The 127,678-nt window shown below is 39.2% G+C and overlaps 2 protein-coding genes across 3 annotated transcripts; one reads left to right on the top strand and one right to left on the bottom strand.

The window, feature by feature from the left end:
* Positions 1 to 19,417: 19,417 nt before the first annotated feature.
* On the top strand, positions 19,418 to 40,948 carry MRAP2 (melanocortin 2 receptor accessory protein 2). The gene is made up of 6 exons (XM_005518596.3): positions 19,418 to 19,888; positions 24,718 to 24,812; positions 25,476 to 25,624; positions 28,823 to 28,972; positions 33,923 to 34,022; positions 38,359 to 40,948. Exons 4-6 carry the CDS (start codon positions 28,846 to 28,848, stop codon positions 38,708 to 38,710), a joined length of 579 nt encoding a protein of 192 aa, XP_005518653.3. The 5' UTR covers positions 19,418 to 19,888; positions 24,718 to 24,812; positions 25,476 to 25,624; positions 28,823 to 28,845; the 3' UTR covers positions 38,711 to 40,948.
* Positions 40,949 to 42,586: 1,638 nt separating this feature from the next.
* CEP162 (centrosomal protein 162) lies at positions 42,587 to 86,766 on the bottom strand. Of its 2 annotated transcripts, XM_014263349.2 has the most exons (28): positions 86,599 to 86,766; positions 85,885 to 85,972; positions 84,936 to 85,039; positions 80,311 to 80,449; positions 71,338 to 71,490; positions 70,895 to 71,081; positions 70,110 to 70,159; positions 68,797 to 68,912; positions 67,819 to 67,849; positions 67,322 to 67,444; positions 66,378 to 66,569; positions 66,139 to 66,214; positions 64,995 to 65,259; positions 63,524 to 63,791; positions 61,714 to 61,856; positions 60,698 to 60,925; positions 59,921 to 60,055; positions 58,923 to 59,035; positions 58,043 to 58,148; positions 57,172 to 57,298; positions 56,090 to 56,253; positions 54,587 to 54,691; positions 53,312 to 53,536; positions 51,552 to 52,219; positions 50,595 to 50,736; positions 49,521 to 49,619; positions 46,643 to 46,777; positions 42,587 to 44,937 (listed from the first exon to the last, which is right to left on the bottom strand). In XM_014263349.2, exons 3-28 carry the CDS (start codon positions 84,993 to 84,995, stop codon positions 44,719 to 44,721), a joined length of 4,269 nt encoding a protein of 1,422 aa, XP_014118824.2. In that variant the 5' UTR covers positions 84,996 to 85,039; positions 85,885 to 85,972; positions 86,599 to 86,766; the 3' UTR covers positions 42,587 to 44,718. The 2 variants fall into 2 exon arrangements, with proteins under 2 accessions (XP_014118824.2, XP_087909792.1); XM_088053666.1 differs by lacking the exon at positions 46,643 to 46,777.
* Between the last annotated feature and the right edge of the window lie 40,912 nt (positions 86,767 to 127,678).

The following is a 127,678-nucleotide window of genomic DNA, read 5'->3' as shown; positions in this document are numbered from 1 at the left end:
TTTAACCATGAGAAATGCACTTACCTTGTGTGCTTTGTAACTTCTCAAGGGATTTATTGATTCTGTTATTGATGATTGGGCACATAGAGGTCAAAGAGGAATGTCTGGGTTTTGTCACGAACTTGCAAACATTTCTAACTGAAATATACCTGCTCACAGTCCTGTCTTTGCGTGTGCAGGTAGAAAACGTGATCCTGTTGGAACTATTTTCTCCTATTTGAAATAATAAATCAATTTAAAATGCAGTGAGATGAGGTAAGGAAGATCTACTTACTGTGGATTTTAAAGCAAATAAAAAAAGAAGATTGAATCAACTTGCAAAAGGTACAAAGATGGAGGCAGAAGATGGAGGGCTGGGAAGGCATTTGAGAATATGTGGTAGAAGAATAAGTGACTTCAAGCTGCTCAAATTGTAGTCATAGAAGAGCAGCTTTTACCAGTGTCTCTAAAGACAGGTATATTTGTTAAAGCACGGTATGCTATGACCTTTCTACTCACTCAGAAGTGGTTCCTAGCTTATTCCCAGTAAAGGGGAAAAAAGTTGCTAAACCAATTGACCAGCTCAGGATGGGGAGAAGGTGCTCACCTTGTTTCCCTTTTGGTCTTGTTGATCTCTTTGAACTGTGTCCTGCTTGATCAACTGAGGGTCAGTGCAGAAGACAAAGTAAAATTTTGAGCATCAGCTCCATTGAAGATGAAGACAATTTCAGAGAAGAGTTACCTGCTTCAGTTAAAATTGTGGAAACTACACCCGGAATGGTGTTCATGGAAAAGCCAGGGAGGCCCTGCTCTAATTCATATTCCAAAATAGCAATATGAGTTACATGAGGGATATGAGTGATAGGTCTAAATGTCAGCTGCTTGGGAGGTGAAAGAAATGATGTCCAGGAAGGTTATAATTTAGGGTCTTCTGCCAAAAACTTCCATGTCTTGAATGGTCTGTTCATATGTCAATGCTCTAAGTGGTGAAAGGCCTTCACAGATGCTTTCACACCAGGGGAAGGAGAGAGAAAGGAGGGTGTATACTATGTAAGAATTAAATTTTATGGGGAGCCATCTCCTACCTCCACAGCAGGCTGAGCCACTTTTGGAAAGTGCATCCAGTGCCTCTGGTAGCTTGGACTGTTTGGAGCAATGGAGTTTAGTTTGCTCCTAAATAACACAGTCAGTGTGAGTTTTAAGTAAGGTCATCTTCACCTGCTGCCTCCCTGTAGCCATTCAACAAGATGAATGAATAAAAGCAGATTCTTTATGGTGGCATCTTTTAAGTCTAAAAAGGTGTTTAAATAACCATCTTAAATCTATCTGTTCTCCTTTCAACATTCTGCATCATTCCTCACAGGAAAAATAAGTTCATTAACACGAATTCTGTACAGTAGTCAAATGAACATTGTTCTTTTTCAGTGCAGAAATTCCTGTAAAATTATTTTTCTGTAAAGACTACTGAATAGGGAAGTCTTAATAAAAAAAATTCTGGATAAGTAGTACTTATATGCAGAGATTCCTCTGCATATTTTGAAGCCAGTGAAACAATTTTAATAATTTAATACCTTCCCTACCTTTGTTTTCATGAACTTTAGGAAACTTGCCAGCAAAGTTTACAAGCTGACTTACTACTACATCTTCTTTTTAGGAAACAGTCAGGGGCTTGACTAGCCCTCCCAAGCTGTCATCCTGGAACCACGCAGCTTGGCACAGGCTGCTTTGTTCAGGCTCCCAGTGTGGGAGATACTGGTACCTTAGGACTGATACTCCCTTAGCTTTGGGTTTTGTGAGCACAGTAAAGATGGACCCTGCCAAAATGTTTTTGTAAATCTTGCAAATGTTTTGCCTTTGTAAACATGCACCATAGGTCAGAGTGCATATTTAGTCACACAATTTTTGCTTTCCCCTAAGTAGTCAGCTTGTTCTTGCATTTCTCTTGGTTGATGATGCAAACAGCTACCAAGGCCTTATCATGTATTTTACTCATATTAAAATAAATAAGTCAATAAATTGGTTGTTTTAAATGTGAGCCTATAGGGCTTTGGTTACTTTTTGAACTCATCTCCTAGGTTCCGAGTTTATATTTGAGACATAACCTGTCAAAAACTCCACTCAGGAGACCTTTGATGAGGTCTTTGCAATGGTGTTCTACAGAGCACAGCTAGTCAGTGAACAAGGGCAAGGAAAGGAATTCTGTATTGATAATATACTGGATGTTTAGCATATTATTTTTCAGACATTGTTTATACATCACTTTGTCCAATGACACTAATCTCTAGCTTAGCTTGCCTTGTCAGTGCTGTTGTCTCTAAGTTTCTCTCTACCCTACTCCCTCCAATTTAAGGTCTCAAACCATCAAATATGCCTGAACCTGTGTACCTTATATACTCCCCAGCACTCATCATGACTGCTCTGTGTGTGCATGTCCCCTGTGCCAGCACTGTGCTCGCTGTTCTCCTCAGGAGCACTCTGCTCTCTGCTGCTCTCTTTCCTTTCCCCTTAAGCTGAGTAGCTGAGGAACAGAATCAAGTTAAATTCAGATCAACCATCTCAAATTTCAACTGGAAATCTGTTCTTTCTGTTTCAGGCACAAAGCTGGTGTGCCCTTTTTTTTTTTTCTTATTTCAGTTTGTCTAAGAGAAGAAATAGTGTCTCCCAGCAAAACATATCTTGTTGAGATTAGAAAACCTCAACACAGCCCTTCAGTATACGTTGAGGACATAAGAACATGGTGTCTTGCATATGTAAGGGACACATTTGCCAGTCTCTCTTGATAAGGCTTTGAGCTAAGGTATAACTTATCTTGGTTAGCATTTAACTCTGTGTAGCTCTCCCTGATATTCTCTTAGTAAAATAAGAATATTTCAGTAATAAAATATGCCAGTGTATTTATAGCTACAAAAAGAACTTCTCCCAGCCCAGCAAATAATTGCTTTGGAAAATAGTTTCTAAAACTTTTATAGCAAATAAAGATCTGGCAACAAAACTTGCAAGTAACGGCCAAACTTTTATGTAACCTCTTTCTGATTGTTAGTATGACTACTTCAAAATGACTACAAAGAAGAATTGAGTGCAGCTCCTTTCCTTTTTCATCCTTTGCCAGAAGTCAAGAAAATGCATGAATCCTGTGTATAACTGTTTGGTTTTTTCAACTAGAAATTATGATTTTGTATATTCTTCAAGGCAGCAGAAAAAAATAATTAAATTTCTATACTGCAAGCTAAGGATGATTAAAAATACTTGAAGGATGATTAAAGATGCTTGAAATACCTTTTCATCAATTATTAACCTTTTATTGACTCCTGGTAGTAAAGACACTGGTTTCAGCTCCCTCAGCTCACCAGTTGCCATTGAAAGAACTTGCAGTGAACTCTACTTTGATATCCCAGTATGTCCTCCAGCAAAACTGTGCAACAGATTTAATGCTCCTGGTTTTGTCTGTGCTGTGTCAGAGGTGTTGGTTTTGTGGTACCTTTGAACCATAGTTGTTCTACCAGAAGCCATAAACTGAGACCAATGGACAGCTTAGACTGTGCTGGAACAGTTTAATCTGTTAAAAAGCCAAACAGTGTCTTAGAGCAAAGCACCAAGGTGTCCTGCTCTGACACACAAACTGAAAGTACCAGAACGTTGTTTTTTTTCAGGTGCCTGGCTTTGATTTTCTGTATTAGTTTCTCTAGTCCAACTCTGAAAACTATCCTATGCCATGAATGTGGAAAATGTCTGTAACCTTGCCTCTCTGCATATGGCTGAAATCCCTTTGACAGTGTGAACTGTGGGCTTCTTGATAGTGGCAGGCATGTTTTTTTCCATTTGCAGATGTGGCTATAAAGAGGTTCAGTCATCAGTGAATATCTGTGCTCTCCAAAACATACGTAGATACAGCAGAATAAGCAGGAGTTCTCTTGGATCTGAGGAATTGAGAAATAATTACCTAAACTGGTTTCCTACCCCAGTCCTGTAGCAGCTGTGTAGTTACCATAGCAATGAAAATGTTGCTCAGCATAAGAGAGAAATTAGCTGGACTGATGGACTATGTCATGGGTGATTTGGAACAACTTAGTTCATATTCCATTCACTGGGAATAAAGCCAACAGAACAATGTCACATTTAATAAAACAGGAAAATAACAAGAACACAGTATGTCTCAGGTGAATAAATTCTACGGAAAAAGACACAGGATACAATTTTTGTTTGTATTCCATGCACAGTTGTATTTATAATGGCATGCAGCAGCTTTGGCAGTCCAGACAGCTTCCTAAGTGAAAGTGTGTTTGCTTTTATTCCCCCTTTCAAATAGATTGGTATCACGAGACTGTTTACAAATAAATTTTATGTACTCAAGGGAGAATGAGTGTGAGGAAAATTCAGAATTTATATCTTGTTGGGCTGTGTATAGTAAGACCCAAAGACAGTGGAATTTTACTCCATAAATAGTAATTATATATTTTTTTTAAAATATGAAATAATTATTATGTACCTTTTTTAATGAAGTCAATTTTTAATGCTTTACCTTTCGGTAAAGCTCGTAATAAAATTCTAAGCATGGCAACAATGCTTGTGAAATGTGTATTGGGATGCTCACACAGCCTGAACACTTGAAAAATGAGCTGACAGATCAAGACCCTGAGAAGTGGTGTTATCTGGAAGTGTCTCTTAATGTGTGCTGCTTGACAGGAGAGCAGGATAAATCCATCACTCAGGCACAGGGGTTACTTTACTGTGAGACACTGGAGGTGACTGATCCTGCAGCTGCAGAAAGACCCCTTGTGTAGGTTGGGACTCTGCACATTCAGCTCCATGCATGTTGGGTTTAGGAAGCAGGGTCACTGTCACTCTAATGGGGTTTTCTGGCCTTGCTGGTCTTCTATGAGGGCACAGCACCAGCAGGACATTCCTCTTTCATCCTCAGTTCTGACCTACTGCTCTCAGATTTAAATCTAGGCTGAAAATCTGGTATAGTGAAGATGCTTCCGTCTTGTCATATTTCTTCTCTCATCAAACTGGCTACTTGTTCTCACAAAGTGGAAAACTGCTGGCCATCCCTTGCCCAGGAACTGCTGGGAAGCTTTGTCAGGAAACCAAAAATGTAAAACCATTAAGGGAACCACTGGTTTAGCCTACTTCTATGTTCCCTACTCATGCAGGGTGGGATCTGCATCCTGTCAGTGAAGTGGCACAAACACCTTGGGAACAAAGCACAAGTCAAAGGTTTTAGTAGAAAGAAGATGGGCTGTCTCTTGGGAAAAACATCCTCAGAGGCAGCCCTGTTGTGGAGAAGGTTTTTCTCTGAGGCTTGTTAAAGGGTGCTCCCATTAGCCCAAAGGAGACAGGTAGTGCAGCTGTCCTGTTTCTGCTGGAAACAAATGTTTCTCAATACTTTTGCAGAGCAGCTGTTACTGTACCGATTGCTCTGGATGATGGCAGGTATGTCCAGCCCATACCTCTTTGGGACTGTTTTCAGCAAGGGATGGGCCTGGCCGAGTAGGCATGAAATATAGCTCAGCAGATGCTGAGAAAATTTGGAAAAGCAAATTGAGGTACGGTTGACTTAGCCTACTTCTATGTCCACTACTCATCCATCCCTTCAGAACTAAAACATGGTGCTGATCATAAGGTTTAGTGAGTGAACTCTTCTTTCCAGCCTAGGTTTGTGTGTGGCAAAGTGCTGAAAATAGTTTTAGCAGTAGTTTTGCCACTGGCAGCAAGAGTGTGAATTCCTAGGCACTGAAAAAAAAGCCCCACTTCTGGCTGATCCTGTGATAGTGTGCATTTGAGCACACAGCTGACTATATGGATGTCTGTGCTGGGACTGAATGTAGTGCCTAGCCTGGATGGTTGCTAAAACTGGACTGAAACAACAATGAGAACTGCAGTTCTTTAGATAAAGTTGACTTGGGCTCTTCAGTATGTGTCACTTACAAAAATGTGGACTTGAAATAGTGTCTTCTGTCTTTTTACTAGCTTGGGATGATTTCATGTGTTGGTGGAGGTGAAGGACAGCAAACACTTTATTCCTTCTCTCTTCCTCACCTCAGCCTTCACTGAAGAGAAGAAATGGCAGCATAATAGAGAAACACATGTGTTGAGGAGAACATGAACTTGACACAACCAGCAATTTCAGAATGCCTCAGAGCATTCCTTGAAAAAATGCCAAGATAAATAAAAAGGGAAACAGACGAGCTAAATGTAAATGTTTTGACCAGTGGGTGTTATTTTACTGACATGTTCACAGGGGTGTTTAGAGATGGGAGTGTGATGGTGAAAGAAGTGTTTGAAAAAGAAAATGAAAAAGAAAATGAAACCAGCATGAAATTCTGTAATGTGCCTGCAGAAATCCAGGGGTGATGCCAAGGTGTTACCTTTTTTTTTCTTTTGGTTTCAGCGAGCTCAAGGTCCGGTCCTGAATGCACATTCTCCTGCTGTTACCTGGGCTTGCAGGGGACTCTTGTGATGAACATAAACAGTAAATATCTTCTTCCTCACTTCGCATTAGGCAAAAAGTTTTTGGCATGGACAGAATTTAATCAAAGTGCTAATTTGTTTCAGGTCTCCCCTGCTTCTTCTGTAAACATGGTGGTTTTTTCAAGTCTACAATGCTGTTGAAAACAAATCCTGAAACTGTTTTTTAATAAAATCTACCTCATCTGTGAAAATAATCTGTTATGCATTGCAGGGATATAATTACCACAGTCACTGTCAGAATTGCATAATTAAAATCCTTTATCCCTTTCTTCTATGGAAGAAAAGGAACTAATTATTGCAGGGGATTCCCATTACTTAGAAAGAGCAAGATTCTTAAAAGAAATTCAGTTCTTTGGTGGCAAGTGACTTGTCTTATCCCAAGGAGCACTGCAAGTCTTGTCTGTGTGAACCCCAGGGAGATGTGGGTGTGGGGCCTTTGTTTCAGCTTTTGTGTTAGCTAAGTGCAGGCATCTGAATGGATATACTTAATTTGCAGAAAAAAGTACACATCATCTAAAGCAGAGTCTCTGCTAGTACTCTGAGATGAGAATAAACCATGTCTTCCTGGATCATTGGCAGCAAGTGATGCTGGTGATGCATGTTTAGGCTGACAGATGGAAAATTTATTTTAAAATATATCCCCTCTCTCCTTCAGACATAATCATGGAATATGTCTATAATACTATTTTATTGCTACTGCCAAGAAATTTTCATCTGTTCTATGGACCTGGAAGTCTGTGGTGAGCATCTTGTGTGACCTGCCTGCCTGATCATTGGCCTCTTTGTCTCTGCAAGGATCCAAAACATCTTTATTTTTGCCTAACGACTACATTTCCTGGCAAGCTGTCTTATATTTATTCCAATTACTGTCTCTGTCTTCTATGCCTCTCACTCTTGGTAAGGTACTTTACATAACAGAGCAAGTGTATCAAGGGCTGTTTATGCTGTCCTCTGCTTCTACAGACTACCATCAAAGAACTATCCTGGCACCATGGATCTGCCTGTGCACATTCTTCTTCATATATTCAAATATTCACTTCAAATATTTCACTTTCTGAAATATCTGGTAAAACAAATTACTTGGCTGCTATTGCCATTAGTTCTGTTAAAGAACCCCCCCAGCTTGATATTTCAATTGTTATTTTATCTGCTATGCAGCATGATTCTCTTTTAAACCATACTCTGGTAGGTTGGTACAGAAGAATGGCATTGTCAAGAAGTTGCCTTTTAGCTATCTTTTTCTGTCCTCTTTAGACATGAGATATTTTTTCCAAAGTGATCATTGTCCTGTAGTGTGGAATACTTGAAGAGCCTTTACTGAATATTGCTGACCTGGAGCTCACTGTTCTGTCAGTCTGGTCCTCAGTGAGCCTTCAAGGTGAACCTTAGCTTGGAGTAGATTCTCAGCAGTCATGGTTTTCCCAGAACTTACTGGTAATTACTCTGATTTCCATGTTCCCTTCCCAGCTGTAATCTTAACAATCTTCTCCAGAGTGAAAAAGGGTAAATGCAAAACAGATCAGTCTGGACAGGGGATGGGATGTGTGCAAGAAAAAGGTGAAGTGAAAACGTGCCAAGACACAGCTTTTTATCAACTGTTTTTATACAGAATTATAGAATGATTTGCACTGGAAGGAACCTTTAAGATTGTCTAGTTCCACCCCCCCATCAAGACTTTTCTTTTTTGCTGTATCCTATAGTTATGTCTGACACTTATGAATCTGACATTCCCCCTATGTTAGGCAGTACCCAAACACTGCCCATTACGTTGGTTGAGAAATGATCATACTGAGCAAGCAGATGTGCACAAATGGTGTTTGCTGTTAAATTGGATAGGAAATTTTTGTGTATCGTTCTAATAACTGGAAAGCCAGAGCTTGGGATGGGAAAATTGTAAACTGTACCACATACCCTATTCCTTTTTAAGTTAGGGCATCCATAACAGCAGGGCTCATCTAGAAGCCAACCTAGTATTACTCCCTGGTTTTGGGAGGGTAAGATTTGAAATTATACACTTCTTCAGGAGTTGCATAGCAATGTAATTTTTTTACCATCACATGGTGTATGAGCCTGAATTTTTCCTTCAGCTTCTGATTATGAGTGTCTCAAAACTGGGACAATCCTCATCAAGCATGCTGTAGGAAATGCAATTTCTTCCACAGAGTGGTGATAATACAGTGATTTTTTAGCTATAGATGAACAGTTTCTGCACAGCATCAAAGCCTTGGTGTCTCACTTTTCATGTCCACCCCCACCAGAAAATAGACTGAGGGTGGGGAGGGCACAACCAGGCAAATGTCCCAAACTAAGCAAGAGGATATTCCATGCCATATAATGTTATGCTCAGCAACAAAATGGACAGCAGGATATTTAGGGAGATGAGCCATCTTTTTTTTTTTCATGGCTGGTATCAGTCCACTCGTGGGAGGTGGTAAGTGATTGTTTTGGTTTGTTTCAGTTCCCTCCCTCCCTCCCTCCCTCCCTCCCTCCCTCCCTCCCTCCCTCCCTCCCTCCCTCCCTCCCTCCCTCCCTCCCTCCTTCCCTCCCTCCCTCCCTCCCTCCCTCTTTTTATCCAATCCATCCAATCTGGCCTTGAAATTTTCCAGGGTTTTACCTTTCCTCTTTCCCTGCTCCACTGTGGGTTGGAGGGGGATGCAAGTGAGCGGTTGGGTGGTGCTCCGTTGCCTGCCAGACCTACAACCTGACATTTCTGCATTGAGAAGACAGCTCCATTTCCAGTCAAGCTGTGTGAGTTTCTGAAGCCTTGGCTGGAACAGTAATTGTTAGCACATCTCTAAAGCCACTAGAGTAAAGTGGCTCCAATAGGATGGATCTTAACAATGAATGCAGTAATCAGCTCTCTCTGGTGAAAGTCAGAGAGCTTCTGAAGGTATACAGGTATGAAGATCTGGGAACATATGCAGGAGTCTGGGTCTTCTCCACAGTTGTAAACGATGGCTTGCAAAGCCCTGGTTGTCTTCTAGTGCTGCTTGGGGATGACCAGTCCAGCCATGCCAATATGTAGACCGGACTTGTGCATCAGCAAGAAAGAGTGGTCTCAAGTACCAGCTGCTTTTGGCTCATGATTTTTCAGGTGCCACCTGGCTTTGGTTCCTGGCTCAGCCATGGACTGCTTGGACCCTTCAAATATCTGCCATGGCTCCACACAATCTGCTTCAGTGCTATGGCAGTGGGAAGGTGTTACAGAAAAGCTTATTACTGGGCTCAAATAACAATACACACTGTGGCTGCAAGTAGTTTTCTCCCACGTTTTGAAGCTGACTTGCCCAAATTGAAGCTGAATGAATCATGAGCTCTTTGTCTCTTTTCCCCTGTACAATGATAAATGTTCCTCCTATGGTTTCATTTTTAAATTAAAGCAATTTAAATCCATTGTGCTTTCTCTGCACCTTTATTTAATTTTCAGCCTCTTGGCATTTTCCTTTCACTCTTCTTCAAAAATTGTTATGATTTTTACTGTCTGATTAAATTAATTTAGGGCTCCACTTGTCACTTGTTTATTGTCTGACTGCCTAGCTCCCTTCGCTCTCCTACTGTTTAATACTTAGTACACATTGTATTTCCCAGCTTTAGCAATCTTCTTTCCATCTTCCTTGGCTGTTGTCCAGTATTTTGCTTATGAGTAGTTCTCATGACATAAGTTTCCCATTGTTATCCATCAGCATTGGAAACCTTTGAGTCAGCTTCTCAGCAACTAAGCAGATTGTGCCACCAGTTCTGCAATTTTCAGTACTAGCTAGTAGCACTGTGAGTAGTTCAGCCATCACGTTTGTTTCTTTTCTGATATCAACGGTAAGTTTTTGAAAATCTGACAGAAGTGTTTTTAACCATGAAGTCGTGCTGGTATCTCCAGCCTTATGTTCTCCTGACATACCTTGCTTTTGTGTCCTTGTTGCTTCTGTGATGATGGTAAGAAAATGGAGTTAAATTATATTTTATTACTATAACTGTCTTGTTGGTTGGGTTTTATCCCTCCTGGAAAGTCACAGAAATATTTGAAACCAAAGAATGTAGCACAGTGAAAGGGTACTCCATCTGTTGATGATCTGTTGATTCACCAGAATATACTTTCTCATTGCTCATGATGGATGATTTATTCATAGTCACAAAGAGTTGGGAACAAGTTTCTAATGCACTTTTCTATTTCTCCCTTGGGACTGATAGCTGGGGTGTCTTCCCTGGACACAAGGTGTGACTATATTTTTATGCTTTGTGTATCTCAAATCTCCTTTTGGGCATCTTCCTATAACATCCCCCCTTTCCATTTAACCTCTATCTGTTTCAGGACAGGGGTGCCCCCATCATATGGACTTGTACTCTGCTTCCTACTATGAAACTTCAAGATCTGGAACTACTGCCAAAGGCTATGTTAAAAAAAAAAATAATGAAGAAGAGAAATTCTTCAACTTCATTTGGAGTTCCTTAGCTCCCTTGTATGTCAAGGGTTTTTTCTGGATGTTATAATCACAGAAACATAGAACAGTTTGGGTTGGATATTAACTTTAAATGCCATCTAGTCCAACCCCTCTGCAGTGAGCAGGGACATCTTCAACTAGATCAAATTGTTCAGAGCCCATCCAATCTGGCCTTGAAATTTTCCAGGGTTTTACCATCCTCATTGTAAAAATCTTCTAAAATTGGATGTAAGGACTGTTGTATCCTACAAGCTCAGAGGATATCTGTCACTTTTCATTATCATACTGGACTTATCAAATATATGCAATAACTTGCTTACTAGGAACTTAAGTTACAAGAAAGATATATAGATATTATAAATTTCATTTTCATTCTCTCCCATGTAATCCAAAAATTGTTCTTGAAGACACAGAAAAGCAGCAAGAAGTTAATAATCAGCTCTTGCTGGAGAGAAGCACCACAGCATTAACTGTCTCTCCCGTGAGGAGGCTTCAGGCATATCACTTCTACTGATCATAAAACCAGCGCTGTGAATTGTTTCACATTCATATCCATATCAAGCTGATGCAAATTTATGACTGTTCTTTTCAAATACTAAAATCTTATTCTGATCTGTGCACAAAAGGCCCGTTAATTTCATTACGAGCTGTATAGTATGATTTCATAAAGCTGCCTGTTATTTATATTACTGAGCTGTTAGAACCTCACTCCATTCTAGCAAGAGAACTAGCATGCCAGGCCTATTGTCACTGAAGGGCTTTTTCACACTTGACAGCTTAAACATACCTGGTGTTCTCATTTTAGCTTAGCTTTCTAAACCATTTGCTTAACTACAGTGTGTTCTTGTAGCAGGTTTGTTTTGCTCTTTCTGGGAATGGTTGTGCCATGTGTTTTCCCAGGCTACACAGAGGGTTGAATGCTGCTTGAAGCTGGTGGCACTCACCTCTGCCCTTTTTTCTGTCCCACTGAGTTCCATTCGAGAACAAGTTGTCAATGGGGATTTCAGGAGCAGTGTGGACTTTGAAACACTGTGTGGCTTGGGTTAGGCCTGACAGAGTCACTGGACTGTTTTTGATCTAAGAGAGCCAAAAAGAATTGGTTTTTCTCTGACTAAGAAAGATTTTGGACAGATACAAAAACCCTTATTGAGTACAGACTTAAGAATTCCATACTCACACAGCCTCTGACACAAGGCTTTCACTGAAGCAGGGCTGCCTGCTACCTATCAAGGTTTTCAATGCTGTAGAGAAAAACTTTTCCATATTATAAAATAATCTTTGAACTGCTGGAAGTTACAACTGCCAGACCCTCAGGGAAGGAAGGCCTGCAGGTTAGGAAGTTCAGCCTTTTCAATTTTCTAGCAAGCCCTTTATGATGGGGGCAGCCTCATTTAAAGGTGAAGAAATGATTATATCTCTCTTAGCTGCTGGTGAAAAGTTCTGACCTCTTGTTCTTGTGCTGGCCAGAGGGATTCCTGTATCAATCATCCTTGCTCTCCATGCTCTCCAGCCACAGAGATTGTCTGGCTTTTGGAGCACTTTAAGCATGCAGAAGATACAAGAGCCTGTGGCCCTTTCTCTGACACAGGAGGCACTTAAACATCTCTGTTGAGCTCAGGAGTCGGATTTAAAGATGGTCTAAAGTCTTGAGACCTCCAGATGAAAGGTATTTTGCTATACAAATAGCACGTACTTACATATTAATAGCCATTTCCAAGCTCTATCCTAGTCCAAGCGGAAAGATTATTTCTTTGAAGAAACATGATTTACAAAGATTAGAGGCTAAAAAACCTAATTGTAGTGCAAGCATATCTTGCTTTATCAAGGGAAACTTTTCAAAGCTGAAGATGGCTACAAGCCAGCTACATGCAGACTTCAGGGAGCTGTGGTTTTATACTAACTGTGGATGCAAAATTAATTTTTTAAAACAGTAAACCCTTTAAAGAGCTAAATTTTCATTGGAGGTTAAATGAGAGCTGAATTTTAAAGTGATGTTTAGTATTTAAAGTGCCTAACAGAAATGGAAACTTTTAAGATGTTAGGAGTCTCTGCTGACTATCTTGAAAAAAGGAGGCAATTCCTTCCCACCAAGGATCTTTTCTTTCTCTATGGATGGTGTGTCACTCTTGATTCTGCATTTCTTCCATGCACCTTACCATTGCTGGTGCTATGTGACAACTGTGCATGTATTATAAACAGGGTTTTGTTCCTGTAACATGGTAAGGCCTATTTAAGGGGCTCCCTCCCCAAACCAATGATGTTTGAAGAAGGAACAGTCCTTCCTAAATGAATGTTGTCATTACGATGACTGTTCATATTATGTTGGACTGTAGCTGTATTTGTAGAAGTGGGTATGTTGGTCTGTCAATTTTGAAGAAACCAAACTGCTGCTGTGCAATAGCACAGAGCAAACACCTCCTTACAGGCAAATTGGCAGCATATTCAGAGGAGTGCTCTTTTCACCTCTCTCATGACCCTCAAAGTGTTTACCTTAACCAGAAGAGTCTGGCAAGTATAGTCCATAACTACTGCATACTGAAAACCACAGACTGAAGAAGAATGTTGGCTTCTGCCTACTCCCCATCCTTTATTTATCCTTTACAGATCTGTGCCATAAGGAGTAAACTACCTCTCTCTTTTTTTTGGAGCTACCAACCTTAGAGCTGTATGTCTGTCTAATACCAACCTCCGCTTTACAGATTTCAATCACATATTCTTTCAAACCATTTAACAGATTAACATAAATCAAGTTAAAATCTCATTCAAATTGCACTTGGCTTTGAGGATGTAGCTTCTCCTTCAGACCAGAAGAAAGACTGTGTGCATGTTAGTCTGCCTGTCTGATTATATTAGTTTCTCCTAGTTTATCTAGTAAAAGAAATTGGCTCCCAGCAAACAATGCCTCATAGAAGGCAGTGTAATAATTTTTTATGGTGAATTGCCTTGTAGTTCAATGATGTGATTCCTCAAGAGGTGAAGACCTGGTTGATCAAGGTCCTCACTACAGCAGTGAATACATGGCTGTAAATGTTCTGTGAGCAAACACACCTCTGGCAGAAGGCGATCCCCACTGTCAGTATTCTCCTCTACTATGGAGGGGACAGCAGGAAGAAAAACCACTACAAATTCTAGGCTAACTGGAGCTTCACAACCTGCCCTATGGGTTCAGCATAAGATGACAGCCTTTGTAAAGGATCAGAGAATGAATATTTGAATGCCCTCTTTCTCATATCTAAGGGAATGTGGAATTATATTCAGGTCCTGCCTTTGCAGTCTCCAGCTGTCTGATCACATCCCATTTACCCCTGCAGGGGGGAGTGCCCCACTCACAGGCTTATCTGAGCTATGACTTGAGCTACAAGAAGGAGAACACAGACTGAGTAGGGCAGTAGGTGCAGTAAAGCCTATCATAATCTAAACAACTGAGTTGATACCTGCAAGGCACATCAATATTATCTGCTTGGCAGGTTATCCCTGCCTAGAGAAGGACATGAATCTGTGAAAATAGAACAGATGAGCTGCAGAGAGCTGCCCTTGCTGGGAAGCCTGGGGATACTTGCAGGGAACCACTTCCTTTCCTTCAGTCTCAGATCAGCCAGTTCCTCACAGACAACTTCAGTACAGTGGAATTTCACTGCAAGGGTCTGTGAAAACTTGTGAGCCTGATGTCTGAAGGCAGATGGAAGGCTTCTCCTTCCCTTCCAATAGTCCATGGAATGACACAACTGCCTTGGCTTCCACTGCAGAAGTGCTCTTCTGTACAGCACAGCAGAACCTGGGCAGTAAAAGCAAATTAGGTTTACCTGTTTCTCAGACTCCAGAATAAAGCAAACATAACTTGGAGGAGCTTTAGGCAGTAAGGCACACTTGTGATTTCCACCAGTTGACATGGCATACCAGTTTCAGTGGGTGAACATGGCTTTCTGGTAAGGCTTTGAACTGTAGGCTGTAGCTTACCAAATCTCAGTGACATGGAGCACATTTTTGTTTTATTGCTTACTAATGCTGGGCTTGGCAGGCACTGCAGGTTGTTTTGCTAAATTATGACAGAACTGTCATCTGCAGGATAAACTAGGATATAATGCCTGTGACTCATGAGTAGTTTTGTTGGAAAAAAGCTGCTTCATACACAACACAATACTTAGAAAACAATACCTGGAATTTATTGGAATGAAGTATGCCTGTCCCTCTTTCCTTGTGTGGCTTACAAGATTGAACCAGAAACCTTTGAGGGTTTTTTTCCCCCTGTACTCTTCACAGAAATCACTGTTCCAGGAACAAGACGCTTCATGAAATAGGGTATAACAGGATATCTCAAAAGAATTTATTCTGTGACCAAAACACCAATGAAAAAGAATGCTGTGCTAAGGCATTACCAAAATAACTAAATGTGAGGATCTGTACGGGGGCAACCTAGATAGGTTGCCAGAGGTGGACGAAAGAGCAGGAAGTTTGGAAGAGGATGAATCAAATAAATTAAAGTGGAGACTGCAAGCGCTGTGGGTGACTTATTCTTTCTTTTCAGAACTTAAACTTTTCTAGGTGGTAACTTCAAGTGTTGCAGAAGTTGGAACAATTATCCAAGAATCTGATTACTGATATTTGCTGGCTGTCAGAGAAACTGTTTGTTTTAACCCCTGAGAGTAGAGAGGTGAGCTTATTCAAAGCCTAACTAACACTTAGTACTTTTAAGGGGAGTAGGGTATATCTAATAAGTACAAATCAGTTTTTAAATTTGGTTACAACTTTGTCTCATAAAAATAATTGCAAGTTACATGTAATATCTGCACCATGTTCAGATAACTCAATTAATTGCATTAAAATGCAAGTAAGAACACATCAGATGTGGTGCTGATTCAGATTTTAAACATCTATCAGTGGAAAGGTGGCATAGTCATGAACTTACCTGACATTTTTTATGATATTGTTAAAAGGCATTTCAGAACATGGAGTCTGGAGAGAGAGGAACACAGACTGCAGGTCACACTCAAAGAAAAAAGGAGCATATGCTAGAAATTTATGATTCTGAAGAAGTTTCTAAGGACAAAACTAGCAGTTAAGGACTTAACTGTTATGAAGTGGTTATGTTGGCTCTACATCCTACTGGAAAGAGGAATATGCAGGATCATTAGAGAGTTGATATCCATCTTTTGTGTAGCTGGTGAAGGAATAATGCCTAAGTTCTGATCTACCTTCATTGAAAAGTGAAAATGGATTACTAAAAGGAAAAAAGCGATGCACAAGGCTATGAACCTTATTCAAAGAATGCTAATTATAGTTACTGGTCACCATTAAATATACCAGGAGAGAGTTCACAGAAATGGTGCTAAGAGCTTTAAACGCCAACAGGAAAGGAGGCAGCATTTTCAGTAGCTGAGCATAAGAGCAGTGGAAGATGCTTCGGTGCGGGAAGGTGGGTTCTCAATGGCTGCTATGGGCAAGGAGGCTGCCCCAGAAGCTATTCCACAGGCACAACACACCATTTCCTCATAGCTTTTCTGCAGCCTCCACTTAATAATATATTAATTCCATCTTAAAATTATCCTTTGTGAAAGTGATATCACTACAAGATATGAATACAGTGTGTAACCCATTTCTTATTAATTATTTATATCTGTAGATTTGCATCTAACCTGAAGGGGTGGCTGCTGTTAAAACTTCACTCTGCATTCATGAATGTTTTAGTCTTAGCTTCTAATTTAGCTTCATCTTGAAAGGTATATAAATATGCTTTCCCCTTACATAGGTTATTATTTCTTTTAAAACATGACAAACAGAGGAATTCAACAGTTTGAAGAAAAATCAGAATAATTTTTTTGGGACTTCGAACCCTGAACTTGTAAGTACAATTGTCTATCAACAACACTGTTGAAAGGGCAGCTGGTTTGTAGATCTGCAACCTTGAGAAGTTTTTTTTGAGAGTGCAGTACAGAAAAACGACAAAAATTCAGAAGCTTGTTTCTTTATATCATTTTTATTAACATGCAAATGCAACCATACGTCTTTATTCTTATAACACAGTCATAATTGTCATAAGTGGTGCAAGAAAGCTTTTCTGTTTAAACCACCACAGATCTGGAAGAAATTCAAAGCTTTTCACTCTGTAATAATGATCCTTTCAATACTGTTTTCCTGTTGTTTTTTCATTGGTTTTTGTTTCTTTGTTGTCAGTTCTAAATCAGAGGCAGTGAGAAGTGTTGTTTCCTTTGCTTTCTAGGTGTCTTCTAAACCACAGGCAGCTGCTAACTACACACAAATCTAAAGATTAGGGAAGTGAGAAGGACTGGCAGAATGAATTTCTGCAGAATTTGTGCTCTAATTGTAAATGCAGTTTGGCTGTGTGTCACTAAACCCGGGGCTGATGCTGCAGCTGCTGAGCCGTAAGAGGGCAGCTGCTGCAGATGAAGAGCCGTCCTCATTCTGGTCAGCCACAATGTGAATGCCTGTGTTATCTCTCCTCTTCCCTCAGCTGAATTCCTTTGCATTTTAAAAATTCCCACTCCTGTCCCTATTAAGAGGAAGAGACAGTAATGATGAGCATAAAGAGTCAGAAAACGAAATGACAATGGAAGAATGGAAAAAATGTTGTGCAGCACCCTTATCTACACTTGCAGTTGTGCACCTGCAGTTCCACATCTCATCAGGCAAGAACACTGTGTTTCTTCTGCTGCAATCTCAGCTGCACTGCTACTGCTGAACAGTCATTAATTGTGTGTTTTTGCTAATATGAACTGTTAGAAACAAAATTTAGAATATTGAGAAAATGCTGCAGTTCTGGTTCATTTGTGGGTTTTGTTTGGCTTTTCTGGCATTTGGTATAAAAGCTCTAAAATCTTTTCTTACAGGACATAGCAGAGATGTGTTGGAAGTGGAGTATTGGCTACGTGAGGCTTCTTCCTTTTAGAGACAATTTGAATGCTCATTTTTTTTAAGGCTCAGAAAAATGAGCAAAAGCCTGAGTCATTCTGCCTTTTCAACAGCACTGCAAATAGCAGAGATGGGAAGTTCCTGACATGCCATTGTGCTTATTCACATTTCTGATTACAATCGTGAGCATGCATAAGCATTAGTTCTGTATTTTTGAGATGAAGATGACAGTATTGGTAGCTTTTATGACCACTGCTAGAGCGGGATAGTACTGTCCAAGACCCAGGTCCTGCCTACAAAGAAACAGATGAAGGCAGTGCTAACAAGTGTCAGAGCATTGGCAAAGATCCACTGAAACATCAGAGGGTGGGTATTGCAGGGGGCTGTTTGTTTTGTTGGATTGGTGATGTCTCAGACTTGTTTCCTGGCACTGGATTGAAAAATGAAGCCATATCATTCCTTACAACGCTTGGTTGCCATGAAGATGATTAAAAGCCATGAAGATGGTGAAGAGCCTGGGCATGTGATGCATAAGCATCTGGGATCCCTAGGCTTGGGGAAGGCTCAGGGCACTCTTACTGGTGTGGATGAGAACTGAGGGTGGGAGTAAAGCAGATGGAGTGGGATTTTTCACAGTGGTGTCCAGTGACAGGACAAGAAAAAATGGACATGAACTGGAGTAATAGACACATCCATTAAACATGAGAATATTTTTTTTTCCAGTGAGGGTGATCAGTGTTTCTCAGGTTGTGAAGTCTCAAATTTTGGAGCTGAAGACCCAACTCATGTCCTGAGAAAAACACCCTAGCTGACTTGCAGCCCTAGATTATCTCCAGATATCCTACCAACCCCTAGTGAGTCTGTCAGTGCAAGCTACACAGATCACATATTCCAAAAGGTCTCCTTGTTTTAAGAAGCTACAATTCACAAGTTGGGAAATTTGTAAGATTGGTTTACCTCATCAGTGTATATAAGCATGCAAAGGGAAACATCAAAAGGATGGAGCCAGGCTCTTCAACAGGTAGAAACTGATGCACAGGAAGTTCCACCTGAACATGAGGAAGAACTTTTTTATTGTGCTGGTGACCACACACAGGTTGCCCAGAGAGGCTGTGGAGTCTCCCTCACTGGAGATAATAAAGAACCATCTGGATGCAATCCTGTGCAATGTGCTCCGGGATGACCCAGCTTTAACGGGGAGATTGTACCACATGATTCACTATGGTCCCTTCCAACCTGATCCATCCTGCGATATGGTTTGAGAGACCTCAACTGAATCCCTGTAGATTGAGGGCACTGCCCTCCACCTGCTGGCGGCTGAGGCAGCGCCTCTAACAACCTTCACCGCTCCCCACCAGGTCCTACCCACAAAGACTCCCCACGGGCAAGCGCGCCGGGCCCTCAGCGCCCAAGAGGGGACGGGCCATCCCTCTCCCTCCAAAATCGGTGTTTCCCCTCGGGATGTGTGAGCTCCAGCCCGGCGTGCAACACGCACGGATTGCTCCCAGCCGATGCTCCGCCTGGAGCTCCCCTCTCCTGGTACGGCCGCGGCCGCCGCCGGCTCCGCGCCCTGCCCGCACCTGCAGCCGCCCTGAGGGCCGCTCCCGCCCGCGCTGCCCATTGGAGCGGGAGCGTCACGGGGCCGCTCCAGGCCGCCCGCGCGGGCCGGGGCAGCGCGCCCGCTGCTGATTCATTGGCTCTGCCGGGGAGCGAGCCCACAGCATCCCGCCTGCTCCATCCTGCCCGCTCCATCCCTCCCGTCCGCTCCAGCCCGTCCGCAGCGCTGGCTCGCCTGGCCGGGGCCGGGGCGTTCCGCGGGAGCTGCGCCTTTGGGCCGGGACGAAGCGGCGCTCCGGGATCTGGCCGGGCGGACGTGCCCGGCGCGGTAAGCGCGGTGAGGGGCCGGCGCTGCGGGGCGGGGGGCGAGCGAGAGGACGAGAGAAAGGGACGGTCCTGCCCTGTCCCGCCGTGTCCCTGTCCGTCCCTTCCCGTCCCCTCCCGGGGGTGGGCGCTCCCGGCTGGGCGCTCCCGGCTGGGCGGCGTGGGAAGCTCCGAGCGCCGGGAGTTCAGCCTATGGTTAACAGGTGGCCGAGGCGGCTCGGAACTGGGAACAGGCGGCCCCCGCAAGCCTTAAGGTCTGAAGCGCTCTGCCAATTTTTCATTCATTTGTAATAATAGTAATAGTAATAATAATAATAATAATAATAATAATAATTATAATAATAATATGCAGGAGGTGGCATTGTTCATTTGGGTGATGTGTAGAATGTCAGCTGTAGAAAAGCTTGTTTCTCCTTTGTGAATTTGTAACGGAGTGATTCCTTCTGTATTCAAAAGCAGAACAGCTAAAAAGCGCACTGACTGCTGAGCATTTGAATGAATGTAACAATTGAACTGAAAAGTTTATAAAAGAAAGGTTGGAGAAAAAAAAACCATCAGATAAGTTTGTTGTGTGTTTGTTGTGGTGTTTTTTTGCTTTTTTTTTCCCTCTCCAGGTAACATCTCTCTTCCTTTGTGATTTCAGACTGAAGGGATGAACATCTCTCCTCCATACAGCCTTAGATTACTTCTCCGGCTCTGTTTTGCCTTCTTCCCTTTTTCCGTGTGATCTTCCTTAGTCTGTTGATTCTCATATTTTCTCCCTGCCCCCTCCTTCCCTCCCTTCCTTCTCCCTTGACACTCTCTGTCTTTAACAGTGGTCATCTCAGTGGTTTCTTCCTCTGGCCTCAGCCTCTGTTGACAGTGAATGGTGTGTAAGTTCAGGTCCCTCTCCTGAGCTATCTGCCATTCTTTTTTTTGCTGGAAACAATCACCTCAATGACAAGCTCACAAAACTTCCCTCTGAGCAGTCCCTGTTCCCTGACATTTGCCTTTTTATCCTGTCATATTTATCACCTTGTTTGGCACATAAAGCTGGACAATGACTGGAAGTGTAGACACACCACAAGTTTGGAGCTTCTGTGACAGGTGTAGCTCATAGAGAAATGGGACAGCAGTGGCAGTGCTGCCTCAAACTGCCTCAGCAGGGCTGGTTGGACTTTGTTGGAGAGACAGCACTGAGGCACTTGTATTTCCAGGTGTGTTTCCCAGCCCACTGCTCTATCTTGGAGTGTCTCCCTGTTTTGGTCTGTTCCTCTCATTTGAACTTCCCAGAGGCTGTGCACACAGGGGTGCAGATTTACGTAATTACTGTGGAAACAAACAGATGTTTTGGTTTCTACTTAGAGATAATCAGGTAATAGTCCCCAATTCTGGTTGTTTTTCTTGTCCCTTTGTGGCTTTCTATTCAGGTTCTTAATCAGAATGTCAAGATAATTTTGACCACAGGAGTAAATGCCTGGAAAAATGCCAGGGGAATGGCAGGTCTCCATTGACTGAGGACAGCCTGGCTCCATTCTTGTAAAAAATAATGAGATAATCTGGGTGTATCAATCACAACCAAATGTGTATCAATCAAATCAAGCTATTGCAAGAATTTTAATTTTTTTTTTTTTAAGGAAAAAGCCTCAGAATATTAAGAGCTGTACACAAAGTAATTTGCTGCCTACTCTTTCCCTGGTCACCCATCTACACTTTGTCATGGAAAAGGTGAAGCACAGATCATACTCTTTCAGCTTGTTCAAGAATTTAAATCAAATTTAAAGTCTTTAAATCTATAATAGCAGCAATTACTGGCAAAATTATACTACAAATCTTATTGCAAATTAATGAAGGCTTTATTCTGTGTACTCACTGCAATGGACTGTGGTTGTACTGGTTCAGTGATGTTTTCCTGGCATCTAGTTACTTACTTATAACACAGAGACATGGCAGGGTTAAGAATGGGAAAATTCAGACACATGCCTGTGAGCTGTCTGATTTACCTGAGGAGAAATTTGTATTTGAGGCACTACAATAAATTGTTTGCTTCTTCAGCAGTGCTGGAGGGAAGACTTAGATTTGAAGATGGGGGCAAAAATCCCCCGGGTCTTGTTTGAAACAATCCCAGACCTGTCTGACTTTGTATGAACAGCTCCATTTCAGTGAGTGCTTAAAATTGTCACTGAACCAATAAAGACAATATTTCTGCATTAATTTGTAGAATAACTCCAAAAGTTAAGAAAATATTTGGTGTATCATATAGGTTGGAAATTTCAAAGAAAATATCTATAATTTTGTTTTGTTACTTCTTGAGGAAATGTAATATGTGATTTAAATGAAGAAGCTCATATTTTGCATCTGAGAGATTATGGCTTCCAGACCCTGTGTGGGTGAAAGCACAAGCTGAAGTCTATTCCACCATAGCACTGTCAGACCCCAGCTGTGAGATACCCGAGTGTGGGAGTAGCTCTGATAGATTTATCATACCTGTTTTGTTTGGGTTTTATTTTCATCCCTCTCAGCTGGTTTATCTTGCTCTGGCTTCAGCAGGGGCTGGGAACAGAACTATTTCTGCAGGGAGAACATTGAGAAGTGAAGAGGTGCTATGGGAAGCGTGCTGTAGCTTGTACTCCAGACCAGAGGAACGCTGTGTGAAGTTTTAGAGAATTATTTTGTAATGGGAGAGGGGAAATTGTCACTGGCTTCCACTCCACTTGTCAGCCTCAGCTTTGTGGTGACATTTCACACATGCAAAGCTGAAACAGAGCTATGAAATGAGGCCTGAACACACTCATCCATTTTCTGGGCTGTGCAACCCTACAAGCACTGCATGAAAGCTGGAGCCTGGCACGCTGCAGGTTGGTGCGGCTGTCTGTGCAGCCCCAGTGCCTCTCTGGGGCCCAGGCCACTGTCACCAGGGGAGCCCAGGTAATTTTAGCTGTGAATCAGTCCTGAGTTTCCCAGGAACAACCACACAAGGGTGGTTCCTTCCTTCAGCCTTGCCCCTGTTACAAATGGTTGGATTAGGTGGGGTTGTTTGAAGCACACCTGGGTGTCTTTGTTCTTGGGTACGGTTGGGTTTTCTGGCTGCACTGAGCGCCCTGCTTCCAATATTCCTTCATGACTTGCACACTAGCCAGCTAGAGTCAATCTAGTTTGATAACCCTCTGCAATGAAACAGTTTCTCAGAGAGGTTTTTTTTGCTTTCAAATTGAATACCATCCTTCAGTTACAAAAAGTAGCAGTGTTTGTTCTGTCCCTTCTGTGGAGGCTGGATTTTTTTTCAATAGATTCTTACATGGTAGCACAAATGGGAGGTATTTTAAAAGCTGCTCTCACAGGTAGGTCCTATTCTGATGGAGCCATTCCAGTTGACCTGCAGTGTGCTGATCAGTAAGAGTGGATGGAGGGAGCTTTCCTTTCTCTCTGCTCAGAATAAGGCTTGACTTAAGATTGACAGACTTCAGCGCTAGAAAGGAATTCAGAGCACCCCCATCTCAGCACTGAGCTTTCTGTGAGAATAAAGCTAATAAAAAGAATCATTTAATAAAACTTGATTTACAGTTTAATCTTACCTCATTAGTAGATATGTCAGGGATCTTTCATTGAAGGGTTTTCTACAACAAATCAGCCTGAGAGGTTAAAAAATTGTAGTGAGAAAGATTAAAAAAAGCAATATGGTAAATAACTGAGGGAAAGGTAGCCTTTCTTTTGGGAAGTGTTGAATATATATATATATATATATATACCACTGATGTCAGCATTCATAACATTATAGGACTAAAAAAGTCTCAGTGTTTTAATGCTTACTGGTAGGGCTTCCTCCAGTCTGGTTGGTCATGAGGGAACTTGGGTTTGCAGCTGCCATACCCACACATCTAAGAGGAGGCTGGCTTTTAGGGGGGAGAGGATAACAGGCTCAGCACTGATTGTGTAATCCTGTCCTAGATGCAGGAAATAAATGGAATTATGGCTGATCTTTATTACATTTAGAAAATACTGTCTCTTAAGACTGTATGTTCTGGCTGTAATCCAAAGCTTTTGGTACTGGAGTTAAGCTAAGCTTCAGTGTGCTTTGGGAGCAAGTCCCCACTAACAGTTCCATGTCCCTTTACTGTCAGTGCAGGCCTGAAACTTCTTAAGAGGAATGCAGACATTCTGTGATACCATGCTAGGTATAATTCATCTACCTTCTCAGACAAGGCTAATGAGTGGTCTTATGTAATATTTGCTTTATTTATTTTTAGAATCATAGAGTTGTCAGTGAACTCATAGTATGGTATGATTTTATATTAATTTCTGCCTTAGCTTCCAGGTGGCACCTGCTGAGTTGGACTGCTAAGTGGGCATTATTGTTTGCTTATACTGTTATTTTCTATAGGAAAATAGTAGGCAAATCCTTTTAGCCTTTATTAAATTTCACTTTAAAGTCATAATCTCATCACTTTTTAACTAGGTACAAACAGTAGCTATACAGTTAGCATGCAAATTGTATATAGTAGTGTGGAGTTTGTGTGGGGTGTGTAAGAAGTTTGTTGTTAGAGTTCACATTGCACAGTTATAAGGATAGTAAAATTCATGTCCTATGATGTGTAATGTGGTGGTATGAGGCAAAGATGTCTGTAACTGTAACCTCTCATCCTTCATTTACAGTTTAAGCAGTGACTAAACCAGCTTTTTTCCTTTCCGTTGTTATAAACTCCTTTTGTGATGGATCCAACATTACTCTTGTTACTTTAGTGCAACGGCTCAGACATAGCTGTTTGTGAACATCAGTAGCAAACATAACCACGGTTAACATGGTGCTTTCTTTTCTCTCCAAGAAAAGACCTACATATCAGAGTTGGCACTCATGATTGATTTTCAATTGTAAAGTCAGTTTTCAGATCTTTCCCTCTTTCTCTCTCCCTCCCTCTCTCCCACCCTCTCCCTCTGTCCCTCCCTCTGTCCCTCCCTCTGTCCCTCCCTCTGTCCCTCCCTCTGTCCCTCCCTCTGTCCCTCCCTCTGTCCCTCCCTCTGTCCCTCCCTCTGTCCCTCCCTCTGTCCCTCCCTCTGTCCCTCTCTTTTTCATTTTTATTGCTTGCTTTCCTCTCTTTTATTGCAGGTGGGATTGGGCATTCCCCTGAAAAGACCACAAATTTGAACTCAAACCCTGCTCACCTAGGGTACTGACAATTAGCAAGAAACAAGGACTCTTAGGTGAAGTATTTCCTGCAGACTTTCCTGTCTGTGCGCTTGGGAGTGGCACAGCTTGTTCCAGGCCACGTGGTAGGGTTGCAGAAAGATGGGGTCTGTATTGCTTTTCAGCTGATGCAGTGCAGCAGTGTAAATAAGTTTGTGCTTGTTTCTTTCATTTGATTTTTTTCTCTGACTTCACCTCCTAGTCTTTGGGATGGAGTAAAGAGGAATGTGGGGGTGGCTGACTCCCTTTTCCCTCATGCAGAATATTGGTGCTGGTATGGGAATGTAGAAGATATGGGAACAGCCTGAGTTTTTAACTTCCCATAGCCAACAATTTCTGGGTTAACTGTGCTGCCTAGCTGATGGAGCTGATGCAACAGGGTGTACTACTAAGCTTTCTCAGGCTTGGACTCCTCACAGTTTGCAATGTTCTTTCTTTTTTGCCCTTGTCTGGGTCTTGGGATCTTCAGAGTTTGCAAGCAGACTTTGGTTTGTTCTTTTGAAAACCACTGATTGCTTAGATTCTGTGTCACTAAGCAGAATAGAAGTGTTTGGAAAATATATGTAGTTTGTGACTGAAAATTCACCATGCTGCTTGTGTCTACCATCCTGGCAGTTTCTCTTGCTCCAGAAACAAACAATACATGAATAATCCACATGATTTTCTTTTTCTGCATACAGGTCAGCTTTGGAGGTAGTTGTTTCTGGTTACAAGGAGAGTTTCAGACATTCACAAAACCAGATATGCCTTTGTGGTCTCAGTGGTGGTGTAAGCCATGAAGTTGTGTTGCAGACGTGGTGTGTGTTCAGTTTTGCTTTCATTTTGAAAGGTAGGTGGCTGAGAGCCTCATGTAATGTATCAGTGATGTCCAGATTGGAGAAAATAGTCCAGCTGCAGAGCATTTGATAGCCTGCTGCTGTTCAAGAGCATGGGTTTGATGCAAACATAGCCCAACAGCCACACTAGCTTGCTCAGGTGCCACTGGAAGCTGCCAGGCCAGCTGAGACCTTACAAATTTCACACAGGTTACAAACAAGTTCTCTCATGAAGGCATAGTTCAACTCCAAGAGTTGCAGTTGGGTCTCCATGGGGAACACCTACTTTATCTTCAAAGAGCAGCTCAATGCTCCAGAAGAAAGCCCTGAGCACTTGCCCTTTCTAGTTTCCAGGATACCAGCCTCCCTAAATTTCAAAACAGAGTCCTGCTTTGGGGTTTCTTGAATAATCAAAGTGAAGCTTTTTGTTCTTGACTTACTTGCTCCTGGAAGAAGAGAGCCAGAGTGAGGGAAGCCTGTCTGCATCCATACACATCAAAATCAATAGAGGGGCTTTCATGTTTGCCTCAAAAGACTCCTGTACCTTCCAGAAAAAAACCTCAGCAAAGTCAATTATAGGAGATCCCTGTGAAGCTTCAGAGCTGTGGGATGAATCGTAGCTCTCAGAAAGAGTGTTTAAGAGCATCTTCTGGAGGAGTTCCTTCTTGGAAACGCTTACCTCTTACCTGAATCCCTGCATCACCTGCTGCAGCCAGGCAAGTGCACCTGACAGGTGCTACTGTGCCAGCTCAGCCGGCTTTGCTCTTCCTCAGGAGGTGTAAGGTCTAAATAGTCACTTCTTTCACTGTGCTGGTCCTTGTACCACCATGTTAGACTGGCTTTTTAAGGAAAATAAAAGGTTTTTGCATGTTTGAGGCCGAGTTTTTGGAGGTATTTGGACAGAAAAAGCTTACAACTGAGCTGGAAGTTGGTTTGGAACAGTGCTTATGCTTAGCCCTACTGGTTGATTTAGCAGCATATTTATATGCTTCAAAGCACAGATTAGCCAGAGAGCTGGTGACTCACCTTTTCATTAGCACCTCTCCCTCTGATAGTGGCTTGTCTGCAGTGGAAGCAAGTCTCCACATGCATGCAGCCAGTGGTGAAAGGCTGGAGCTTCTAATCCCAACCTAATGCTATACTGGGACAGATGCTTTGTGTCCTGGAAGTGGCTGTGCTCCCTGTAAATCCTAAATGGACACTAGTGACTAGACTGGGAGAGAGCTCTACATGCAGCCCAATGAATCCCAACTGCTTTGAGGTGGGAAGAAGCACTTGAGGTGGAAGAAACAGCGTTTTTCAGATTGCTCCAATACTCCGTTCTGAAGTTTGCTGCAAGTGGATTTCAGCTCTTTTCGCAAGACTAAAAGGAAGGAGGTGACAGTGGCCATTAGTGATGCCATGTGAGGAATATTTAAATGAAAGGCTTCTCTGGAAAGTGATAAAAAAGCAAAATAGCCTTTAAACAGGACTAATCAATGTTGTCAAGAGACATGTCATCAACAAAACATTGAGGAGAAGGGGAAAAAAGATGTTGTGAGCCCTGTGTAGTCTCCTGGAGCACCGTCACAAAATAAAGTCTTGTAATAAACAACTGACAGAGCTGAGATGGAAGCAAATTAGCACAGGGATCCTAGGGTTTTCTCTGTGTCACTTCCTTCTCCCAAAGCAGCAGTTGCTTTAGTTAATTAAAACAAGAAAACTTCTGTCTAAAGCTTAATCAGACATTCTGTCTTTAATTTGAGGAAATGGAAAAGTCAAGGAGGATCTTTACTGCCAACACAGGCACATTTAGTTAGACTTACCTCTTTCTCTCTCCATTCTGAAAGGGTTGGAAGTACAAGATGGGAAACATTCTCAGCCATGAACTGGGTTGTCTACAATATCCATGTTTTTTTCCTTCTCCTCTGTGCTTCAGGTTATTTATTAATTCTGGAGGCTTTCTGAGTAGCTAAGGGGAGGGTGAGGGTAATGTGAAGCTTCTTACCCTGATCCAAGAATGGAGTTGGTCACTTCTCAGCCCACCCCTTCACCTTTCCTGCTGCCAGGTTGCTCATTCTGAAAACTAAATTGGTTTGGGTTGAAGAATAGATCCATTTATTGTTTTAAAATATTTATAACTTGCCAGTCAAGTTTTTTGGTATGTGTTTAAATTTCTGAACGTTATATTTAAGTTGAAGTGAAGTTTACTTTTTCAGGCATCCTGCTTATTTAAAATTGCTTTGAGGCATTGCTGCCAGCATTTGGTCATGGTAGAATAGCTGCAGAAAACTATTTTGCAAATTTGAAATGCTGTTCATATTCACTGAGTGAAAGTATTTCTTATTTTTTGTTCTTTTTGTGTGGCCCTCCTAGTACTTGAAGCTTTAGTCAATCCTGCTGGGTTTTAATTGAATTCAAAATTACCCAAAGCTCATCTTGCTTTCACAAGCATATTTTTTAATATGTTTCAATTTGGATTTCCTGATTCTAGCTACTGCAGCAGATGTTTTGTGCAGAAATGTGCTTTCTTTTGGTGCGCATAAAACTGTCTCATATTCTGAGAAAAAATTACTCTCTAAAATGCAAGGCTCTAGTACAGAATGGTGGAAATGACAGAGATATCAATCAAGACTATTTCATGACGCTCAAGTGTTGCCTTGCAATTTTTGTTAATCTGTGAGGGAAGTGACTCCTGCTTTATTTTCCTTTATAGTGGCATATTGAGCCTGTTTATCAGCATAGAGAAATTTAGGTTGGAAGGGACCCCTGGTGGTCATCTGGTCCAACCTCCTACTCAAAGCATGTTTAACTAGATCAGGTAAATTTTTCCTTGTATCTAATATGAATTTCCCATTTCCCAATTTTTGTCCATTGCTTCTTGTCCTCTTACTGTTCACCTCTGAGAAGAGCCTGGCAGCAGCATCTCTGCACCCTCTAAGTGTAGACAGCACTGAGGTCTCTCTCCCTGGAGCTGTCTCTTCTGCAGGCTGAGCAAACCCCGAGGCTCTCGTGCCTCCTGTGCTTCAGCTCCCTAAACCCCTTGGTTGCCTTTCACTGGGCCCTGTGTCTATAATTAGGGGAAGGAGTGGGAGGGGATCAGATAGGCTGTCTGGTGAGGCAGTGCCTGCTCTTGGGAACAGTGATGAGGAAGTGATCCAAGAGATGAGTGAGAACAAAAACCCGAAAGCTGTGCTAGGTGTAGCCTCCATTAACACATTTCATATCCACAGGTCTGTGCTTGCTGAGGTGCGAGATGTCTGCCCTGAGGCTGGTCTCTAACAGAACCTCCCAGCAGGCCCTGTCTAACTCTGATTACACCTGGGACTACGAGTACTATGAGTATGGACCAGTGTCATTTGAAGGCCTGAAGGCTCATAAGTGTAAGTTCAGTAGAGACATACATCCTTGCAGCTGAGCTTCCTGTCTGCGTGTTCCTATTCTTCACTTGTGACTGGACATTGTACAAAAACCCTTCCAATGCCTTCCAGTGCCTTCTCTGCAATTAGCAATATGCCTCTATTTATTAGATCATCATTATTGCCTATTATTCTGTATCCTTTTGCTGACTTTTTCCTTGTTCATGTGACAACCATGGATTTATTTGCTGTGGTAGAAATTTGTCAATACTGAGGAATCTGACTGTCTGGAAAAGTTAGCAACAAATACAGATAGACTGCTGCTTCTGCTGACTTCTTGTTAAGATAAGTGTTTCTTTGTTTTGGTTCTATTTGTTTGTATTTGCTTCTATTAATGGTAAAAAAGGCAGTGGTGGGGAGCCTTACCTGCATTACCTGTGTTTGGTTTTCCTGATAGAAAATAAATTTTAGGTTTTTAAAAGGTTGAAAATAAGAGAATAATTTTCTCCTTCTGAACAAACTTGCTATTAGTACTTTCTTCATAGGAGGAGTGCTAAATCAAATTTTCTGTTATTACTGGAGTTTCTTACATTAGAAGCAAAAAATATAGGATAGGTACCAGAAATATGAAAAATGTGGATGGGAATTGGGAGAAAATATAACTAGGACAAGCTAGTACAGCTGGACCAGTGTTTTTCTAAAAACTAGACAGTGGATTTGATGAACTTTCCTTTTAGAGGAGATGATTGTGAAGGACAAACAGTAAAAGAGGGGGAAAAAAGTAACAGAAACCAACTAAATTACCTGATGATAACTGAGTAATTCTGCAAACACTTTGCAGAAGAGAAAAACCCATCCTGTTTCTGAGCTAGGTACACTGTGAAGGGGTTTGATCCCCAGACTTTAAAGTTTTGGGAAGTGTCCCTCTCCAGTGCTGGAGCACTGATTCAGGATGAATCACATATTTTCTGTCTAATTTGTCACGATGAGCATTCTGACTGGGAAAAAGTAGTACCTGTACTGGCAAACGGCAGCCCAGGAAGGCTGATCTCCCTTGCCTCTACACAGTCAGAAGGTTTTGGGAAGGCTCTGGAAGGGACAGAAAAAACTTGCTGAAATTACTAACACTTCTGAAAAAAAAGTTAGAGTAGAATTTACTTTTCTTTTTCCCCTCCAAAGAAGTCTGCTGATTACTGCCTGTATTTTTACAAATGACAGGTACTTGAAAAATGTGGGCTAGCTTTCATCTTGTTTTTAATTTGTCTTCCATTCTTCCACTCAGAGGTTAAACCTGATTACAAAGATTACTGGTTGCAAAGATCAGCTGAAATGTTATGTACGCATCTTCTTTTCAGCTCAGTGTCTCAAACAGCATGATGGGGCAAAGAGGTATAAATGACAGCTGCCTCTGGATTGCAGAAGGCACAAGAAGGTCTTGGATTGCCATCAAAATAATGAGCATGGCAGCTGAGCTTCCCTGTCTGGCTGTGCTGTTCTTAGAGCAGAAGGTCCTGGACAGCTCTTAGAGAACTGGATAGAAGTAACAACTGCTTTTCAGGTGGAGCTTAATGAAAGATGTCATTGGTAGTACTTGAATCAGAGATCTAGGATGTACCTTCTGGTTATGGTGGATTTTCTTTAGTTTTTGTTTGTTTCTTTGTTTAAAGCGATAGATTGGAGTTGGCTCTGTTTCCTTCACTTTTATTGCATGCATTCCCCAGAAGGCAGAGTTTAATCTACTAAAGGAATAGTCTTTGATGTGTATGGATGTGTTCTTGTTCCAGCTATTGCTAGCTGAGCTGACATCATTGTGAAATGTGGAGGCAGTGTGATCAGACATGAATGTCTCTGAAATCCTAAACTGGGGAGAAGGAGAGGAGATTAAACAGGGGTTGTATGAGGAGGGACACCTTGAATACCTACAAAGAAAAGGTGTCAATGAATGCCTGTAACTTATGTTGGAGAGCTCAACAGGGAATGGACTCCAGTTTAGGCAATTTGATTTAAATATAAAGGAATTCAGAAGCCTGTTTTCTGAAAGCAGAAAAAATATTATTCAAAGTGACCCGTGAGAAAAAGGTATGATAAAATAATCTACTACACAAAAATACTTTTCTTTGAACAAGCAAACAAAAAAGATGCCACAATGATGTTTCAAATATATGAGTGCAAAAGAAGAAGAAAAAAACCCCAAAAAGTATGTTCTGCTGGAGAAGTGAAGACAGGAACTAGAAATCAAGAAATCTGGAAAAACAGAGACCAGATATTTTTTACATTAAAGATTCAGAAAGTATATAGACAAAGATAGCCAGGAGAGACTCATGACTGGCAGAGGTAAGAAAAAAAAAATCACTTTTTGTGCCTTTGAAAATGAGGAAGCCTCAGTTATGTTAGTGAGAGGCAAAATAGGAATGATCAGAGGAGCTGGAACTGCTGCCAGGATGAGTCTGTATTGTGAAGAAAAGGAAGGCTGAAACTGCACTTGAAAATGTTAAAGTATCCCATAATTGTTTATTTGTAACTTTGGGCAATGTAAGTGTCCTTCGTACCATATTTTTTGAACAAAAGTTGGGTCAATTTTGAATAATTGTTTAGAATTTAGCAGGTTTGAATAATTTCCACTTAAGTGAGTGAGACCTAAATGAAATATTGAAGAGAACTCAGGACACCTGCTTGAATTTTAAGTAAATTCAAACAATGTAATTTATACAGCAGAGGGTTGGAAGTGTGTCAGGCACAATAAAGCAAGGAAGATGCAGCACTAGGCTTGGTAAACTTTGGAATTCTGTTGGGAGCAGGGACACCAAACCAACCACAAAACAGGCTTGTTATTCAGGACACAATAGGCAGTGTGATTTTTGTGGGGAGCAGTAGTTTATCAGAGCCTTGATTTTCTTTTTTTCCTTTTTTTTTTCTTTTTTTTTTCTTTTTATTTTTTTCTTTTTTTTTTCCTTTTAGTTAAGTTTTTCAGCTTGAATGATATAACCTATGTGCATGTATTTTAGTTATCTTGATTGGATTTTACCTTCTGGTTGCTAATGCAGCTGCATACCATCCAAGCATGTCTCACTGGAAGGTACTAATAGCTGTAAATGTTTAAGTAGTAAATTTTTTAAAGGGAGTATTTTTTTTTAGATGAAATCTGCATGTACTACAAAGTCCAGCAGGATGAGCTATTTTATATTAGGAAAGTTGACCATTAGGTATATCTTTAACCAGTGAGTACAGGCTGTGCTTACAGAGCGATTCTGAAAGTAACTTAGTGCATGTAATATATAGAATTACAGAAATAAACTCATGGCAGAATGCTTTAAGCAGAAAGGGATATTAAAATCTCTTCCCCCTCCATCACAGAGACCTATACTCAAACCACATTCCAATTATTTTACACAAGGTATTGAGAGGGGAAGATACAGCATAGGAGAGATGGAATAAATATTTCAGTGGGAGACTGGAAACTAAACCTCCTTAGCTTTCCTGAGAAAGGGATTAAGGAGGGACTTCATTGTGATAAAGTATTTTCTCAGGGACAAAATCTCCAGTTGCAGCAGGCATTTTTGACTTTGCAGGGAAAGAGAGAATGGTTTGAGTTGATTTCCAGTTCCCACATCTGCCTTTTAGTGTGGAAGATATTTCCCATTGGGAGCATGATTAACAGCTGGAGTCAAGCACAAGGTAGGATAGCTGATTCCTTGTTTTTTCAGTGTCTTCAGTGAGTCCTGTAGGAAATTCAACAGTTCTGTGCTGTGCCTGGTGCACTGGCTCAGACATTACAGCCAGTGAGGGAGGATCTGTGAGGTTTGGTAGTGGCTGTGTAATGAGAGGTAAGGGTAGAAAGGATTCCTGTCCTGACCAAGCCTTCCCTCTTGCATGTTTGTATGTTCATGTTGTGAACTTCTACAGTGGAAGTTTTGAATGCTTGCATAAGCAAAGAATAACTAATTGAAATGACAGGTGAAAAAATACCTGGGTGCTGATGGGTCCCTGGTGATATCGAATGTTGGTGCTCTGTGACTTTGGGCCATGCTAATCAGTTGATATTTGTCTGGAAATATGTTTGTCCCACTTGAACCTCTCTAAATCAAGTTCCTGGAAACTTTGAACTTCCCTCAGGAGCAACTGTGCATCCACCTTGAAGTTGCAAGTGGACATAGATTTGCTTTTAGTAGTACTTGCCAATTGTCTACAGTCTATTTGCTATCAGTGGGAACAGTAGATACAGTTTATGCACACAGGCAAAAAGCCACACTCTTCCCAATGACTGCTATATTTGGCTACTGCACTGGTGTTTTCCTATTGATTAACTGGTGGTTTGACTTTTTTGTCTAAATCTGCTGTGCTCCTCTGACACTGTGTTGCTGTACTTAAGTTGGAAACCCAAATTGAAAATTACTCAAAAAAATCTTGTATCTCTTGGTTAGTGGTATTTATTGAAGTAGCAAAGATTTTTATCTGTGGCTCTGTTTCATGCACAACCCTTTGTCTTGCCACTGAAAGGTCTTCCTAAACATATTTTGTCAAAGAAGTACATTTAAATCCAGAAACTTAATGGTCTGGAGCAGAAATAACTTTAAATAGCAGGAGTTCAGTTCTACAAAGACAGAGGATTTTGAGGAAAATCAAATAATCCTCTCTTCCTAGTTCTAGCATTGAAGTTCCAAAGCAATGCTTGAAAATGGGCCTGGCATCACATAGGGACCTCCTCTTAGTTTACTAACCAAGAGAATTGTCTTCCCTCTGTTATCTACTGTCTGGTTTTTCTAGATAACAGTAAAATTTGGTCTCAAAATGAGATTTTCAATGTCAGGTTTCTGTTTAAAAATAGATAAATTTGATTTTATTTCTGGGTGACAAAGAGCAGGGATAAACTTAGAGTTGTTTTGGGTTTGCACTCATGCTGCACGTGGAAGGCAACTTTTTGCAAGTGCAAGTAAAATATTGATCATCTTGTTTCCTCTTTTTTTTCCCCACCAGATTCCATTGTGATTGGATTTTGGGTTGGTCTTGCAGTTTTTGTCATCTTCATGTTTTTTGTCCTGACCCTGCTGACGAAGACAGGAGCACCACATCAAGAGTGAGTCTGAAAATGGGAATGACAAATCCAGCCTGCTAAGTGGCACACCTGGGCTCTTGCAGCCCCCAAACAAACAGTGACAGTGCTGACACTGTACCATTTTATTCTAGTCTGTTCTTATGAAACAGTGCAGTCTGTCTTCAGTTCAAGTAATTTTAGTGTTTTCATTCTAAAAGGATGTTTTGGGTAGGCTGCCAAACAGGTGCCTTTGATTACTGTTTTGCAAACAGGTGGGATGGTTCTAAGTAGGCTCAAGTTTTCATGGAGTGATTCTGTGAATATCAACAGAGTAAATACAAATAAGATGCAGTGCAGATGGTGAATTAAGGAAGCTGTAGGCTGGCTGGTTTCCAAATGTTTGTGTGTTCAAGCCCAAAGACAGATATGGGTAGTATTTGCAAAATCTTCCCTTAAACCCTGAGATCTGAGAGTGTCTTTGGTTCTGCTGAGAAATTGCAATAGATGCTGAAGTAGAGATCAGCTCAATATTTCTTTAAAGCCAGGGTCCCTTGAAAGTCCTCTATCTTTAATTCCTTCTAGCTGATAAGTATGTGCAGACCATGCCTTGCCCCAGTGGTTTATCTGCATTTGCACAGGATGCAGGCTGTAAGTGTCCCTTCCTCTGAGAAAGTTTGAGCCCACTTCTCCTCTCAGGTTTGTGTGCCATAAAGTGGAAATAAAAAGCCTCTCTGGAGCATGCGATTTCTTGCAGGCAGATAGCAATGATGAGAAGCTGATTGTAAAAGGCAATTCCTTGTGCTTATCACTTCCTAAAGCAGCCTGTCTATGCCTCCTGGAGCCCCTTTGCTATTTAATCACATGTAAACTGGCTCTGGAACTCCATGTGATAGCATATCTTGAGCGACAAAGCCATATTAGAGAGGGCAGGTGTACATCCTGAGCTTCCCCTGGAGTCCTAAAATTTTGCTCCTGCAAGAAGAAAACAGGCAGAAAAATCCAGCTTACCAGAACTGACCTGCTGGTATTTTTGTTTCCTCTACAGACTGTTATGAAGTAGCCAGATATTGCCCCCAAATAGATTTAAAATCCCTGTAATTGTTCATGTGCTGTCTCTTTTTCCTAACGATATTATTTATTAGCTAAGCATGAGTCTGGATCTCATGTGGATTATTTAAGAGGGAAAAGTGATGAAGTCAAAAATACCAATATAGAGAGAATTTAATACGGATATTTGTCAAAAATTTTTACACGTGTAAAAATTTACTTCCAGGTAGTAGAGGCCTCCTTGATATCTCCCACTTTCTTCTGCTTTTTTCAGTCATCTGTCATCTCAGAACAGTGTCCTAGAGAGTTTGTGGAATGTCCACCTTTGGTCAGCTTCTACATCCAGATAATGTGGTCAGAATTCAGACTTGCTTTTGTCTTCATCATTAGGCTTGAGACTTCCAGAAGTCCCTTCTGTTCTACACTTTAATACAATTTTTCTTCAGCTGCTGGAGTGAGACCAATTATTCCTTTCTGTATTTATTATAGATCTTTTTGCAGCTTTGAGAGCTGTGTGCCTGAGTGCTTGCCCACTTGCTATGTGTGCTAGTTGGCATCTTTAACAAATTTGAGCACTGTTTTTTTGATATTTGGTATGAAATGTGCATGGTACTGAACCTGGATCCTCTGGAAATATGCTAAGGGCGGGGGTTACAGTTATGTTCTTCCATTTTTGATACTTGTATATAAAAACTGGAGAACAGCTACCTGTAAAACCAGAGCAGACTGGTTTCAGTTTGTCTGCGTTTTCTATTTTATACCTGACTGGACTCTTCATGAATTGGCATTTCATTAGTGGGCTGCCTTGAGCCCTCCTTTAGAAATAGATGTTAACGGGATTCCTTGGTCCTGGGAGAAAGCCAGCTTGATTGATGGATGAAGTCTCTGAAGTCTCTGACTTCAGTAAGGCTATTTGGCTGTTCTTCAGAGTACCATTAATGTGAGAGATTAAGTGGATCTGGGCTCAGATGGATGGATCCAAAGTAGAATACTCTGATTTTTTCTTTTTTTTTCTAGTAGTATGCTTGGCTCAATATAAAGGGGCCTGATAGCTTGTACTTTTCAAAATTACACAAGATGTTCAGAATTAGGTACATTCTCAGACCAGAATGGACAGGATAGGGATGGGGACTGGCAGAAATTTAATCAGTTATGGAAATTATGTCTGTTGCATTTCTCTTTTGTTTGCTTGCATATATAACTGTGTGTGGAACATTAGCTTGTGCAACTGAAAAAAAAAATTTGTTGGCAATATCTGAATTTCCAAAAAACGCTCTCATTCATCAACTCAGGAGTGGAAAGCATGCCATATTTGTTTCCGCATTTAAAAATGTCCTTAAGAGCACATTTGTGCAACAAATGCAAGAGATCGTGCAACCTATCTATGCAAAATATTGGCTGATAAAGCAGTAAATGTTAGATCACTGTTTTTTTTTAAGAAATCAGTTGATCTTGGTTAAATAAACCTGGGATTTTTGAGGCTGCTTTTCCTGAGTGTTCCAAAAAGATACCTGCTGAGGAATTCTTGAAGATTGTAACGAGCAAGACTATGCAAATTTCTAATTTTTAAAAAATGCAATAAAATTCCTCTCTGAAATACAAAGGTGGTGTTTGTGAATTTCAAAATCCAAAAATATCACCGTATATTATATCATGTGTATGCTTCATCATATATCCTCAACATTCTGGGTCATTGTAAAATTTATTTGCATCTTCTGTTCTTCCATTAAGATTAGATTGCCATTGCCAGTCTTGTGTACCCCTCTGCATGGTCAGCCTTTGTTCCTCCATAGTTCACTGGTTTATGAAGCACTTTCCACATCTATGGAGTAATTCTACTCTTGTAGTGGATGCATTTTAAACTTTCTTCTGCAGTCATTTCTTCCTTGGCTTACAGTGCTTGTCCTTCCTTCTGTGCTTATTTGCCACCTCTATTGCCTGTGCCACAACCTAGAAACTCTTGGGACGGATTTGCCAAAATATATATGAAACTTAATCTGGTGCTTTTTACTGCATTGTAAATACATACATATCAGTTGTCAGTTCAGAATTATTCCAGGCTGATTTGTTGATTCCCCTGATGTGTTTACAGTAGATTATTATTTAGTTACTGGTCAGTCTTACATCAATTTAAATGTTATTCTTCTGCCTGGTTCACTTTGAAATGCAGAGTGAGCCAATACAGTTTTGCCAAACTAGAGAACTGCTTTGATTTCTAGGCTAGTGGAAGCGATTTTCTGAGGACAGAATTCTCCCATCCTGTAATGGAAGTGAATTAGCTTTTGAGAAGCAGGGATCTTTAACTGTGCCTGAAAGACTAATGGTAGGTATCCTGTGAACTTGAAAATTTTAGTGGGTAGATTTCTGAAGGTGTCATCTGAGGCTTTCAAAAGCTTGTAGGCACTTACTTCCTACTGCAGGCTTGAGGAAATTAAATTACACTGAAAAATTCTTCAGTGCTGAGTGGACCTTTAGATGTCCGGTTATCTGACTCCAGCGCCATTTGCAGCATCTTCAGATGTAAACAGTATGATTTATTAATTCTTAACAAAATTCATATTCTGAGAAAACTCATTCATTCATTGCTCATTCTCTGAATACCTCTACTGCCTTCCAAATGCAAATAACTTGCATTTTGTGATGATAGCATATAAATTCAGCCTGACAAAGAATGAATCTGTAAAATTTGTTACCTAGCCTTAGCTCTTCTCACCCCCAGCTGCAAATGGCTCCTGCACAAGCCCATGTAGATTGGTGCTGGTTTGAGATAAGATTTATAGAAAAAACTGCCAAAAAACATGTTAAATTATCCTTCCTGGGCTGCCTGGATTGTTAAGACTGCCAGTATTTAAAGCAACTTTTAGTTCCAGCTCTCATAATTTGGAAATCTGAATGTCATTGATTGAAGTCAGCAGAAAAGATGGTTTGATGTCTGGACAAACAAGCACTCAATGCCCTTAGTGAGAGCAGAGATGCCTTTGCCTCAGAAACATTCTGTCTATCAAGAACATTTTGTTCTTACAAGCCATTTAAAACAATTGTTACTACTTGAAATCAAGAGTGTTTATAAACTCATTCAGTGAGGTGATTATTATAGTGTATTGATTACTAGAAGTGCCATTTAAGAGTGCTGGCTTTAACTTACTCCCACAGAAAATTATCATGACAAATGAAGACTTAAAATTATAGTGCTGGCTTTAAAAGGCTGTGGTAGATTAACTGTAGGGTTTCCTTTTCTCCTGACCATAATGGTTGCTGAAACCAAACTTATTGATAAGAATGCAAATAGTTCTACTTTTGTGTTTAATGTATTTTTCTTTTTCCTCCATAGCAATGCAGAACTTTCTGAAAAAAGATTTCGAATGAACAGCTTTGTGGCAGATTTTGGAAGATCTTTGGAGTCTGAGAGGGTCTTTTCTCACCAAATGGTTGAAGAATCCCAGTCACTTTTCCATTTCTGCATTAATGAAGTCGACCATATGAACAAAGAAAAAGAGAGTCAGAAAGGTCCAAGTCTGGAGAGTAATACTCACTTCCAGGAGGTTCCCAAAAGCAGTGGAACATTTGAGGAAGACCTACATTGTCTTACAAAATTTAACATTCCTAACTTTGTGAACACTGAGCAGAACTCTTCACTAGGTGAAGATGATCTCCTCATCTCGGAGCCACCAATCATTTTATAAAGCAAACTGGTTATGCAATCTTCTCATCAGATGCTTTATTGAAAAAATATTTTACTTTAAGGTAAACATTCCCATTATTGTCCAGTTTTAAGCCTTTCTTGGCCTCCTGCTCTTTTGACAGAAGATAATTCAGACACGTGCTTTTTATTGTATGCAAGACTGGCTGTACTGATAGAACTGTTTAGCCAAGAAGCAAGACATTGAATGCTTTATTCTGATGCCTTCTGTGATCTAAAACTTCTGCTCAGTATTATTTTTGCTTTTTTATTTATTTTTTGTTTCTTTCTTGTATTGTTCTTAATTTTTAAATGACTACTTATGACCAGCTTCTGAAAGATAATAATTTACATGGACTGTGAAGGCTGGAGCCTGGCATTGGGAGGTCTATGAAAATTCATTGGCCAAGAAAAGTGCAAATCTCAAAGACTGAAGAAAGGAATAAACAGCCCCTGGGGGGGTTCTGTAGTTTCTGCTACTCCCAATAAGGATGCCTGAAGCTGAGCAGCACAATAAGTATCTGCTTGGGACTAACTTCAGTTTCTGACCCTTAACTGCTTTTTGGTGCAGGTTAAACCCAATTTACAAAGCTGCCAGAGGGAATACCTTGGAAATGAAATAGTTTGGTTACAGTGTTTACAAAATGCTATCACGACCTGCTGCTGAGTAAAAGCAAACTGGTGCCTGTAATTATACATCAGAATGACACCTCAGCAGTTGACCCATGATGACATAGAATTTGTATTCTACACACTAGCACAAACTGTGATTTGATTCTTTTTTTTTTTTTCCTGTTAATTGATGATATGAACTTCCAGTTCAGTAATTACAGGATTCAGTAGTTAAATCACAGGAAATAAGAAAAAAACCTATTTTTCTTTTGCCAATAAAGTTACTACATGCAGATGGTGGTGGTGGTGATATGTTAAGCTGGTGTTATGTGTTGCTAATAGGCTGAGCCTTCCTATGCTTTTTGCCTTTATAAAAGATAATTTACTCATTGACCAGTAAAGTGCTAGCAGGCTTGGAGCTGAGAGAACCAACTCCACAAGTATAGCTAAGCTGTGCTTGCTCCATCTTTTGTACTCAATTTGGGACAGTGTTGCAACCCCAGCTGTCCTCCCCGTAAAAGATTTGGTAAGGATTTGAATAGGTATAGTTTCAACCTTTATTTTTTAGAGATGGAATTAAGTTCTGAAACTTTGAGAGTATTTAAAATTGTATTTCAGTTGTCTTCTAAGGATGGTAACTAATGATTAAATAGTTTTAGAGCAAGCATGTAAGATGCAGAGGTATCAGGTTCAAACCCTTTGCTGGATTTCAAGTATGCTCTGCAGAAAGTTCTTAATTGAGATGAAAAGAGTGAATTCCAGACACTGTGCCTAACTGGATTTTCTTGAAATTATTGTGCTTTATATCAAACACATCTGTGTTTGAGGTTAGAGACTTGCTGATACATTCTTCAGTCAATGCTGATTAATTCATCCCTTCTTCACCTTACAAATAGAAAAAAGATTGAGCATTTAAAGAATACAATCTGTGTAGGAAGAGTGCAGGAAATATCTTTTATGCCCTCATTACACACCACTTACACACTAAATTCCTATTTTCAATTGTAATTCTTGAGGACTTGCTGGTGTTTAAAGCAACAGGATTACACTTAAAACAAAGCAGAGACTATTTATAACTAGCAGGCTATTTCTGAAAATAGTTCCCAGAGGAGACTGAAATGAATGAGCACAGCTCCAGTAAAATATTTCAGGTGCAGAAAAGGCCTTCTTTCACAGGAACTACATAACTATAAGTATGAAGGCTGTAGATGTGACTTTTCTTAAATTTGGGAAATCTGTCTCTGAATATGGCATCTACTTCCTGCTGAGGCACCTCAATAACTATTAGCTCTCTGATGTTTAAACCTTGAAGCTCAATATTGCTCTTAATAACATGTGGGACTTGTACTAAATGGGGCTTTTATAGCTGATTTCTGGATGAGTGAGCTGCCTTCAGTACTCTTTGTGCTATTATTTTTATTTTTTTCTTTGCTGTGCTTGAAAACAGCAATGCTGCTTGAGGGAAGGGCAAATCTATGTTAAATCCATCTCCTTTGCATCTGAGAAATGAAGGGTACTTTAAAGGCATTTAAAACTATGTTTCATAGATCATTTAGGCTGGAAAAAGACCTTTAAGATCATAAAGTCCAACCATTAACTCAGCATTGCCAAGTCCTCCTCTAAATCACCTTCCCCCGTGCCACATGGCTTTATAAAAAAAAAAAAAACACAACACTTTTCCCATTCTTGAGTGGGTGACTCCACTGCTTCCCTGGGCAGTCTGTTCCCCTACTCCAGAACCCCTTTGTGGAGAAAAAAAAAATCTCAAAAGTTTCAGAAGTTTCAAAATAATGCAGATGGGGTTTTAGAAAAAGAAGATGCTGCTACTCCCTGTAAGTTAGCCTATGCTTTTCTTCTGCTACCTTAAATCTCAATGGCTTTTCTCTGGGTATATAAACTACTACTTAGGGGAGAAAAAGGAAGGATTTTGTGTATGGATACTGGCAATAACGCCTAAATGTAAGGTGCCTAATAACATGAACCAGAGCTGATGCCAACTTAACTTATAACACATTTGAATTGCATAATTAATATCCTTCTGCAGCATATGTTAATAATGTAAAGCTATTTAAGTGTTTGGTTTCTGCTTCTGTTATTTCCTGATGATGTTTCTACTTTTTTCATCTTATCTTCCTTCTATATTTAAAGTCCTTCATGCTGCTTCTCTCAGAAAAATAACCTGTCAGTTCCTGCTGTAGAGCTCCCACACCACTTCACAGACACTTCAGTGGCAGCAAGTCTGATTCAGATTTTTTGCTCTGCCTCTGCCTTAGAGCCAAAGGCAAATGCAGAATCGTTCTGCAGTCTCAAAAACAGCTATTTTAAGGCTGTCCTTCCTTCCTTTTTATTTTCCTTTTTAAGAATAACAGACATATTTTGCCTCAGGGGAAAGGGCAATATATAACCTGTTAAAAAAAAAAAAAATCATCTTTTCTCAGAAGATAAACACATTGGTGCACTAGAAACAGAATAGAAAGTGTTCAGATCAGAGTAGTCTTCAAAACAAGTACCTGGAATTTCAAGGTGTTTGAAAATGGAATTTTTTTGAGTTTTCTTAGTGCTTGGCCTCAAGCCTCTTCTCAAAACTCAGTATAAATGCATCACCTGCAGCAGATTTAACTGCAGAGCTCCTCTAAACCAGCTACATGTTTTTTCACCTAAACATGTCTTGTATTCTGTAAGAACTTACTAAGTCAAGTTATTTATATCTGTTTTAAAGGTAAATACTTGCAAAATGCTCCTCTGTGTAAATAAATTTAAAAAACAAAAGGCAAAACCCCAAAACCTATAATGTAGTAAATCAGTAAATGCCTGCTCATAGAGAAGAGAAAGAGAATGGTAAAACTGTGATCATCTACAATCAAGGTGAAGTAAAGGAGGTATATTTGTCATGAAATTAAGTATTTATGCACCTTGACCTTGAATACTGTAACACTGACATTTTTTGCCACTTTTTAGCCTTGGATATTGACAGGTAGCAAGGACAGCAGAGAATGAACCTTCTACCAGCATGTTCTCCAACGAACTGGCTGAGAACTGACTGCACAAATTGCAAAAAGTGAATTAACTACATGAACATTAGGGCAGCCCTCTCCTAATGACTGCAGGATCATACATGGGAGAGGGTTTCCAGTAACCAGAAATGATTCCTCTAGGATTCCTGTCCTAGGAACCCCTATCTAGGACCTGGCCTCTCTGGGAACACAAGGGCTGCAGTAGTTGAAAAAACATCTCTCACTTCAGGTCACACACTTTTAATACAGGGTTACATAAATAGCAAATTGTACAGGAAATAAATTAGTTGAAATGATTCAGTTTTTTATCCTTTTCATTTGCAGAACAGATCCAAATCAAGAAAATGCATAATATTTACACATAGCTGATATTTTATACACAAAGCATTTTTATATTTACACGTTTTATGAATAAAGACTAATACTTTTTTAGATGGGGACAGAATAGAAATACTGAAAATACCTGGACATGGAACAACCAAGCTTACCATGTCCATCCTTTTTTAATTACTATATACATATATATATATATATAATATGTATGTGTATACAGGCTCATTTTATGTTTGTGTATAGGTCAAAAAGAAAAATCCTTGCACTTCAGCACTATGTCCATATGGTATAATTTGTTATACTCTTTTGTTTTTTATGCATGCTAAGCTACATGCTTGTATGAGAGAAAATGCACATTTACTGCTGGTCCCTGAAGAACACAACACGTAAACATACGCACACACACACACACACACACACAGACCTGAACTGTTTCACATCTGACTTAAATACTAGTTTCAACCAATACTGCAGGTCCTCGGGGACCTAAGGAGTACATTCTAGCTTTCATCTTCTCTTTGCCTTAAATAAGTATATTTGATTGAGATACAACCTCAATATATGTGCTTCAGAATTCTTAAGGGCTTATAGCCAGCAAAACTTCAAACTAATAATGTACTGATTTATTGGGAAAGCATTCCTTCCAGCCACCAAATAGCCATCATCATCTATTTTGAATTTTCTTTATTTTTAGTTGCTGCTTCTTCCTTTTAGCAGCAGGTTTTTCATACATGTTAAGTGTAATAGCCATGCTCATCACCTTCCCCCAGTCTCCTCTCTGGAGCTGTGCAGTTCCTATGGCTTCAGAGGTTTCTAGGGCTACATTTCCTGGAGTAATGATTCTTCTTTTCCTCCACTGGGTCCATCTCTTTCTTCAAAGAAGAGCCTAAAAGCATAGCACTCTAAGGTACATATATGTGCTGCAGTAGGAATTGCTCCTATGTACCTGCTCTATAGCATAGGTGTGTAACTAGGCCTGAGGAGAGGGAGAAGGCAGCAGCCTCCAACATTCAGTGTGTTACCTGCCATGATGCCTGTCAGCTCAGCAGAAAGTTACCTCCACGTTTGGTATTTTGGTCTGGTTTTTGGCTGGGTGGTGGTTCTGGTTTTTTGTTTTTGGTGGTGTGGTCTTGTTTTGTTTTCATTTTGTTTTTGTTTCCCTGGCCCCTTTCCTAACTTGCTCAATATTTTAACTCTAAATTTCCCCACCTACACATCCCTCAAGTCTGAGCTTTAGCACACTGTAATTACATCTGACTGGTCTCTGTCTGTCAAGATCACCTACAGAGGTGCTTACTATGTCAGATCCTGAACAGCCCATTGTAAAAACCTTATCAGTACAGCCTTCCCTTTAAAAAGGGACACCAATAACTACTCTCACACTGTATTTTATAGGTTTTTTTCTGTATCTGCCCTGTAAGACTTCAGCTAGACCCACTCTGCCATCATTACCAGCACAATAGGAATTATGTGAATAGGAAACAAAGAACAGCTTGAATCTAAGCACCAGCAGGGAATGCCTGCCCTGCTCCAGCCCTCCAATAATTCATTAAAGTGGAAAGAGGTCTTAAAGATAAGTGAATGAATATTATATGAAATGGAGCGAGACAAGCAAATATTGGAAAAAGACACTTTTCCTGCACTATGGAATGAAATGCATTTATGCTATAAACTAAACATACAAACCAAACAGCTTACTACTCAAATTTTTTGCAAAGGAATCACTATAAGCCAGGTTAGAAATCAAAGTTAAAAATATTCAGGCATATTCTAAAGTCTGTGAAAGAAGAACTTTTTCAGTGGTAGTTGAATTTATGGAATAACCTCACTCCTCCTATTAAAAAAATACACAAATTTATTACTAATAAAATAGAAGACATACAATATGACTAGAGTATTGCTCAATGTAAATCTGCCTCCTGGACATGAGATATTTCAGAGAAGATCAGAATGCAGTGCGATTTATACACATTACAATAATGATTTTTGATAACATTTTCTATACATAAGTTAGAATATTAAAATTCTGCTGCTGTACTTAACTACTACTTAATCAGGCCTTCCAACAGCTGTTTGTCACTCCGAATCCACTGGAATCAGGTGCAGGAATAATAACCCCTTGTTTCTGCAGTTCACGTAAAACATCTAGTATTGAATCCAATTCCATTCGAAATTTCTCCAGTTCCTGGTTCTTCTGCTGTGCCAGCCTTCGCCACTTCTCAACCTCCTGGTTTTGCCTTACTTCAGAAATGTGCTGTGTTAGTTGGGTTGCCTGCAAATTAGAAGAAAGTCAGCACTGTGATTTCCTATGCCAATACTCAGTCAGTGCTGCCACTTTGCAAAAATCTGCTACATCATTTCATCTGATGCTCTGTCGCAAAGCTGAATGCTCACATTAAGATGAAACAATTTGTACTGAATATTACAAAAAAATAATTTTGATAGCAATGAATTCCTTTAAATATTTGCATTAATGACAGAAGAGTAGTATTGATTATTGACTAACGAGTCCCAGGAGAATTTAACTTACCGTCTCCAAAGCAGCAATTAAATTTGAATATTTAAGACAAAGCTCAACATATAACATAAAACCCTCTACAAATCAAAAGAAACTTTTTGAATTGCCACTTAAATATGGTAATTAAAATAATGCTCTGCAAAACATGAATGACCATGTTGTAGCCTACAACTCTAGCTTTAAAAACCACAAGTTCTATAAATTATCAGAAATTGTCCTATGGTCACAAAGATCTGATGCTGCTGCAGATAAAGGTCTGAATAACTTTAACACAAATCCCTTACATAATCCTGTTAAATTACACAACATAAGAAGTGTCATAAAATATTAAAATCTCCATACCACAATTAATTGTAATAGATTACTTAAAGAAAGACTATCACTTGAAGACCATAATTATCATACTTGCAGTTTGATACTCGGGATAACCTGTTAACTTCATGCTCAGCAATTTCCTTTTCTACACTATTCATTTTAATGTAATTCATTTGGGCAGCTGTTCAATGCCCCAGTGCTGATGGTTAAAGGAGAAAAACTAGAACAAAATAAAATTCAAAGCTTAATACATAACATGGGCAAGAGCACCACAAAAAGATGAAATTATTTGTTACTAATTATGTATACTATTATTTCTTTAAAAAAGCACCCAAAACATTACAAAACATCTTAGTAAATACTATTGGTATTCAGTGGAGCTAGATAATGGAGTAGGCAGCAGCAAACACTTCACAGAAATGGTAAAGACATCCTCACATTATATAAAAGAAAATTATAGCAAAATATGAACTGTATTACAGTCACCTTTAGCAGAACAGAATGTGAACAAAAATAATGAAATCAACAGTGGCAACAGGATTTGTTTTTAATCCAATGACTTGTTTTATGCACAGATCTATTTTGAAAGAAATTAAATATCTGATATAGAAATGTACAAGAAGAAATTCTTCTACGACAAAAAATCTGTATGTTAAAAGTATATTTCTTGAGATCTGTTTTTAAAATTTAAAATAAAATAAGATATTTCTACACTTTCAACATAGCTTTTCTGAATAGGGCTGCTGGGACTACATAATTACGGTTCAATTAAGGAATATATCATAGCTTAGATCTGCATTCCAAACCATTGAGAGTTTTCAGTACCTTGCTTTCACTGTGTAACTGAAGTATGAAATAATGATATTGACCTCAGAGGTCACACTGTCCAACCTCTGAACAGCAAGGCCTTCAGACCAGGCTGCAAGGAAGTTACACAAGTAATCTTAATTACCATAGCAGTGTCAAGCTGACCAGGCCTGCAACTACACTCACTTGCATTAGCAGCCAAAGACAAAACCATGGCTGTATAAAAGCTACTTCCCTCCTGCAGTGCAAGCTAAATAAGCCTGAATAAATACCATAAAATTACAGTTAAACCAATTAATTGGTCTTCAGAAAGAAATGCAGTTACACAGTGGTGTACCTTTTGAATTTCATGCTCTCTTTCTGCATGTCTGCTCTCTATATGCTTGATTTTCTTTTCCAGGCACAAGAAATGTTTCATTTCAGGACTCTGGCTCTCCCTAGCCTCTCTCAGTTCTTCCAACAATTTTGTCACCTACAGTCAAAGAGAATTGATAAAAATTGTTATCATTGTGTTAGGCAATGTATAAATCAGATGCCCTAAAAAAATGTATTTGCATTGTTTAATCATTACATCCAAAAGTTGTTGAAAGGAGGACATAAAAGAGAAATCTCTTTTGTTCAAAAGCTTTAACAGGGACTCAAGGATTTATATTAGGATTTTTCATTTCTAAAAAGTAGCCTGAGGACATGAAAGTCTAGTTCTCTTTGATAAATTCAGTTCTGTTAATAATTTTATGAAGGAATTGTGTTCTGTCAAATTTTATACTTCACACAACAAAAGTTAACAGAATATTATGATTAGATGTTCTTACACTATTCCTTATCACATCCAAGATACAGACCAAATATAAAAGATACCACTGTATTTCTAAGGACTAAATTAATTAAAGATATGCTGCTAGAGATGATTAGAAGCCTGCATCTAAGTTTAATAATTACCAGGTAAAATCAACTTGACAATGACTTAAAACTGATTTCCTAATCCTCCAGAAATTGAGGGAAGTTTCCTTATAAAGCCCTACTGGATTACTCTCATTCTTTGCCTATTTTAAGTAACTTGATAGTCCTTCATTTAACATCCAAAGTATATTTGATCACTCTTAATGTGTATAAGTAAACTAAAGTGAAAACTTTGGCATATTTGTCCTTTATGATAGTCCTTAGCTTCCCTCAGCCAATGTATTTGAGAGCTGCTAACCCTCTTCAAGCACTCAGCCACCCTTGGCTCTCTGCTGTGAACTCAAGCTGGAAGCATTGTGTCTTCATTGTGTTGTCACTCTTACTGAGAAGTGACTCTAAGGCAGCTTATTATTATTTCCATATTTTAAGGTGGCTTTCTAAAATAACAAGGCCTATGTCAGTGCATTTTTGCCTGTCCATTACTCCAGCAGCTTTTAACCTGTTCATCCACGTTTGTCAGAGGAGCAAGACTTAGTTTCAAAAGGTCTGTGCAACTGAGTGTCTGCTGCTTGGCTGCTAAGTTGCCCCACTGAAGGGAAGGGCTGATGTGTGGCCTCAAGTATACAGTTAAATACTATTATAAAAATCATAGTGGAAAGATCTCACGAGGGGAAAAAAGCCCAGGGAGAAAATGGCCTCTGTGTATTTTGCCAGTAACTTAACCACGTCAAATACAACGCAGTGCTACATGCAGCTGTTAAGGAAGTTAATGGAAAACATTAATGAACAGCACTTCTGAGATTAGTATTCAAGTAACAATCTTCCAAGAAGCCTCAGGAAAAACTGTGTCTTTCTGGACATGCCACCATTTTAGACAGAGGACTCAATCTATTACCAGTGAAGTGCTTTCCCCTATCACTATTACTTCGATTTGCAGGTTTGGTTGTCTTCTCAGCAAAACTTACTGAACCATTTAATGCTTAAGATGTATTTTAAGAGAAACACAGAAGTTGTGCTAGAGGGCAGAAGCGAGGCTTGACATAGATATTTCTCTGTTCAGCCTTGCAAGGATTTCTGTAACAAGGATACTCCTTTACATTTTCTTAAATACCAGCACCTTGGAGTTGGCCTCTACCATGTGGGCCAGATTGGATGATCACTCTCTTAAACCATCACTGTCAATAATCTGCAGTCATAGAGGAAACAATAACATTTGTCTCACTGTACTCTTGCCCTGTTTTTCCAGGAAGAAGTATTACTTATACTGACACCACTGGAATGAAACAAGCTTTGTAAGGAAATCCAACATGAAGCCAAAGTCTCAGCCTCTATTCTGCAACGTTACTTAATATTCAGAACATTACTTAATAGGACATCTTTTTTCTCCCTCTACAAACCCACAGTTTTATACAAGTACATCACAACAGAGGCAGAATTTTTACATGTGTAAGATAAATACCCAGGTAAATATGAGTTTCACGAGATTGAGATTGATTGCTTTTAATAACCCTTGCAGGTTAGAGTATTATCAAAATTAAGTTAAAATTAGTGATGTTCATACATCAAGGAGATGGTGAATGAAGCACAGGCACAATGCTGAGACAGGCTACATCCTCCTCCTGAGCAGGAGGTGCCAACAAACTGGCAGTACCTCAAGAATAACAAAAGCAGAGCCAATGATTCTAAAAGTTTGAGCTAAAAATGGACAGCCATTTGACATAACATTAACCCAAAAGCAAAGATAAGAACAAACAAAATTTTTAGATTATATGCTATTGATAGAAATAGAAGATTAGAAAAAAAGTACTTTTCTCAAAACCCACTAAATTCCTTAACTTTCATAGCTAACTCTCCCTTCTTAAGACACATTAAGTTTCAGAGACAGCAGAGGACTAACCCAAGAATATAACTGCCTAAGTCAGTTTTATGGCAACGGAGGATAAAAAAATAAAATCTTTTGAGTACAAAAATAAAAAATCTTAATAAAGAGGAGTGAAGAAAAAGTTCATAACTCTCAGAGGGTATGAAAACCTGGATTAACCAGCTGATTAAATGTCATACAGATGTCAGACATTTCAAACAAAATAAAAATAATAATAAAAAGATGAAAATCAAAGAAGGTCAAAGTTCTGCTCTGTATTGTTCCCCTGGTCACACTAGAAAAACCTTGCCTTCTCAGGGATAATTGATGTAGAAGCAACTGATGGAGATTTTGTTTCTAAGACTTATTTTACTATATATTATTTGAGACTTGACATGAATTAGGATGAAAACTCTTATTAGACTAAGGTACCCCCATTGGAATTTAAATTTACCTCTTTTTGTAGGAGCTGCTCTCTTATCTGTGAAACTAGAAGAGCTTCTTGACGTCTCTCTTGTTCACCAAGTTGTTCTTGAAGATGTTTTATTAATATCTACAAAAGGTTTAAAAACATTTTGTTGTTAGCATACACACCCATGACAACATGTGAAAACCTAGGCAGGAGAAGTACAGAAAAAAATAAGCAGCACTGAGAAAGCTGGGGCTGTTCAGCTTGGAGAAGAGAAGATTATGTGGAGACCTCACAGCAGCCTCCCAGTATCTGAAGGGGCCTACAAGGAAGCCAGAGAGAGATTCATCATCAGGAACTGTAGTGATAGCACAAGGAATAATGGGTACAGATTGAAAGAGGGGAAGTTTAGGTTACATATTAGGAAGAAATTCTTTACTGTGAGGGTAATGAGACACTGGAACAGGCTGCCCAGGAAGGCTGTGGACACCCCAAACCTGGCAGTGTTCAAGGACAGGCTGAATAAGGCCTTGAGCAACCTGGTTTAGTAGGAGGCGTCCCTGTCCATGGCAAGGGGGGCTTGTGAGTAGATGATCTTGGAGTGTCCATTCCAGCCCCTTAACATTCTGTGATTCTGTGATTGTAGTACTGCAGGTGTAAGTGATGTGTGTATCAACAACACTGCCTCCAACATGTGTGTGTGCCTGGGCTGCTAAATAGCATGCAGGTACATATGCAGTAATTGAAAACAAGCCGCAATCTTCAAATTCCTTTCCTTATTTTACAATGTTCTTAAATAATCTGAATGAAACAGCTCTTTCTACCCTTTTATATCATGTGTAAAGCAGCCAAGAGAAGTGATGGAATCGCTCTACTTAAAGATAGTCAAAAGCCATGTGGACATGGTCCTTAATGACCCTCCTGAGCAGAGCAGTTGGACAAGACGATCTTCAGAAGTCCCTTCCAACCTCAGCCATTCTGGGATTCTGTGAATACTGTGGCACAGAATGATTTTTAAAACAACAGATCCTACTTCAAAGAATGTAAGTTTATAGTAATACAGAAAGAAATAACTTTAAGATATATCTATATGTAAGTAATATATCTACTGTATCTTACCTCCTGTGTTGAAATTCTGTTCTTTAGTTCAGCTACTTTAGAAGTAGAATGTTCCTTTGCATGCTGGCAAACAATCTTCTCGACTTCCCTCTGGTGGGAAGCTTTCAGAGATGCAATGTATTCTGCTGTGTCTTCCTGCATCCTGAACAGAGCAAGAGAAAAGTGAGATGTAGTAAAGCAGCTACAGACAGTTCTTCAAAAATGCAGCAGCTTCTCACTTGAACACACAAAATAAAAAAAATGTTAAAGGTGGCATATCTTTGGTATTTCATAACAAAATCTTTCAAGACAGGATCATCATTTATTCTACTCCTATGGAAGGAGTAAAAGCTGGGAAACCTACAATGGTGGATATGTGTATCATCTTACTAGAGGCAGTTAGGATACAGAAAATTCAATCATTTTTCTGGTTCCTCTTATTAAAACACTGGCAAGAAAACAGATGCTTTTTAATTATAATGCACCTCTCTTCTTTTAGGTATCTATTTTAGAAAAGAACTTGTTGCAATCTTAATATGCTAATTTCTTCTGCTTTGTGAAGGGATGCAAGGGAGACTAAGGCAAGTATAAGGTTTCTACGGTCGGCCAAGTAAATCCCACTGAAAGCATATCCCAGGTTTGAAGGGAAGAACACAGACCAAATATTAATGCTATACAACACAAAGCATCCAGGACATGATGATTAACACTGAGATATTTTACTTAACAGCATAAGAAATTACAGTATTAATAAAAGCATTAATACAGGTTTGCCTGTAGAAAGAACTGTGACAGCGCACTGCTTAAAAAAAACACAAAGTAACAAAAAACCCCCCTAAAGCCCTCCCAGAGCCAGGAAACAGTATAAATGAAGGTATAAGCAACCTCCACATATGGCTGACATGTTAATGTGCTACTTCAATCCTATGTTTGACAACACTTTAAGAAGGTTTTTAAAGGATTATGTCGAGCATTTACCTTCGGATGTTACTTTCAGAATAAGCCAGTGCTGCTTGAGACTTCACCCGCTGCTGGCTCATTTCTAGGGACAATCTCTCCAGCTCCTCTTTCAGATGTGCATTTTCTTGCAGAACTTCCGAGAGATGAGAATCAGAAAAGGTATGTGGTTGGTGTACTTTGTCATCATTGAAAATGCTTAGACAGGGTTCAGTGTTGGAATTCTTTCTATCTGTTGCTGAGGTATTCTTTTTTGAGACCTCTGTAGAGTTTCCATACGTGTTTGTTTTATTTCTCAAATTATTATCAGACAACATCACCATCCTTTCTTTTTGAAGTTTCTCTACCGTTTTTGTGAGGTCTTGTATTTCTCTATTTTTAGTGACCAGTTCTTCATTTAGTTTTAACAACCTGTCTTTTGTGTTACCTTGTTTCATCTTAGAGTCCATGGACTCTAAGTCTTTATTATAATTTTTACTTCTGAGTTTTAATTGGGAATTTTGACTTTTAAGATTTTCAATTTCTGTTTGGAGGTTTCCAACAGTGATCTGATGGGTTTTCTTTAAATTCTGAAGCTCCTGTTCAAGTTCTGCTGAAGTGGCTTTATCACCATTCAGTTTTGGTGTTTCATTCATAAATTCGAAGGCAAGCAGCTGCTCAAGCTCTGCAAGTCTTTGTTCATACTGTATCTAGGAGGGGAGTATAAGGCAGGGACAAAAAAGCAATTTTGTAAGTGTACTGTTATTATTAGCTCTTCCTGTTATTCTTTAAAGTTACTGCCCACCTGAAAGAAGACTTCAGAAGACAGGATACAAATCAGGATTACTAACAAACTACTCAATCAGTTCAGAAATTAATCCTGCTGTAAAACAGGATTACTTGAAACATTTACTACAAAATAATCTAATCACAATGGATGCAGTAATTATGGGATAGAAAATTAGATTGACAAGAAAATATTTCATTTTTATGTAATTGAGTTCTCTTCAGATGTTAATTTTGTTAATGTTAATTTTGTCGTTATGTACTTGTTATGTCAGCTGGCAAACATTCATGTTATATGTCCAAAATTGTACTTTACATTTTTCAAAACATCTTAATTTTTAAAAGAACAGATCTTTCTTTTTAGGTGTTTACATGTATGAACACAGAAGTATGAATTCAGAGAGACACAAAATCTTTCCTCCTAATAAGCTAGGAAAACTTAACCTTCTTAATAGCTTGGATGGCCTTTGAGGAAAGTATAATGAGCAACTTGTGGAGAAAAGGTGGAACAACTGGCCAATGCTTTCTTTCTTGCTCATTAGGCACCTGAGCAGTTCACCTTTTCCTTGAAGTAAAATGCCAGACTTCCATGCTTCCTAACCCGAGTCCTTAGGTTCACTATCACATGATTTTTGGACAGTATGATTAGTGGTTCCCAATGCTCTCTGCAGAAATGCTCAGTCGGAAGACTTTTGAAGTCACAGCCTTTGGTACAGCAAGGAATTAGATAAGAAGCTACTCTGACCCACAGGGTGAAAACCACTTACCTTAATTATTAAATTATTATTATAATTAAATTATTGTGCCTCAAGAACATATTCTCTTTGTTTCAATACCACCCTAGTAATTTCAAATTTCAATTTTTTATCTTAGGTGCTGAAGGTGCTGAAATTCTGGTTCTAAATCCTTTGAGTATTTTGTTCCCCTTAAATGTGGCCTTTGCCTTTAGTTTTAACCACTACCCTGTCTTAAACAGTTGTGACTCTTACTTGCAAAGTGGACAACTCAACTTTTACCTTTATTTTTTGAAACTGTTGTTCCATGGCACGGAGGCTTTTCTTAGCTTCATCATCTTTACCTTCAAGTTCTGTTTCCAATTTCTTTATTCTTCTCTCCAAAAATTCAACTGTGTTTGTTTTAGCTGAAAGATCATTTGTTTTCTCAGCAGCAGCAGCAGCAAAAATCAAAGCAGGCAAGGAATTTGGATACCTTCTTTTCAGAATTCCTTCCATTTCTCTGATCTATTCATAAGAAAAGTCAAAGGTCAAAAATAATAAAGTTCTAATGAAAAGGTAACAGAAATAAATGACAGAATGTTAACAAATTTCAATCAGTTAAGGTGGAAAAATGAAAACTATGGATGCATATATTGAGAATTATTTTATGTTCCTCCCATTTATGTTTTTGTTTACAGAAAAGCCAGACTCATTGTCTCTTACTGACTAACTTACACATGATCTTAAACAAAATATTGCTCTGGTCTTCAGATTGCCTTATGTCAATAGTCTAAAGAAAGTCAAAAAAAGGGATTTGAGTATGGTTCTTAATGCTGTGAATATGCTTTTTTTCTGGATTTGCATTCACATTCTATTTTTCCAACTGTTAAAGATATTTCAGAGCAATATTGGAGTTACTGTCCCAATAACAGATTATATGCCTTTTATTTCGTAGTCTGCAATAATATAAAACTAATACTTTGCATGCAACATTAATAACAAGACTCCCTTTTACCTATGGATAAGATATTCATATCAGAATTCTGCAAAAGCTCTTGCCCATGACAAGAGCTTGCCTACATCCCTAACTAAAGCAACCACCACCTCCTGAAATTCAGGAAGGCCCACTTCCACTTTTTGTTTCTTTGGTGGAAACACTGGAATCCAAAAGAATTTAAACCCTTACTCTTGAATCAATTTGGTTGAAATTCACCATACTGTTAAGGAATTACTGAACGTGGACAGGAGTCTTAGAGGACAGGAGTCTTACAGCAAGCTTTGGCTTTTGCCCTCTTGCCCCTTTCAAAGAAACTCTGAACAGTTATTTTAAAAGATTTTAAAAGGGATATCAGCTTGTTAGAACATAGTAGTAAGAAGAGCTCTTTCTAAGTAAATAATTGCAGCTTGTTGCATTTATAACACAATAACACAAGTTCAATTGTTATTGTGTTCAATAACACAAATAACTTTATCACAGAACTTCATGCTATGCTTTATCCTTATGAAAGCACTAGGGTTTTAAGAGACCTTATCTGAAACAAAGGTTAAATGAAAGACAGTTCTTTTATTGCATACCTGTCGCTCAAGATCCTGAATTCTTTTAGCATCTGCTGCTCTGTCTCGCAAACGTTTCTTCTGTTGCACACACTGATCCCCTGCTTCAGCTCTGAGCTTCTCAACCTGTCCAATTTACAAGGAGACAAACTGAAATATGTATTCAGAGACATTGTCCTGTATTACAAAAGCATTTCAAACACACACAATACAGTGGAAGTATTCTGCCACTTAAAAACTCGTAAAGGTAATTTCAGTACTAAATGATTCTTCTGACTCTTAACCCACATGACAGTTTCCTTCTCCAAAGCAACTGAAACTAGATACAGAAATATAAAAGAGAATTTCAGCTCTGGGACACCCTTGTCTTCAGTAAAACTTTCTTTCCTTCATACTGCCAGTATGCAGGCTTCATTAATAAGCTGTCATATAAAGTACTACAGTGCTTTCCATGATTTCAGGATGAATTTAGGAAATGGTTTGCGATTTGCAATGCTACACTATGTGGTGAAATACAGGAACAGCCAAAAGGCAACGTTAAGCAGTGCCTAAATAAAAGCTGAGTCCCTGAATAAGGGGAAGGAGGGCCTGGATAACTCACATTCCTGCACTTCTAAGTCTGGCCATGAGGACTCAAAGCTATAATCTAAAATTAAATTCCCTACCTTTATTAGCCACTATGATCTCTGTACAGGGATATTACACCCTGGATATTTAAAAATATTCCTCTCTTGAATTCTCTCCCACATCAGTAATATTAGCATAAGTCACGCTTTTATGCCAGCATTTTATAGTTTGACTGATTTGATTATTTCTACGAAGTCACAGCTCTAGGCACCAGAATTTTTATACACCAGTCCAGCCCAGAGAAAATGCCAATAAAAATATTTTCTTTCACAGGAATGGCATCTTGATCAAAGTTTGATATGGGGTGTCTTCTGAAGGCTGCTCCTTCAGAAGCACCTCCTTTCATCTGCGATCTCTCTAACAAAACATCATAAAAAAATCCCAAGATCAGTTACATTTTAGCACTGGTAAAACTTTCTGTTTTGTTGGTTTGTGAATCCTAAGTATAATGTACTGACAAGTAGACAATGTAAATCTCAGCAGTATTCAAGATTCATGTACTAGTTTTGTTTTAGATTTCAAGTGTTGGGTTTTTCCTCCCTACTGCTGTAACCAGGGAGTTTTTCCTAAGAAAGAATTTAGAACTGGCACTTAAGAGAAAATAAAAGTGTGGCCTAAGGTACTATGGAGCACAGAGGAGGGAAAGAGAATGAGAACAGAGGTGTTCCTGGTTTTTAACATAACAATATACTTCTTTCCCTTAGGTCAAGAAATTTGAAGATTTTAGGGAAGCATGTTACTTTTGTTCCCAGAAGCATAGCCAAGATGTCCAACAGAACCAATCTAATATATATTAAAAAAAGGGATTATTATGAAGGAAATAATTACATTATCCTCATCACTGGAAAAAGAAACAATTTCCAGTTCCAACTTTTACATAAAGCTAGATATTAGCACCTCTAGTCTTAATTTTTCAACTTCTTCTCTTGCATCTTTAAGACGGGCCGCATCTTTATCCAGAAGATCTTGATTTTCTGCATACCACTGAAGTCTTTTCTTTAAATTAGTAATTTCCTGTTTGTATGACTCTTCCATAACTTTAAATTCATAAGACTTCTCACCTACAAAAATAAAAAATTCTTAGAATTGTTTTATTAGTAATTGTGTATTGAAAGAGGAATTAGTCAACACTGTCTTCCTCAGCATATTTCATACATTTACCATTTTGACAACACTGTTACTATAGTAGCTTTAAAACCAGATCCTAATTAGGATTTTAAAAGCAACAGCATTTGTAAAAACCCCTTTATTTCTCTCATACATAGCAGTACTCAATGGCTTACAGTTAACCACAGAAAGTATTTAAAACAGAATCTATTCTTGATCTATTCTTGATCATGGTCTAGTAAACCAACCTTCAGCATCAGGATAAATGACAATGTAGAATATATGCTTAGATGTGTATTGATCATACTACTCCCATTAAGGGTTCAAACATTTCCAGAAGAGACATGGAGTTAAATAGTACTGCACTCAGCATTTGTGCTACCTGACACTGGAATTGAGAGAGTCCAATTTTGACCCTTCTCGCATTAATTCAAACTGGAAAAAGCCCTGGTAAGAATACTGAAAAAAGTCCCAAGGTGTATGTTATAGGTGAAAAATGGGCAAGACCTAAATAGGAGACTAAGATGTAACATAGTAAATCTTTTCTTATGAACAGAGTTGTCACATTATTGAAATCATCTGTTTTCCACGTCTAGTGAAAGATGGGCAAGAAATCAAACTTAACAGGTCATAACAAAGAGTTTGCTTGGATACAGGAAGATACTTTCTAATAGCAAACCAGAAGTACTGCAGCACGCCCTTCACCGTATGCTTTTGTTAGACATTGTTTGGACATTGTTAGACAACATTTGGAAATGGTCTAGGATGCATTTCACTAAGCAATACATTATTAAGAAACAAGTTTTTGTTACATATTTATTTACTGAAATGCAAACTAAGCAAAATTATTCAACAAAATAAAGGTGCTTTACTTGATGCAGATGCAATCTGGACTTTTGCTAAATCTCTCTCTTTCTTGGCTTGTACCAAGTCTACCTCAAGAGCTTGTTTATCTTGTTTTAGACGTCTTATCTCTTCTTGTAATTTAGCTTCTTCTTTCTGGGTTTTATAGAAAACATTAAAACATGAAAAACTAAACACATAATATCACACAAAACCCCTTGCATGCCTTTTCATTATAATGATTAATTACAATGATTAAATCACAACAGTTGCATCCAACCACAGCAACAATAAGATCTTTTAATTTTGGTATTCTTCTCAGGCCCTGCTATAGCAGAGCATGGGAAAACATATGCTAAACATTAAAAAAAAAATCCAAACTCCAGATTTTTTAAGCCTTACTTAACTGTCATAGAAGTAGAAAACATCTGCCTTTTGAGAGGGCCAGTAAAAAAAATGGCTCCTGAGACTGGAGACTGTAAGTTACATGGAGAGATGTATTGTCCAACAGTTCACCTTACTACATTCTACCTGCCATTTTCTTCAGGCAGTCTCTCTTCTTTTTGCTACACATGAACACTACCAAACTTCAAGACCAAGTAGGACAAAGTGTCTCGGTGCCAGAGCCATCTCTAGAGATGGAGCTTCTTGGTCCTAAGTACGGACAGGTACAGCAAAGATCAGCTGGGGGGCTGATATTTTGGGAGCAGCCAGTAAACAGACTGAGTGTCTAGGCATGTGCATGTAGGTTTGTTACTGCTAGTGAGCTCCTATCCTGATCTGCTGAGCAGGCCACATCAGGCCTGTGTGCTCCTCATGTTTCCAGCAGTTATTATTTGTATTTCTGTGCTACAAGCAAAGGCACTACTCTGTGATCTTATAGGATTGGTATATACCTACCTGTGCTGCTCGAAGCTCTGAAATCAATTCTGTGAAACTCTGATTTCTGGCTGACTCAGAATCCTGCATGATTCGTGACTGGTTATTGGTCTTCTCTATCTTTTCTCTAAACAACAATAGCAAAAGCAGTTATGCAGAATGGTGACTCAGCATACTCTCAGTGGCTACTGAAAAACATACACAATCCCCTGCCTTCCAAATTGTACCACAAAGTCAATCTGTGCAGGTTCAAAACAAAAAGAGAAGCAAACATGCACAACATTTATATACAAACAAAATTCACTGTAAGGTGAAGTCTTCTCACCTCGCATGAACTAGTTTATTTGGACTGCACAAAGGAAAGAAATAAAAATCGATACTGCATTAGTGGAATTCATTTACAGGCCTGTACAAAGCAAAGATCTGTAGATTAGGAGTACACACTCCTAAGTTGTTTTTCCTCATTACTAGCACAGGATGCAAAACTCACAGGACCTACAATGCAGTGAATAGAATGGTTTCTCCACTAGCAGAACCTCTTGTGCCCTGATCTACTGTGTATCTTACAACAGAATCAAAACATCTCAACAACATCAGCAGAGCCATAATATCAGAACAAGTGTTGTATAATGTATTATGCATGCATTCTGATATGAATAAGAACACTGAAATATTTCCCAAGTGGAAGTCTCTAGTCTTCCCATGGGTTTGCAACAGCATCAAGAAAACAAAGAATTAAGTGCCCATAATCAACACAAATCAATTCTCAAAAGAAACAAAACCACAAACCTGAGAAACACTAGAAAACATGCATCTGATTGACTCTGCAATGGTGTAGCATAAAAAAAATAAACAGCAGAAAATTCCAGAGATTTTGGGTCAGATATGTAAATAAGCCTACCTTAAGTGTATTAATTCAGACTTTATGCACTGATTCTCCTTAAACATTCGTTCTTCGTTTTTTTTATTTTGGATTTGTAGCTCTTTCATTTGTTTATATAACCTCTCATTTTCCTAAGTTGAGACAGACAAAGTTAAAGACTGTTCATAAATGACTGTTTTCTACAGTTATAAAACAACTTTGTATGAATCACAGTTTCCCTGCTGAAACAGTGGAAGAAAATGTTACATATTTCATTACTGACCTTCTAAAATGGGTATCTACTTTCATTATCTACAATCTCATCCAAGTATCTGCTCACTCTGCAGGAAAGAGCTAAGACAGATCCTCCACAACCTATCCCAACTATATTCTAAAAACATGTTCATGGGTGGGTGCTGATAAATCAGAGCTCAGCGTGCCCATGCTCCAGTCCTGGGGGCACAAACCATCATTGTTTGGGATGCTCACAGCCATACTGGAAAGACATTATGTTTATATCAGGGAATTATGCTTAAGCTACCTCCTGGATTTTACAGCTGCAAATATTCAAAAGGATTACTAAGCCTGAATTATCTATTTCTCCACTTGACTCAGTAATACAAATCAGGCATGCTAATAAGGTTACCCTGGTATCTGCTGCTCAGACCTTGAGAAAAACATTTTAAAAAACAAAATGTTTCAGATTTCTTATGTTGCTTAAATGTACTGATTTTAAATTACATTTGGGCAAAAAAGTTTGTGGTTCTTCATTGACCATAAAGTATTTTCCCAGTTCTCAGCTGAAAAGTTACTGATTTTTACAATTTAGAACATTTACGTGGAACTGTGGAAAAATTTAGTCCAAACTAGATGTGTGAAAGACTTTTTAAATCTGCAATATATTTGCCCTTCACACCCTAATTCCATCCACTTTTTAGAAAACAAGGTACTTGTTTTCAACAGAAAAGTAGTAACCATTAAACAGTTTTGTTTCTGAAACTGGGTAGAACACAGCTCAACATGATGTGTGGTGTTACCTGTTGATAACCTTGAATAATGACCTCTTGATCTTCAATCTCTTTTTGTATTCGTGCCAGTTTTTCCTCAGTTATAGGAATTGTTGCTGCATGGGTTGACCTCTTTTCTTGGGCCATCTCTTCCATATTTCTTAGCTTTCAGAAAAAGGCACACAAGAAATAATAAAGTTTTATTAGCAATATGAAATTTTCTACAAGACTACAGTCCATTCTCTTCATTAAGCTATGAGAGCAGACCAATGAGTGGCTCTTACTGGAGTTTCACAGAAGCATTACAAAACAGAAAAAAGGTATACAGTGTTGGGGAAAAGCTAGAAGTTTCTGTTCTCACGTGTCTAGAAAAGAGGGTACATTACGAAGCAGGGAGTTATCTGCAACAAGGGTATAGTGGAATAAGTGGAAATATTTCATACAGATGAAACACAACACTGAAAAATGCATCAAGAACTCAATGTCTCAACATAGTACCTATAGTACTTATCTCTAACAAGTGGCATCTGTGAGAATGAATTAAATCTTTGCCAAAAGCTTGCTGCAGGACTCTTGAAATAGCAACGTAAGGAAACTCAGGATAACATGGTTTATCTCCAAGGGAAAAAAAAAATCACGTCCTACAGACAATAAATATAACAGCAGGTATGCATTTATAAACTTGCAGTGTCTGTGTAAATTTGGATTTTCTGCTCATCAACAACTCATGTAAAGTAACATCAATTCAATTTTCAGAAGCAGTATTTCTTCTCTTCTATAGGCACAGGATACAAGATGACAAAGTACCTTGCTCTGAAGAACATAGTTTTCTTGGCCCAGATGGGAAAGCTCCTTCTCATGCTGTGTTTTCAGTTCCACTACCTTAACCTCCATCTCCTTCTCCTTTTGTGAAAGCTTACTGGCCAGCTGTTGAACCAAATCCCGAGCTGTGTTCAGGTCCTCCTCTGCTGCTTGTACTCGTTTTAACAAATACAGCTCTCTATCACAGCTTTTGAAAGGGGAAAATGGTAAGTCCTAGGGTAGACAATTCAGAGAAACATTACACTGAGCTGATTGTTTACCAGAACTCTGCTCATCAGTTTTATTTAACTAGTTTGTCTGGGTCTCAGCAAAGCACTTGAAAAAACAACCCAAAATAGAACCCTCCCAACATTTTAATAGCAAATCTTCCTATATTTATTTTAATGAGCTACCTTCTAATTTGCAAAATATATATGAGGAAAACAAGACAAAAACCCAACAAGAAACAAATACATCCCATATAACAGCCACTATATTGCTACCAGAATTATCCTATTATGCATCTTACTTTTAGAAAAGCAGCAATGCTTTAGGTATTCAATGAATAGCTTTTTCATGCAGTTAATAGCGGAGAAGGAAAAACCATTATGGTACTGTAAATTCAGTCATCTTGGAGAAGTCAGAAGGTACTATTAAATATTTAATGCAATGCAAATAGGAAAAAATCCCTGAACAGTAGTACTGTTTAAACATTAATACCAGAATATTATATGTAGAAGTTCTATTTAACCTTAACAATTAAATAGTAATTTTTAGAATTTAATAAGCAACTTTAATTATATAGAACTGCCAAAACAACAGCATTATGCAAGCAACTGAAGAGCAGTATGATTATATTTGTGTATTTTAAAAGCAAAAATTAGTGTTTGACCAAAGGGAAGTCTTCATTCAGTATTTCAGTACTTGCCAACCTTGTGATAACTGTTAAAAGCCTTGAGAAAATAAGCTTGCAAACCAAGTTGTACATGCTATAATTAAGAGCATCACTGATTATTACTCACATGATGATATTGCCTGTTATAATCCCCAGCCTGGTGTCCAAGATTACTAACAACTGATTGGCCAGACAAAACTCTGTTAATACTTCCCTCCAAAGTTGGTTCATTTGTTGCAGATCTTATTATCCTAGTAGCAAATAAGGCTTCTTCATTTAGGCAGAAAGTAAAATAGAACAAATTAAATTCAGAATTTTATGTCCTTTAAGAAAAATATGTATTCATGTGATCCAACCTGTAGGTATATAAAGTATTCTACAACCTGAATTTTGAATGAAATATAGAAACTTGAGAACAATTATATACTATGGAAAAACTGGAGGGTTTTAGTTTTTTTTTTTCAGTAAGGAGCTGATGACAAGATACAACAAAATGCAAGAGAAAAACTGAAACAAGTAGTTGGGTAATAAATCCTTAATGAAATAAGGTTAACCTCACTCCTCCACTTCAGAAGTGGCCAGTTACTTAAGTATACAGAAACACAACATATTTCAAGCTACAAGGAAGATAACACAATTTTCAAAATAGACTCTGGAGTGCAGACAGCACAGAAAGAAATGCAACATTTATTTGTTTCATCAAATAACGACTTGACTGGAATAAGAAATCAGGAAAGTTCCCCCTAGAGTCACTAATATATCACTGTTCACATCTCAGTCTTCTGAAATACAGATAGTAACTACAACTGCCATTTCAACTGGTTCTGCTTAGGAATGTAACACCTGAAAAAAAAAAAAACCTTCAGACAATGATTCTTTTTCAAATTTCATGCGTTTTTAGTGTCACACACCCCTCAGAAAGGTGCTTGCTTAGCACTGATGACTTGGGAATTGTTTGATTCAATGATATTAATTTCAATGAGATTAATTTCAGAAATCATCTAAAATTTCTATAATGAATGGCTATAGCTAGGAAGGGAAGAGCAAGTTTGAATGAAGCCAGTGGTCTTAATTCCTCAGTACTTGTCATTCACTTTACCATTTTCACCAGGCTGTAAAAACCCTCTCTTCCCCAGGCAGAGACACAACAATGTACTGAGGAACTGAGGTCCTGAGGTCCTTCAGTTCAACACCTGCCACTGAAACATCTCCCTAAGACAGGTAACGTAATCCTAAACTGCTTATCCTGACTACCTGCAGGGTTTTTAAAAAGCACTGCATGCTAGAAGTGCACTAAAGCCTGGGTACCTGTAGAGTTACTTGCCCATGCCTCCGGGATAGCAAACATTGTCTGCAAAGACACTAAGCTGAATTATGTCATGAAACCCTTCAGGCTTCACCCCAAAATAAAAAGGTTCAGTCCTCTACTTGCAACCCAATTTTCACAGAATTACACTGCTATTCTCCTTTCCATAGTGTTTCCAAGAGACATGAATAGAAAATAGGACTTCCTTTTTAGTATTTTTTTTCCACTCCAGGAAAGCAAAGATTAAAATAAGCTGAGAACAGGAATTCAGTCTCAAACATACAAGTAGTGAGTCAGTGAATCTTTGCATTTACTATCATGAAAAATATCACCTTGTAAATATTAATTTTTGAACACCAGCTTTTTTTATTCTTTTGGTCCTACTGGTGAAAAATAGGTAAGTCTCAAACATAGTGGTGGTAAATGTGAGTGGAAATGAAGCAAGACTACAAAGATTTATATAAAAGTCTCTCTCACAGCAATTTCATGCTAATACATAAAACTATCAGTACTTAACTGCATTTGAGTTTAGATTTCTCTATGACATTTGGGGTATTCTAATGTGAAGCACAAAAAGTAAACCTCTCTGGCTCTTAAACTCAAAATTAAAACTCTTAAAACTTAGAATTACCTTTAGATTTTGCTCTATCTGCAGGACTTTTGGCTTTCATACAGGCGTTTTTGAAAGTTTCTTTTGGTGTTTTCTTTTCACTAACTGGAAAAGACTGCTTTGAAAGTAAACTGGGTTTCCCATAGCCAGAAGTTCTAACCAGTCCATGAGGACCATGTGAAGGTTTCTTTTTATGTACAGGTGCTGGACTTCTGATATTCTTATATGACACTGGTTTGGTTGTCATTGATCCTGATCTTTCATTCTTCAGGGAACAAGACCGAAGAGCCTGTGACAGAACACAAATTTTAGGCTCTGCTGTAAACTGAGGTATCATTCTCCAGTGAAAAACATTGAACCAGTTACCAAAATTACACAACTATAAGACTCAGGGTGATGGCAAGCATCATTTTTAACCAAATTAGTAGTAAGTAATTTTGCAGAATTGTACTACTTCACAACTATATAGGGCAAGTGTTTTGTAATGGCTCTGTTTAACTGATCTGGGAAATTGGGAAATTTATTTTAATTGTAGTGTACATTACAGGATCTTTTGCTTAACAAATAAGGGAGTTCATGACTAAAGGCTAATAAACACAGTGAATATAGAAACCCAGCCATGAAGAAAGTAATAGCAGTAGGCAGAGGAACCCTGCTAAATCTGATCTGATTGAAAACAAAGCACACAACTCCCAACACCAACAAATAAAAATGTTTAGCCAGTTTGCCCTAGTGGGCAATCCACTGGTATAAATCAGCCAAACCTCTGTCCCTATAATGCCTTGCACACACAAGAGATGATTGCCTAAAGGAGTGTGAAGCTAATTTAGGGGATGCAAGGAGGAAAGAATTTGGGGATTCAGGGAGAAGATTTGGGATTATGTAAATCTTGCTCTGGAATGTCTGAGATGATTGTAGGAATGTGCAAAATTTACAGGATCTTTAGGGAAAGAACAAAAAATAGGTAAAAACAAGTCTGGGAAATGGAGAAAAAATCAGATTAAAAAACCTGGTGACATGACCAGGTTGCTGGTCAGCACGCTTGTCTGACTCAGCTGGACACTGACCACTGCTGTCTCTTCTATATTCTTACTGTACTTAATTTCTAACTGTTCTCTCTGTACAATTGTTCTATGTTCTGAGCCTGTTGTGTGTTTACATGTGTCCCTCCAATGCTCACATGCTCAGAGACATCACTATCTTGAGGATATCTTGCTGGAGATGTGGCATTGAAGCAGCCTTGCACATATTGGGCTGGGACAAGAAGAATCCCACTGGTCCCAATGTCCACTGGATTTGGTGACCTCCATCAGTAGCAGTAGCAACAGTAGAATTTCAAGAAAAAGAACAACAGTCTCTCAATTTCTTAACATCAGAGCATAATCAATTGTTATGAACGCACTCAAGAGAGTGATATTTTAGACAGGCAGTCTAAAATACATACCTTTAAAAATTACTTCCATATAACAAAAATTTGGCTGGTAATACTTACTTTTTTAGTTTTGCTTCCCTGTGAAAGCAGAGAGTCTTGTCCTATTTTTTCTCTTAGTATATCAGGCTGTTCTTCAATGGTCTGAATTTTTTTCTCAGTCATCCTCTGAAAGGCATCGTCATTCACACTTCTCCGTAGAAAGATGTTTTCTTCTCTGTTAGACTTTTCAACTAAGTTTTTCTCCCAAGCTGCATTACTCTGGGGGTCTTCAAGGGGTGAGTGGCTAATGAGGTCATTTTCTGTGCTGCCCACCAGTTTCATAGGACTACAAGATAAAAGAAGTCATATATAATAAGACTTGCCCTTTGCTTTTCTATCACTCTGGAAAAAGCAGAACATTTTTTCCTTAGGTATCAGCTGTAAAGACTGCCTGAATTTCAAAGAGCTACTAAGCCCCTTTTAAGACCCATCTTACAGATTTAGTCATACAGGTTTGGCTCCCATGCTGTGTAAAGAGTCACTTCTCAGTAGCAACTGTTTTTGCGTAGGTAGCAAAACTGGCTACAAGATAAACACCTGTAAGCCTGCAATTAACACTAATAAAAAAATGAAGAAGTATTTCTGCTGAGTGCAGCTATGTGATAAGCTCCCTGAACTCCTCTGCTAAGCATAAGCTGTATTTCTGACAGTTCCAAGGCCTGTGCTGTCTGCTTGAGACAGAACAGTTGCAGCAAATAAGGGGGATGTATAGACTACAGGTTAGTAAGAATCACAACAGTGGGGTTTAATCTTAAAAGGATTTGAATTTAAGATTATGGAGCTTGGAGATAGGATAGGATAGGATGCGATTAAGAGCTAGGATAGGATGTGGGCTGAAATCCTTGAATGGAGAAGGGGAAAGAGCAGAAGACTGGGAAGGCAGAGAGCCTAGCTGTGAGAGTGATGAACACTCCTCCAAATTATTTGACAAACACGGCTGCTTATTACCCAAAGTAAGTATGGGAATCCCTGGTCTATACCTATTAACACTGCATAACTCATTTAGCAGTTCACTGCAAATGCCATAATACCAGTGCAGGATGTAACAAAATTTCAGTATTTAATTAGAGAAAGAGATAGATGAGTTATTGAGAAAGGTATTTTTCACAAATCGTTAGCAGCTTTAAGTTACTACAATTCTCAAAATGCATCTTGAAATACATACCTTTCAGTGTCAACATCAAAATTTCTGATACTATGTCCTTTAATTGTTTTCATCAATTCCTCCACAGTAGGTAAATCTAAATAATGAGAAATAAATATAAAATAAATCAAGTAACAACCTAGAAAAAATATTTGTTGCAAGGACATTTAAAAATGTTTCGTAAATGGACTATTATAGATATTACTAGCTCACTTGTTTTACAAGCTTGTACAATACATGCCTCCCTTTGAGCTATTTACCTGAATCAACAGTTGACATGTTTTTTGCATAGATGTCATTATTTTGTGAACTGCTTTGCCCTAAGCCTTCTGAGACTGCCACTGCAGAATTGTGCAGCTTCTGCTCATCAGTGTCTCCCAAAGACTGACCAATGTGATGATACGCCTGGTGTAGTGCTTCCATGTCACTGGTGGTTTGTCCACAGGAAGTACCTGAAAAAAAAGCAGACTTGTAAGAGACACTACTGGATTTTCTCTTTAGGGAAACATCCCTCTTGAGCCTGTGTTTCAGTTACTAGCTTGGTCTATTATGTGGGGAAAACCGTGATATCATTTACATTAAAAAAAAAAATTAAAAATCTCATTTTTCCTATAAAAAGAAACAGCTGCCAAGTTAATTAGTGCCTACTAAATTGTCTCATCTACACTTTGCATTCCTCTCCCCCATTCTCTCCCACCTCAATATTTTAACACTACTAAAATAAACATTATAAAATAATATACATACACACAATATATAAAATTATATGACTATTTTAACAGGTGCCATCACAGCCATAATCTGGATATATGTGACCTGTACCACTGTGCAAAGTTTGATAAGAGAATGTATTTAATAATTCAGTTCAGTGCTGTCAAAGAAAAATTTTAGATATGAGAAATAACCAAAGGAGATGGTATTTAAATATGAAATTGCAGCATCAAAAGCTACTTTGCAATAACCAAGTGTAAAAAGGGGTCTTTTTAGCAGAAACATCACTATTTCCTGAAATGTTTCCTCATGTTTCAAGATTTGTTGGAAAAAGCCAAGGGCTTCATGTTCCCCAATAATCTAAGAACAAATGAAGACACTGAAGTCACCTATTTTAATAAAGTAAGATTTCAGGTTTTGAGTTTTGTTACATGGTGGGGTTTATTTTAGTTGTGTTTTTTTTGTTTTTTGGTTTTTTTAAAGCACCTCTTACCTGCTTCATTTATTTCAATTGCACTGACATCTTCAGGCTGATCATGTTCACCTGGAGCTACATCTGATGTTTCAATGGCCTTCTGAAGTTCTACAGTGGAATCTTGTGAATCAAGCAATACAACTGAGAAGATAAATGTTAAAGAAAACACAAATCTTATTTATACTTCATCACATTGGAATTAAAAGTATACCAGAGCTTATCTTGATGTCTTAAGCATACAAAAAATACTATGTAGATTATTTTATTGCCATTAATGGAAAATCAATGAACTCTGATTACAAATTTGAGTTCTGAGGAGATGCAATAAATATAAAAATACATTGATAATCACCTTTAAGTGTTAAAAGTAGATTATTTTAACTATTTCAATTCAATATATTTTCATTAGAGCACGATATAATAAGGTGAGAAATACCAAAATAGTAAAAATAAAGTAAGCACGTTTCAAAAAGTTACATTTAATCTTCTTCTACGGATCAAAGTTTATATTTTACCTTTAGCCAGCATGCCAGTGTTTGTTTCTTCCTAACAAAAAAAAAAACCAAAACAAAAAACCTAAACAATTACTTCTTGAACATCAGGGGGAAAAAAGAAATTGGACAAACTTTAGAAGTTGGTCCAATACCTAAAAACAGTTTTTAGAACTTAGAACTAAGCAGTAATTCATTCTCCAAGAATAGGCACTTCTCTGAAACCCTCCCTAGGACACCAAAAAGTTCACAACATCCTGTACTCTATAAACCTTTTCACAAGTGAACAGAAATTAAATGCTCCTCTGCATAGAGGAGCATTTTTGCAGCTTTCTGATTTTCTTTCATTGTAATTTGAGAAAAGAAAGTAGCAGCAAACACATTATTTACAATTCTATTCTAACATTTCAAACATTTATTAGATATACCACTCTAAGAAATTTATTTTAAAAGAACTAAAAACCAAGTAAGTTTACCTAGTGAAAATGAGTACATGGTGCTCTATAAATTTCTTTTGAAAAAAACCCCTAATCTGAACATGTGCTCCAGGGATGCACCTATGTGCTCCAACCACATGTGCTACACATCACAACACCTGACTAAGCCAGCTGTGCCCTCACAGCTCAAACAGTGAAGATTTTTGGGTCCTCTGTACAGAATTACTTCCAGTAGTCTGTGTCACTTGCACCTTAATAGCTCTGAGAAATTAATCACTAGCCATTCTGAGGCTGAGTTTCCACCTGAGCTCATCATTTGTGTACTTCCACCCTCATTTCTTAACTCAAAGGAGTAAGCAGGAAACCCTGTGAAGGACTTAACCCTTTCTATGATCTATCATATCATTCACACAGGAAAGTGCATATCCTTAATAGAAAGATATAGTCTGAGGGCCACTATATTCTTTCTGACAGTATGTATCATATAAAGGTTTACTATATTTAGTTACATATTGCAGAGCTTTTAAAATTCCTGCAAGTAATAGAGACATTTAGCAAGCTATACCTGTTCTTGAGGACTTAAATCAACTTCTGACATGACTTTTTGATTCACCTGATCTCCCTCAGTTTTAAGGGCAGAATTAGTATCTGTTTCTTCTTCAAAATCTTCACTGTAGCTACCTAAAAGAGCAAAATAAACATCAAATAGAATGAATATTCAAGGAAGATAAAGTAGTAAGAGACAGCTATTTCCTTTTCCCCAATGCCTCATCTAAGGACAGCCACTGCTAATGTTAGTCCTTTTCAACAGGAAGTTTCCAAAACTGAGTGTGGTACAAAAACTACAGTTGAAGTCACACATAATACCTCTAAATTCAAAGGATGCGTGCCTTATGATCAGATATACTTCATCTCCTTAAGGTGCACTTGAACTGACCCCTTTTACTCAATTACTCTCTCTCACTTAGAGGTGTAAGGATACAATTCCAGCCCTGCAGATAAAGTACTCTGTACATTCACTTTGACAACTCCAGCAGTTTTGAGGCTCAGAGTCTGTAATTTGGCTTCTTATGACCTGCTCTGGTGGGTCAAAAGCCACTCTCAAGAATAAGCACTCTTTAAAACCAAGTGTGTCACAGAATGAACTTTACAAGCAAGCTAAAGGCTTTTCTTACAGTTACCTAGATCCTTTCACAATTTTCAGTTCTCTTTTGCTGTATCTTTCCCTCTCAGCTCCTGTGGTTACAGGCTCCAGTGTCTGCATCATCTGTAACACTTAAACCTAGAACCCTTGCAAAACACTGGTTCAATAATGTGTTCTTTATGTGTTTATGGTTTACAAATACATCCTCCTTATGCTGGGAAATTCAAGCTTAGCAAAAGAACCTCTCAAAAGTTCAGATAAATATATAAATTTGAAAATACAATCCAGTAAATTACATGAATACACTCTATTACATGCCAGCAATGAAGTATGAAATAAAGAGACATAACAAGAAAAAAAAAAAAAAGCAAAAACACTGCAGATTACACAGATTAAACTCAGGGATGAGAAGATGGCACAAAAATAGAGATAACAATTAAGGTACTGGAGTAAATGAAACATTAAATCAAACTTCAACAGCAGAGTTTTTTTGGTTTCTTTTTTTTCCATTTATGATCGATGCAGGGTGTTTACTGCTTTTTTCTTTCCTTTTCTTTTTTTTTTTTGTCTTTTGGTTTACAATAGATTAAAAATCCACTTAAGAAAAGAAAAAGCACAGAAGCAAAAGTAAACCCCTTAACCTCTCTGTATGAATAACAGCTGCACAGTCATAACACAAGGACAGCGCAAAAGGCTGATATAAGAACTACAGGTAAAAGAAAAGATTGTATTACCAGATTTCTCTTCATGTTCAGATTCTTCTTCTTTTTCAGCTTTTTCATTTCTGAGAAATAAATTGAAAATTCTACTCTCTTTTTGCACAGCAAATAAACATACTTTTTTTCTTGGAACTCTACATGCAGATGCTTCTTACAATCAGTAATAAAAGAAAAAATTGTAATTTGTCCAACAAATTAAATCAAAGGTAAGAAAAGTGGTAAAGTGTCAGCAATTATTAAAATAAAGTATTTCCCAGCTAAAAATCTCAATCTAACTCTTAAAACCACTCACCTTCTGCATCCTCTTCAACATTTACACTAACTTCTCAAACAATATTTTTATCAAGGGTTGCCTCCTGTTCTGACTGTTTCATTCTGGATTAACAACATTAATTTAACATCCACCCACCTCCCCTTTTTTTCCCCTTCTCCCACAAAACAAAAATTTTGTCCTTATCTAGAGCTTTCCAGAATTCTGCCACTCCAACTCTTTTCATATCAGAAGTTGCCTCTGACTCAGCATTTTCAGCAACTGCAGCCTGAAATTCCCCTCATCCATTTCTCCCACAGATGTTTGGACTTATTTTCATGTTACTGATTATAAATGGGTTGCCCTAGTCTATGAAGAGTAAGTATCTTTCCTCTAGATTAATTTGTAATATCATGTTTAAAGGGACACAGAATCTTTCCTGATCCATTTCCTTGTTATTATCAATTGTTACCTCTTCATTTAGTTATTCCTTACAATTAGGAATGTTGTTATTACTACTGAATTACAACTTTTCTTCCCTCTAAATTACCGTATAAATGGTGCTAGTATGACAGAATCATTGGAATCCAGCTCTTTATTTAATCTTGAATAATCAATAGTAGAGGAAGCTTCTTGTTCTAGCTTGGCAAAGAAGATTTCTTTTTCTTCTTGTTCTTCCAAGGTATCCAATCCAACTCCCATGATACTTTGATTAGGCCCAGAAGCTAAAACTGAATCTGAATTTCAAAAAAGAGAATAAACTGTGTCTTTGCTGTATGTCCACACAGAACAGCCATAATAGTTAACAACTACAGACAGACTTGTAAAATATTAATGGCATCAAATCATCACAAGCAAGTACTAGGAGACTTCAGTTCATGACACAGCTGACAGAAGTGAAGAATCCCATCTAGAAATGAATTAAACTGCTTTTAATAGTAACTTATTTAGATCTAGTTAACTCAATGAAATGGTTGGGCTCTCAGTTCTCACCATTTGTTTCCAAGCTGTCTCTACTCAAAGAGATGGCATCTCCATTACTTTTCTGAAGCTGCATCTTTTCCACATCCATATTTTCATGACTTTCTCCCACAGGCTGTGAAGTGTTCCGCATCTTGACAAAATTTCCATTGGCTTCAAGCATTCCTAGGAAAAAAGTTGCAATATTCTTGACTACCACCCAAAAGCTATTTGTATGACACATCAGTCTTCTAGTCTCCTTCCAGAACCACCAGTTTTAATCTCACACTGCAATTGCAAAGACATGCAGTCTCACGTGTCACGTTCACCTAATTTCCACTAATTCTATAGGTAAATCTTGTTTAATTAATTAAGCTATTATAAACATTATCTTCCAATTCTTTGTATTTGCACACATACCTAAAGTTCAGCATGAGTCAAATGCAAAATCTGAGTTACCATCACATTACTCATGAAAGGCAATCTCACACATAGACCCTATACGGAAATTGACATTTCTTTCTTAAACCCCAGTTAATTGTATTTGATCTGCTATCTCAGATCACCACAGATTTTTTTAAACTTCCTAAGCCACTGGCTTAGCAAGTACATTTCATTTGTTGCTTAAAGGTTATAAGGAAAAAATAGAAATCAAAGTCCCTTAAAAGTCACTGATGAACACCCAGTTCTTCTATTCTCTACATTTATGCAACTACAACTTGTAGTTGCTCTCCTAATCATAATTTCAGTGTTGTGAGGGTTCAACATCACCTTAACAATTCTATGGTGGCTCTCAGGCAGAATGCTGCCATATCTACTTCCCCATGGAAGACTAAAAGCCAGATATTGCAGGACATTCCTAGTTCAAAAACTCCTGCATGCCTGCATGCAAAACACACACGTTTATACTTAGATTCTGAGTAAGATCTTGCTGGAGAAGGGATAGGAGAAAAAATGCATATGCTTTTTATGAAATGACAATGAAATTATTTAACAGTTCTCACAGAAGGGAACACAAACTAAGTCTGTCTTTTCTGACATGAATTGTCAGTTGATAACACATCATTTTTTGTTCTGCCTGGCCACATGATGTTCAGACTGTAGCTGTGTCCTTGTACTGAACACACCAGAAGGAGTGAAGACACTGACAACAGCTCATTTCCTGCTGCAGGAGACTGCAGGAGATCCATACATCAATAACACTAAATCAGTCTTCCATGTGCTGACCAAGTGCTTCAGCTGCGGGATCTTCCTCTGCTCTCTACACAGGCCCATACAAATCCCATTTAAACATCCCATAATTGCCTACATTGTGACAATGGAAAATCCTTTCCCCTTGGTACTGAAAATGCACTTAGGGTGAGGGAAGGTGGGAAAGTAGGAGTCTCAACACCTTTTCCCTCCCTACCAGGCAGCCCTCAGCATGTCCATGCTGATTGTAAGAGCCTCCTTTTTAAAAAGCAGACTAGGTTTATTTTCTTGATTTTAATGACAAATTGCCCTTGCACATCTTATTGGGAGGCTAAGTGCCTAAGACTCCACATCTTGGAAATCCACATTACTGTATCTAACTCCAGCTCTGTCTTCAATAGAGAGCTCTGAATGACCTGCCTTACATGCAACAAATAAATGTCAGAGACATTGTCTAAAAGTCAAGCTCCACATGTATAGAAATTTAATGCCTAAATAAATATATATTGCTACATTGAAAAGTAGAAAATGGAAAGCTCAAAGTGCTGAACAGAAGTACAAAACTACAAATAGCCCATTTCTCAGGTAGCTGAATGCAGTAATTTGAAGTAATTTACTCAGATGGCAGATGGCACTCTATTCTAGTTATCAAGACAGCAAATAGAAGTCTGTTTGCAGATGGGTCACAAGTTAGTGTGCTATTAGCTGTAATCTCACCAGACCTCCAACACCCTATTTTTGATTGAGAATATAACAGCAGAATCAAACGCTAATTGCAACTGACCTCCTATGCAGAGATTTGCAAGAAAGGAGAAGGGATTATACAACAGTAAAAAACCCAGTTAGAATGCTTAATAGAACAAAAGGTTAAAGAAAGAATTTTCCTGTGTTTTTTTTATTTAAATCATCTCATATCCAGTGAAATTTCTCAGCAGACGTATATTGATCGTGAAGGCTTCACAGGGTTTATGTAAACTATCTAATAATTTTTAAATATTTTGCTAGTCAGGGTTTGAGTCAAATCAGAAGTTTTTTTATAAAGCACCTTCCTTAATAATCTGAAAATCAAATACTGCTTCTGCAGCCATTAAACTTTGCAACTTAGCCACTCTCAACACCCAGGCATACCCCCACTTGCTACTGAAGGCAAGAATATTTGTTTTCTCTTGCCCTACACAATCCAAACTCTGAGAAACATATCAAACTTGGAGAAAATAGCCTCATATGGATTTAACAGTCTCTTCACCATGTTTCTGGCTGTTTTAACAGTCCCACAGATTTCAGTGAGACTAGCAAGAGCTGTTTTTGTGGAGAGGGTATTTGTTACTTCTCTTAAAAGCTTCTTAGTCATCTTGAATGAAATGATTTCACTACTTGTATGTTTATATGCAATATTTTTTAAGGCTAAAGATATATGGTTTATATTTTAAAGTACAGCCACTTGAAATTAATTAAACTAAGAACCTGAGTTTCACTTTGAAGAATATTTCTACCTACCACACTTACTTAGAAACATTTAAAAACATAAATACAAAGGACTTAAACTGATGATGACAACCATCTACTTCAAAAAGTAAGTTATTTTTTCCTAATTTGACCAAGTCTGTAAGAATTGAGTCATTTTACCTTTTTAATACCTTATAAAATACAGTAAATTCGTTACCCTCAGAATTGTGTGGACTGTCAGAAGTGAGAGCTCCTTCTTCTTTGTTTAAGGATGAACCTTTCTTGTCCTTATGAAATTTTTCCAACATTTTGCATTTAGACAAAGCCTTGCTGCGAGATGCACTTGAAGATTTAGAGGGAACTACTTGTAAGTGTACATGAACATTATAGATTTTAATGCATAGTGGACAGGGAATAAAGAGAAGAATGAGATGTGAGACTTGAAAGTGACACTTCTGAAAAAGTAACACAGTTCAGCTTCTTATACATTGAATTACCTCTAATTTTCTACCTATAAATAAAAACTAAAGTTAATACTTTTAACTTCTGGAAATAGAACTACTCTTTCCCATCCTTTTTTTTATTTTTAAAAAGATTCTTGATCCATGTATATTCAATTACACTGTTCTAGCAGCTCAATAAATGACCTGAAAACAGAGAAAACTAGTAAAACGATTTCAGCAGTAAAAGGTTACTACGAGGTTTGAAAGAAAGCATCTAGACTGGTTCAAAGAAAAGTGGGGAAACATAGGTACATAAGTATAAATTACTAGTGTCTTTATCACTGTCAGATATAAGAACTGCATTTGTTTGCTCAAACCCTTGTGGGGACTTGCTCAGCAGTAAATACAACAAACGCCTTCCATTCACATTAGCAGAATTAAGTTTTAGATAACAGCACCTATGCTGAAAACTGCTCTCATGATCAAAGAGTCATAGAATGGTTTGGGTTGTAAGGGACCTTAAAGATTATTCAGTTCCAATGCCCCTGCCATGGGCACAGATGCCTTTCACTAGACCAGGTTGCTCAGAGCCCCATCCAATCTGGCCTTGAACACTTCCAGGGATGGGGCACCCACAACTTCTCTGAGCAACCTGTTCAGTGCCTCACCACTCTCACAGGAAAGAACTTCCTCCTAATACCTAAAGCCACTCTCTTTTAGTGTGAAACCATTCCCCCTTGTCCTATCACTACATGCTGTTATCAAAAGTCTCTCTCCATCTTTCTTGCAGACTCCCTTCATGTACTGCAAGGGCACAGTTAGATCACCCTGAAGCCTTCTCTTTTTTAGGCTTAACATACCAAATTCTCTCAGCCTTTCCTCATACAAAAGGTCCTCCACCCCTCTATCTTAGTGGCCTCCTCTGGACTCCTGCACAACAGCTTTTATATACCTTAGGCTAGCCAGATGCTCAGGGTTAGATTTTGCCATGTTGAAATTGTCATGGTGGAAGAGGCTTCAAAATTGAGTAATTCAGATAAAACTCTCAGTTATGAGTCTTTTGAGTTTACCTTGACACAAGAGAGTAGTCTAGGACATCAAGCCAAATACTCTTGCTATTTAGAACAGTATAGAAGAGTATAGGGATATGTGACCAGAACTTCATACAGCTCATACATCCAAGATAACTAAAGGAAGCTGGTGCAGCAAGCAGAGAAATGGTATTAAACCCATTCTGATACAATGCATAGGTCCTTTATTCCCTCAAATGATGTGCAAGTTCACTAGCAAGGCACTACTTCTCTAGATCTATATTCTCCTACATTTCCTACATCTCCTACTGGTAAGCTAGAAGTGTTAACAACATACTATCTGTTGTAAATAATGCAAGCACCTGATACCTTTTAAAACAGTAATTTGAAATAACTACAGATATACAGATATAACTATGAATATTGCTCATATTTCACCTAATTTGAGGAATAAATCAATTTTTAGTATTTATCTCCCAGACCGAGATGCTTTACAGCCATTCTATGCAAATAAGGCTTATGAAAACATACACATACATTTTCTAGAGCTGCATATACACTCTAGAAAACTAACACAGGGAGATGTTCTACAGTCTACAAACTAGATCACCAACATGATCCAAAGACCAAGTGCCAAATATTTCATTGTCATGGCTTTCCAAAATATTACTGATCTGCTTGAACTTAACACCAGTGCCATGCTTAAAGCAGGACAAGTTAATTGATGTTGTCTTTTATACAGAAGTATTTAACAAATCAATACTTATAATTCCCACTTACTCGCTGGAGTTTCTTTTCAGATAACATACAATGACTCACATAAAATGCTGAATCTAAAGTTATACTGACTAAAATAATCCTGCAGATTAAAGTTTAAGTTTTTCACTTATACCAATTGCTGTTTCCATTCCAGAGGCAGCATGCACAAAGCAGCACAGTCATCAGCAAAGGGAAAAAGAACCATATCAGTAGAAAATAAGTGAAATGCTTATCTGACTGCTGTCTTTGAAATTAAACTAGAAGAACAATGAATTTTAATATTTATTGAGTATGAAATGCAGGAAGTGTATGAGACTTTCTATTTACTGAACACGCACTTAGTTCAGGTGAGAGCTTTTTGTACGGATTTTCAAAGTTATTTCCCCCTTTCCCCAGGCTGACATTCAATACTGTCTGTCCTACTACATCACTATATGTAGTGATATATGATGCTACAACAACTGAGCACAAGTTCACACAATTATTAGTTTCTTCTGAAAATAATAGAAGTACGTGGCAGCTTGGTCAAATGGACAGTTTGCTAAGGATTTTCTACAGGAAACATACTAGTAATACAAGGTTGATACTGAATAAATATATCAAAACACATTTAATCAAATACCAGACTGGGAATCTGAATGGGGACTCCTTTTTTCAGTATTTTCCACTACTTCGGAATGGCTTTCTGTCAGTTTCTTCTCTTTTCTCACTTTAACAAATTTTATTTGAAAATCTTGAAAAGACAAACAGCAGAAACAGACATGCAAGCAAGACAGGACAGAAATTCTTAGTATCCAATTTCTTTTTATCATTTAAGTGACAAAAGCAAGTAGAAAGGACATTACCCAGGTCTCTAACTTGTCCAATATGGGAGACAGTCTCTTGAATCATAATTTGAACATTCGTTTAAAGCTGAAGAACAAATAGTTTAAACATACCTAGAATAACTAGTGGAATTATTTTAAAGTGTATTTTATACTTCTCAGCAAAACAGGCTATTAATTTAACTCTCTGCCTATTTTCTGGCACTTCTGTAACAAGATGCCTTGGGAAAAAATACAAACCAGGCAAGAAGTAAGTGTAGAGCGTATTTGTAACATATTTAATCTTATTCTCTTTGTCTTTCAAGAAAGCATGGTAGAGATAATGAAGTAACTCAAAATCAAAACCTCAAACTGCAAGCAACGTATCAGCTTGGTGTATTACACAAACTATTCAGGCTTTCTTCACATAACATTATCTCTACACACACCCAAAGACATCAACTTATACATATGGAACATGCATTTGTAATTAATGTAGTGCCACACTCTGGGTGAAGGTAAGATTTATGCATTTATTTTGCATTTACTTTGTATAATCATGTTTGATTCATGATGATAAAACAACTTAAAAAAATACTAATTCTATTATCTGACAGTCTACTGATTATGTCTTATCTGCAACCAACATGAAGTTTCAAGCCTAGAAGGACACAGAAGGATCTCCACAAAATTTTGAAGCATGCTGACATTATACTTTCCAAAAATTGAATTCAGCTTATATTCATATTTGTTAGTATCACAGCAGTGTTATTATTTACTCCCATAGGAAATTTTTTTGCTATTTAGGGGACGCTTACATATAACCTTACAAAAAACTACAAGTCTGAATCATCATCTTCTCAGTCATCCAGTGCAGTAACTTACACTGCAATGCTGCTGTACCATCATCTACTTTTAAGAGGTCTGAGCAATACACTACACAACATACACACACTGTGAATGAATATTATACATGGCAAAATGGTATTTGACAAAGTACTTGGAAGCACACAAGACAGAGATATACAGGAAAATATGAGCAGTTCTGGAAGCCTATCCACACTGAATGTCTTACAGTCACCTGACCCGTCATTTTAGGACGCCACAAATCCATCTACATGAACTGAAATTATAGCCACATAAACTGCAGAGAAAAACTCAATTTATCCCAAAGGTGGCCAAGGTGGTCTCTGCAAACGGCTCTCTTTTGACTCTAGGTTAATTGCACTACAACTAGAGCCTATCTTGCAGAAAGGCATTCATCATAGCACACATTTTACAACTACAAAACTGCAACTGCAACCATTTGCAAGTGTCCAGAGTGACAAATATAGCCCTTTCCTCATGGGATGACACAACCAGGAGATCCACTTCATGCCATGGAGTTACCACCCTCTTGCCAAGACAGAAAGAGGAAAACTTTCTAGTAGGAATTAAAGGCCCCTCTGCTTGGCAATATTAAAGTAGTAGGAGGGATATGGCTTATTGTAACTCCTCCACAAGTGGGGTATTCTATGCAGTGGTGACAGAGCAGTAAATGAAATAAAACTGATAATTTGTCTGGCAAAAATAGTGCTCAGGGAAGAATTTTTTGCATGGATCTGGCATGTTTGGTGTACACTCCTATATTCTCAGTTTTGTTATGTCCAGCTGCCAAGATGTTGGATCTTGGAGTAAAAATGCATTACATAGAGATTACTTTCAACTCTCTCCAAAAAAAAATAAAACCAGCCCCTCATCAACATCATGAATATGAATAGGCTAGCTTCTTTTGCATGTAAATTGATTGCATACTGGAAGAACTGGGTAGGCTCACCTGAATGCCTTTCTGTTAAATGAGAATATTTTCTGAAGAGAGACCTTGAAAAGTTTATGATATATTTCATACATCAGTAAATTGTAGATCTAGTTTGTTTCAGTTCTAATAGCTTTAACTTTAGTTAACATGCACAGCTGAGAAGATATTCTTAATTTTAAAAATGACAATGGTGGAAATAGTTTAGATGGAACACCTTGATATAATCACATTGTTTCTTATGATTCTGTTTTGAAATTTACTTAAACCACACAAGCACTGTTCTATAAAACTTGTAATCACCCTGCCCTTTAGGAATCTATTCCACTGTATTTTTTACCATAAGAAGCATCAAAGCTGGGCTGCCTCAAGCATCTCAGAAAAACTATGGAAGCATGCTGAACTCCTAAAGTCATCAGAAAATTTTCTATGATAGTATGAAGAAAAATAAGGTCATGTTAACCTCTTAATTCTCACATTGCACAGCAAGAACACTTTACATTATTTGAAAGTAAGGAAATCATCATATCTCACAACCACCTGATAAGAACTTTCTCATATCCATCTGAGTTTTACATCAACATCTTAAAAGGCCACAGACAAATAAGTCCAGCTACCACCTATTAGGATAAAGCCTAAATGGTACAACTGCTGACTAGGATTTGACTCCTCACTAAGACAACACTGACAGGATACAGCTAGTCTTAAAATCTAAGACTACCAGGAGTATTTTAACTCTGTCAGATGAAAAATTGATTTTGTAACTTTCTGTTAAGATCCACTTGCAATTAATACAAAAATTAAGATACCACTAGTTACTGCAAGAAGAGAGGAGGCAATCACCCTGTGGAAGCTCACTACTCATAGGCTTTATTACCCAACAAGAAGACATTGTAGAAATGAAAAAAACAGAGGTGGAAAGCTTGCAAATGATTATATATTTTCTTCCAGAACTATGCGGCCGTGTCAATTCTGAACCAGCAACCATGTCATCACAGCCAATTTTGCCTTGAGCCAGGGTTCTTGGCAAGGGAAATGTTGAGAATAGTGAAGAAATACATCTTGGATTCAGCTGGTGTTGAGAAGTTTTTCTGTGCTTTTCCAACCTACTACAAATGTTGCAGTTAGCATACGTTTATTCAAATTGTTATTTTTCCACAACAGTTTTGAAAACAGAAAGCTATAGAAAGTCAGTATAAAGAACAGGTTGGCTACAAAACACATATACCAGTATTTCTGCAGAGTTCATAAGTTACATTTTCTAATTATCTTACTATTTATAATGTGCTCATTTTTTGCAAGTTTTATTAACTCAAAAGCTACAGAAAAAAATCCAGCAGACAGCTTGCACAGAGCTTGAATATGAACCATTAAAAAAAATAAATTCTATTTGAAGTTTATGCTTTACAAACTTGCACTGTAACATTCTAAAACACTTGAGTGACATCAGCTTAATCTGAAACCAGGCCTAACACGCAGTATGAGAAAGAACTAGCCTGACCCCCTGTGGCCAAAACATTGCAAAACTGTAAATTTACCACCATCATCCGAATCTTCTTCAGATAACCACCATGGCACTGAATCCTTTTTCTTCTTTTCTTTTCTCCTGGGCTGTCCCAGTTTCTCAAGCATGCTGCTCTTTTTCTTTGAATTTCCAAGTGAATCATCTGAAAGAGACTGAATCAATTGCATACAAGATTAAAGAGAGCTTTAACATTTTTACATTGTTTCAGCCACTCAATTCTGGACTTCTGAGTCCAGATGCCTCTCATTACTCCCCACTGTTTCTCTTTCTTGTATATGCATGACAAAATTGATTAAGAAACAATAACTATATTCATGTGCTATAATACTGCATATTTTAATAACCCCACTGCCAGAACTGGATATATTAAAAGTTGACTGCTTCAGAGAATATATGTTCAAATGAACTGCACAATCAGTTCTTTCTCAATTAGTTAAGACACATAAGAACTAAAACTCTGACCACACCCCTGAAGATAATGAAGTAGAGCAGAAACAATTTTGCCTCATCTTTGCTTCCTACATGAACATTATTATTAATATTCTAAAAATAAATGTGCACTAGCAACATTCTAGCTGACAGCAAATCAGATTTCAGAAATTAATTTTATAGTTTGTATTCGTGGAATATAATAGAAATGCCAGAGCCATTCCTACCCAACTGTGTATCAAACTTTCATATGTGTTAATCATCCATGCTGATTTTGACTGATTACTTAAATCAATAGAAAAAATAATTAAAATCTATGAGTATGGACACCATATGAATTTAAGTTACTGAAAAGGAACAGGAAAGAAAAAACAACTAACTTCTGCTCTTTTCCTTTAATAATGCTCTTTGTGGCCTACAGCAGACTTAGAGCCACAATTAGCTATCCACACATTGAACAAGGAAATATTCATTAAACTAGTGCACTGCAACCTGATGTTCTACATATTCTTTGTGCAGCAAACTGGGGTTAATGGGAATTAAATACTTTTTATCTAAATTTTTAGCTACAGCTGTTAAAACCAATTGTCTTAAATTGTCTTAAATAACACGATGCACAGAGTTAGGAAAAGCCATAAATGGTAAGAAACAAAGAATTCAAATACAAAATGCACCTGTGATGGGAAAATTTCAAAAGCTTCACTTTTGTAATAGTCACAAATAAGAAAATGTGATAGTATAAACCCAATATTAGAGGCAACAGGATTGTGGATACTGAACATGTATAACACAAGGGTATGTTTTATTGAAACAAGCCTCTGCAGTCCAGTACCTCCTATTACATTAAATACACTGCCATAAAAACCAACCGTTCCTATGTGACTAAACCTTCAGCTTCTCTGGGCTTAACAAGAATATTCAAAACTCAAACGTCAATTATATAAAGCTATAATTTAAGAAAAAATAATAGCAATAAAATATTAATATCTCTGATAAAGAACATCTTTAGAGCTTTCAGTTTGACTAGAGAAAACTAAATGCCTGTCAATACATCTCAGAAAAAGTGCTCTGAGCCTTGCACTTTAATAAAACACAATTTTAATAAATTATGAAACTGCTCGACAACAGAATGTATTGCAATTTCTCGTAGTTGGCTCTGACGCAGAAAAAAACAGCTTTAGATATCTAATAAATATCTCATAAATAACAATTTTCGGACACTAGTCACAACACAAGTACTAGTGCCATTGTTCTCAAAGGTCAGACTGCCTCCTGCTAGCTGGAAGCGCTGACAGGTGCTTGATGTTGTCACTTGCTGTTTCTTTTACAACCAACAGTATCCTCTGCTGTACACGCAGAACTTCAGTGATGCTCATACTCCTCAGGGGTTTGTAACTAAAGAACCTGAAACACCCACAGGTTGTGCTCAAATTCTGGAAACTTTCCATGTCCAGCCATCTTGTCAATTGCAGACAGTAAAGCTGCAGCAGCTGGGAAAGAAATGCTGACACAAAAATACTGGTGTATTTTTCCCAACATGCCAGTTGTCTCAACAGCAAAATTTCCTAATTTTTTTCCTTCCTTTAAAAAAAAGGTAAATTTACACAAAAGTGTCAGTTGTTTAATCTCAACATAAATAAAAGCCGAAAGAGAACTAGAGCAACTACATGGCACATTGTCAGCTTACTACCTACTTTGCATGTGAAGGAACTTAAAAAGGATAGGTATTACAGAACTTGATCTAAAACACTCAGACTTTCATGACCAGTTGTCCTAATTAATTCATGAAACCAGTATTTTTCAATTAAATAAGTCTACTCCAAAATATGCTTTTATTGCACAACAATATGTTCATCTATTTGATCTTTTAATAAAAACTTGTTTCTCAAACATGGCTTATGTGCGGTATTTCTCTTCCAGATACTATTCTACAGATATTCTAATAAGGATGGTATAGCCTTTCCTTTTGAAAGTCTTCCTTCTCAAGTATCCATGAATATCAAGTAGAACAAAGGTTAACTGAAAATACTAAAAGCAGACAATGGCTTTTTCACAACATTACTTTGGGTCATCAAAAAAAGGCAATTAATTCAATTAATTGAAGCACTATGCATTAGAAAGAATTTCTCAAGTTGCACCTCCCAAGAGAACATCACAGCCAACACAGCAAACACTGAAAACCTGGAGCTAAACCAATATGACAGATGATGCTGAAGTGAAATCCAATTGACAGTAGGTCAACCAAAACAAGATACTGGTGGTAAGGAGTGGATGGACCACAGGAACACAGACGGTGGACAAGGAAGTGTTATGGGAAGAATTATGGATGACAATAGGCTATCATGGCAAGGGATTGGAATAAGCATAACCAGGCAGAGGAAATCATAAAAGGATTTATCCTACATGCAGTCACTGTTATTATACATTTGTCTTTCCTTCTGTATAATGATAATAGTGTAAAAAATCCACTGATAGCTTTTAAAGTTCAGTGGATATGCCAAAAGACTTAGTTTAATCCTCATGAGACCTGCATCATCCAGCTGTATATAAAGTCTTTCTTTTAACTTCATATGTTTTAATCAAATACAGACATAGCCTAACTCCAAACACAGATTCATTAAGAATTATTTAAAAGGGAAAAATCCTGCTCCATTCCTCTTTGAAAGACTTGCTTAAATGATATTAAATCTTCCCCAAACTACTGACAAACAGATTTTACCATTCCCCACCCACTGTGACACTCTCAACACAAACATCACCTACAGAGAGATTTCAAGAAATGGAGCACAGCAGTTTCCCATCTTTCTAATATTAAAAGGCCAAACACTTTTTATAAAAAAGAAAACCAAGGAGAAGGACACAGCAGAAGATGCATGTGTAAAAATAACAGAGTAGATAATGCCATTGTTATTTGGGTCTGTATCTAGTTGGCAAAAAATACAATGAATATTTTTAATAATGGGATTGGCAGTTTGTAAACAGTTTTTGATTGAAATTATTAAAAAAAATTAAGACATGAATTGTTAAAGTTACATTCTCTGGGACATTCCAAATGCTGCTTAAAATAATTCAATAGTTACTTGGATTTTTTTTTAACGAGCATTCTTAATGTGGGCAATAGATGAGGAAGAAGAAGAGCATGTCAAATGAGGAATAAAATACCAGAAGCAACCACATGCAGACTTTTGACAGAAATGCATAACAAATAAAAGAATAAAACTCCTTTCTCTTCCCTAGAGCAACTCCCTTTGTAACAACAGTAAGTAAAGAATATTGAAGGAAATGCAAAGACTAGTTTTCTAATTTTACTAACATCAGTAATTTCAGTGAGTTCAAGAGTGCTAATTTAGTTACATAGTTAAAATAAATTATTTTTCACAAGTGATTAAATTGCAACACAGTTTACTTTAAAAAAAGTTCAAGCATACATTACATATAACAGTGGAAATATTCTCTGACATCACTAGTTATGCTTATATATAGAATAAAAATTTAGTAAAGGCCTTACATAGCAGCATCTATGTTTCAGGGGTACCACAACGTGTGTCTGACAGACAAGACAGCAAGTTCTGAAATTACTAATTGTCTATTTGCATTGAAAAAAACCATACCTAGTCAGGGCATTTAGATCATGTCTGATAATTCTTAGCTTAAGTCAGAACCCACAGACTTCCATGATTTCGCCAGTATTCAAAACCATGAAGCACTGTGAGGAATTAAAGGACTTTAATTCAAATTTTCTAATGACTACAACATGCTTAATTATTACAAGAATTTTTAAATATAATTCAGTGAGAGTAAGCATTGCACAGAAAAATTAAGAAATTTTTAAAACGTAGCTTGTGTTTATACACAGGCAGAGTTTTTTTTATATCATTTTCAATTATACATCAATTTGAAGCTTCTGTTACTAAGCAGCACCAACAATAAAACTGAAACAAAAATCAAGAACCAAGGGCTCTTTCTGAAGATACAACCAGGCAATGACAAAATGTTTATTTAATTACAAAACTGTTCTCTTGATTTCAATACAGCAAAATAGTATGACTTTAACTTAGCAATTGAGACCTTGAAAAGACCTATACATAAGACAGCAATGTTAATTATGCGGTGAAAGCACAGCTGAATCTTACATTTCATACTCTTCTATACTCAATTTTCCCAATTTTTTAATAGAGAATACAGATGTGACCTTGCTCTCAAACATACCTCTTTCAGAAACTCTTCAAACTGCTCATCTAATTCTTCCTTTGAAAATCGATAAGCCATATTTTGCAGCTGGACTTTATCTTCCAAACAACTGAGTCTAAAAACTAAAATTTAAAATAAAGTTAATAAAATACATTCTGAAATTGACATAATCTAATGATTTGCTTGAATAGAGCTATAAGAAAAAAAAACCCAATCCAAAACCTGAGAGATGACAAACACCATTCTCCCATCCCTTACAAAACTATTTACTGAATGAGACAATCAGTGCAAATGTACCTAGATCACGCAAATTCCTGATAAGCAAAATACTTCCAAAACACCAGCTTCAGCATATAATCTTTGAGGGATAAATAAAATATTATTCACTTCAGCATCTTTACATTTTTCTTCAAAAATCAGCTCTCTTAGCAACCTCTTAGCAATTAACAAAATTAAGCATTTTGTTAATAATCAAACGAGAATCTACTGTAGTAGTATTTCCATTTTAAGGACTTTTAATTCCTTTCTATGTTTCTTCTCCAACACTAGGGACATCTGGCATTGTTAGTTTTGTTTCATCATCTCTGCTGTGCTTTGGATTTAGTAAACAATAAATAAAGGTAGATCTTTTTAAGGTTAGGGAATAGCATTTGGTTTGATCTGCCCTGACACAGAAAGCCAATGACACTAGCCCCACTCTCCTTCCACTAAATCTGCATCAACTTCCTAGGTATAAAATATGCCCCACAACCAAAAGGTTGCAAAGCTCTTGTGTATCACAGTGCTCAACACATATGGCTGCCTTCAAAACTGCGTATGTATGGCAGCATTAAACTGCACTAGCATCTTCCAGGCTGAGAAGTGTGATGTAAACATAAAAGGGCTAAACATTTGCAAAAGTGCTTTTACCGTGAAGTAAAACTTCTCCCAGTATGGAGCCCACTCAGTACACAGGACTGTTACCTACCTAATAAATTGATTTTGACAGGCGAGTTGTGACAACTGTTTCCTGCTTTCACTCCTTATCCATCCATAGACCACCCGACAATTTGGCTCTGGCAGTTAAAAAAAAAAAAGTTATATAGCAGACTGCCCAGAAGCTGAATTAAGCACGATATCCTTATGTAAGCATTTGGACAATATCTCTGAAAACATGGTAAGGAGATTAAGAATGTTACCTCTCAGGGCACACGTAATCCAGTATCCTTTTATGCTTTCACATCAAAGAACACTTGATGTTAAACGCAGGATGCTTTAGCAATTTACTAAGTGCGCCAGCTACTTTAGCAAGTGGGGAATACTTAATTCTAGCCTTGCAAGAAAAAAACCTAAGTGATTCTTCTGACACTATCCATACTTCTTCCTACATTAGAATGATGGCTTTCTTCTGCCTACCTTATAATTACATCTTTTATAACAACTAACAATACGTAACTTAAAGGACAACAAACGTGTTTACAATTTCAGTAACAGAAGATCATAGGCAAACATTAACCTCAGCAAATATACTTTTCAGCCATAACTTCAGACCTGGCGGCAAAATGACTTTGTGCACAAAAGAAAGGCGGCACTTGCTGGGATATATACTACAACACTGCGCAAAAAGCGGAAGTTTTGAGGATGTATGGCTAAACCACGGGGGTGGAGGAAAGCTTAAACAGCCTAACACATTTCACCTAACCTTTTCATCATCCCAGCCGTGACCCGATCTTCCTCCTCCTCCTGCGGCTTTCCCTGGAGTACACGCACGGCTGGCGCACGGCAGTGCTGGGGCTCGGGCCGGGCGGGCAGGGCTCGGCTCCAAGGCCCGACAGGCGCCCCGGGGAGCAGCGGGGGAGGAAAGAGAACGCGGCTCGGAGCCGAGCGCTGCCCCGGCCGCCGGGCGCGGACCTGCACCGCGCCGGGCGCCCCTCAGCCACGACCGCCCCGCTCGCCGGCGGCGCGGTTACCCGGGAAACCCTCCCGGCCACCGTCCCGCCCGCCAGCAGGGACCGCGCCACGTGATTCCGCCAAATGCACCGGCTTTCCTCCGCTCTGCTCCGCTCTGCCCGCCCCGCCGCGGGACACACGTCAGGGGGGAAGCGGGCCCCGGCGGCCACGCGGGACGGGAGGGGACGGGCCGGGCGGCATGGCCGCTGCGGGACACGCGGGTCGTGAGGGCACGGGGCCGGGCCCGGGCGCCATTGACGGGCGGCAGCGGCGGAAGCGGCCGGCGTGCGGAGCGGCGCCCCCTGGCGGGCTGGGGATGGTGGTGGGGATGGTCCCGGAGCGGCCGGGGCCGGACAGGGCTAGGGGAATTTCCGTGAGGGAATTTCCGTGTCCGAGCCTTCGGGAGGCAGCCTGGTGTCACACTCGCACCACCTGAGCGGGGACCGACCCCCTTAGCAGCTACACAGTCACGCGGTCAGAGCAGGTTTCCTTCTGCCTCGACCCCCAGCGCTTCTCCAGAAGTCGTACAACTGATCTTGAGGAAAAGCAACAGGGAAAGAGTTAAAATTGTGTTGCATTCCGTAATGCAAGGGTCAAACTCAAAGCATCCCTTCTCGCTTTTTCACAGAAATCCCTTTCGAAAGTTTTCCTAATGTTTCAGCCTTAGATGTCGGCCGTTGTGCTTTTAATGCGTTTTAGCACATCTCTGGAAATGTTTAAAAGACGCAGGGAAATTAATGACCCCTGTTTCCCTGACCACTGCCTCTCAAATAACCACAGAACAATTGCAGTTTGTGCTTGCATGTGCTCTCCAGCGAGGGTCTGACAGTTGTGTTTGTTGTGAGAGTCACGTTGCTTCAGGAATTTTTATGCCAGCATTTAGTAAATGGCAAAATAAAACAAGTTCACTTAAGAATACAAATGGACATTGTTCACACGCGTACACACACACACACACACACATGCGTTTTGATTCTCTGTTCAGCAGACTTGGAACGAAAAGATTCTGAAAGGAAGTTTTCTTTGACGAGTGTTGGGTACTCATTGCAAGTGAGAAACCAGTTAAAGTCTTATTACTGCCTCTCATTTCCTGTTAGCTTGAGAGATAAAGACAGAGCTTCCAATGTGGCCTTTATGTATCCCAGATTTTTTAATGCTAGCATAAATTATAGTTTAAATTCAAAGGAGCAAAGAAATATGGGCTCTGTATTTTCCACACAAGTCTATAGGAATTACTTTGCTAAAGGTGCTGCAGCACTTCTTTCAATCAGGCCTATTGTCTGCAGATGTAGTATTATGTTTCCATTTGCGAAGTGGTTTTTTTTGTCTTTATGTGCAGCTTCTGCTGCTGTCTGTAGGAAATGTGGGAGCTGATCAAGGACAGAATGCCCACATAAACTAATATACTAGAACAATTTGTTACACACGACAGCCTACAGATGGTGAAAACATCAATTTCCAGCATTTACTCTTTTGTCGCGTGAAAATGCATGGAGTGAGGCATGAGAATTTAAAAAGAAATATGGAAATTAATTAAAAGAACGCCATTCATGGTTCATGCCTTGATCCTGCTCAGATTTAAGCCAATGCAAATTTTACTGTTAACTTCAAAGTGGTAGCTGTGACATCATTCATTGATCATGAGAGTTACTTCATATATGATCAAATAATCACATCAAGGGCTCAGTCCTTCAAGCTGCTAAAAAACTGTTGCACATTGAAGCTTTTCTGTTTGCAGAAATATGTTCAAAGCGCCTTGCACAAAGTATAGAAAAATGTGCAGAGGGATCAATGGTGTTGGAAACCTCAGTGCCCATATGGGAAAGAAAAAACCTAAACCACTCTTGATGACTGTGGTGGAGAGGAGGCATTGCCTGGTGTTGAAATGTCATCTAGAGCATTCAAATAACATGCACAATAGCCACTTAAAAGATTTTCATTTCCTTCTAATGCCAACCAGTTGGAGCAGTTTTCTCAAGAGCTCTTAACAGCAGAACTTAAAAAAATGGGAGAATGGGGCTAGCCATGAATTACAGCCAGGAACATGGCAATTTGGGCAGCAGTGCTAATAAAGCAGAAGGATGGATGCAAATTCTAAAATAGGTCCTGCTGGACAGAGTTCCAAATTATAAAGTAAATTTCAGGCTCTGCTCACGTGGGTGGGAAGCCTTTGCTGACTTCTATGAAACCGGATTTTGCTGCTGTAATCGTCTTCTCATTTAAATATGTGGCATGTGCACACATAATACATATGTTTTTCTTGCTAAACAGGAAAAATATGAGTCTTTGTGGATTATTGTAGTAATTTCCAAAGTTTGATGGCAAAATTAAAAGGAGTAAAATATCCACACTTCTATTCTGTTGTCTGATTTCAGTTTTGTATTGTCTGTAAAAGTCAATGGGGAAGAAGATACCAATAAAAAACAAAAAACCTCTGCCACATTCACTTTGGCTGAAGCATTGCATCAGATAGTATTTCAGTACTGAACTTGCAAATATGTGAAATATGAGATTATGATAATAAATATTTCACCATATTCTTGGTTATGTTTTTTTAAGGGTTAACAGTTTCCTACGGAATCAAAAGCAAACAAACAGGGGTGGACTAAGAAGTTAAAATTGCATTTTCTGTGTATGCTCACTGTGATGAGACTTCCTTAAGTGGCGATGCAATAAAAGCCCTTTCCAGTATGCACATCAGAAAAAAGAAAAACCTTCTATAACTAGAAATTGCACAGAGAACAAAAATAATCACTTGGAACTGATTCTCTTCATGTGGGAGAAAATGGTAGTCAAATTAGGATTAGTTATAAAATAGTTCACATCAGTATAATTGTAGTTTAAAAGAGCATTTTTAATACTTCTGCTTTTGGTTCACTGCAGGTCTCCTTTTGTTCTGCCACTGATAAGAAGCCCTCAGATCCCAAGGGCTGGATTTTTGGTCGATTCAGTTACAGTAGCCTGAACTCAGTGTCTCACTGTATGGGTTTTTTCCATCATGAATTTTCTCCCTGGATTGAGAACTAGAACAGAAATTCTGTGTCATGTTTCAAATTATTCCAGAGACTCAGACTGGTCACAAATCTTATTTCTTCTTGCATCACTTGAAGAGAGCCGCAAAGTTTGGAGTTTGGAAGCTGGGCTGTTGCTGGCTATTTCCCGTTTTCTGGAAGTTAGCAGACACACACTGTTTCTCATGCTTTTTGAAAATGGATCCTCCCTCTGGCTTAATTGTGTAAATGTTTAATTGCCTTAATGTTGTGCCCTGTACTGCCAAGTTTCCCTGGAAGAGTGCAAAGTTGCTGTAATTACTGGCTGCAGGAATAAATCCTTCACCATCATAGAGGAAACTCTCCTATCGCCAGCGACTGTAAGCAATTAAAAATTTGTTCAAGAGGGTGATTGTTTACAGACAGTAATTAAAGGTGCTTATCACTCTCTCAGATTAAAGTGTATTTGCAAACACTTAACACTGCTTTTTGTTTCATTTCCTGATTCTCTATAAACTTGTTGGAGAACATTGCTCTGCTGTGTAATCCAGCTAGCGGAGCAAGATTCCTTCTGTTGCATTTGAGAAATCCTGAGAAAATTATTACACAAACATAGATACAAACATGGCTGGTTTGACTAACTGTAGCACTTTTGATTTACTCTAATGATGCTGTCCTGTGCCTACCGTAGATCCTTCTTTGCCAGTGAAAATTCTCAGTTCTTGGACTCAGGCAACATGCTTACAATACCTACTCTGTGGGACTGGAGAAACAACTTGGGTTGTTTCCACCTGAGATAATTTGAACTGCAAACCCTCATCTGCCTTGAATATTCTCCTTTGCATATAGAAAGTTTTGTAATAAGTTTTTCTCTTTGTGCGAAAACACACTGCATGTGTTCTGTTCAGAAAAAGGTAAGGAAAATATTTTTATAAAAATTTCTTGGTGGCTTAGGAAAGATCAAACTTAGAAAATTCTGTAGAGAAAAATTAAGTGTTCTGATTTATTAAAATTTTTCAGATCTGTAACATCTTTCGTTTATCCTGACAACATATCTGCTTAACACTGGCAGGAATGTTAGCTTTGCATTTCAGATTTTCACTTGGTTATTTTTAGTTCTTCTGAAGCCTGGGAAATAAGAAATATAACCGCTTTGAACAGTTTGAAAGAGCCAACTCTAGCAGGGCCTCTGAATCTGATTAGATAAAACAACAAAGAGGTTCTGTTAGGGCAGAGGCAGGAAGAACTAAGGTGGGTGGCAATATCTGTCATAACTCAGGGGAAATGTAGCCTCAAAGCACTCAAAAGTGGGTGAAAAAAATAACATAAGCAATAGACAACTTTCCCACATCTTAGGTCACTCTCCAAATGCATTTTGAAGAACTTTCTCTGCGCTCCACTTTTTTTTTTTTTCTGTATTTTTAAAGTACAATAAACAGCACATGCATGTATGTTTATATTAAAAAACTGATTTAGGGGAACATCGTTTCTCTTCAGATAAGTATCTGAAAAAGTACAGTGTGGCAAGTGCAATTAGATTTGTTTGTACAGAAACGGTGTAAGATCTTAAGGGAGAGATTTGCAATTTTCAACGTTTTCCTCAGAAAGTTAGGGAGCTTAGGGATGGACACAGGAGATTTCTGCCCTAAAATAAGGCTAGTCATAGCACCACATTTTATTCTACTGTCCAGGAAAAGAATAAAACTATTGTGTTGAGTGCAACTGCGAGGTGTTCAGTTTTTGGGGAGCTTGATTTAAAAATGCTCTGCTGTTGGAGGGGTGGAAACTGAAAACACCCTCTTGGCCAAGGATTATGCCTCCCTTCATTCAGTGTAGGATGCTTATTTCAGGTTGGAAGAGATTGAAAAAGAGATTTGTGCATTTCCTTAGGAAAATCGGTGAAAATGTTTTTGAAGTTGCTGTGCATCCACGATGTTGAGCTTCTTCTATGTCAAAGGCTGGGAGTGTTACCTGTTTGAAGCCCACTGCTAAGTGTGCCCCAAACTAGTCCTGCAGCTGAGGAATGTGGTGCTTGTTCTTCATATTGGAGACATACGAGAAAAGTCCCTCCAAACTGCTCTTTCCCTGTGTGTAACTGTGGCATTCCTCCAGTAACTCCATCTGTCTCCCATGGGACAGATGTGGTGTGGAACAGGAGATGCATAAAGGTGTGATAACTAATGCTAATCCAACACCAGTTTGCACTGTTCCAGGCACCCTGTGCCAGGCTGAGGGTGTTCATGTGTGCATGCCTGTGAACTAAGTGCTTGTAAGTGGTATTTTTCATCAGGTTAAAGGGAGTCACAGTGTACATTTGGGCTGGAGAGCTGGAGTGTGAGTGAAATTTATCCCTATGACCTTTCTCCTCAAGTTTTTTCTCATTATAAGTTCATCAGAAAATAATCTGCTCCCCAGTTTTTAATTTTGTTTGAAATCTCTCTGGGAGGTTCAGTCTTACATTTCTGCACAGGGAATTGAGCATCAGATCTGAAAAGCTTGCGGGGGCAAAATCAGACTTTTGCCAGGAATTGTTGCCTATACAATTTACGCTCCACCAGCTGATCTGTGGACTGCCCAGATGAATGTATTGGAAGACTTTTTCCCATGATGAATGGAAAAAAGATAGATAAGTGGACATGGATATCCCTTTTTGTCTTTGGCTAGTGAAAGAATAACCCCCTCAAAACCGGGTTCATATGTAATAACAAAAACTCTGGGATGTGTTAAGCAGTATTGATGGGGGGGACAGGTCACTATTACAAGTCTGTTCTCTTGTGAGAAGCAAGTTTACATGTTTTGTCAATATAATGTAGCTCTCTCACTCATCATCTTCTCACTTGTGGAGACAGAGGGCCCAGTCCATGCTGTTTGTACAGATGCTGTTACTGCAGAGACGGGGGATGAGGAAGTCAGGGACATCTGAGGTCTCATTCTCTGCGATCACATCCCCAGCTCTGTTCAGGGACATTTCAGTAGGTGTAGGTCCTTCATCCTGAGCATATTTCTAGCATGACACCTTTGTTGCCTTGTGCTGGCATAAGTTTTCATTCTGCACCAGGTGAAGCAGCCTTTCCGGAGTCAGCATCTGTCTCCTGCTTTTTGGTTTAGTTTTTCCTTACCTGGAAAAAAAGATAATCTAAATTGATGTTCTGTGTACATGAAACGAGAGCCAACCAGATAGGTACTATGGAATAGAAGACCTCACTACTCTGGAATTCAAATGTAGACAGGCAGATGTATTTATTTCTTTTCCCTACAAACAGTGCTTTAGGGATATGACCTGTCATTACTTAGAGATTTCCAGCAGTGGAACCTTTGTTGTCTGTCTACCACCCACCTAGTACCAAAAATGCCACCAAGAGATCAGCTTGTCGTGGGACTAAAATAGTCCTTAAAGCTTAGCCTCAAAGGTATGACACCTGTTCTCCTGTGTCTTCTCTTTCTCTCCATATCTACCCCACTAATCACCTATTAGCTCCTAAGGTACCAGAAATAAACACCAGCAGTCCCAAGGTTCAGTGTATATTAAGACCTATGAAAACACCTTTTTGTAAGCATTTGTCTGGAAAAAAATACCTAGCTTAAGGATTTAAAACCTACTGAGGTTTCTTTGTTATTTCAGGCTTCTGGGAATGGTCATTTTCTTAATGTGATAAGAAGCTGAAATGTTTTCAAGGAAAAGACACTTAGATGTGTGGTCTGCCTGGATTAGTAAGACTGGAAGCTGCTGTTCCACGAATCCCTTAATTACGACAAATCTTCCCTGGCAAGCTGCTATACATATTTAATTGAATATTAGACTATGATTTTTACATGTACACTGAAGATATTTAGGTGTCACAATTGTCTCACTGTGTAATAATATTTGAAGTGATTTAATTTTAAGTTGGGTAAGTTTGGACTTTTTGTTCATTTCCTCCACTCTGAGGGATAAAATATCATGGTGTGAAAGCCTTTTAAGATTCAACAATATTGTTCAAGCATAGCATCTGCAACTAATAACTATGTAACTTCGAATGAAAAAAAAAAAGTCTAATTATCATGGAAAAGGGAAGATGGTTGACTCATCTTCTGCAGTTTGGATTACATGTGTGGGATTGTGTTTTGGATGGAGCACTCCAGAATAGCAACACTCCATCAAAAACACAGTCGTGCACCTGTACTCCAAATGGCTGAATAAGGCAAAACACATGTCATCTGAACACTGTGAATCAAATTAAAAAAAAAAAAAAAAAAAAAAGAAAAGAAAAGAAAAGAAAAGAAAAGAAAGGAAAGCTGGAAGAGAAATAAAGACAAGTACCATAACACTGGTGTGTGTGAAGCGTTGTTTCTTTAAAGCTCCCTGAGTGATTTATTTATCGCTAAACCTCTGTTCGCAAGCCATGTTTGATTTTGCTCGATGCTGATATAGACACTGAAACTGGATATTATGGAAAGGGCTGCCAGCAACTGTTTGATCCTGATAAATTACAATAACAGGCACAATTTACAATGAGGAGCTATTGCTGCTTCTGGCTCTAATGTGTGATGAGGTTTAAAACATGGTGGGCCAAAATTCCCTTACCTGGTGGCCCCCTCAAACCATTTACAGAAGAGCATTTAAGAGAGCCACTGAGCAGAAGAAAATTACATTCACAGCAAGGACCAGGCCCAATTTTATATCAAAGGTGAGCATGTGTGTGTATGTGTATCTGCCTGCATTTGGAGTGAAAGATGTAGGGAAAAGAAGTAGAAGAAGCATGTATAATCCACGTTTGGAAATTTGTGTGTTAACTGAGCAACCCATTCCCTGGTTCCTTCTACATGTGCGCACACCCCCTCTACACCCCCGACACCACCACCCCTCACCACCCCCCTTTATGCCTGCAATGCATATGTGTTGTGAATATTGAAGTATTTGTTCTGGAAAGTTAATTGATGACTGGCTGCTTATTTGATCTTCACAGTGTCGAGCTCAAAACGTAATGAATGATAAAACCCACCCAATAGCTGGGCTTGGAAAGAGGTGCAAATTCAGAAAAGTGGTATGAATTAGAATCCCCTGCATATTTTCTTTGCAGTAGCATTCCCAGACACCTGCCCCTCATTTCAGAAACTTATACAAGCCACAGTCTATACCCAGGAGAGTAAAGACAGATTTCTTGAGATATTTCATTGCCTAGAAACTTTTGATAATCTCATCAGATGCTGTTTTTGTACTTTAGGGGACTTGGAGTCTAATCAGATTAACATACACGTTCTAACTGATGTGCCAAAAGTTAGCTGTCATGGGGGAAAATGAAGAATGGAGTGAAGGGGATACTGCAGGAAAAAGAGGAACAAGAAAAATATATTGACTACATGTATATGAAACTGCGTTCTCTGATCAGCTCATGTTGCTGGTGTCTTCTGTAGTGAAGTACAAGGGTAGAAGCAACAATTTCGTACACTTTTGCTGGTGAAATGTTGAATGAGGCTTCAGAAAGTCTTTAGGAGTAGCAGTAACATTCATTTTCTCTGGCAGATTGCTTATTCAACTTCTGAAGGACTGTAAAGCACCTTGCCTAACACTGGATTCCTGCCTTTGGGAAGTGTTCACCTAACCAAGACTGTATCATATCTCTTGCCTGACCGCATCTTCTGTTAGTTGCCTCATCGAGCTGCTGTTAGATTCACATGGGATGTGTCCAGAGATGATCAGGAGAGGTTTTTCTGTATTTGCAGCATGATTCTACCTTAATCCAACATACATAAACACTTGCACGTGAGCAGCAGAAGCTGTCCCCGGTTCCATATTCACAAACGTATTTTGTCTGAGTCCTCTGCCTTTGACAAGTAAACTTGTCCATTCCTTTATTTTTCCTCTCTGGCTTTCCATTTAAAAATCCTATATATATTTCACTAATCATTCCTCTTTTCCTTTGAATAAATGTATATATACACATGCCTACCACCCCCTCTCTCTGCTGCTGCTTCCCCAGCCTTTGCATAGGATCAGCATCAGATCCAGTGTCATCTGCTGGAGAGAGGCAGGCAGAGTTGCTGCATGTCTTTAAAGAGTGAGTGTGTCCATGAACATAGACATGTGCACACACATGCTCTCATGTATAGGTGCACCCCTGTCCTGAGGAGTGAGGGATTCCCTGGATCATGGAGAATGAAGCAGAGGAGTTGAACATGGACTTGTTTCTCTCTAACGTGGACGCAGTTTAGCAATGACATAGTATGAAATATAGATCTTGAATGCAAGGTGGTCAGGCATTGAGGAAAAAGGCACACTCATTCCCCCAATTCTAAATATAGACAAATGTTTAATGTCAGTATCTGTGGACTCTGTGTGAAGGTGCAAACTACCTAAGAAAAGAAGCTAAAATAATTTCTAAAGAGCTGCCCATTTCTATACTGCTGGAAATTTTCTGCCAAGAATTCGGTTGGATAATTCCAGGCCAGGTTCCAAGATTACATGTCTACCAGGGGGGCACACATTAGAAATTGAAATTAGATATGACAAGCTGATCACAGGAGAAAAAAATATTTAAGTCAAAATATTTTGGGAAAGAGATCAGCTTGAAATTAGATTAATAGCTGCAAAAAGTGGCCTAAATACTCCAAATGAGGGCAGTCTATGGGAAATGCCTTAAATAAGTATTTTACTTTTTTCTCTGAGCAGGTTGGTCAAATTGCCAAAAATGACCAGAATTTAAGGGATTTGTTTTCTCCATTGATGCTGTAGTGAAAGAAGAAGCATGGCTGTCATTGCCCTACACTTCCAGTGAGTGTGAGTTATGTATCTACAGCTTGGTGGGCTCGCAGAACAGATAGGTCTGGTCTTCTGTCCATTGGAAGTTCTGTGGTACTGGGACGGGTAACTTCTCTGACTTGCCCTCTAGGAAAGCAGCCATAAAGTTGTTGCTTTCCCTAGTGACTGGTCAGTAATAATGATTACTTCTTTTGATAAAAATCCATCTAATTCAGCACTTAAATGTGTTTGACTTGAGCCTTCCAACTTGTGAGACCCCCTCTGCTAGATTAAAGAGCTCAGAAGTGCACTCTATTTCTTCTCTGTGGCAGTACCAATGTATTGAAACCAAACCTCTTCTTCTTCACCAGCTGTGACTTGAGGTCAGCAAACTTGCTGCGGGGAGCTACTGATTTCGTTTGAAATCAGCTTCTGTGATAATAGAGCAGCAGGATGTGCGAGTCACTGGATGGAGTTCACCTCTCCACCTGCTTGTGCGGGCTCTGAGCAGCAAATGCAAGCGATGAGAAAGTTAACAACCAGCGACAACAGAGCTGGCCACACGCAGTCGCCCCGTCTGTCAGCTCTGCTTCAGCTGAGCCGACGTTGCCACACGGGGTGTCGTAGGTTTTAAGAGAGAGATTTCCATGTGTCCCTCCTGCCTTCTCTAGGCGGCAGACTACCTTGCATAGTTCAGGTTTCATCACAAGCCATGTTTACTGAGTTGTCAGAGATAAGCCTGTCTCTAGAGGCAAATGTTAGGACCGGGAACAGAAATGCCAGCAGTGAGCACATATGGCACTGTTTGTACTCTTAAGTTTGAAAGAACTAGACAAGTTAACAAATACAGATGTTTAAAATCAGTAAGAGTGTTTAATGAAAACAAACAAAATACTGTAGTCTATAAAGCTAAACCTGTTTTTCTTTTGCTCCTTTTGACAAGCTGGGATTAGTGTTTTTCTGAACCTATACCCTCCTTGACATATGGGACGTTTTTGAGGGACTTTAGCCCCAGCAGATGCTGGGTGGCGCTTGGGTCGATGCCTCTGATTTTTAGTTAGTTAATAAATCAGCTTTTACAACCATGTGTATCCTATGATTTAACACATGCGTAACAATAATACTGGATTAGGAAGAACAAACTGTTTCACTGCAAAGGATATTTTATTTCTTAGTAATATTGCATACAATAAGAGCTTTTCTGTAACATAAACAAAGGATTCATGCTATTTTTTCATTTAGCCAGTGCCCTTCATCCCCATGGGTCAAATTGTACTCGGAATTGTGTTAGTACAAATGCAGAGTACCTCCACTGAGCTCAGTAAAACTCTTTCCATTCACTTCAAAGGATGCTGTGTCAAAGCTCATGCAGCTTGCTTTCCACAGACATCAGCAGCCACTTCCTCCCTAGTAAACTGCCTAAGTGATGTTCCCTCAGTTAGAAGACTCATGTAATGCTTTACCTAATCAGAAGGTTAAATAGTGTCATGTTGCTTTCCTACAAAAATCTTTTTCCTATGTGTCCTACTCTTGTTTTTGGAAGGAAAATTTTCTTTTTAATCTTTAAGCTCCCACTGCAGATATGTGCTAAGCTACTAGTATACATGACATCATCCTTGGCTTCAGCCTTTGAAAGTGAAATGGTATTTAAAAAGATGAAATTCTGGTAGCAATGTAACACCCGAAGCTGAAGTTTAAAACAAAACTGACAACAAAATCAACTGCCAGGAAACAGACAATTTTTTAAATTAGACATCTATCATGTCAACTTTGAGTTAATCTCTGGAGCCAGCTCAAGAATGGATGAGGTAATATTTGCACATGTTGTGGATAAGATAGAATGAAAATGGATTTTCTTTTTTTTTTTTTTTTCTTTTTTTTTTTTTTTTTTTTTGGCTAATGTGCTACAAAGATTATGAAGTCTGATGGTTGGAATCACGAGCTGTGACTGGCAGGTTATGTATGAAGCAGCAGGTTAGAATGGCTTTAATATGTTACATGATCATCTCTGAAAGTCCCAGGCTGTATACAAAGTGTGGTGAATAGGGGCACTTGCAGGAGGTAGGAAGATAGGTGATAAGTGGAGGGTTGACATAATCCTGGAGAAAGCTCTCAAAGCAAACACATTTAGTGGATAAGTTTAAGGACTTGGTCTCACTGCTTTAGTTATGAGAGCCAAAGGTTGAGGCTTAAAGGGGAGTCAGGACTTGCTGACAAAGCCAGCTAAAAGATGGCTGGATGTAAGTTATAGCGCATGAAAGAAAATGAAACATTGAGTCATAACCTGTTAAAAGAGCAACCTCTTTTGATATAACAGAAACTATCTGAAAATTTGTTTTTGTCTGTGTTAATAGTGCTTAAAACACATGCGAATTACAGCTGGGAAAGGAATTTCACTAATTCCTGTTTTCTGTGCTGTTTGTGAAAGATTTTCTTAGCCTTTGTCTGTGCTGTTCTCTAAAGCATATTCTTGGCAAAGGTCTACATTCCTTTCTCAGCGTTTGTACCCAACTGCCTGTGAAAGGTTGACATGCAGAAACTCTCAGAGGCCTGGCTTAGGAAGTGTTTGGCTCAGGTGTCTTGTTCTACCTTGCTCTTTTTTGGTGGTCTCAGTGGTCTTTTCTAAAATCTTGGCAGTTCTGGAGGCCAGTTAAGTGAAATCAGTTCTTTCAAAGACCCTGCCCAGAGGTCCATGCTGCAGCCTTGTCTGTAATTGAACAGCTGTTCAATTGCTAGTTACATAAATAACTAGCAATAACTACAACTGATAGCTATACATAAATTGTTAGTCCTTTGATCTATTTCTCCATACCGCTGGGATAGCTTTGCACCTCCTAGAAGTGTGCAGGAGCAGAGGTGGGAGAGTTCTACAGGGTAGGACCCCACTCTCCACAGGCAGAGATACAAGTTTTTTTGGACTTTTTGTGCCAGTTTCCCTTGGGGATGTCAATGGAAGAGGACTGAAGAACATACAACAAGCAGGAAGGAAAAGATGTGTTCCTATGGGAATGTGAGGGCCAGGAAGAGAAGTGAGATGTTGGTCTTTGAATCAGAGCAGGAAAGGTCTATCCCACAGCCATCTCCATCCCTTTTGAGAGATACGCAGACAAGAGGTTGATTTCAGTCATTAATGTCTGGTTTACAAGTGTAAGAGCTGAATTTTCTCTCAGGCATTTTTGCTGTGGGCAACTATGAGTTACAATCTTCTGGAAACCCCACAGTCAGGGGTGCTGCAGTCTTTATTCACAAATGACCATTAAATATCCAGCTCCATTCATATCTGCTCTCCAGCTGAACAATAGGTCTGAAAACTGATTACCTGTGTTTTGGGAAGGACACTGTTCTGCCAGAGGAAGTTCAGGTGAGAACCAGAAAAAGGTGAAAGAACTTAGTGCCAGCCTTACCTGTGGACATGACTCCACCAAGGAGCTCAGCTTCCTCCAAAGAAGAGCACACTGAAACTTCTTGTAGGACCACACAGAGCAGAAGACAACACAGAGTATTTTCACATACTCTGAGCACAGAGTACTCAATAGTCAGCTGCTATTCTGTCAATGGATAAAAAAATAAAATCACTAATTAAAAAAAAAAAATCAGTGCTTTTGAAAGTTTGGGGTTTTTCAATAGAATACAAAATGAATACACAATATTCACTACTTTCAAAAGAGAGTCAGTGGAGAAAATCTGAAGTAACCATGACTAGGATTGGGAAGGAATGGAAGTGAAGTTTTGAAAAACTTTCAGTTCTGTGTTTTTATTTCCCTAAAAGTCTTGGGTTTTTTTCTGTGTTCATTTTAATTTGTGGAAAGCTGTTTACATGACATTTATGCTGTGTATCTCTTGTGAAGAAAGTTATACAACATATGTGTTAGTCTATGCAGGTATTTATAACTGTAGATGTTACTTTTGTAGTTTGCCAAATGGAAAGTACACCCAATAGCATCTTCTTGAACCTGTAAATAAACTGTTTTCCAGAGCAGCCATCAAGCACATCATGAAAGGAAATGGCAGGGCAATTCCACTGACAATAGCATGAGAATTATTACAAACCAGATGTGAAACAATACAAATATTAGTGAAAAGAATAGTTTCTGTCTACCCGAGCATGACAAAGCTTCAGGAAACACAGGGATACAGATTGGATGTGCAATGAAAACAAGAGTGTGATTCTCTGACTGTAACTGCAGGCTGGAATTCTTCTGGACAAGCTCATGGATGACATGTTGGCATGAACACTAACCAAAAGCCATCCATCCCTTTGACTGGGGCCAAACTTTTGTTGCTCCCCATGGGTGAGGAGCTGTGGCATTCCACCTGGGCATCAAACCCAAACTCCTTTCTGCTCTGCAGCCACAATGCTGTTAGGGGTGCCTGTAATGCCTGATTCCAAAGGGATCTAGGTTTACACTACAGATGTAGAGGATTTGATTCAGTGCTTCAACCTTTGGTGTCTGGCTCTGCTTGTGATGCTCATCTGTTTGTGTGTGCCTTCCCGAGGCAGCTGGGCAGGGGAGGCAGGGACGTGAAGAGCACTGGGTTGTGCACCCTGCCTGCCCAACCCACTGGGGATGTCTCAGAAGGGCATTTGAAGGGCACCAAAAACTATTTTTGGGCAGGTGAATCATTCCCTAGGTGTTTCACACAGCAGTAAGCTCCAGCAAGCTTGGATGTGAATGTGAATAGCAGCACTACACTATGGGCTGTGGCTGAGGGTTGAATATAGTGCAACACTGGCATTACAGAAACAAAAGATAAGGTTTCACTCTGGAATTTACCAGGGTACCAGTGCTAACACGTAAAGTAGGTGGAATAATCACATTTTGTCTTTTTAACTAAGGTTAGAGCTCTTCCTTATCAGCAAATGAAGTGTTTACCAACTGGCCAGGTTTCTGTTGAGACTGGGCAAGGGCAAACTGATGTGATTAAAATATCACACTTTTTTTTTCTCCTCCAGTGTTTCATGTGAGAACTTCAGCAGCCCATCTGGCCTCAGTTGGTGGTTTTTTAAGTTGCCAGCTTTACTTCAGCATATTGTGATAATATTATTTCAAAATAGCCACATCATCAAGTATCTTTCAGGATGTGAAATACTTACAAAAATATATATTCCTGTTTCAGTTTATACAATCCCTGCCATCCTTTACCTACCAAACTTGTGTCATGTGAGCTTTTATTCCATTATTAAAAGGGAGATGTGAAATCATGTGGCCATCCTATCACAAGATTTGCCAGCTGTAAACCTCATCACAGTTCCTGTAAAGTACATTTCCACAGATCAAGTTACTGCCAGGGAAGACTTTAACAATCTTCTATCCTACTTTCAACCCTCAACAATTAGTATTAGCAAATGGTCCAGGCCACTGCCTGAATCACATATGATTTCTATTCAAGAAAGACAAACTTTTATTCAAACCAGACCCATAAGCTAAACACATGAGTTTCCCTGCTTAAAATAATGAATCTGAAGTAGTTTCTATCATTCATTTTAAAAATCACTCTCACATTTGAAATCAAGTTGGCTATTTTCCCTTGTCTGTATTAGCCATCTGGTAAGGGTGACTTTTCTAACACTGGTGTCTAGAGATAGGATTTATTCTTTCAAAAAAAAAAAAAAAACCCAAACCAACCATCTTTCCCTTCCCACTTTAGGGTTTTTTTTTCATTTTTGGAGCTTGTCCTTGTAATATAGACAAAACTCATCCTATCTTTGAAAAAAGGAAAAAAAACCCTCCACACATGGCATAACTTCCTCTATAAGATTCTTAATATATTTTACAGTCAAAATGTAGTTTTGTATGTGATGATTTAAGAAAGCGCGCACATGCTTTCAGGTCATTAAAGTGCATTGTAAAAATAATAAAGACACAAAGGGCTTATTCTCAAGAAACGATGCACACCCTCTTCTCCATGGAATATTGAAGATCTGTTTCATTTTTCAGTATAAGGCAAGTTCAAGATGCTATTTCCTTACCACATACCTCAGGGGTGCATGACCCCTGAAATAAAAAAAAGTGCGGGGATTTATACACAAAAGAAAAATCTTGGCACTTCTTAACATTTTGTGCTCTTCCTAAATAAAAGACCTTTAGAACAAATCCTCTTACTGCTGTTGGAAGGAGGTTGTTTTGTCAGAGAGCCTCATTTTCTGTGGATGCTCCCTGAGTGAGTCAGGGAGTTTGTTAGGTGCTGGTTTGTAACAAGCTCTAGTGAAACCGCATGTCTTTAAAACAACCCTTTGTCCCTATGTGATGGTTGGCTGTTCACAATAGATGTGGATGAGAGATGATATGTGTGGTTTTGATGCACTGACTAACAGAATTGTAATTAAAATCTGAAAGCTGGAGCAACCAGAATATTTTTCCAATTAAGTATACCTCAAGGTCTCTTGACAGGTACTTTTTGGCAGAAGTAAGCTGTCTGTATGCTTTCCACCTTCTTTAAAAATATTAAATATCTTGATACGCTGAAGCAGGGATCAGTTGGCTCTCCTTGCAGTGCAACATACACAGTATTTCTTATTGTGGTTGGTCTTGGCCTACTGTCTGTCCTTGCAGTAGTTCAAGTCTCTCCTCTGTGAAGATATTGGTTCTCCCTGGATGAGTGAGTGGGAGAGAATTCAGCATTTGCCACAAATCTTCTTGTATCCCTGCCCTGTTAACAACAGATCACCTAGACAAATTCTACCATACAATCATAGAATGTTTGGGGTTGGAAGAGACCTTAAGGATTATCTAGTTCCACCCCACCTACAATGGGCATGGACGCCTTCCACTAGACCAGGTTACTCAAAGCTCCACTGAGTCTGGCCAGTAACACTTCCAGGGCTGGGGCATCCACAGTTTCTCTGGGAAACATGTCCCAATACCTCACCATCCTCACTGTAAAGAACTTCCTCCTAATACCTAATCTAAACCTACTCCCTTTCACTTTGAAGCCCTTCCCCCTGTCATATGATAGTCTGAGAAAGCAGTGTAGTGACATTTAGTAACAGCAGTCCCTGCAGGTATTTCTGGTTGTGCTCAAGTGCTGTGCATGTGGACTAGTCTGTGACAGTGTGGGAGCATCAGCACAGCAGCTTTCACATGTCACACCACTTGCCAAGGCTGCCCAGCTATACCTTCCACCCTGCATCAGCCAACTGCATCCCCAGCCGGAAAGGGCAATCTGGGGCTCACAAGCAGCAGTGTGGAGGGAGGGACAGCCTAGCCAGGCTCCTGAAGCTTTGGCCTCCATCCTACCGTGAAGGGTGTCCATTGACTTCATGGTTTCTGCTAGTGCAAAAAGGGGCTCCTGTACCACAGACTGGAGATTAGCAGCCAAAGGTCTCAGGCAAGAGGAGGTCAGTTTGGTTTTTAACTGAATGAGGATGTGCCTTTATTGCAGATTTTTAAACCTGCCCTTCTAATCTGAATAATAAAGGACTGCTGGTAATATTTCCAACGTTTTGATCAAGGTTTGTAAGGGAGTGAAATATCTTTTCATTACACTAGTCTGAAAAAGCAGACAAGATTTCAACAGTCAAACTCTTCCTCAGGTCAGTAAGGGTATGCCTAGAAAGCCATTAATGTTTTGTGTTTGTAATCACTTTTGTGGTAAAGAATGTCCTAAGATGTAAGCAAAACTGAAAGAAAAATGACATACCTGCAGGGACTGCTGTACCCCAGAAAGCTTTTATGTAATATTTATACCACTTAAATGCATTTTGGGAATCTGAAATTAATCATCAGTTTAAAATCTCTTAAGGATTCCTGATGAGCTATATAGCCATTAGCTCACCAATTAGCAAGCACTTAGAAAGTGTTTAGAATATTTAAAAAAATATCTTTAAAAGTGAAATAGTAAATAGACTTACTGTTCATAGAGATAGATGTGGTAAGAGAAGGACAAGCACTTGCCACCAGCTCTCTTGAGCTACACAATGGTTCTTTATTGAGCAGCCATTGCTACACCACATTGTTTATTTATGGGGATCTAGTCCACATATCCCTGCAGGAAGATGCTGTTTGACTGTTCTCACCATTATTGCTGCCATTTGCAGCTCCAGAGCTGTCACAGTCATGAAGGGTGTTGAAGATCCAGCCAGTGCACACTCCTAGGGAGACACTTGGCAGTCTCTGACTGCTGGCCCAGAGCACCAGTCCCATGTGCAGAGTTACCTGACACGGCCCACATCCCCTCCTGTGCTGCTTTCAGACCTGGGCTCAATTGGGAATCCAGTATAATACACACACAAAGGCCTAATTTCAGTTGTGTCTGTCTAGACCATTTCCTTGTGCCTTTGGCTCAAGAGGAGCCTTTTCAGTGTGATTGCTGGAGCGTGCACACAGAAAATACACTGGGCTGTGTGCAGGGGATGCTTCACGAGTTGGAGTTGCATTGCATGGCATTTCTGTGGGTAACAGGTCAGTGCTTTCCTACGTGCGTCCTTTTCATTTGATCTTTGCTGCGGCATTAAGCTTGGCTATTTTCTGCGGAGCAAGGCTTTTAACAGTCCCTGTGACCCTGGAGAAGCTGAGACGCAGTGTCCCTGCAGCCGGGGCTGTCCCCCAGCAGGTGCCCAAGGTGGCCACCGCTGGCCTCAGGGCTGCGGCCCCTCTGGGAGTCAGCAGAGGGTGCTCCTGCAGCAAGGTAGCGCTGCCATGGAGCCCTGCGCTCAACAAAGTGCCCGATAGGAAGTATTGCTTTATAAATTATTAACCGCAGCTCTCTGACACACTAGCAGACTCACATCTGTGGGCATTTTATATAAAAGACAAGTAATGGGAGAAGGTGAGATCTTCAAAGTGTCTTGTAACCCAAGAAGGTCTGTACTGTATAAGCACAGGAGGCAGCAGGGATTACAATAAGTTGTGTTTGTTTGGGCTAGAGGGACAGCCCCTGCTCTTGGGCCACTGTTTGATTCCTGGGGCCAACACGGAGCCTTTGTCAGCAGCAGGTTTCCTGATGGCGATGCTGAAGGGAAACCCTGGAGGGAATATTTCAGCTGCTCCCTTTTGGGTAGGCAGCCCATGGCCAGCTGCTGAGTGTTTGCTGGCTGCTGGAGGATGTGCGGCAATGTATGGGGATGTGCAGGGATGTGCAGGGATGTTTGGGGGTGGGAGGAGGGCTGTGGCAGAGAGATAGCATAGCTAAAAGTTGAGAGCAAGAAAGGGCTGCTGCCAGGAGGAGAATAAAATCAGAAGGAAAAAGAAAAAAAAATAAGGGGCGGAAATACTCCAGTGGCCCCAAATACCCATGGACTTTGTTGTAATTTTTGTTTCACGCTGTGGTTACTTTTCTGGGCCTTTTAAAAACGATGTGTGTGCCTTGTGTGTATGTGGAAAGAGGAGGCTGCTTTGAAATGGGTATCTCAGGGCCTGCTGTATGGAGACTCAGTTTTATAACTTGGAGGTACCCTCAGCTTGATGATCTGGAAGATTTGCTGTAGACAGCTGGGTTTTGGATACTTTGTCATCTCATTAAAGCCAGTTAGTGCACTGTTGAGGTCACAGATGCTTCTTTCTGGCTGATGTTTTTCTACTCAGTTATTTGCTTGTGTCCAAGAAGTTGGGAGTTGGGGAAAACATGATTTTTTTGTTTCTTAAATAATTTTTGCTGTTAAAATTCTCACTCAGCATGTTCCTCTTGTCATGTTGAAAAAACCTAGTACAATTATCAAGCATTTGAGTGTAGGCAATAATATAAAATAAATAAAAACATTTTTGTACTATCTCACACTGTTAGCTCCCGAGGGAGACTCTCATAACAATGAGAATGGAAACGGACATAAATTAGGCTGTTACTACAGCTGACTAAATAATAACTGGAGTTTTTTGTCAAGTAAGTTGTCCAATTAATATTTTTGTGGTCTTCAGTGGGCAGAAATTACTTGACCAGTACTGCATTGGTTTTTTTCAATGCAACATTGATACATATGTGCTCTTTTTCCTGGAGACACTGTCTGGATTTGCCTTTATATTCTTTTATTGTAATCACTTCCTTAAAATGCTCTTTTCCTAAATGGTTTATATGTGTCCTTTTCGAATAGGCATTTTTAAACCAGAGGTAAAAATCACCCAAACTGGCTTCCAGACCCTTGTAATGAACATGGCTTCTTCCAATACATTTTCATTTCCCCTTCTCTTGACCCATCTCTTCCATCTATAGAGGTGTATCTGCACTTTTTTTTTCTGTTTCTACATATAGGGAGACCCAGCTGCTCCTCCTGGAGCTCCCTGATCACAAAGGGATGCAGAGTGTGTGTGAGAAGATGCATCTGCCCCTGCAGACAGGGCCTGTTGTTGGAGAGCTATTTCTGTAGTGACCTTTTTCTTGTGCTCCACAGTAGAGCCTCCAGCCAGCTCTCAGTGCTCACGGAACAGCAACAGCAACACGCACTGAAATTGAGGTAGGTTGGCATTCATGTGTAGCAGCAGACATTGAAAAGCAGCTTCAAGTCAAAGAATATGTGATGGCTGGGAGTGAGCAGGAATGTCTGGTGGACATGAGGAAGCTCAAGTCTGCTGTATCCATTGTTGTTGACAGTAAGTGCAGATTTTAGAAAGAAAACCAAGGTGTAGTATCAGCTATCCATTAAACCAGAGACATTTCACCTCTTATTTATCTAAAACTCCTTGGATTATCTTCACCAGTGACAGTATTAACTTGTCCTGTCCTCAGACAACACCCAGTCAAAGCATTTATCAAACTAATTCCTTTGGATATTTCATTATCCAGATGAAACACTCTGTGAAGTGGCTTTTTGTTCCCTGGATTTACAGAATTAGCCAGGAGGATGTATCTTGTGAGGAGTTAGGAGAAAAAGGCATTTTAAACCAATTCAAACATGGAACACCTTTAATTCAACTAGTTTCAGTTTTATCCCACTTTCATAGTGTATCCAAGCAGACACTTGCAAAGACTGTAACTGCAGTATTACAGAGTGAAAATGCAGATTTTGCAGGCAGAAAACTTTTCTGTAGCAGAACATCAGTGCTGGGTTAAACCACAGATAGTGTGGATAAATGCATGTTTTCCTCCATGTTGTTACAGACACTGAAGTACCTCCCAACACCAGTGGAATGGCAAAATTCCCACGTACTGGGAAAGGACCAGTACTAGGAAGGATGGGATCCTTGAAACCAAAATCTACCAATCACTGCAGTATTCCCATTAATTCTGAGGACTCTTCACATTAATCAAGGTTTGTTTAAGAGACTGCTATGTGTGCTCAAAAAATTGCAGGATCGACCTGCCTACCAAATGAGTAATGTAGGATTGCAGATGCTTGACTTGGCCAAATTCACAGCAAGGTTGGTGTGAAGTGGCAATTGTGCCCCAGGGAGTCTTCAGGCTCTGACTCACCTGTGGCAACAGAATAATACTGAGTGGGGTTCCTGCCCCAAGCCATGTGCTGAGGGGGCTGCATTCTAATGGGAAGGTGCCACCACCTACCCTGCTCGTGGCACTGAGGTGGGCTGAAATTCCAGCTCATTTCAGACAGAAGGTTGTGACTGTCTTGTCTTTCTGTAGAGCTCTTCCACAGCAGATGATTTGTCTGGACTTCAGTGGCAGGGATGGAGTGACAGGGTGGGGATGAAGTTATCCCAAACCTAAACCATTCAGATAGTTTTGGTGGATAGCACAGTTAAAATCCTAAAACATTAGAAATTATTATTAATCTGTGTACTTTTAAACCTTTTTTTATAAAAAACAAATTGAAGGATATTTTGAAATGAAACATCTTCTTTTAATTATGAAACATAAAAATATTTTTTTTACAATTTCACTGTGAACTATTGGCATTTTTTAAAGATTTCCTAATATATAAGTGATTTGTTTAAAGCAAAATGTGTTCGTAAACTGTGCACTCATAAACCTGATGTGTTTATAAACCTTATGCTCTCAAGTCTCATTTATTAAAAAAATGCAACAGCACAAATGAATGTGATAAAAACTCCTTTTATTTGTTATTTTAAAGTAAAAACTATGCCAAAGAACATTTTGATGTTCCTCATGTGACGACTTCCTTGATCCAGCTGAAAGCTTAACTACTTGCCTTCTAGCATTGGGTACATCCGTAAAGATAATGAGATTATATAGTTTAATTTCATGGGAACACAGGTCTTAGTCTACTGCTTTGTCAGTGATGACCTGAAATCTTAGCTCAAATCTCAGATGTATTTTTCTTGATACTTGCAGTGAATATTCTGTGTCTAGTCTGCAACGTGAAATGATATTACTTTTCATTAAAGAAATAAGCAGTCAAATTACAGTTTCTTCATAGGATATTTATAATTAGAAAAAAAACCCAGCCAAAATCTAAAATCTGTAATTGTGCTGTTAGCTATGGCTACACCAAGAGTTTTTCATTTGTCTGTTTCTCTGCAGGGCTGGGAAAGTCAGGAAAGCCTGGAAAGCATAGAAGCCTCCATCAGAGTTTCATGAAAAATGTCTTGAGTTTTAAGGATTTGGGGTTGAATTAATATTTTGGATCAATGACAAAATATTATTTTGGTGTCACAACCATTTTTTTGGTAAAATTTTAATTTGTGCTTACTCAATATAAAAGACAGCAACTGGAATGTTTTTGAATTTAATTCCATTTGGCCGTTGGCAGATTTTGTCTCCTGACAGTTGCAATTCTGAATGTTTGCATGCTCTGCATGAAATTGGCTATTTTACAAAAGAATTATACAAATCCTAGAATTTTTTGGCTTGCAAATGGGCTGGAATGAATTATGACCTAGTTGTTGTGTATAAAATTAACTAAAAACCAGACTAAAGCAAAAAGCCTGCAGCAAATGTGCTTCTGCTACTAGGCTTTTTCTAAGAGATCACGTTGAATTAACTGTTTCTTGAACTTCCAAGAAATGTAGCGGCTGGATTATTACAAAAGCCTTGGCTCTACAAAACCGAGTTCCTTTTGTTTTAGGAAAACAATAGGAAGACTTTTTTTTTTTTTTTAATGGACAGATTCTCCTGGGCTAAGCAGCATGATGCCTGTGCAGCTACATAATGGTCAGCAAAGCCTAACAAAGTGAAATTAGTTGATTCTAATCCAAGTGAATTTATCCCTGTGTGCTTACATGGAGTCAACATACATAGGAAAACTGAGGGGTTATCATGTAGCCTGTGTGACAAAAACAAATATTTGAATTCTTGAGTCAAATCACAGAAAAAAAATCCTATATTTGGGAACAGATAAGGACCTAACAGGACATTTAATAATTGGAGCAACATTAGATACACTGTATAGATTAAATTTGTATTCTAGGGAATAGTTCTTACCACAACAAGAGATTATGTCTTTATTCCTTAGAGACTGAGGGAAAGAACTGGGGATTATGTATCACTTAAATGTGCCACACGCGTTGTCTCTGAACACTCTAGTAAGGAGAAAAGTGCTTTCTAAGGCCATGGTTTCCTTGTTTAGTTGGATAGCTTTCAAGGAAAAAGGAAAAAAAGAATGAAAAATTAATAAAGGAGGGGACTTTTTGCATGTTTCACATTACCTTTGTTTGTTAAGATGGAGTATGATGTGTGGAAAAATTTCAAATCTTTAAGGCATCTTTTAATATTTTAGTTACCTGAAATATTAACTGATTTATTAGGTTCTATGATATTGGATCCAGGTCAGTACAGGAAATACTCAGCTGCAGTAAGTCTCTACAAAAAAATAGGTCAGACTATCCATATATCTTCTTATGTTACTGGGAAATTGCTTCCCAGATAGCACTGTAAGTAGAAATGTGAGGCTTTTTGCATTTCACCATATCCCCAGTGATTGCACTGTGACTTCCTGCACATGCTGTTCCAATGCCCCTCTGTCCTAGTCCATAAAAGAGCTCACTTCATATTCCCCAGAATATAATGAAATATGGAGACAGTGATATTTTCCATTTTAGGAGCAGGGCATGTTGTGACATTCTAGGAAAAAAAACCTCCTGGCTACACATTTGTGGAACCTTAGCATCTCAAAGACAAAACAGATTCTAAAGGTAAGGATAGACGGTATCATATTTTTATGGAAAAATAAAAATATTTTTGGAAACACTGTGCATTTTGTTTACTAACAGAATGAAAATCAAATTCTACTGCTTCACAGATCTGTGCAAATTATTGTACAAAACTACACCGTACTATTTGCTCCAGAACCTTCTTCCATTTCACATTGTATATGCACGCACAAAAAATCAAGAGAATGAGTGAAAAATCTGCAATGTCATAGATAAAAATCTGCAAAAGCCTAGTCAAGAGTTCTATTTCAGGTATTGGATTTTGGGATTCTCATTTATCTTAGCTCTTCTCAATACATCTGACAAAAATATCTCCAGATGGTCCTCTTGTTGCATCCAGTGGAGTCTGCAGCTTTCTGGTGATGTATTGTGGAAAATAAAATGGAAGAGCAGCAGTTGGATCCAGAGTGCTAGAACTGAAAAGTCCCCCTGAAAGTCAAGTGCTTGTAGCTCAAGCTAGTTGCAGCAGGTTGGTCTGTAATTTGCTGCTATCCAGGACACTTCCTGCTAATCATGGTGATGCTGTGGAATAAAGCATAAAAAACCCCCCCCACACCTTTAGGAGTGGAAACCTACAGGCCTAGGGTCAGTAAGCCCTATTTGTCTCCAAAAACAATTTTTAAGTGTTTTTGTATTGCCTTGGATACCTGAAGGCCTACAGTCCACCACAGGAAACTCAAAGCTTAGGGATTTGTGTGAAATTAGGTTGCCCAAAACCTGGTCCAAGGGGCAGAAGGGAGCTCTTCCATTTTAAGGATGCGCAGGAAAACAGTTTTCTCCCTGAATTATGAATCAGGTTCAAGGTGCTGATTCTTGCCTTCAAAAAACAGGCAGGACCTTCCAGAGGACCTTCCAGAGGACTTGCCAAAATGTTGGGGAGGAAAGATCATGGATGGCTGTTGGTCTTCACCTTGAAGACTTGCTGAGGCAAGGACCTTCCATGTGCATGGGATAACCCACTACAAGAACAGGAGATCATCTGCACCTGACTGAAGATGAGGGTATGTGCCCTTCCAACACATCCAAACTCTCTGTTGTACCCAAAAGCAAAGAAAAGGAAGAGCCCAACAACCTTCACGCACTGTCACATCCTAAGCTCTCGTCCAGGCAATGGGCCATATATGACACTGTGCTGAGGAAAGAGGCTTCCATACTTGCATACCCCTGTGATGACCAAAGTTAAGCGGAATATAACAGGTAAAGTGATTTTTTCTGGCCTCCAAGTCCAGCCCTTCTGTGTATTTGAGGAGTTACTTTGCTTACATCCTCACTGTGGCCCAGGAAATGTTGGGGTCTTATATTTGCAGAGTGGGAGGACCTGATCTGTTGTTTACTCATTACTATCTGAAACGTTTGTTTACGCAGTTTTAGTCACCATATCACAGGAAGAGGATATAATTTATCAATTTCTAAAAGCAGAACAGTAGGTCTTAAGAAGACCTGGTGATAAGGAAAAGTTACATAAGCTACCTTTATTTTTTCATCTCAAAGGCAAAGGAAATCTTTGAAATGGTCTTGTCTATTAACTCAAAATGATTAAACAAAAGAAAATATATAAGCAGGTGACCAGGTCCCCTAAATTAAGTCCAAGAGTAGTTCCTTCGAATAATTAGGTGCTGTAATGCTCAGCTTCTAGACGTTATCAGTATAAAAATATTAGGATCAGTATTTATGGAGTGTGATGCATGGGTCAAATGCTCATGAACCAAAATCACAAAATCCAGTTGGCTGAGATGGGGTCGTATAAACTAAGAAATGATGAAGTTATATCTTAAAGGCTCATCCTAGTGTGGAACTAAGGTTACTATCTCTGGACTCGTTAAGACATGTACCCTTTAATGTCCTTTTGGAGTTAGGTACTATGTAACCCTTTCAATGCAACATCTCTAGTTTGGTTATACACATCTTTGGGGAAGCATTTCTGTTTGTTTGGCTCATTGTGTTTAATGTCTTCTGGGTGAGAAGTGATTCAATCCTGCGGTAGATTGATGAGGTTTGCTGGATGTAGGGATGACTTCATGGGTAATTGGCTCTATTTATCCCATAATTTGCTGGATTAACTCAGTATCTGAAACCACCTTGTGAACTGCTCAGTTCTTTGTCTTTTCACCTTTCCTATTTAAGGGTATGATCTTTCACTGGAAAAAGGCCTACAGTGTCCTTTATCTCAGTGCTCTGTTAGATGTTTTTTTCCTCTAAAAGCTCAGATGAGAGGGCATCAAAGGGCTTGCCTAGATCTTTTCAGATTAAATTTATTATTGTTCCTCAACAAATAGAGTAGTGGCTACCTCATTCAGACACCACAGGTGCTGCCTTGTACTGTGGCTAAGGCAAAATGCAAGCAAAATGAGTTTGCTCACTTCTGTTTCAGGCCATGGAAAGTTTGCCCATTTGGGAAATGCAGTTAGCCAGTGGATGAGTTGTGATTACTCGGGGGGGCTCCATGTGGAATGGTTGGAACCTCTCCAGCAGCAAGACAGATCTTCTGCACAGTGTCCAAGTCTCACACCTGCAAAGCAACAGCAGCTTTGCTCAACCTTCATCTGGTGAAGACCTCAATTCCAAGCTGGCTCCAAGCTTGCTGGGTGAGCCTGCCAGAGGCCTTTGGGATGTGAAAGACTACCCTTCTGTCAGTGCTACACAACTATTTGCAACACATCCAAGCTAAGTGGGAACCTATGGCTGTTAGTATGGAGCCTATCCCTATAGATTAGCTCTCCAGCTTGAGACAGCTTTCTTTTCCAGCCTATATATCCCCTTTAAAAAAAGTTGCCTCTGGATCAATCACTGAGAACATAAAAATGTTATTTCTATCTCTAAGTGGACACATTACAAATTCTTATAGAAGAAAAGTCTCTGTTTTCTCTCTTTCACATTGCCAGTCTTCCCGCTGTTTTAATCCTTATGGAACAGAGCAGCTGTCAGAACGTGCATGTGTTTCTCTGCAGTTGCATCCATAGTGACAACTAAAAATAATACAGGAGGGAGATAATTAACATGTTGCTACTTTTCTCTTTGTACTGTGCTGCTTACACATGTATTTACTAACATGCTGCTCTATCATGGCTCCCATTAGAGTTGTAAAGTTTTCCTACATATGGGCTTTAAGCTTTTCTAAGCACAAATTTGACTTTTATTAGAGAAACTTGATATAAGACAGTAATTTCAAATCTGACTTATTGCACACTTATTGGCTCAATTTGTGAAGTTTTATAAGATGCCATTATTTAATTCCCAGAGCATGCTTACAGCTGCTGCTGCTCTTCTTGGAACACCTTTTTGCTTTGGCAAAATTGCGGGCTGCAACCCCCTCCAGTTGGTAAACACACAAACAGACCACTGAGCGCTGAAACAAAGTATTCTGTATGCTTCTGTAAGTGAGCCTAATGCCTGCCTGAAGGGTTGAGTCAATGCTTTGGAAAACCAGAGTTTTCTGGGCATGACCACAGGCAATGGGTTATCTCTGGAGCCAAGAGTGCCTGCGGTGTGTTTGGGATGGTGAGTGCAGCTGGCAGCATGATGCAGTGCAGACATACTTAAGCCAGTTTTGAACAAGGTGCCTGAGGTATTGAGAGGAGGCCAGAGGCTGGGGCTGCTAAACCCAACTGAGAGGCTGGCTAAGCCCACGGGCAGGGGCACACCTTGCTCTTGGCATCACCACAACCACTTGTACACATGCTGTCACCTCCAGGCTTCTCAGCAGCACAGCTTCGTTTGGCTGCCACACAGAGCACGGGGAAGAGGAACAGGGGGTGCTGCAGAAAAGCTCTGGCCAGCTGTCTCAGCGAGAGGCATTGCTCCACGTGTCCACCTCAAGGACTGGGCTGTGAAGAACCTTAAATGTCTTTTAATTGCTATCATCTTGCAGCTTTCACAACAGATTATATAGTTACAGACTCATCATAGGATTTCTTCTGGAATTTCTTCCTTTGAAGAACTGAGCAAGCATGGCACAGCATTACAGTGTTATGGGCTATGAGGGCTGATAATGAAAGAAGAAACACTAGTGCTCCATGGAATGCTTCTGCCAGTTGGTTGATGTTGTCTTTAATCTTGTTCACCTATCTCTGAGGAACCTACAATTATGACTGATAGCTCATTCTTGCTGTAGCTGATTTTGTTTTCCATATGTCTCACCAACATTCTTACATCTGGTGCAAGAAACTGTAACAGAGCAAGCAAAACCATTGCATTGCAAAAACCAAATGTGAAATGTTCTCATGTACACTGTGTATGCACCTATTTCAAAATGTGGCCTTTTAGAGAGGTATAAGAAGGCAGAAACCAGTCAGATTCATTTTAGCAGGTAAATGGAAGAATGCCTTCATTGGGAGGCTGGTCCAAGGCATTCCCTCACTCTCTAAGCACTGAGAGCTCCAGGCTTTTCCAGAGGGAGATGGAGGGAAGGAGCCTGGTGCCTGAAGTCAGGAGCTCTGAGTGTAGCTACACCTTCTGGAGCACCTCTAGGACCATCGTCAGCACAGATTTTTTTTCACTTAATAAAACTTCTGTCCAAAATACACCTTTGAAACTGACCCGCTAAGATGCAATTTCAGAACAGAGGTGCTGATATAACTTTAATTATGCTTCTATTAATGCTAGTGATTCAACTTTATTGAAACATTCAAACTTATTTCATTCAATATACCCATTTATAGAGTGCATAGTAAGGGTAACCCGAATCTGTTGCTGCCCTATGGGAAGCATACCTTATTTTCTGAAGCTCAGGGTAATTTCCTCCATAGACTTACCACCATTCCACCAGCTAATAAGTAAAGTATGCTGGAGATTAAAAGCACTATTCAAGATATCAGGTGATAATTTGGCAATCCTGTGATGGGAACATAGGTTTTCACTGCTTATTAATTTGTTTGCTTTGTACTGTTTCAGTCTATAACTTTAATGTTTAAATTCAATACCTGGCAAGATGTCCTATGAGTTATTAAGTTCTCAGGAGAACATGAACATGGTCTTGGCAGTGCAAAAAGCTGAAGATCACTCAGACACAGTATCTTATTTCTAACAGTGGTTGGCAGCAGGCATGAAGGGACAGAATAATACTAACACAAGGCATGTAGAGCTTTACCTATCTTCCTAGCCTTTAGTTATCAGTGCCTTAGATGCCCTACACTGTCATCCACTGTGATAAATAACCTGAGATAGACCTACTTCCCATAAATCTGCTTATTTCTTTTTGGACTGTAGTTTAACCACATGCAGTGTTAAAAACTCTTCTCATTGTAACCATGTGAAAATTGCACAGGTGGCATGTGAACTCTTTGCCATGCCACTTACAATGCTGTAAGTAATACCGCTTTTCTGCTCTTGTTATTCCAAACTGAAGGCACACAACCTATGTATTCTCTTGAATGGCAGGTGTTGTGCCAGTGATGCAGCTGCCATGCCTGAGGCATGGGATGCCATTCAGAGTGACCTGCACAAGCTTGAGAAGTGGGCTCATGTGAACCTCTTGGGTTTCACCAGGCCAAGCTCCAGGTGCTGCACCTGTGTCAGAGCAACTCCTGGTATCAACACGGGCTGGAGGATGAAGGGATTGAGACCAGCCCTGCCAAGAAATATTTGGGGGTGCTGGTAGATGAAAAGAATGGACATAAACCGGTGCTTGCAGCCCAGAAAGTCAACTGTATCCTGGGCTGCATGACAAGGAGAACGGTCAACAGGCCAAGGGAAGAGATTGTGTAGTGCTGCATCTGGCTCTGGGGTCCTCAACCCAGTAAAGTTGTAGATCTGCTGGGGAAGGTCCAGAGAAGGGCCAGGAAAATGAGCAGAGGGCTGGAGCACCCTTCAAATGAGGAGAGACTGGGAGACCTGGTGTTGTTCAACCTGGAAAAGAGAAGGTTCTGGGGAGACATTATTGTGGCATTTCAATACTTAAAGAGCACTTATAAAAGAGCTGTGAAAATAGAATTTTGGTAGTGTCTTTAGTGATAGGACAAGAAATAAGGTTTCAAGCAAAAGGGGGTAGATTTAGACTATATATAAGGAAGAAATTTTTTACCATGAAGATGGTAAAACACTGGATGCCCCATCCCTAGAAACATTCAAGATCAGATTGGACAGGGCTTGGAGCAACGTGGTCTAGTAGAAGATGTGTCTACATCTACAACGACAGGGGAGTTGTGCTAGGTCACCTTTAAAGCTCTCTTACAATCCAAACTATTCTGATGATTCTATCTGTGGTTGCCTGGGTTGTTTATCTTGGCATTTTCTCTAATTTTAGTACATAGATTCCCAACATTTGATGACCTGGTACAAAGATGTGTACTTACATATATGCTTAAAATTAATACCCAGGCCTAGTGCCTCAGATTTTTTACTTGACTTTTTTCCATTGATATATTTTCTCTAGGCCTAGCCAATGATTGAGTTAATACTCTAAGATATGTGCAAAGCAGATAATACGTGCACACTTAGGACTACAGGCAAAAAAATCCAAAGGTTCTTTTAAGACAATGGAAAATAAAGTGCCCTGGTATTCCTTCAGCTTGCCTGATTACTTGATGCCTTGCTTGATTGCCTGATTGGTTTGTTTTGGGCTAACCTAGTAGTTTCCACGACATCTTTGAATTTTGCCTGTTGCTCTCCAGCAGAGCTAATCCAAATGTGTAAATGTTTTCACAATGCAGGAGTGCATCTCCACATTATGTGCTCAAATATGAATGCCAGTGCTGTTTTCAAGGGCAAGCATTGTTATTTTTCCAAACCTCTTTGCCCATGAGTCTCTTCTGGTTGAACACCAAGAGCTTCCCCCTGAATGAAGCTTGCCTTCATTCTATTCCTACAGTCATTGTGCTGTGAAGAGTAAGCATGTTATGAAAGGGGTGCTCATTTCCCACGAAAAATCAAAACCTTTTCAGGTCTTGTGCTGCAGTTCTCCCTGTACTTACTCTTATCAGACCACGGTCAACTGCTGTACTTGTTTTTCCCTCCCTACGATGGCATATCTTGGCAGCCAAATCCACCATCCTCAGGCCTATCTCCAGTCACACAGCAACCATTTTCTGCAGCGATTGCGTTTCCACTTCAAAGCTTTTGGAAACCTCAGGAAAGGATAAACCTGGTCTGTGGACTGCATGCACCACAATTTTGCCTGGGAAAGGCTGGCTGCCCCTGGAGCTTTTTGGGACCTGCAACTATTGCCCTTCGCTGTGTTTAATGAGGCCTGTGGGCATAGAACTGATTTAGTGGAAACCAACAGTCAGAGTTTAAATATGCTCTGATGACAGCTGACTTTACTTGTTAGAGGTGTTGCACAAGGCTGTTGCTAATGATTAAAGCAGATGGACAGGAGGAAGAAAGCAGAAAGCTCGAATGTGTGAGAGGTGAAAGGGCAGGAGAATTAGCCCAGAGATTTCCTGTGGTCTGTGGGTGTTTTGTGTTAAGCGCTAAATCAAAGAATTGTTTTTAATGAATGAAAGTGCTATACTTCAGCAACTTAATTACAACTAGCCTTCCTCTCCTGCCACAGTGGGAATGGGTATTATTTGAGATATACTTGTGGTGGAGTATAAAATCGCCTTGCCTTACCTTTCTGCTGTTATTCTGCAAACACTTAATTTGCGGGGACCTTGTGAAAGGCAAGGCTGTGAAGCATCTCTCCCCTGAGCAGCAGGACACTGCTCAGGGCACCGAGGAAGTGTGGGGGAGACCCTGGCTGGGCTGGGTGCTGGCCAGCAGCTGCCTGCACAGCAGAGGCAGTTGTTGCATCTGTTGTACTGAAACCTTGCAGGGTTTTTCTTTGCTCTGGCCTCCACGTGGCCGTGCTGCCGTGCCATGTCGTGGCTGTGTTGGCACTGAGCAGCTGCTATGGCCCCTGTCCCAGCAGTGTATCTTGCCACTGTCCCACCAGCCTTGGTGGGGAGCGCAGGAAAGTTTGGGCAGCACAGCCAGCTTGTGCACAAGCATCCAGCTACACCAAAGGCGTGCTTTGGTAATGGGATAGAGGGAGGAACAAGGCAAGGATGAAGCTCTGAGGTACATTTTTTTCACCATCTCTTTCCTAAGCGTAATGCATTGCATTTCTGTATAGTCTTATTGTCTATATAAAAACCCTATTGATTTTAAACCCAAACATAATCGCTGGATTTTTCTGAGTGGCACCCAAAAGTCCCTGATTCTAAATCCAGTCATGAAAATGAGCTCATAAATACATTGTATTCTGCTTTTCTTGGCCATGATGATACCAAAATATTCTTCTTTAGCCTCCAGTGATGAAAATATTAAATATATTTTAATTGTCTCTTAAAATGAAGGGTACAGCTATACTGAATGAATGTATGAAAAGTACAACTATATTTACTCCAGCATCAACTGCATTATAAATTAAATTAAATTAAATTAAATTAAATTAAATTAAATTAAATGCAGTCTTCTGTCAAGGAAAACATCTGCAACTCAAAGCAAAATTATGTTTGTTTTGGTAAATTTTATGATTCAAACATGAAAGGAATTTTGTGCAAACATATGAGGAAAAAATGTAGTGCTACCTGCACAAGTTTTTAATATTTTGCGGTTTCATATATGTTTTTGTGAGTAGTTGGCTATGTATCTTCATTAGCTTCAAGATATGAATATATTTAAATTTCAAATTATTTTTCTAGGAGAAAATTGTCTATGCAAAAATATTAATGAAATTAAAATAAAACTGCTTGCAGCTTACATTCTACAAAACCTCTCCCTGGAAAACAACATTCCATTTGATGATTCCAAATAATAACAATGATGATGATGAAAAAAGGAAGTGCTATAAATTTTGCAATGCACGTGAATTCCAGAGTAGCAGAATTAAACTGTTTTTTAAATCTTACTGTTGCTATTTTATTGTTGCTTTCACGTGCCTATTCCCTGTAATTTAACATTTGGAATGGTAATTTGGTTTAACCTCGTCCATAAAAGGATAAGAGTTTCCCTCTGTCTTTTTGGTTGAAAGACTGCATATTTTAGGCAAAGCCAGTTCTCTGTTCTGGAAGAAACTGTTTGCTGTGAAGAAATCAACCTTGACAAAACTGTAAGACTTTTTAAATTCTGGTGAAAATAGGTAAATATTGATCAGGAAGAACCTTTTATTAAAAATCAGCATGATTTTCCATTTTCATATGTGCAGGCAGACAAAAGGCACAGATAAAATATTTTATAGAGTTTGGCTCAAGATGAAAAAAGAACCAAACCAAAACAACTTTTGTTCCTGTGAAGAAAAAGAAAAAATAAAAAAAGAAAAGAAAAAAGAACAACAAAAAAAATAAAATACAACAACTTTTGTTCTAGTAATGTCTTTCCAGCTTTGATTTAAGCTTTAGTTTCATTCAAATTAAGCTGTTTAGCTTTGTCTGGTTTGAGAGTCATAATCATACAAAATAATAATGTTTTGCCAAACACAATAAATCAGCCTAAGTTCAGTCTAAATTTGTCTCACATTTTTCCAAATTCAATAAATATTTAGCAGGTTGGACCATGGTTTGAGGTTTCTAATGGATTCCCTGACTGTGTAAAAGCCTCCTTTGATGGTTTGATGCAGAAAGAAAACATAGTTCTATTGAAATCTAGAAGGAGCTGACCAAGAGAGGCAGAGAGAGATCTGCAGAGACATGTTTGTCTAGTCCTCCAGAATTGTTTAACCGTTAAAATCTCTAATGGAGCACTGTCACAATAATTGGCCATGCACAAGACATTATAAATATTTCAATGGCTACCGAAGTCCCCAGTCTGCCTGCTGAAGGAATTACTCTTTTCTAAGTCATGGGAAGTCCAAGTCCTTTGATTTCAGGCAGTATTTTTGTTTTGTCCAGGTGATGTTGGGTAAAATTATGAAAAAAACATAGGATACTTTTTTAATTTCTGTTTATGTTTAGGATCTTCTTGATATTACTACATTCCTGTATCTGGGTATATATTTACTGAGCCTGAATACAATATTCCCTATCAATGGAAAGATTTGTTGTTTGATGGATATTCTTGATTTGTTGAGGAAGTAGGGAACCATGGTGATCATGTGACTTAGAGATTGAAAAATCCTGATTTATAGCAGTGCTGTGAAGTTTGCGACAGTGTCTTTCATTTTACAACTTGGTCTTGTTATCCATTCAGAATTGCTTAATTTTAACTTCCAAATAGAAAAGTCTCTGGTTAAATCATCTTCCCTTGAGTATAAGAATTGTGAAAGTTTCCTCATGGCAATTTTGAGTTTAGAGTGTTAAAATTAGCAAATGTGAAAAAAAAAGTAGTTGTCATTTAAAGTGAGAAAGTTGTCATTAAAGTGAGAAACAATCTGAGACAAATTATGTAGATAGGTTGAATTCCATTATAAGCTTTTTAAGAATTAAATGTCTTTATTTTCTACCATTTTAAGGTAGTATTGTTACTACATTTGAGGGGGGGAAAATAAAGAAAGAAAATTTACTTTACAATCTGTTATAATACATTTTTGCTTTAACCAAACAATAGTTAAATGAAAAGACACAATTGCAGTAGGAAAAATACTGTAGTTAATATAAGTAGAAGTAGGGAGCTGATTTTAACTGCTTTCCCTCACAAAACACGCAACTGAAATGTAATTGCTCATGAAAATTAGTCGAAGCTACTGACTGTGCTTGTTTTTGAACACTTTGGTTTCCACTTTTGTGCATCTGTGAGGGACTTCTGCTGTGTATACTGTGATGCAGCATAAGCAAATAGCAGAATGGATATAAAGCTATCTTTCAGTCACATTGCACATAGAAACATATGATGGCAATTATGAAGGACAATGAGCTTGGACAAGGCAATATGAACAGGTACTTGAAATATCCAGGCCGGCTCCAGCCCTCCTGGTTTTGTTTAAACCCATGCATTGCCTGTGCTGGGGATGCCAGTGGGACCCCAAGATGGGGGAAAACTGATTTTGGGACTGTTGGGCGTAGTCTGATTTATGTTCAGACTCCACCTGTGTTCAGAGCTGTGCTTGTGTTACTGGTTTATCTCTGGAGATAACAGCAGGTGACAACTAAACGTATCTAGAGCCAAAAGGAACTTTTTTCAGTTTTCTGTGCAAATCTATGATTTGAGCCAGGGAAACAAACAAAAAAACCTCACTGTCTTTGCAGCTGTCTTTTGCAGCTGTCTTTGGAAGGAGGAGCTCTGTAAAAAGCAAAGAAACTTTTTTTCCTCAAATATTCCTAAAAGTCTGTGGCATTGTTTTCCTCAAATCATCAGTTTTCTCACTTGATCACAGTTACCTAGGTCTTCATTCATCTCAGTTGTATCCTAAGTTGTAAGATAAATTGCATAAGCAAAGGGCAGAAGCACACCTAAAACTTTTGAAGCCAAGAGGAGGACCAAGAAAAATGATATTCAGACATTAAGAGACAGCCCTAGCAATTTAAATTCTGAGAGCAAGGAAGCTCTCAAAAACAGGAAGTAAAGAAAAGGTGAATTTGAGCAACATGGCCTAGTAGAAGGTATCCCTGCCAATTACACATGATGGTTGTGACTATGATTTTAAAGTCCCTTCTAACCAAGCATTCTATGATTCTATGATTATACATTGCATATTTTTTTTGACGTCTGAAATGGCATATGGAGGAGGTATGGATAAGATTAAGAGAGATTGGAAGGTGCAAGGACCAAAGAGGGAAAAAACCCAAAGTCAAGAATATGATTGATAACTTTGTTTCTTATCCTTTGCTCTGGGCAGTAGGAGGGATGGGAAGTGACACAGTTAAAGAGCTGGTATGGAGGGACTCACACTGGTCAGAGGTTGCCTTTTGTGGCCCTGAACAGGCATGGTGAAGGACAGAGGAGCCCCCCAGGCAAAGACAAGGGGTGGTAGATCATAACAAGTGCAGAAAGCCCAAGGTGGAAATGAAGGCTGAATGTGTCTATTGAGACATATATGTTCTGTAGGGAAAGCTAAATTATGGAGGGAAGAAATGAAGTGAACAAAAAAGGGAGTAAAACATGTTGAAGACTGGAATATAATTTAGAAAAAGGGGCTCTTGCAGACAGGGTACAGCGTTTTCTACATGTAGCCTAGGAGAATTAAGTGTGGATGTGTGGGAGCCAGTCCAAGACTGCAAGTTTAAAAAGGGTAAGAAAACATAGCAGCAGGAGTGCTGAATTGAGATCAAGAGCAAGCGTCCTTACAGGTCACTGGAAAATCGGTGTTGGCCAGTCATTACCTCATTGTAACCACTGATATCTTCTACCCAAAGAGTAGAGAAAAAACATACTAATCTCAGATATCCTTGTATGTGAATTCTAGATCTGTGACAAATGCTGATGATACCAAGTGAGGTCTTTAGGTCTAACTGGCTTCGGTAGAGATATAGAGCTTTAGCCTCAATTGTGGCTTGCAACCATTTGCTCTGCTGTTTTATAGCATGTCTGTGGGCCTAGATTCTAGCTGAAAAAACCCAGGACTTGTCTTACATTACTGAGGACAGGAGAATGTCCTTAGGCCCACAACAGAGAAAGCAATGCTCTTCTGAGAAGAGACGGTTCACTCCAGTGTCCTTGTAGAGTATGCTGGAAGATGCTGGTGGTGGAACCAACTACCATTTTCTTTCATCTCGACAAAATAGCAAAAACATCTCACAAGCTTGGGACAAAAATGAAAATGAAGAAGAGGCCTGGACTCCAAATGTTCTTTGTTTCATGGAATATAGTGAAAACAATGGTGAAAGCAATTGACAGGTCATTTTTTAAGAACTGAATTTTACCATTGTTTCACATTTATCTTCATAAATACTCAATAATATGACACACGGAGTCAACTTGTGTAACAGTTTGCCATATCTGAGGCTATTCTGTTATCCTGATCATTTTATCACTTGCACATCTGATAGAGACAACCTGGGCATGCTGAATGTGAATTTGCTTTGTTCCTCCAACTGTTTCAGTTACTCCTCTCTTTTAACTGGGTTTATTAGCCCTGTATTTCTTCTGTACTGGACTGCCTGGTAGAAGACAATCTGAAGAAAAAGCAGACTGTACTCAGGCTTCTGCTCTGGTAATCATCATAAACTGCTCATGTGCAACGACTCCTTTCTATACTGTGCACACTACACCTCATTCTCCAAGGAATCAGAAAGCCTAATGCATGATGCAACACTCATGGAAGAAAATGTAGAGATCTCTTTCCTAAGCAAGTCACCTCTAGCTTCCTTTTCCCAATATTTCATGCAAGCATGGAGCTCCCAGTTCATGACTCCCTGAGATATAAAGCCTTAAGGGTTTATTTTTCTTATCATCAACTCCTACTTTTAATATTTAAAGAAGAGTAGTGGTTCAGACCACTGTTTTTTCTCAGCCACAGTACTAATGATTGTTATATTGAAAGAAAGCACCTCTGTCATAGACAAATTAACATCTTGATAGATGAGATGAGGAAATATTCTGATTAAATAATCAAGAAGGCAAGGAAAGTAGAGAAGAAACATATACTTTCTCTGAAATTTTTGTGACAAAGCTTTGTTAGTAAGAAGAGAAGTCTGTATGGAAGGCTTTTGAGAGCTAAGGGGTCAAGGCTGCAGAGATGTGGCCAGTGTCCCACCCCTGCTGGAGACAAGCCCTTGCACACCCAGGTTACTGTTAGCTGAGAGGGTAGCAGCAGGGACTTCATTCCTCAGCATCATTCTGTGTGCAAAGCTGAGAAGGCTGATTGCCATTGTGGACTAAAAGTCACAAGGTGTTAACATGAGCTCTTGTTCAGCTGTTTTGTCGGCTCAAAAGCTCAAAAGCCAAGAAGGCAAGTAGTTGTTTCTCACATATATGCGTACGCTACTTCAGGTTTGCTGAAAAGTTCTCCCACTGAGTCCTTGGGATCCTGTGGGTAGCTTACACCAAGTAGTCAACAACATCCACCCCAAAGCCAAGGTGGCCACCCAGCACACTGTGGCTGACATACAGCAGGATTGGTGCATCTGAAGATGGGAACCATAATGTTGTGAAAGGGCTGTCTGTGAGAGGCACCAGGTCCTGCACCCTGCCTTCATTAATGTCAGCCCATGACAGGTCTGGAGACAGAGGCTGCCCAGTGGTCTCATGCTTCCCTAATGAGCACCAGCTCATGTGTTTCTATGGGAACACAATTTTGATGAAAGAAAAACCTCATCTCCCATAAAAATTTGCCTGCTGCGGGCCTAAACAGTCTATCTCAACTCAGTCAAGTCTTTCATTATGTAGGCTTCATGTTTTCTCTGAAGGCTTCATATCAACCTCCTTGCTTGTGAAATAAAGCAGTCAGGAAACTTCAACTGCAATTTCAGTGTACTTGGCATGTCCATTTGAGGAGCAAGGAGTCTACGGCTTAGGCTTTAAATCACATATACAGAATAGGATCCTTCTGCCATCAGACCAACCCCAGCAAATGCTCTTGGCTTGATTTCCAAAATTGCTGAACATCTGTTGTTCTTGCTGATTTCAGCGTGCTGTGCAAAAGCTCAGCAAGAGCTCAGCAAGTCTGAATGTCAGACTGGCTGCGTGACATCCTGAAGTCTCCTGTGGTACAGGGAGGTCCACAGTGGGTTTGATGCTGGCATGAGACCAGTTGTTTCATATGTGGGAAGAAAGAAGCACTCATGCTCTGTGGCCAAACAGGCAATTGATGGAGGAAATGCAGCAGTGGCACAAAAAAATGTGGTGCAAGCTGAGGCAATCATCACTCCAGCAAGCACAATGAACACCTTCTGGCTACATACATGGCTACATGTGTTATGCGTTAGAGTTACACATGTTAACTATACCCATATATTTTTTCCTTCTGTAGAGATAGCCAAGCCCTGGTACTGAAGGCCAGTTGACTGACAGACATAACATGATCCACTGGATTCGCAAGTCTATGGGCGCAGGAAGCCCAAGATAACTGCAGAGCTGCTGACCAGTAGATTGACCTTGGGTGAGTTTCCTTCTCTGCTACTGCTGTTGGTCAATCCATTCCCTACAGTTGTAAGCTCATGTCAGGAAACACCAGAAGGAGCTGGGGGAATAGAGGTAGCTTTTTCCAATGAGTGCTACTGCCTGCTGACAATTACCTTCACCTTAGGAGGGTCGGTGAGGTTGAGCAGGATGGCTTAGGAGGAACAACAGCTGTTGATATGGAGTTAGTCAGGAAGAGACAAAGGCCAAACATAGTCTTAGAGATAGCAAAGGTGTGAGAAGCTGTGGGAGGACATTATCCATCTTTTGGACTTGAGGCAGGATCTTCTGTGCTGAAACTATATCTGACAGATACATTTCTTCCTACAAATGCTGCCAGTACTAGAAATTGCACAACCTCCATCAGAAACACCTTCCTGTGTTTAAAGATCCTTACGGGTTTTCCTAATGCCTGGCGTCATTCTCTGCTCCAATTTAAGTTTTTTACTGCTTGTCACATCTAAATGGAGGTGAAAAAAAGCAAGAATAGGTTTTTTCTCTTTTGGCAGCTGTCCTTCAAAGCCTTCAAGGCCTATTACCATTTCTCCTCTCAGTTTCCCTATTTTTTTTATTTTTGGCTAAGCATTATGAAATTTTTTCTCTCCCCTTGTTTTTCAATCTCTGCTTATTCTTATTGTCTTTCTCTGAGTCCCTCCCTTCACATAATTTTGAAGTGCTGCATCCAAGACCAGACTCAATACTTCAGAAGTTCTCCACGCCAAATGGTGTTTCACAAATGTCACTCCTATTTATACCCCCAGCATTCCCATTTTCTGCAGTTCCCAGCACCAACAGCTCACATTTGATGTCTAAGGTAGAGTCACCCATACAGTCCTCTTTCTGTGGGGCCTGCTGTGAAACAAGCTTTTTGTCCTGAGGAATTCAGTCTGCCAATTGCTGAGGAATAAACCACTCAGAACAAACTGGAAAGACAGGGCTTTGGCTCATGATTCATTTTGAAATGGACCATTATTTACCAAGCAAGAACTGGGGAACTCAGCACAAACAAAACTGTTCTCCCAAGTCCATGGAGAGCTGTCTGGCCCCAAAACCTGTTTAATTTCACCTCTGATATCCAGGCCCTTGTAGCAAAGAAAGCTGCTGGAACAATAGCAGAAGTCATGGCAGCAAGAAAAACAGAAGCAGTGAGGTTTGTAGGATCTGGATGCCGGCCATACATCTGGGCAAGCCCACTGCACACAACCTGTGATGCAAGCCCTGCACAATGCAAACAGACGTGTGCATTTAAGTCCAGCCTACATGTAAGCTTTTAGCAATTGGATCCCCTGGAGCGGTTCTCTTCAGCATTAAGAGACCATTCATTTCCATGCTGGAACACCATGAGAAGGGCACAGCAAGGGTACAAGGGAAGAGCCACTGGGCCTTCCCATCAGAGGAGAGGACTCTTGGGCCTTCTGGTAGAAACTGATACTTTTTTCCTTCACTCTGTAGTCTCTTATTTGGGCATTAGATTCAAATTCTAGAATGAATCAATATGGTGAAAATCAAACCTCTCTGAACAAATAGTTTGAAGGAATATTTTGCTTTTGAACAGAGTGCTATCAATAATCAAATTAATGGCAGTGTTTCAATTGTTCTGTTTGGAAAACAGTTTGCAGAAAGTACAGCATTTCTCTACATAGAGTTCACATAAGTTTAAGGCTTACTCTTTTCTTTAAGTTTAGATAAGACACAATCTCTTGATATGACTTAAGGAATACTGTGGTTAAAGAATACTCTGCCTGTGTGTGTGTGTGTGTGTGTGTGTGTGTGTGTTTGTGTGTTTGCAGAAGAGAGAGAGAGAGAGAGAGAGGCACATAGTGGCTTTTATTTTCTTACTTTTAATAGGGCTATTTTGCGAGGCTGAAAAAAAATTGTTAAACTTGCCTTAATTGATTGTTTAAAGTACCATGGTGGATTTGTCTTTTAAACATAGCCCATGGTTAAAGTTCCCATTGCATTGTATTTGAAGTAGGTCCTTTGTGCTTTAAAATGAAAACTGTAAAACTTTTGGTGTTTAAGGCTTTCTGACTCCAAGTTAATTGTTTTCCTTTAATATGAGCAGAATTAAAGATATTAAAAATCGACTGCTGGAGCACATAATTGTGGCCTCCCATCTATTCTTCTTGTGGAAATGAAAGGAATATTGAAAGAGTTTCTATTTTACAATACCAGAGGTGGCCATGCATTTACAGCTCTATATATTCTTTTAGTTGA

This window comes from Pseudopodoces humilis, chromosome 3 (genome assembly GCF_049639895.1).
Source record: "Pseudopodoces humilis isolate 2021_Gansu_Grassland_sample_001 chromosome 3, ASM4963989v1, whole genome shotgun sequence".
In the NCBI taxonomy this organism is placed as follows: Eukaryota; Metazoa; Chordata; class Aves; order Passeriformes; family Paridae; genus Pseudopodoces; species Pseudopodoces humilis.
Note: the sequence above shows the minus strand (reverse complement) of the source record. Positions and strands in the feature narration are given on the sequence as shown.

Bases quoted from the DNA above. Each gene is read 5' to 3' on its own strand.
- CEP162 (XM_014263349.2), bottom strand. From the start codon at position 84,995: ATGGCTTATCGATTTTCAAAGGAAGAATTAGATGAGCAGTTTGAAGAG. The intron at 71,491-80,310 runs GTAAATTTACAG...CTTTTTTCCTAG, and splicing joins AGAAGATTCGGATGATGGTG to GAATGCTTGAAGCCAATGGA. The intron at 57,299-58,042 runs GTAGGTATATAC...TATAAAACCCAG, and splicing joins CAGAGCTTCGAGCAGCACAG to AAAGAAGAAGCTAAATTACA.
- MRAP2 (XM_005518596.3), top strand. From the start codon at position 28,846: ATGTCTGCCCTGAGGCTGGTCTCTAACAGAACCTCCCAGCAGGCCCTG. The intron at 28,973-33,922 runs GTAAGTTCAGTA...TTTCCCCACCAG, and splicing joins AGGCCTGAAGGCTCATAAGT to ATTCCATTGTGATTGGATTT. The intron at 34,023-38,358 runs GTGAGTCTGAAA...TTTCCTCCATAG, and splicing joins ACAGGAGCACCACATCAAGA to CAATGCAGAACTTTCTGAAA.